General features: G+C 36.1%; 1 protein-coding gene across 2 annotated transcripts; it reads left to right on the top strand.

Annotated features, from left to right (window-relative positions):
* The first annotated feature begins 10997 nt into the window (after positions 1–10997).
* Positions 10998–106371, top strand: GLRA3 (glycine receptor alpha 3). Of its 2 annotated transcripts, XM_074822791.1 has the most exons (10): positions 10998–11173; positions 31735–31862; positions 38345–38412; positions 60838–61061; positions 63976–64058; positions 75956–76093; positions 88930–89144; positions 90770–90916; positions 96006–96125; positions 99881–106371. In XM_074822791.1, exons 1-10 carry the CDS (start codon positions 11055–11057, stop codon positions 100148–100150), a joined length of 1512 nt encoding a protein of 503 aa, XP_074678892.1. In that variant the 5' UTR covers positions 10998–11054; the 3' UTR covers positions 100151–106371. The 2 variants fall into 2 exon arrangements, with proteins under 2 accessions (XP_074678892.1, XP_074678893.1); XM_074822792.1 differs by lacking the exon at positions 96006–96125.
* Positions 106372–144179: the final 37808 nt, after the last annotated feature.

The raw sequence follows: 144179 nt of genomic DNA on the forward strand, positions 1-144179 counted from the left end.
AAACAATCTTCTCCCACTATCAAGCTACTGTTAGGCAGAAACACATACATACATATCTATACACAGCCCACTGCTTTAGTCACACAGCTGAATTTCAGACCACATTATATCTGGTCAGAAGAAAGTTCTTGAAGTCTGGTACTTTCCTGTTTGTTTATATCAGTTCAGTACACAGTACTCCTTGAACCTATGCTTACTTTCACTTCCCTATTATTTGCACTCAGGTTGGAAGTGGAATCATCTAAACAGTCTTCATTTGGGGTAAAACAAGGAAGAAGGGCAGTGCCAAACAACTCCTAGAAATAATTTCAAAATATAAGCACAAAACCAATACTGTCTTAGGAAATGTTGTACTAACACCAACAGTCACATTACGAGTCCTTTTCAATACATACTTCCTCTCATCACATCTGTGTTTCAGTGATGAACAGCACTAGCTGGAAATGCTTAAGTAGAGAGCATTTGATAAGAGAAAAACCAAAGACTATGAGTTTGTTTGAGGGAAAAAGTTAAAAAAAAAAAATCAGAGAATTAAATGAATCTTTTTCACAGATGTAAATTATGGATACTGCAAACATGAAATAAGGAATAAACCAGTAAAAGCTTAAGTTAGGATGTAGATTGATTTGAGAATTGATACCATGAAAGAATCAAGTAGGAAAATAATAGCAGTGTAGGATGTCCAATAATAACCTGTGCCTTATTCATAATAGTAGTCAGCTAAATTTTACCAGCACAACCTCCTCTCCCCTTAGTACCGCTTTTTTGCCTCTGCACAATAAGCTCCACACTGAAAACTGGAAGAGAAAGAAAAGATGACAGGAAAGCAGAAACTTTCTCCAAACTCTTTATACTCAAGAAATACACATCTGCAGCTATAATATGGCTGAGCCAGCCCCCTAGCATCCAAAACCAGAACAGGATTTTTCAAGACATCAAGGCATCCCTGGAATTTGTCAGAGAAGCACATTACAAAGAAACAACAAGTAATCAACCATATTAAGCTTCCTTACCTAAAAAAATCATTACTACATGTAGTGGGCCCCTGTACTCAAACTATACCCATAGGACAAAACCAAAACATACAAAGAAAGCTACCTCATCCTAAGGCAACTTCAAAGAACCATATTCCCAAGGAACAAATAGCAGCCTAGCAACAGGAAATATCTTATTAAAAAAAAAAAACAAACAATAAAAAAACCCATCTGTTAATTACCTTTCTGGGTAGCTGTACCACTTCAACAGATTAGAGCATCAGAAGAGCATATGTGATCTGTTCTTCTTAATACAAAGAAAAGAGCAGTAACTGGGTCCAGGTTTTTTAGTTACCTTGTTAAGAGCTTAACTTAATTCACCTGCTGAATGTCTGATTCTGCCTGTAGTTACACTAGCCTGTGTCTGAAGTGTGAATTAGAGCACAGTGGTGGGAAGAAATAATCTGCAGAGACACTTCCCCCCCCAGAAATGGGGGTTTTTTCAGTATTTTATTATCAGAAATTTTTCTCAAAACTTCTTTTATAGGAGACAAGTAAGTTTTTGCTTTAGGATATTTATGAATTTTAAATATGTTTTGTATAAATATCTTAAATTTTGTTTATACTTTGACATGACTTTTATTAATGTTTTAAAAAAGTAGTATCTATCATCAATAAATTGTGGATGTGTATAGTGCCTGTATGAACAACATATCAACGTTCAAATCAGAATAATAATGTATATAAACACACATATTTTTGTGCTATACATTTCTGCATTAATAAATATGTATTAGTACTGAAAAAAATAATTAAATTCAGTCAGGCATGTCAAGTTGTTTAATACTTCTATTTTGGAAACTAGACACGAATCAATATCATTGAAGCTGACATGAGAGGAGTAAGCCAATGGAGAATATATTCTCTGAGACTTTCCATCACTAGCATATTTTTTTAAATCATCAAAGCATAGATATGGGTACAGTGAGCTGTGTACAGTGTTGCTGAGTCTTCACAGCCTGGCCTTTTGTAGGATCAAAGGAGGTATCAAGCACTACCATGTGAGAACAGAAGCTTTTCATACCTACTTTTCAATGTGCTTTCTCAGAGACTTTTCATTTTCCTAGAAGCTTACAGGTTTCCACAACATATATGGCAAGGTGTCAGGGAGCTGTGAGGGCTGGATGACCCTGGAGGGAAGGTGAACTGGGGGCCAAGAGCATACTCAGTGCAAGCCATCCCCTCTCTGATGGGGTGCAGTCCCACAGCACCCAAGCAGGGTGGACACAGTCGCATGTTAGTAACAGGGTCCACTGACAGCACCAGACATGGCAAGGGGTGAACCAGGTCCAGGAGGGAGATCCATCAAGGGGCAGCAGGAGATGGGCCAAAAAAGGGACTGAAGGAAAGGCTACAATACAGGTCCAGCCATGAGCATCAAGAGACAGGGCTGGAGACTGGCACACCTATAATGTAGCTCAGGCTGGGACTGAAGGCTCAGCCCTGCATTTAGATGAGGCTCCTAGGCCCACATGCAGGGTTGTTCTGAATTGAGGAGTAGCTGGTTAACAAATATATTAAGTAAAAGACAGAAATAGAGGAAAAAGTGATAGCAATCTTATGTCACTCCTGATGTTGAATGTGGCTGGAAGCCTCAGATGAGTCTGTGCCAGGGCCATTAATGGCCATTAGTGCACTTAGGACCCTGTCATGAATGTACAGGATCACTACAGTACATTCCAGAATGTGATGAAATTCTTGATAAATTGTTTTAACTTAAAAGCCATTGAATCCAGTAGATTTCATGAGCTCATGAAGGACCAAGATAAGCAAGGCAACTAAAATAAAATCTAACAAGGTTGTCCAAAACCTATGAACAGGGATATTTTTGTTTATTTTCTGTGTTTTGGTTCCAAATGAATACTGCATATATCCAGAATATTGGAAAAGTTATTTTTTTAGGAAAGTACTAGGACTATTCTATAAAGTCCTAAACTGACCTTAGGCAGAATACTGCATTTTATTCTCATCATTTAGTTTTAGAAAAATAAATTCAAACTGGAAAAAAGGGTTAGTAAAGCTACTCAGGAGACTGCAAGAGCTTGGTTCATTTGGTAGCTGCATTTCCTGAGGTAAACACAAAGGAAAGAAAAGAATAATACTGTCCAAAACCCCACAAACACAAAAAACAACCAAATGAAAACTGTATGTGAATTTAAACTTGCCAGGAATAAATCAGGGTTTGAAATTCGAAAAAAAATTCTAATTGTTGAAGCAGTGAGATACTACCCCTCTAGGAGAAGCAGCAGTAAAAGGATTAGACATTTTTGCAATGTAACTTACATTTGTCAAACTGTGGATGACTTGACTTGGTGCAATTACTCAACATAGGGCACACTAAACCTAATGTCTCAGAAATCAACTTCCAGATCTATGTTCAGCTTCACGATACACACAGAAATACCACTGTGCTGAAGAAACAAAGGATCTCATTAAGTAGAGGAATTAGTGCTGTGCAACAGGTATATATCCTGTTTCATTCCCACCACCTTCCCAACAACATGACTAATTAGGCCAAGGCAGAGCACCGCAATAGCACGGTTATTGTCATTGCCAAATTATTTCAAGCTGAATCAAGTATCTTTATAGATTACTGCACTGAGTCGGGTAGAATCATAAGTAATATCTAGCACTTCCTTCAGTATATTGCTGCTTGGACCATTTTGACAGCAGATTTCATAGGGCAGTCCTCCTCTCTGGTCCAGACAGTGGTTTCCCATTCATAATCAAGCCTACTGAAAGCACTCTGTGTGAAAATATTTAAGTGGAAGCTAGGATAAATATAAAGTGAAAAGACAAAATAGGCATAACCATGATTAATCATTGACATTTGAATGCTGTATTACTTTCCCAGTTTTTAATACATTGATCACATTTAGCAATTAATAATAAAATTAATATAATAATAATAATAATTAATGGTAATAAATTCCACCAGTAAACTATGACACTGTAAAACTATACTGAAATCAATGTTAAAGGTTGCTAAATGTAGAGCATTTACTTTGTAATGGAGAATTTTCAATCTTTTGCTAATACCGTTGCAATCCTTTATCTTCAAGACTTGATGCCAGTGAAGAAAATTATTTATGTCAAGTTGCTTGCTATGCAATTTTGAAGCATTATGCACAATTGACTTTGATGCTTTAAATCCTTCCCCCAACAACTATAGATTCAGATCAAGAACAGCTGTTGGTTTTTTATATAAACTAGAACTTTAAAGTCCTGTTGGCTTCATCAAAAAGAAAAGGAAGAAATTAACAAGGATCACTAAACTGAAAGTATTTGTCTCTGACTTAGAACATGAAAATATTCAAAATCCTCTGAGCTATGAGGTATTTTATAGTTTATCCAGATCTAATGAATTATGAGATTAAGGGCTGGGCTTACAAGAACTGAGAAACATTCAAGCTGAAACGGGGTCTTAAGCCCAAATTTGACTTGTTTTTCTTTCAGGATTTTTTCTCTAGACACATTCTGCAACAAGTCTGAGGGAGATGCATTCACCTTCCCTTGAGGAAGTTCTCACTGGTACTCCCAAGTTCCTTGTGAAAACATGTCAGCACTTTTAATGAAAATATAGTTCACAATTTACCTCACCATGATTGCTCACATGAAGACATTTTCAAAAATCCTAAGGTATTAAGTCACTTGCTGTAAAAAGACTGTACATTGAGGTGTGTTACAGCAATACATTCTGCTGATATCACTTTACATACTGCGTCCATTTTTCCAAATTATTATAACTTATATTATGCCCAAATGGAAATGACTAATAGGTCAGTTGCTGTAGAGGACAATAAGGGATGATCTCACTTTGATCTGTTGTTTAGTTTCAGGGATAATGTTCATTTACTACGTCTTGAAAGAGCTTCCAAGTGCAGGATTCTTGAGCTGGCTGATGAACAGGGAAGGTCAGAGAGATAGATAATTACACCTCAATGTAAATGATCCAGTTGTTCAAGCTCTCATAAACAAGTCAAAATATGTTGTCAACCAGTCATTCCATATAAAAAGTAATATATATAAACAATTTTATGTAATTATCACAAACGCCCACGCACATTTTCCAGCAAATTGGTTAGCTGAAAAGGTCAATAGATGTCAAAATGTGTTTAAGAAGAGCTACTCGGGAAAAAGTGGATTAAAATAGTTTGGTTTTCAGTCACAACCCTGAAAACCAGCTTTGAATAACAGTGTTTATAAAGTAACAGCCAGCTACCAAACTAAGCTACCCCAGGTCTTACATTTTGAAATCACTTCCTGGATCACTATAAAAGATCCCCTGCAAGTTATTGAAGTCATACAGGAATTCAAAGAGTCCATGACAGTTTATATAGCTCATAATCTTCCCATTAGATTTATGTCCTTTCTCTGTCCTTCTGCTTGATATAGCATGCACAGTCAGTACAAACATTGGAGCTAGCACAGACCATGGCAAGAGAGAGAGAACAGTTAGTGAGAGATTTTCCACTTTGGTCTATGTCTTTAGGAGTCACTCTGTCCCTAAATTCATACCTGTATTTATTAGCTTTCAGAACATGCTGCTAAAGCTGTATACTGTCCAAGATGAATGAGAAAACTGGTGTAAAGTATGGCAGGATGAGAAAATCTGGGGTCCCAGGTTTGATTCGTTCCATTTCACATAAACCTGCTGTCACTATGACTTTGCTGCACCTGTTCATAGGCACTGAGAAGTCCTTATTTGAAAGATTTTTATTTTAGAAACAAAGGTAGTTCAACACCAGCAAATTCTGAAAATGTCATATCTAAACCCCTGCCCCTAAGCACAAACATAAATACTGCCTAAAATATAAACCACTGAGGTGTCATCATAATAATTCCACTCATCACAAGACCCACACATTTTCAGCTCTATCATTAAAATGATCTTAACCCATACTATGTTTTACATATGCAAGCAATCATATTTCTAGCATGAAAATCCATGGGAATGAATTTATACAGGTACAATTTGATTCTGAAAGTTAATTTTTTGTATGCAAAATTATCCCATGGGCAAAGAAAAAAGAAAAGACACTCAAAAAAAATGGAAGAAACTTAAAGTTTCACACTGGGAAAATGGCAGGCTACTCTGGATATTTAAGCATTGTTCTGCTATGATTACAAGGAGTAATTAAATTAAAAAAAAAAAAAAAAAGAGAAGCACTCACTAACTAGCAGGAACTGTCTCCCTTGAGGCTTGAGCCAGAAAAACATTCACAGGGCAGCTGACTCCAGCAGAATGGCTCACTTGCTTTGAGCTAAACAGTGTTTAACGGATTGAAGCCTTGATTAATAAATGGAGCTAATAACAAAGTATGAAATTAGTTTGAAAACCTTTCTGCTTTTGATTGGACTCTGTGCACAACGGTTCACAGGCATTTCTGCCCCTTTTTTAGATGACTATTTGCTCTGTTCTTTTTTGTAAAACATAGAGAAAATACTGACTTTCCATTGACTCATTATCTAACAGAAATTCTGTTTATAAGCACATAAAGAAAAGACCATTTTTTTCTCCAAGGCAGTCAAGACACTATAATGAATACAAATATATCAGCACTTCTTTTCAGTGATGACTACTTATGGAGTACAAATATACATTGTATTTATATCTTTGCTCAGTTGTCTTCATATAAAGTGAATACATACTCAAACATTTTGTAAACATAATGACTAATATTTAATAATAATATTACATTTATATATTAGGCAATTTCAGGGTGGTATTTTTATGTATATACCTGTTATTTATAAGACTGTGGGGTTTTTCATTGAAGTTTCCAATCTGTTCTCCCTGTATCAATATATTTTCCGAATTCTGCTGTATATACACTTGATATGCACATGCGATATGTTATTACTCTGAAATGCACCACTCATTAACATTGGATCAGCTCTAGCACTGAGAGTAAAATATAGACTATCTATCTGCATCTTAATTTCTGCTACTACTATACCCCACCTCCCCGAGATTATCTTCTCATATAGTTTAGCACAGATGTAAAGAACATGATGGATAGAAGAACATCAGTTGCCACCGGAACTGAGGAACTCCATCTAAATTAAGGCTTGAGACAGAAAGTGATTGAGAAGAAAAGTTATCTGAAGAAAAACACATGCAATCTTTTGGTCATAGCTCTGTTAAAAAACTGATAATTTAATTAGCCATGAAGTAGAAACAATTTCTTTGTATGCATCCAGAAATTAAATGCAACAGCCAACAGTTAAGCAAACCAGACTAAAAAGTCCATTCATTTTAGTTACTCCAAGACTTGCTTTTGCGGTAATACATTTTGAAGAATGTTATGTTACAGCCTTGTGGTGCGCACCTATATTTCTTACGGAGAAAACTGGCAGATGCTCTTATAAAGACTCCCTACTTTATTTTCAGAGACTGAAATATGTTGCTAAGCCTTTTGTTGCTTATTGAGGTATACTGAACAACTACATTTTTCTTTTAGTGACTTTACTCTCATATTCTAAAGTTGGCCTTTCTATTTTAGGATTGTGTTTATGGAAAAATATCTATTCTATTTGTAGTTTTGTGTTTAGTAATAGGTCAAAGCCTCTGGGGTTTCACACTTGAATGAATTACATCCTGGGGAATCCTGTGTACTGAGAAAGCCAGTTTAATTAACATAATCTAACATGTCTCAGTAAAACCAGGATCTAAAACCACAGTGATGTCATATCCCATCACAACACCCTCTTAAAATGCTGGAATGTTCAAACTGGCAATACAAGTGTAGTAAAGACTACATACGTAAGGTCTTTATTCCTTACCGTTGTATGTGGTTTTCAACTCTGTCAGCTCCCAAGTCAATCTAAAGTTTGTAAGGTCAATTTATTGCTTTTCTAAGAAAATAAATAACTTTAACTTTGTAGCCGAATATATCATGACAAAACATTGTGGGTTTATAGATTCTTATATTTTAACACTGAAGCCACCATAGATTGGAACTTCTGAATCTCAAGGCTCATCAGGTTTTACCCAGCAGCTTCTGGATCAAACCCAGAACATACAGCTGACCTGGATGTAAAGATTTTAAATGGTAATCAGTTCTCCCTCTTTAGTTGTTTCAATCTGTTAATTGTTTCAAAGTAGAATACTTTTTTCTGTTCTGCATTCGTCTTTTATCAGGTTCCAGTCTTGTAAATTTACTACCTCTATCTATTTAAAAAATTACCTTCACAAGCTTTTTCTCCATCAAGAAGGTGTCTAAAGACACCTCTAAACCTTTCTGGTTTTCACAAGTTAAACTGCTTTAATCTTATGTTAGAAAAGTGCAATGGTCTCGTACCTCTTTGCAAAAGTCTTTAAAATTTTTCAGCAGCCTTCTTATAGAATGATTACTTAAACATATTGAACCATAACATGTTCCAGGACTGGGCACACTAAAATGATAATAACAACTTCTCGTGACTACCACTATGATTATTTTGTCTTAATATTCCACAAGGACTCTGCCACACCAAAAAGTACATTCAGTAATCTTTTAGTCCGTATCTGTACATTGGGTTCTCTGTATGAATCCTGTTGAGCAGCTGCAAGATCTTGAGTTCAGCTGTATAAATTTTGTGTTTCTAAAGTGAGCTACTCTATAAAATTGACTATCTTACCGCTTGCTGAGTGCAAATACACAAAGTTTTCCAAGTATCCCCATTTTTGGGACAAAAAAAAAAAAAAAAGTAATCTACTGTTGTGATCCACATTAGGATCATCTCCTTCCAGTAACCTTAAAGCATTTTTGACTCCCAGGCTACTGCTGGTGAACATCTCTCAAGCTCATAAATACAAGTGATTTACTTTCAAATATACCTAAATACTGGTTGGACCAGAGAAAGAGTAGCTATACAGCCTGCTGGTTATGAGGAGAATTAGAGACTGACATTAATATATTTTGGTGAAAACTTTCATTTTCAACATACTAGTGTTTTCCGTTTGTAAAGAATATGCTTCAATTAACCTCCAGTACTACTGAAAGTGAATTATACAGCTCAGTTTTGTACACATATGGTAATTAAAACAATAGTGAATTAAAACACTTGAAACAATTAGGGAATATTTTATCAAAGCTTGTGATTAAAAACTAAGTATGCTTCTGTGATCTAATCTCATTGAAGTCAACAATGTGCTTGAATGCTTTGTTGAACTGGAACTTTTCATAAATCAAGGTGAGTTGTTTGAATCCACTGCGAAGAGAGTATTTTAATATTCAACACCACCCATATGAAAATTTTCAAAAGCTTGAAAAAAACATTCATATTTAGCAGAACAAAATGATGGAACAGCAAAGTTGTTACTTAAACCACAAGCAAGTGTATGTTTTTCCCACAGGGATTTTGGGAAGTTTGAACTCTGCATATCTAAAGTATAGCCTATATTCATAATTAGTAGAAGAATTCCTATTGGAGAACTGGATAGTTTGTGCTGGTAGTTTTAACTAATAGCATCATAAGAAAAATATACTCACCTCAGTGCAAATAAATGAAATGTTAGACCAATTTACTGTTGAAGCACATAATGCACAAAGATAAACAGTGCCTGGAGAAGCAGCCTCACTAAATACTTATTTTAAGGGGAAAAATGAAAATCAACTGTTATGAATATACAAAGGAAGTACTCTATAATGATTCTGTAGAGCACCAGTGTTGACAGACTGTCCCTGAGCAAATAGAGGGATCCTTTAATTTCTTTGCTATTATGTTTTCACTTAAGGGTTTAAACAGGTCCTTTTCATGATCACTGTTGCCACGCAGGGCTGCGGGGAGAACAAGAACAAAAAGATAAACTTTTTGCAATGCAGATCTAGAAACTCAAGAGCACTGAATACAAAGAGTCCCTGAATTTATTAAAAAAAAAAAGTTCAGGGAACAGAGGAAATAAAACAGATTCCCAAAAGAATTTCTCAATAACAGCTCATAAATCTTTACCTTTTTCTAATGCAAGCAGCACCTAATTTGCATGAAATATCTTTTGGTTTCTCTAACAATAACTGTAATCATCTCACTTTCCTACTGTCACTTGTAAACTCATTCTCAGTTCCTCCCTCTTCACATTAATAACTTTCTGGTTTCCCTCTTGCAATGTTCTTTCCCTTGTTCCTTCCCATAATCCCTTCCACTCTCCTCCCCTGCCAAACTTTCAAACTCTTTGGATTTCCCTACTAGTCTGTCTCACGGCATTAGATCATCTCTCTTTTCTAACAAGTGGATATACTTTTCCTGTGTCCATCAGCACTGTACTTTCAAAGAAGAGACCGAAATAGAGGTGGGGTTTCTTCACCTCATTTCCTAAGAAAAAGCATACCACCAGCGCTACAGGTAAAGCAGGACTTCCCCAGACCTTTCTGAGACCCAAGGTTCAGTGAGTTCAGCCCAGCTCCTGCGGGACAGCTGCCCTGTGCAGGCGTCACCCCACCGCCCCTCTCCCCGCAGGAGGGAAGGCACGCAGGCAGGGGCTAGTCTGAGCACAAACTAAACTAAGCCCAGCTAAGCGGCCCCCCCCGCGCCTCCGGCGGGACCATCTCCCCTTCCAGGGTCAGCCCCTCCAGGGCTGCCCCTCGCCGTCGCCGGTCTCTGCGCCCGCCACCGCGGGTTTAAGGGAGGGGGGGAGGGAGGGCTGCCGGGGCCGGCCCCCGCCCTCCCTGCCCGCCCGCCCCGCCGCCGCCGCCGCCGCCGCCGCCGGGGCAGCGGCGCGCCCCGCGCCCGGGATGCGGCCGGCGGCGGGTTGCGGGCTGCTGGCAGGAGCCGTGGGCAGGCGGGCGGGGAGGTGGGCTCCCGCCGCCGCCACCGCGGCTGGGCGCCGCCGCCGCCGCGGCTGTGATTAGGCTCCCGCTGGGCTGCGGAGCGGAGCGGCGGGAGCGCGCGAGGCGCCGCCGGGTACCGGCCGGGCGGCGGGCGCGGAGCCGCCGGAGCTCTCCAGGGTGCTGGGCACCGCCCGCCCGCCCGCCCGCCCGCCCGCGGGGAGCCGCGCCGCCGCCCTCGCCCGTCGCGCCGCGCCGCGGAGCCCCGCCGATGCCTCGGACGCGACCGCTCCAGGGCTCGGCGGCGCCTGCGAGCAGCATGGCCCGGCTGAGGTACCTCCGCGCCGCTGTCTCGGGGTTTTATCTGTGGGAAGCCGCGGTACTGCTCAGGTGAGTTGGTTTCTTTGGGGAAGGGAAGGTGCGCGTGTCCCCCTCGCCGGTTTCCGAAGGGCGGCCGAAGCGCCGGGACCCGCGCAGAGCCGTCGCGGTCGGTGCCGTCCCCCACCGCTACCGCCCGGTTGCCTTCGGCGGCCGGACTCTGGGCACGGAAACTAAACGCGTGGGGGCCACGCGTCGCGAGTGACTTTGTAACACTGCAGCGCCTCGAAATTGATTCTGCATTTTTCAGGCTGAAGGCTGTGCGTTTCCTTCATCTGTTCACAGGGTCTCCCTGTTTGATCTGTGAATTTCATCACTGGTTTTAGCAAAAATTGTAGCATTAATGATCTTGAAAATTCTCCAGGTGCGAAGTGTCTATATGTAAAAAGTTACAGAAGATAATCTGATTTGGGAATATATAGACTTTTTTATTACTGTCAGTTCTTTTCAGTGCAAGAAAATCAGGGATTGCGTTAGGTCAGAGAAGTCTTATACAGAAACAGAAAAATGATAGTTGAGTGAACAGAGGATATGATCTACAGAATTACCCTCAAGAGGGAAAGCATTTGCTGTACTACTGGCAGTCTAGGATGTGTACTACGATGGATAGTAACATATCCATAAATTATGACCCGAGTAGAAGACTGAGGTTCATACAGCTTTTTCTGCTTTCTGCCCAGCTCACTGTTTCTAGCTCAAATAACGTTATGATATCAGTACAAGCATTCTTTTAATACATAGCTAGAATTGTGGTGATAGCAGGTTAAAATAAACTCGAATCCTCTGTTTAACGGTGAGGGGAAAACTTAAGAAGAAAAATCAGACGTGTAAAGCAGACTTCAATGTCATCATGTATTCACTGCTGATGCAGAGTTAGCCACGCTTGTTATCAACAAACATTATAGCTCTGTATCACAGTAAACAGACTGTGGCATAAAACATGACAATGCCATTTTAAGAGTCACATTGTTACTCAACAAAGATAAAAAAGGAGACTTAAATTTGAAAAGTGGTTCTCCAGAGAGAGTTTGGGGCTATACGTGTAAGGGATTTATAGCCACAAAGTTAAAACAGTAGCGTGTAGTGCCCCACAATGATGGCACACTTCACAGGTGCTCACAGCAAATTTTTCCTTTTTGAAGTTAGTCTAATGACCAGTTTTGTATCAACATATGTAATGTAAATAGTTTAGAATGTGATTTTATTGTAATTGCACCAAAAGAAAGAGATTTTAAGAAACTGAGTCACATGGTATGGGATTAATTGACATTGGGAGGAAAGAGTAAATGCATGAATATTACAGTTTGAATTTTCCAGTTGCATTGAGTCTTTAATGTTCAGAGTAGATAACCAAACCCCTGTGTAGTGCAGGCAATATCAGCAGTACTGTGCTATTACTATTCTATTTCAATGTAGTTATAGAACTTATTTTTCCTTTGCACATTATTTAAATGCCATCCTACTGTTGAATGATTCATCCTTTATTTTAATGATATAAAAACACATATTATATACCAAGGGGGAAAAAAGTGAAAAACTCAGATTTGGAAAGCGTACATGTATTTTACATCACATAATTCTGGACTAATATTTGTTTGTTTCAAAATTTATGCAGGCATCTTAATTTGCATAAATTCAAATTATTCTGTTCAATGTCCAAGTAACTGTTGTACCGCAATAGCCTTCTGCTCTTAAATTGTCATTTTATCACAAGGAACATGATTACTGTGCACAAGGACTATATAGTCTGAGAAAGACTTCAGAAAGCTGCTCGGAATCTATGTGTATCATTGATATATATCTCAATATAGAGATTGCTGGTGACTTTAGGTCTAGCAATAATATCTCAGAAACTTGAGTCAGTTTGAGACACACACGAGTCCTCTCCATGCTTTAAAATGTTAATAAAATAAAAAAAAAAAAAAAAAAGGTTAAAATATTAAAACCTGTGAAATTACCAAGCTTCCTGGAGCCATTAATTCTAATTCTTTTCCAACTTAAACCTTGTGAAATGATTTACATTACAGCAAAGGGAACAAAGAATAGTAGGACGCTGCTTCCACTCTCTGTAAGACACACAGACTCCAGCCTTAGCACCTATATAACACCCTCAGGAAGAAGAAGGATGTGCTATGAATTTCTAGAAACAACCAAACCTTAAGTGTTTCACTTGCTCAAACATCATGGAAAAAGTAATATATCCTCTCTTACATTGTGCAACATTAAGATTTTTCTGCTCTTTACTAACTCAAGGCTGTGTGAGAAGACCAGAGGAACCCAAGAGGAAGAACCTTCAGTTCTTGTCCAACAGCCCTGAGGTTGTTTAAAGTGATTGTTTGAATTATATGCCTGTGAAGATAAACATTTAGTTGTCTTTTCAGTACAGGTCAAATGAAAACAAAAAGGATTTGTTTCCAGTATAAAGTTACAGGCTTGTTACTTCAATGAGCAAAGTTTCTGGACTGGCATGCTTCACAAGAGGAAACTGCACCTGATTACTATTTTTTTTTAAATAATAATTTTTCATCCCACGTCTAAAGGCTCTTCAAATTGAAATGACTGAGACAAGATGTATATTGGTTGTAGTAGGATCTAATTATTAATTTGATTTCTGAAAGAGACTGTAGAGAGAATAAAATGTTGTTAATAATCTTTCATAATATTTTTCAAAATATTGTGTATGTTTGTACTACTATGTCTTAGATTAATAACATACTTATCGGTAATATATTAATAGATTTTAGACATGAAAATCAAGGGTTTAAGAACATAGCATTCTATTATGTTTACTGTGAAATATTTGAGGACTGGGAGAAAAGGTATAATCAGACCCAAAATAAAAAATTATTATTGATTAATAACTGCCAGGCCCCAGTGTGATACTAAGAAGAGGGTAGAGATGTAAAAATGAGGGTAAAAGCTGTGGAAAATAATTTAATGGAGCCTGAAAATATCTGTAATTCACTACCAAAGAAGGAAAATCAACACCTCTAAGGTATGGTTCAAAGTTATAATAATCTCTGAGTATTCCTCCAAGTTTTCATTAAAGTAACAGTGTTAACAAAAATTCGTCTGGTTTTACTTGGATTCCAAGAGGTCACAGTGAAAGAAAGATCATATTTGTAGAGTCAACATGAAGATTGTATTTGCAAGTCAAACAGTTTTATGACAGCTCTCAAATTTGCACGGGCACTAGCACAGGTCTATCAGAACTACACTGTCAAGGACTTGCCAGGGACTCTGCTTTCTCCTTAAAGACTGTAATATAGATGTGTTATATGTAGACCTGTGTATGGGGAAAGCACAGGATGAAAAGGTAGGTGGCACTCTGGAAATGCAAAACAAGTTCTCCCTGTATGATATTTCTTTAATTATCCATATTAGCATAGATCAAGAATCATGCTACAATTAGGTGACTGCCTCTTTCACTACCCCATTGCCCTTATATTGAAGGAAACAGTATCGCAGAGACAGATAATTGCACTTAGAGACCAGATTTTCATGGAAGAAACCTTCACAACCTAACTCTGGGGCATGTCTGAGCTCACAGTTAACTGATTTTGAAATTATTCCTGCATTGCATTGTAAATTGATTTCAGATGAATAGTCAATATCCCTTAAGCCAGCATTAGTTCCTCCAAGTAATGAAAGAGAAAAAAACAACAGCTAAAAAATATTAAATCTGACGCATCATCACAAACATCTTTGAAAATAAAGGTTTTTGGACATTCTACTCAGACTTCAGTAGCTTATTAATACGTTAAGAATTATACCTACATTATTATTCAAGAAATAAAAGTGTCTTAAAATAAGGATGTGACTTAAATAGTGTGTGAAAGAAAACGTAGTAATTCAAGATGAGAGCACTGAGGCACAGCACCTTTCCTTGGCAGCCCAGACTCAACTTGAATAGATAGTTTCTGTGGGATAGATCAGTTGACAGACTCGAGGTCCCAATGAAAAAGATCTGATATGTCTCAGGGAGCAACAAAGGAAGGGAAGGTGAGCTGGGAGTTCAGACTCAGCAAAGCAGGCAGACACAGGATCCTACCAACAAAGTTTGCAGTCCCACAGCACTTGTGCCGGAGCAGAGCAGATCCAGTCCAAACAGTTCAGACTGATGGGCAAAGTTGGTAGTGATGAGGCAGGCCCAAGGTCAAGGCAAAAGGTCAGGTCAGCAGATCAGGCTTGGAGTTGGAATTAGGAAGGTACAAGGCTGGGTGAAGATATATTTGCACAGTAGCTCATGCAGAGACCAAGAGCATCTCCCCAGCACTTCCGAGGGAGGAAAAAAAAAGGAAAAAAAAAAAGGAAAAAAAACAAAGGAAAAAAAGAAACCAACCAGCTCCTGAGAGAAGAAGGCTGAGGCTTCTACAGCTTTTTATCAAACAGCTCTGCTTCAAAGCTGGGCTGCTGCATTATCAGAACTGGCACTGAGCCCAGGTAGCCAAACCCCTGGGATGAAGGAAATGTGCTCAGGGTCCTTATAAAATGTTAGGAGGAGAGCATCGGGGTTCCCTTGCAGGGTGTACCCACAGGCAGTATTGTACTTTCCACAACTCAGACGAAAAGGAAGTGAGGTTTTTTGTGATCAAGAGTATGTGATTCAAATTCTCTTATATTTCAACTATACCAGTAAGAACACTGAAATCCCTTTGAACCAAATATGAGTTGTCACAAGCATGGATTTGATCAGAACTTTTACTACCCATTCTTTATTTCTATAAAAAACAATTATTTTTGTGACTACCATGTTTATAATTTTGAGAATTACGTGTGGGTTTTTGAGTTTATAACATTATAAACTGTAAGAAAATTAAACAAAGGCATTTCAAATAAAAACATGAATCTTTTAATTCTTACTGTGCTAGTGACATTTTCTTACTTTTAAACCTCTCCTAATTCATTCCTAGCCAACTGATGCTACCAACAACTGAACACACTTAATATTGTGAGATAAGTGCTGTGCTTCTGTATGATGAAAACTTTGATAGCTCCCCTATCAGACTAGTCTTGTCCAGATATCCTAGGAATCATGACAATTAAAGAAAATGAAAATTTCTGTAAGATTAGAGCTTCTCATTTTAACAGATTTAGAATACAAGCTTCAAATTATCTTACTGAGCATTATGTAATACTACCTATAGGGAATTAGTCCCACAAATCAGCTTTGCTCAAGTAATGAACAGTGACGAGCCCTTCTGTGTGGTGTTGCATCTTCTCCTTTTTATTGCTTTTCCTACTGATCTTCATGATGTTTATTGGAAGAATCAGTCAAAGGAGATAGGAACTAAAAAGGAGTAGCTCTACTTTTCCTGATGTGTAGCCATTGTGAACAGATCGAGTAAAAGGCACCGTTTTGAGGATATCAATACCAGCAGCAAGGGAACATGTCAGAGAGCAGGAAAAGACATGGCTCGAAACTATGTGTAACAAGAACGCAGGACCAAAGCAGAAGAATGAGAAGAGCATCAGGAAGCAGATCAGTCTGCACAGTAAAGTCAAGAGAAAAGAAGACAAGAATCTTTCAGACTATACTTTTTTTCTAGCACAGACTATAATCCATTATTTTTTATGGCTTCTGAAGCAACATGATTCTTCCTGACGGATGTCCTTAGATGCTGTGTCAATACAAATGCTAAGTAGCAAAAGTAAAAAAGAAAGAACGAAGGAAAAAAGTACAAAAATAGACAGCATGTGATTATAAAAGTATAAAAGAATGCATTTTGTTATTACTCTCCCAGTCAGCTGTCTAATGAATTGCTCCCACATTATTCAACAGCAAACAGGATAATAATACTTGGTCTACATCGCAGTGGACTTTCTACATAACAAACACTTCCTATATAATTTTCCTGTACCACATACCGCCCTGTTATTCCTCTAGACCTACCACAGATGTACAAAATGAGAAGGGATGGCAAGGACAGTAAGGGCTATTTCCAGGTAGGAACTTCCCTAAGGAAGATCAGTCCTCTTCAATATTGTTATTACTGAAGTTTCGATTTGGTGACATGAAACATTAGTGAAATGCAATTTCCAAGGGAAACAGTTTGACACTGCAGAAAATGTAAAGTTCAGAAAGACTCTGGCCTGAGATAATCATGTGGTCACTGATGGGGCTGTTGAAATTGCGGAGCTGCACAAGTAGGGGCTACTGTCTAATACAAATCAATGGCTACAGGAAAAAGCAAGCCAGCAGATTATCCTGAAACTGTTTCAGTGAAACAATAAAGTGAGTAGAAAGTGAACACAGGAGTAATAAATTATATCAGACTGTGAGACTGAGTTAATTGCTGTTAACCTGTATGTGATTCTTACACCTAAAACTAATTTAGGAAGGGTACCATCAGCAAAATCAGTATAGCTATGACATTTAAAAAGAAGCTCAGTTTTTTCCTCTTCCTGATTAACATTCAGGCTGCAGTTATAACTACATAACCTACTGTCTTAGTATTTTGCCCTTTGTTGCATTCCATCTTTGATATGAAATATATATAAAAATACATTTGATATAAAAAAAAATATTGGAATATGTTACCATCTCACCATTGCCCAAGGCTTCACATACTATCTACAGTTTGCATAAGACTCCACTAAGTCTAGAATTTATCTCCAGTTTCTTGTAAAATACATTTTTCTCTCTTTCAGAATTTTGAAAGGTAAAATATGAGCCTAATGTAATCCTAAATAGCATCTGTGAGGATCGCCAAGTACCAGAATATATAGTTTCTAAGCTGACTTTCTATAAAATTGGCTGTTTATAAATTTACAATTTTTACCAATGATTAACTTTAATTAACTTTAATTTCCCAACTAACTACTGAGCAGAAATGCATAGTAAATACAGTTCTGCTAGCATGGCTCTTCAGAAGGTTGTTTTTTAAAAAAATTATTATTACTTCACATCTTAGTGAGTGACTGCAGAGCTTAGGGACTTTGTTGTGAAAAGTTGGTTTAAAATGTTATGGGATACAGTGGGACTCAATTATTAAAAAGATCCTAAGTTTTTGTCCTACTAAGGCTTTTTATTTCATAAAGTTTTCAAAACTGCAGTCATCTGTTAGATTCAGTAATGCACAGGAGCTTCCATGCTCGGGGCATATGTAGGCTAAGACATATTCATCTGCAAGGACCAACTAAACTTCCAGTTTTGTGAGCAACATATCTGCTGGCTAAGGGTGCCCTACTAGATAAATAAAATAAATGTCACAAATTGGTAACTTGTTGGCAAAAGTAGAGTAAAACTTTTCATTTTTTGAAGGGAAAAATAAAAATTTTGAAATCAGTCGTGACTAGAGCACTGTTTTCACACAGCTAAATTATGACTAACTACTGTATTCTAAGGTAGATGTTAATTCTGTGCCTAAGCATCTGTATAACGCCTCCGTGAAGGGATGCGCACCTGAGCGATGTTTTCCCTGATGCTATCAGGTCAGATCCATTACCTCTGACTTGGCAGTATTAGAACTAAAATCAAAGTAGGCAGATTTCAGCATCACATCTGGACTACACCCCATAAAAGACTTTTTTAGAAATCTATAGTGGGTTTTTTTCATTGCTTTATTCTGTCAGAAAGAATGCTTTATGCAAACGTTTCTTTTTTTCAAAAAGAAGGAAGCAGATTTATCAGCGTTTGCAAGATTTATCAGTTTGCTTTAACTCTTAATTTGCAAGAGTATAAGTAAAATAAAGTATCTTCTGTTTTCCTTCAGTTCTTGCACAGTAAAGATTGAATACTCCATTGTTTTGAACACAATATTGCAATTTTTTACTACACAAAGTAAATATGAAATGCATCCACTTGAGCCAGTAATCCATAATTACAAAAAGTACAGTAGAGAACTGGAATTAAAAACGTTACTTGCAAGCAGTTTCTCCATATATGCATTAAATTTTTACCTCCAAAACTTATCCCAAAATTCTAACACTGTGCAAATGAACTCTAAGAATATACCTATCTCTTTACCTATTTCTGTTGTTCCTGTACACAGATCTTTGGAGTTAAGAGTACTCAAATTTTCATCTGTAATCAAAATGTGAGCACAAACGCACTTGTTCAGATTCCCTAAGTAATGGTTAAAAGAATAACCTTTTTCATCCTTTTTAACAGTGATGACTCCTTCAGGAGATGATGTGTCTTGTATATAATAAAGGCTGGAACATTGTTTGGGGGCTCTCAATGCCTTCACGATCACCCAGGGAAGGGGAGGCGGTGCTCTACCTGGACTCCATGAAGTGCCCCAACCATCCCATGTAGGATGTGCAGGGTGCAGTGGGGGATCGGCATAGATCCTGATCTTTCCTTCACCCAGCATATTTCCACTTGTTTATACAAAGCTTAGAAGACTCAGGTGATAAATAAGGGGGTGCTGGATATGTGGCATAAGCAAGACTAAAATAGCAAAGACAAGATGTGTATCTGAGGGGAAGTCTAAACACCACTTTCTGTGGGTGAAAGAGAATGCATGTAGTGGACCACAATAATTTTGGTGGAAATGTGAAAGGCTAGCAACACTGGTTTATACCTTCACATTATTTTCTCTGATTTATTCAGTAAGGAAAATGCTTCAGTGCATGTATTAGGAACACTGTGTTCTGTCATTATGTGGCATGAATCCTGTCACTCTCATCACCCTGAAGCTCAACCCCCTTGTTCTTTAAAGAAAGTCTTATCCTGAAGTGTTGATTCTGGATAGAATTAATAAAAAGGAAAAAATTAGTTAATCTGTGTGTCTCATGTAAATTAACACAGCTGATTGAACATCACCATTCCTGTCTCACAGAAAATTCCAAAGCTCTGACAAGATTTAATTGCTTTTACAATTCATTAAAGGAAGCTTAAGTTGCAGAAAGCAGAAAGAATTTCTGTCAATTCTGTGAGGGAGATGTTCAGAGAAGTTTTTGAAAATTAGAACCTGAGACCCCACCTTCAGTTCCCATTGACATTAGAAAACAGATTCTGGCTGACACAATAGAAAGGACACTGGACAATGTTCCACTCGAGCCTGCTAGCATTTCATTAAAACAACATTGAAACAGATATGTTTCTGTAAAACTATTTCAAGAAATCAGTATTTTTCCAACTAGAAATATTTTATCTTAATTGAAATTTCTTAATCAATAGTAATAACACAGTAGCTACACTATAATTAGCCGACTAATCAAAACAAATAATTTCATGAGAAGTGTTCTGATAAAGAACCTTTTATAGCACTAAGTTCCGTTTACTGCTAAGTTTTGACTTGTCTGGGCTGTAGTCCTGCTTGTTGAATTACTTAAAGATGAGTGACTCTTCAGGCTATATTCAGCTTTTCTCTTAACTGAACTTTTATTTTATCAAACTAATTTTGGAGAAAAAGTCTTCATCTTCTAAACAGCCATGTGACGTGCTCTCTGAAGATACAGGACAACACTGTTGTACTGATCAAAGAAGAACTCCCCTAAGGCAAATGGAATAGTGTTTAATTGAATTGTGCTTCAGTCTTCACAAACCCTGGGGTTTTAATTCAAAACCAAATCTTTATCTAGTTTTGATAAACCTCAACCATTTCATTCTAAGATTTTCTGTGAAGATTTTTATGAATAGTAAAAGAATTGTTTGAGAAGAAGCATATCAAAGAACTGCAGTTTTCAGTTTCAGTTATGGTTTTCAACTCATAAAAGTGGATGTTTAAAGCAAAACAAGGCAAAAGAGGAACAGAAGATTTATGACATTATAAATGGTCATTAATTACAATTACGATAAATATCTATTTCCTCAGATGCACGCTTCAGTGGTCACTGTTCCTGTTTATATTGAGTACAGCAACCTAGTGGATGCAAAGTAAGCCGACAGGGTAATGCTGCAACAATAGTAAAAAATCTAGGCAGTGAATTATAACTAGAAAACACAGTAATATGCAGCTCTACAATTTAAAGGACATTTTGGGATGCATTCAAAATACAGGATCAACCAAGCAGCTATAATCTGTAGAATTCTGTTTTCAGTATTCACCAGTTGCTCCTAGATTTGGGAAGAGTTTGCCTTGGGAAATAATATTTTGGAGTTTTTAGCCAGGCAAAAGTCTCATTTTAATTAATTCTCCTTTCAATCTAGTGTTGCCTCGTTGACATCAGTTGAATTGCTATTCATTATGGTGGTGAAAGACAGTCAGCTCCTGCACAAGTTCAATTGATTAGAGGAATCACTCATTCATCACAAAAATAAATTTAATTGTTCGGCTCTGACATGCTTTTATACAAAGATATCTGGTATTATAAAAGATAATATTCTGCAATTATTTTACATGGTCATTTTGCAATCTATCCATTACTCCAATAACTTTTCTCCATTATTCAATTAATACGCAGATTAGTCTTTATAGTGAGATAGTGATGCTAGTTCAGACTACTATAAATTCGTGATTTACAGTTTCTATTTTCAAAGATATTCAGTTCACATTAACCAAGTACTATCTGTCTAAAAAAACCCCCTGAAAACAGTTAATTGAATTTTGGGAAGTTCTGACTATCTTCAATTCAAAGTTAAAGTTGCCAAAAACTGAACCTATGCAATAGGTTTTCAGAAGAGTGAGACATTTGTCAGAATTTGAATATTTGAGACATTCTCTGCTCCTTACATAGATGTTTAAGTCAGCTTTTTTCCCCAAAAATGTATGTTGAATAAATTAAGAAACAGCAAGAAACTAAGACCTGACTTCAGAACATTTATAAAAATAAGGTACAAAAGACTACTAAGGAAGTAGGTGCTTCCGGGAAAACAATGAACAAATACTCAGATTAGAGTCGTAATTCATAAAATGTCTTAAGAAAATTCGCATGCTGCATGGCTGAAACTTGTCTTAAAAAAGAAAGCAAAATTAGAGGGACAACCTGTAGTTTACTGAGTCCATGTCTTAACTAAGATAGAAAGCCATACCCATAGGATTATGAAGAACGCTGACAAATTAGTTTTATTCCTTTACCCTAAGAGATTTTTTTTTTTCCAAGGGGGGGAAGTAAAGCGTTATGCTTATGTATACACACCATCACAAACTTAGCCTGATCTAGAATATAAAGCCCTCTGACCTGTAGAATGGTGACCAGGTCAGAGAGACTTAATCAGACGACTTAAAACTCATTATTCTTTATTTTTTTCTCTCTGTTAAGAAAAGGTGAAACACTCCACAGCAATCCAAACCTCTTTTAAACTATAGTACATAAAGTAAATAAGCTATAATCATTATAACATTTTACTTTCATGACGAACAGGACTGGAGGAAGACTGTAAGGCTAGAGGAATTCTCAACTGTATTAATAAAAGGAAAAAAAAAAATGACACCATAAAGGCATCAGGAACATCATAACAAAATGCTTGTAACCATTGCCTAACCTACAAAGAGGACTAAAATGCAATGTTACTTCAGTGCCTGAAACAGAAAAATTAAATTTTTCTAAATCTGACAGACATTTTTAATGGTTGCATTGAAATGCAATCGGATATATTTTTCACAGTTTTCATTTCTAACCACTAAAATAATAAAAAATGGATAATTAGTGATCTTAAAATGGAAATTTATTCTTTGTTGCACTGAAAATGTACTTTGGCTGAAAATGTGTCCTGATGTAACTCTATTTATCTCTGCAGCATTATATCAAAAAATTAATCTGACCATCTGAACTTATTCATAATAAGAGGATAAAAGGGCAACTAGAAAAACCTAAAACTGTGAAAAATCAGTAGAAAATCTAACCTGTCACAGAAAATATTTTAAAATCTCCTGAGGATCTTTCTTAGAAAATACCTCTTTAAAATCTTGGTGATACAATGCTTCTGTTCCTGTTAGTTGAAGTGGCAATCTTTTCTCTGGCAAGTGTGAGTTAAGAGTTCTGTGCTTCTCTCTGATCTGATAAAATTATTATTATCTAAATCATTACAGGTATGAAAATCTGCATTTTCATTGCATTAGGAATTGACAACTACATGACCTACAACAAATAAAATAAATTTCATCTTTAATTAGCAAGCAACACGTTACGGTCAGTTGTAACAAATAATAGGAAAAGCATTTGGAATCTCAGTCTTAAAAATTGCAAACTTAATTCTTTCTCCTTCATTTACTATCTTTGGGTTTAGTTCAGGTCACCCTCTTCCACTACTCTTTCACCATCGGAAACTCACTTTTGTTTTTTTGGTCCCTCAGAATTAATTTATTCACCAATAAAACTCAAGTAGAATTATTTTCATGCTGGAATAGAAAAGAGTTGGAAGAAAATCATCTCCTTGCATTAACCTTGAACTGCAGAAGAAGGAAATGTTACCTAATTCAGGCATTTAAGCTAGGAGATCAGTTATCTTGGGTTCAAAATGTAGATAATATAAAGAGTCTTCCAAAAGGTAATTCAGAGAAGGAGATGAATTTTGAGTCTTGTTTAGCTCCTCAGAAGAAACTGCTTCTGTGTGAGCTAGACTGGGACAGCAGTGACAGCCAGTTCTGTGTGTTACTTTCAGGATTGGATCCATGCAGTGTGACCCTCTGACACAGGTCCTGGCTTTCCAGAACGGCCCTGGCTTTTCATGAATCAATATTGTTGATGAATGGCCTCCAATAAGAGAAGTCTATTTGGTTTTTGTTTTCTGTGAAGGATTTTAATTTTCAGTAGAGTGAAGAGATTGCTTTAAAATTTTATTGCAGTTTTTAAAAATATTTGCTTTAAACATATTTATTCCACTTGCTGAGCTCTCATTCCACAATATTTGCCTCATCTGCAAATCTTTCAAAAATTAAAACTTTATTGAAATAAAACACAGAAGCTTGCGTTTCTCTTCTGACACAGCTATTTCAGGTAGCCACATCGCACCTCAAAAGAACATCTGTGTCATGCTACTTGACTGAACAAATGCATTTTAATGACAAACTGTGCAAAAATTTTAAAAACCCTTAGCTTTATCCACAAAAATCAAACAAATTAACATTGGTTTTGCTTTACATTAACATATTTTTTTGTCTAGAGTTGAAAGCAGTTTTTATCCTTCTGAAAAAGCATGATTTATTATTTTTGTACAAGCAGGGAAAACACTTTAATTGGGATGGACTTGAGGCCTTCAGTGGTCATTCTCATTAACATTTGTTGGTTTTTTATTTTAAGTTGTCACACTCTGGAACATTCTTCTGTCAAAAAGGTATTTTTGTCAGGTTTATGTTAATTCTTGGAAAAATGTGTGCAGATTCCACATACTATAAACTCTGATCTTGTTAGTTCTTTACCTACTTTAATTAATAGATCATATAATTAGAGACACTCCCTTTACAAAAAAAAAAAATCCTATGCTTCTGACCTCTTCAAACATAATGTTCGCTTTTCCCTCTAATCCTACCAAAAACATTTTATGAAGAGATCTATATTGCAGAGAAGAGGACTTAAAGACTGTCTTCATACCACAAAATCTTATTGCCACAATTTTCAAAACGCAATTATCAAGGCACTGTTAGATCATCAGACATCACCAATTTGAGGATCATTTCATTTTAGCAGACCTTGTTAATTACATGGTTACGCTGAATAATTTTTGTTTTAAAATTGATGAATTTTAAAGAAAGATGCAACTGAGTGCATATTGGCTGGCTGAAGTTTTTGGTTTTCTTATGAGTGTGTAATTAATTTCCTTGAGCTTCTCTGCAATGCTTTTTAATGTAAAGTGCATTAAAAACATTCAAACATCAGCTGGAGACAATGGGCCACAACACAAAATCCAATTGCTCCAGGGGTTTGGCTACACTTGCTGTCTGAGAGAATAAGCTAAGTAGTGAAAAGAAAGAGCTATTGGACCATCGCAATGCATGCAAAGCATCATATAACTGCTTTGTATTATACATTGTAAGATGAAATACTAAAATTCTACCTCTTTGAATGGTGAAGATGGATTGTGTTTGAGATTAAAGAAATAATTTATGATCAGACGTGAAAAATCACAAAGCCAAATATGACAGTAACTTGGTGTTAATATAAGATTTTCAAGATAAAATACATAGGCAGTTTAACTATGGAAGGAAGAAAATTAACATACCATCTAATTTAAAGATAATTTGTATCACTTGTATTCAAAAGTAAGTTAGTGAGACTCTGGAGACTACTCTTAGAAGAACTTGGATAAATTAAGAGACTGCTCTAACTTGGACTTGGAAACCTCTCTAGGAAGATTCCAGTGGAAGGTATCATTACAGCACACCATACTCTTTTTTTATCTCTGTCATCCACCTGTAGCAGCAATAAACTGGGAAGATGTCAGTAAATGGTGTAGGATGTCATTTCTTCCTTCACCTTTGTCTATACTATTCTTATTAAGCCCTTCTGGAGAGCTACAACCTTTCTTATACAAATGTTGGCAATAATCCCTTACTTCTTTTCTTCCATATTTTCAGATAAACATTCTTTTAAGGCTGAAACACACAATAAAATGATTTTTAAGAACCCACGTTGAAGATGAAAAGTTTAAAAGAGAGAAATCAGGGAAAAGCAGTGCTTTCTGTAGCACACAAATGATACAAATGACTCAAAGGTAGTATGACTGAAATTACTTTTGGAAATACTCATTTTAAAATAAAGCACATATAAAGCACTTATATTTGTAAAGTTCCTTTCCTTTATTTATGCTTTAGTAAAAATGTGCAGAAGTTTGGGGCAGATAGAAAAGAGATAGCTTATGAGTAGTGATACAGTGGTTCTTAAAAAAACACAGGAAAGCAATCTGATTTTTGTAGCTTTATATGTTTTAGAGAAGGAAACATTTGTGGAGACTGTCAAATTCCCTTTGAAGAGTTTTTCTCAATACTTTTCTTTTGGAGAAAGGAAAGAGAGTGAGGTTTTCTCTCACAAACATGCCTACTTTAAACAGACATTTCAGGAGCACAGATTCATGACCCATGCTTTCTCTTGCTAGCTAAATTGCTAGCCGCTAGATGAGATCTCCCATTTAAATTCTGTAGATGTCAATGCTCTGGCTGCACAGCTATGTTAACTATATATTTTTTTCAGAGTTCTGTAGTAGTAATTATTTTAAACACTTAAAAGAATCAATAATAATGCAAACTTATCCTCAGCAGAGGGATTAGAAAAGAACTGAGTCCCATCACCTGCAGCCATAGTCATACATATCACAGCATTGTAATATCTAGCTCTGTCTTGAAACACACAGGGCTCTTCTATCTCTACTCAAAGTGCTAAACTATTCCTGAACTGAAGTGTTTCAGTGGTTGAAAGCCTTTTAATTTATGATCTAAATTTATCCCTGGTCTCTTCATTTGCTTTCATGACAATGTTATCATTTAGCTTAAAATTATTTTCTCTTTGCAGGTGCATGTCATAGATAGAACATTAGCTTATTTTTCCTAGTAGTGGTCAATATCTGATTTTTTAAGCTGCCTGTAGCTTATGGGCAGCTTGAATATCATTTCCATTCTGGAGGTTAATTCCATACTGTGCAAGTAACTGATGCTCATACAATTGCTTGGTAAATCCAATACCCATCTGTGAAAGGAACTGAGTTACATGGGTCAACATTACCACCTGTAACTTGCAACCAAGATTACAGGTTACAGTACAGGCAACTGCAAGCCTGCGGCCCAGCCCCAGCATAGAAGGACACTGAGGAGACAACATTTTTCACTTCAACTATGTCCATTGCTTCCCTTCCTTAAGCTCTTCAAGTCCATAAAGTGTCTTTTGGCAATCTGAAGATTTCTGCATGAGATTTGTAATGTCTACTCTGAATTTAGCCTGCTTTTCCTTATATTATAGGTCATTCCTTTTCACCAAGCTAGCCTTATATGAAACACAATACCTTATATTTTGCTAAATTGTTTCTTCCAGAGAGCTGTACTATCTTGAATGGTATAGTTTGATCTTCTGTTAAGTTACCTTTCTTATTAAACTGTGTGCTTAAATTCCCACTTGAATTTGTGTCTGTCACTGATTTTCCTTCCACCTTTCTTCTTTAGATAAATGTGCAGTATTTTCTACCCCTTTGAGTTATTTATACATTTCAATTATGTTATTTTTCAATTTCTTTTTGATAAACTAAGCAGATTGAGCTCTTAAAGTCTCTTACTTTAAGAAAATTTCCCTGACTCTCAGGTCATGGTTTAGTGGCTTTGTTCAGTACCTTTCTTAATGCTTTAATGTCCTTTTAAAACTTGAACACAGAATTTGATACAATGTCCCCGGACTGGTCTCATTAATATCATATAAAATAATAAGTGACCTTCATGCTTCTATTCACTCTTTCAATCTTTCCACACTACTGGATAACACAGTAGTGCAGTGAGAACTTTACCACAACAGTGCTGAGCTGTTCAACATGAATTCCAAATCCTTCTTCAGACTCAACTGCTTTCTCCAGTTCTGCTCACATTCCCAATTCATATAATCCTCTGCCTGTTTTAAACTGTTCTACTTAAATGGACTGAAATTAAGAAATGGGTTATTTTCCTTCCCTGATCAATGCTTATACTTCTGCCAATTTTTTTTTTTTTTTTTTTTTTTTCAATTCTTAGTTTTAAACCATCAATGATTTTGTATTTTCTTTCCAGTTCAGAGATGGCAGTGCTGAACACCATTCTTATTACAACTCCCTACAATAGCTTTTCATCCACAATTTAGGATGCAGGTGCTGATCTAGAGAAGCTGCATCTTGCCTGTGCCAGGCTGCTTCTTATTCTCTAACATTTATATCCCACTGTAAATGTCTTCAGCTTGGCCTAATGGTTCTTGGATCAAATATGACTTTTGCTAGGTCATGTACTGTCAGAGACCTGTGATTCGGGATGTTTTCCTATCCCAGTCCATGAAATTCCAACTTGACAATCTTCAAGGCATGATGCAAAGCTCATCTCTTCTCAGATTTTAGATGAACATTGATTTAACAGACAGAATAGACCAAATACAGGAGTAATTATAGTCCTGGTGATGCTAATTTTCTGTTCATGCCTGGTTGTGTATAACAGCTTGTTCAGAACAAAAATTCTTACCCTAACTTTTGATGGTGTAAATTCAGCTAGTCACAAATTATTTTCTGAATACATCATTTGACAACATTTTCCATTTTTTTCTTGATTTTTGTCCACTACTTTAGTTAACAAATTTCTTTTTAGTTGTTTGGCAAGGCTTAATTTACATTGTAGAGATGTTTAGGACACATTCAGGAAAGTCAAATAAAGTACTGCTCTAAGTCTGAAACTGGAAAATGGTTTAAATCCTTTTGTAAAATGTTAGTAATATTTACCACTAGCCCACACAAACAACACAGAATCAGTACCAGGGCTAGCATTCTTCTTATTAATTTTTTCTGCTAAAATATGAATAAACCAGAAGACTGGGAGGTTATAATCTCTCTCCAGTAAAAGACTTCAGCAGTGGGAAGCCTACTCAGTAATTTAAAGTTGCATAATGACTTTATGCATCACAGGATAAAAGTTTTTCTGATATTAAATTCTTATAATTCTGCCTGTTAGAAAATGTATGCACAAATTCCTTAAAAAATTGTGACAGGTCAGAGTAAATTCCCTCTAGAGGGGTGCAAAGCCATTCCTGGACTTGGCAATAGTTGTACATTGAGGAGGAAGCTATTTGCATTAACACTAAAAGGAGCTAAACTCTTACTTCATAAAAGGAGTGTAACTTTCTCTCATGACTTAGTCAGAGGCTTATTTTTCAGAGGCAATGTACAATAAAACTGGAGAATCTGTACCATGAAGAATTAATTTTCATGTTAATCTGTAAACAGAAAACCCATACTTTGCCAGGCAGGCTTTCCTAAAATCCACTGTCTTACTCAGGTTTTACTATATTACCAAGTCTTTCTCCTTTTTAACTGGAAGAGTGTTTCACAAGTCAGCTCAGATAGATGAAAGTATTATTTGTCCAACAGTATTCTTGAAATACATGTTTTCAATTGAAGGTAATTTGAAAGGGCGGGATTCTGCAGTGCTCAACCAGCTTTTACTCAATAGTACACCAAGCTGAGAAAAAGGGAAAACATTCCTTGAAAAAATATTTAGTTATAAATTACAGCTGATTTCTAAAACAAAAATTGCTTATGCAAAATATATTAATTATGCTGAATATATTGTTTTCAGAAGCTGGCAATAAAATTATTCAAGATATTCTGAGACTTTTAACTGAGTAATGAAAGCAAATATTAAGGATGCTATCTTACAGAAAGGTAAACGCCACTTTGACAAAATCCATAGTCACAGCAATTACTATTTTTCCTATTAGTTACCTTAATTCAAAGTACTCTTTTCCATGGCAGCCTTTAAAAGCAACAACTACAATAATGAAAGATTTAGAAAAATTTCAGTGGAGTGAAAAGAGGACAAACAAACAAATTCTCCATTCAGAGAAAGTGATCGATATTGAAGCTAACAATACTCCTTTCTATATTTTGTGTTCCAGAGAATTTATTTATATCAGGAATAAAAATATAGGATATATATATCCTGTAGTGTAGGAATTCTATAGAACAGAAATATAACTTTCTTATACAAGAGTTTAAGAAATCTAAGTGTTTTATATATATACACATAGTAATTTGATTCTCCTGCCTTGCAAATACATAAAATCCAGCAGTGTAATTGGACTCTCATACTTTATTTGCTTTATAATCATGTATGATGTTTTATAGAAATATAAATGACTACGAGTTGCAATAATGTGATGAATCAGATACATTCAGAATGATTGATAATGAAAATGATGCCAAAAGGATAACTGCAAATTGAACTATAAAAAAAAATCTTGTGTACTTACTTTCTAAGAAAAGGAAATACATTCTCCAGATATGGGAAGACATAAAGAACTAAGTTAGCTACTGAAGAAACACTTTTACTGAAAAATAATACTAAAAGAGATACCAACGTATTCAGAACAATTTAGAAATATCCAACAATTTAGATATTTATGAACAATCTATAGATATGCAAATCAACTTACACATAGAATAGAACAGAATAAACACTAGATAAGCAAATAAGCAGAAGGATTAAATTTTAACTCTCTGAATTGAGTTAATATTTCAATTAAAAGACTTATTTGCCAGTTTTAATTAAAATGTGAGTAAACCACAGCATTCTAGAGATTTCTATGTTCAAATTCTCTGTGTGTCCAAATTTGTAACACTCTTGAGTGCTAAGTGTAAGATTTAATGTGAAATAGCTTTTAATTTAAGATATTAAATCCAAATTTCAAATTTGAAACAGATGTTTTAGAAGGCCTTCTAAATGGAAGTTGCCATAAAACTATAACTTTTCATGTCTTGAGTAACATAGTCTTGGGAGAAAAAAAAAAATACATTCCCAGTCTGCACTTAGCATGGCATCTGCATACACACATACCTGTATGGAATTTTTCCATTTTGGAACTCCATCCATTGTTGACAAGCAAAGTTCAGCATACATTTTTTATGAGTTAGAAAATTCCTAAGGGTTTTACATTACTCCCTGTGTTTACTTCTAAACAAAGCATATTTAAGCACTTCTAAAAGAGTGTATTGGTGTTAAATGGAGACAATGAAGTGGGTAAGTAAAAGAGATTCACATCCTTCTGTAATTGATTTTGACTGGAAGTCAGCACAAACAGGAAAAGCACTTTATCTTTTTTGAGACTCTAAAAGCCACAAATGATTTTAGTTGCACTGTGTATCACAATGTTACAATTTTATTTACATATATATTTACCGACGATTGATTTTTCAATGTGTTGGCTAGCACTTGAGTAAGAGTTACACATTGATAAAGACCTTTTCTTTGGGTCCACATGGCTGATTGCAGTGACAATACTCTTCTCTCATAGCATGTGCAGAGCACACTTTAGAATGTCAGTGGGAGTTCTGCATGCATATAGAGAGGAGGCTATAGGAGATGACATTTGCCATGTGGCCCTGAGATGAAAATTTTGCCCTGAGATAGTTCCTTCAGTAAGTTGGTTTCTTTCCACCACAGCAGTCACTTTTGCTTTAACAGAAAACAAACCTCTAAAACAATATTAAATACCATTTCACAGGAGACTGTTTGATATGTTGTATTATGTTTAAATATCAACACAAAACAAAGGTTGACCAAAAATTTGTGGTAGTAGTACTATTCTGTGACAGATCTTTACTACTTGTTTGAGGTGGGGTTTTTTTTTCTGATCTAGGTTTCTATTACATCACACCCAGAAAGTACACTCCAAATTATGACATTCCACAGGCACAGCTATTTGTAGACATTATTTAACTCAGTGATAATGGATTGATTACTGTTCACTGAAAGTGCTATTAATTACCGAAGTCCTGAGAAGAGGTAACAGCTATGCAGTTTAGCAAAATAAAATTTGCATATAAAATGACAGATATAAAAAACCTTAAAGTTTCCAGTTCTTTGTTACTACTATTTTTGAAGCATAAACTAGCTTGAAAGGCAACCTTAGCTTTCCTATTTTCCTCTTCATACAAGAGTGAACTAAGTGATTGACTGTGTAAAATTAGTTTCCCTAACAAAATCTCTAACCAAATGCTTTGTTGTGGTTTTTTGTTTGTTTTTCCTTGCTGGTAGCTTGGTAGCCACAAAGGAAACAGACAGTGCAAGATCTCGTAGCATGCCAATGTCGCCATCTGATTTCCTGGATAAGCTAATGGGCAGGATGTCAGGCTACGATGCAAGGATCAGACCAAATTTCAAAGGTAATTTCAAACCTAAGGTTTCAGGTTTTCAGTATGTTCACACAAATGCAGTTTCTGGAACAAATATCAAAATGAAGAAGAACATTCACTGGAAAAAAAATGCCTTCTTTTGTCTTTCTTTGCTATGACAGTTCAGTAATAACATGCTCTATTTCTGTCACTGTCACAGCTCCCCAGATGCAGATGTTTTGGAAATTTAGCTTATCTCTAGATTTGAATTGTCTAACGTGGTTTGGTTTTTGCTTTTTCTTTTCTTTCCTGAAATGCTTGTTAGTGGATTCAAATTCCCACCGTGGACTACCATAGCCTGAAGCACTCCAGAAAGCATGTTCTGTGAAAGAGACCAAATCCTCATACCTGCCTGATCCTAACTAAAAGGAAGAGTGTGTTAATGATATGACCATCACGGCCAAACTCAAGCAAGCTTATCTCAGTTACTTAATCCATGAGCAAATTAGATTCCTCACTCCTGTGCCTCAGTTGTGCTTTGAAATGGCAAAAGGATCTTTCCTCTTGTTCCTTTCCTTGTTCTCAGTTCTCCACTGAAACTACACCTGGAATTGTCTGTTGGCATGTGCTTTTTACGCACTTGTCACAAAGGAGGTTCAAACAAGCAAAGGAGATTCAAATAAGATCGAAAGTCCAAAGTTTGCAAATGCAATGATTACATTATCCAAGGGTCCTACCGCAAACCATATTATCCAGATTCAGGCATACCAAAGTAGAGTATTTAATGAAGGATTATACAAACTATAGTATTATACAAATATACAAAATATTATACAGACAAATACCACCCATTCTAACTTTTGCAGTCTGGGAAGTTTACGCAGATTTGACTATTCTGTGTTTAGAATGCAGAGTTCTAATAATGTAGTAGAACTATATTTAACTCTATTTCTGAACCTTTAAATCAAGTTATCAGTCTTTAAATTCTCCAGAATATAAATATTTTTTGAAAGAGTAAACCTATTGTGATTAAAAATTATATTATTTTTACTTTGACTTATCTGCCTTCTCCTATGCCTAAATTCTTGAGTCCATGAGATTCTCTTAGCTCTAACATTTCACTATAAAGCAGGTTTTACTCCATGTTTACTAGAAAAACTTTCCTTCAAGCAGACAGGCCTTCCTCCTCTAAGTCATCTGTCACTGCCTTTCCATCTTAATTCTTATTCAGCACTAAAGTTTATAATTTTTTGACATCTCCAAGTCCCCCGAATGACTCCAGAGCCATTGCTATTTGCTGGTTTTGCCAGAATTTGCCTAGACTGATTCATAAGGACCAGGTAAGCAGTTTGTCAAATTACTTCCTCATTGGTAATCCATAAACAGACGGTGCTGTATATATAAACTTATTACCCATTATTCACTGCAGCTAGAAATACTTTGCTTTTAATAAGTTAGAGGTGCTGATATTTCTCAGAAAATGATAAACATGCACTGGAAATTCAAACACATCACTAAAGATTTACAACAATGATCAATATCCCTGATGACCATACGGAATAAATCCCTTGGACTTTCCTTGCCAGAACTATTTTAAAGAATGTTCCAGTGCCTGGCTTCCTGGAGGGTTAATGTATCAAGCAATATTTGCAAAGTAATGCAAAACACTGTATTTCTGAGATTAATTTCTTGTATAAATGGTAGTTCTTAAATTATTTTTGTTACTTATTAAAGTTACCCTGACTTGTTGTCACAGTATACTCTAGCATGCAAACTGCAGGTTCAACCTCAGGTAAAGCTGTGCTGGGCAAAAAAAGACCTCAGGCAAAATCTAAGCATTGCAGTTTTTCTTCTTTCTTCTTTGTGTCTCCTGAAGCCCTACAAACAATTGTTTAAAAATTAGGAGTATACAGTTTAACAGTTGATTTGGGGATTCGATTTTGGAGTTTGTCATGGACACCATGCAGTCACAATCTTCTGATGGGACTTCAGTGAAGAATAGGCAGATTGTCTGGAGATTAGCAAATTCAATACAGTACTTCTTGAAAGTATAATTGAAAAGACTTAGAGCCTTGTTTTGTAACTATTGAAATTTAAAGAGACAAAACCTAATTTGACGTTGTTCTTTTTCAAAAAGTGCACATTCTAAATCTTCTAGACAGCTACGCAGTTTGAACAAATCTGCCCAGAATGATTCAGATCTATCACTGAGAATAAGTATCTCCTTAAGTGACTTTGCCACTTTCTGGTTAGTTTTATTAGTCCTAGAACAAGTGCTGGGGCTTAATGCTGTTTTGAGTTTTAATCTGGCAACAGTTTTAAAGAAACAGAACAAGTACTAATAAGAGGAGTCAGAGAATCATTTTAAATCACTTGTTCTTCCAATAAAAATCTTATGTAGACAAGATTTTTAACTACCAATTTTAGTCATAATTAATCTTGGTCAATGACACATAATTATATATTTTGTCTGAGTGCTCTGCTTTTGGATAAGGAATTCCTCACATCTGTTCTCCTTCAACAGAAGTAATAGAGAAGACTGTTGGTATTTATTTAGCTATGGAATAAAAAAATCTTTGTTCCATTTGCAAAATACTTTTATTTCTAGTACATCAACCCTATAGGAAGATGCTTCTCTTACTCAGCTGTTCCATATCCCAGACTATATCTGTTCCTGTAAATATGGGAAAGACTTCACTGTCTTTCAAATTCGGACACAATTATGTAAACCATGTGTAAAAATTGTCATGACCTCAAGATGCTCAGGATTAACCTGAGCTTGGTTCTGCATTTTTAAATCCATACAGCCCAGATTGCATCATTGATAACAACTTATTAAGGTGAAAATTTTGGAATTTATGTAGGAAATTGTAAAGTGTTCCTTGCCCTGGTATTGACAAAGAGTAATGAGCAATCATTAGTTTAGAAACTTCTTAAACCACGATTTAACTGAAAAAAAAAATTTAGATAAATATGTTCTTCTGATCACCTCTGGAAGCTGTTTATAATTTTGGCCTTTTCAGTATTTTATGGCAATAAAATCTTTGTGTTTTGGAATAGTGAAAAGTATCATTCTTTGTTTGCTTTGAATTTGGTGACTATTTTACTGATTTTATTGCCATGTGACATATTGAGAAATGGAGGAAAATGATTACTTCCTTTTGATTTTTACAGAGTTATGTACTTATATATCACTCCCTACTGTATCCTTTTTCCAATGTGAAGAGTCCTGTTCTACTTAAGCTGGTTTTGTGTGGCAGCATTTCATAGAATTTGTGACTTCCTGACATCTCTTTTCTCCCTAACATATCCTTTTGAGGCAGACAAAGGAGAAATTTTGAAGTGTTCAAGATGGAAGCTCATGATCAACTTGATCATGATCGAAGTTCATCCATCAACTTGTATGGTAGTCTTTTATGTATTTCTTTGCATTCTCTTATCTTTGTTGATTAAAGAGCATGCTCCCAGAGAACCATCCATAATTAATCTAGCCTTTCTTTCCTGTGTGGAAATCATTAATTTCGAGCCCATCAGTAGGAATGCATAGTAAGGACTATTTGACATTTGACCCACACTAAATTTCATCAAACATTTTATTGCTTGATAGCTCAGTACTTTGTGATTTTTCTGAACCTACTTGCAGTCGGCTTTATATACAACCATCCTAAATAATCTTATACCAGAAGCAAAATTATATTGCTCTATCTTCTTTTCTAGGTCTTTAATATTGAACTACAAAGATTCACTGCAGATCCATGAAGGAACTCACCAGCAGTCACCTTGCACTTTGAAAAATGACTGTTTATTCCTAACATTAAATAACTTTAAAGCAAAAGGCCTATAAGCGGATTGTCTCTCACTTCATCAAGACTAATATCTTTAAAAAGCCTTTGACAAAACATCATGTTGAAAAGTTTTTGAAACTCCAAATAAACTATTTTAATTAATGTATTACAATTAATATTTATTTAAGTTAATTAGATTGCCTTTGTCCACATGCTCATCAGCTATTTCAGAGAGCTTCGGTATATGTGAGATGTTATTTCAGTAAAAATAATATTAATCCATATCTCTTAATCATAACATTTCTCATAGTTTCTACCAGTTTTGCTTGTACAGAGGTAAGGTTTGCAGGGATAAAGTTCATTGTTCTCGTCATCCACCATCATACCTGAAGTCTGTTTTTCTTTTTTAATTCAAATTATACTTGCTGGACATGTTACACATTTCCACTGATAACAAAACTGACACAGGTGATAGCTGACTCACAGTGATCCATATTGCCACAATCTTGCAAAGATTTTTTATAATGTCTGGCTTGATATCACCTCAGCCTGTCAGTTTGTTCCTGTTCACTTAGTCTGAAATGTCTTCTACAGTCCTCTTATAAATCTTCCATCAGAATGGCTCCAGTATTTGACACAGCTAGCAATTGGAGACAAATGCTGCTACAAAGACTTAATTTAGTTTTTCTGCTCTGACCTTCTTCACTTTCATGGATACTTTTATATCTTAATCATCTTCTCTTGACTTCCCCTTCCAGGTCTTGGCAGGATTCTATTTTTAATGCCTTGCAGATAGCTATCATTGTTAGCTTTTCTGTTCCTAGTGAGTTTCAGTTCTACTTTTACTCTTCCTGTCTTTAATCCATGTTCAGCTTGCCCAAGTTCCTGTGTTTGAATATGACTTCCAGTTTCAATAGCTTCATTTATGCTTTTTTTTGACCACATTTTGGGAAGTTCATTTTTACTCTCAGCAAAATATCTTTAAGTAATGTCTAAACCATTTGCAAACGGGTTTTAGCTTCTCCTTTTACGCTCTTTTTAACTAGCTGTTAACTATATCTTTGTAATGCTGCTTTTGAAATTAAGCATCAGCATTGTAGTGTTTTAGGGCTTTTTCTTCATAAAGGCAACTATGTTGATATAGCAAACTTACACTTTAAAGCATAGTGCTATGTTAAACAAGATAGTATCATACTGAATTTGAAATTATGACAAGTAATACAACATGAAAGTGTTTGAAGGGAAAGCTGCCTTGCAATCAAATTGTCTAACAAAGCCAGGAAATACAATTTTCTCCCTGACAGATTTTAGTACTCTGCCTTTGTTCATCTCCCTGCTTTTTCTTTTCCCCTTGATCCTTTTCAGGAGTTGTCAGTGTTAAACTTTTACTGAATTCTAAGAAGTACTGGATATGCTCAACAGCTCTAAATAATTAACCAAGCAGCAAAGTGAAAACAATGTCAAAGTGACTGCAAAGTGATACCTCCTTATCTGAGAACTCTGCTCCATAGGTGTAGTCTTGTGTATTACAATGACTGAAGTACATGGAGTGATGTTTTGTTGCAATTGCTATACAGTACTTCAAAACAATTATTGCCATGAGGAAAAAAAGCTGGGTGTTCCAAGTTGTGTCTTGTTAGCAGAATTTTTAATGGACGTTCTGACTCCTCAAGTATTTAATATCAAGTTCATTGGTCACATTAGATTTTATTAGTTGCAAACCACCAACAATGGCAGAGCAGCTTTTTACTTCAGTGACCCTGAAAAATAAATATTACATTACATAAAAAGAAATATAACATAACATAAGGGTTTGTAAGACCAGTCCTCAAATTCCACATATAGATCTTTCATTATTAGTGACTGCTTACAACTGTAAAAAGAAACCAGGTTCTCCAATGCTGAACTGGAATATTAAGGTGCAGGAGGATGGCAAAAAATCCTTGCGGTGGAAGATCCTTATTTCTGCTGTACACACTGAAATTGCTAAAAAATAATGGAGAAATTAACATGCTCTACCACAATGCCATTTTTACAGAGACTTTCAGAGAAATAATTCAAAACCTTTTCCATGAAGAGACGATTTGTTGTTCAGCTATCATAATGACTTCTCTGCCACTACTGATACTTCACAAATGCAAGATAAAACAGAACAACAGTTGACTGAAGACCCATGGCAACAGAAAACTCAGTTTAAATGGATTCTTAACAATTTTGTGGATTTAAGAGAAATGAGAGTAGAATCTAAGTCATTTTTTCTTATCCACATTTGTTCCTGTAAACAGTAGAGATAAGAGCAGCAACAATATATTTCTGTTACCAGTGATGACAGGTAACATTAAAGGTAGCAGCTGCCTTGAGTGACAAAGGTCAATTTTTCCCCTAATTGTTGTGAGAAGTGACATATATTGCTCACCAAAACACACATAAAAATATTTTTTACTACCTATTTCAAATGGGATGTTGATTTTTTTTTTGCATAGAAGTATCTGTACAAGTTTAAAATGAACTTTCTTTCTTTTTTTTTTTTATTTCTAGAACTGGCCAGTCAAGTAGTGTACCTTTGAGAAAAATCAAAAGGAAAATTTATTAGAAGGCATTCAATTTAATTGTGCATTAAATGAGTTGTGAATGTAGCATTATTTCAGCATAAGTCAATAAACATTGTTTCATAATAGTTTATATTTTACAATCACTCAATAAGCAATGATCGTGGAACAGACATTGGTGTTTCTTTTTCTTTTGCAGGCCCTCCAGTTAATGTCACATGTAACATATTTATAAACAGCTTTGGATCCATTGCAGAGACAACCATGGTAAGATATTTTACCTCAAACAATGTTTAAAGTTCAAGTTAAATATGTTCAAAGGCTCAAAATCTAGCTAGGGCTTCTCTTCACATGGAACTAATGAAGAAGGAAATCCACTTCTGAGAACAGAAAGTGAGAACCTTTAATCTGACAATTGATTTTTTTCTAACAGAAAATCCATCATTGTACCATCAAACACAGAAGTAAAAGTAAAGCCAAAGGTTGGGGTTTTTTTAATATCTCCGTAAGTCTTATTTGACAGTTATAATGAACTATTTTAATTTAGATAAGTATTAGTTTCTACAGTGTTCCATCTTTCTAATCTCAAAAATGTCAATTCATTAAGTTGCTTTGTTAATAATATTTTATAATTTCATTATATACAGTGCATATTGGGATGTATACTTTATTTAAAAAGTCCTTCTTCCATCAAGCTATTGTAACGAGATAATAGAAAAACTAAAATGGTGATCTGGAATATAAAATTTCATTATGAATTCCAAGAGTGGGGTAAATATACGTATATTGTTTGCTTTTTGTACATACACTTATAATTTGTCTATTAAAGAAAGGCAGAATCGTAGAATCATAGAATACCAAGTTGGAAGGGACCTCAAGGATCATCTTGGCAAAACCATGGTCTATGCAAGGTGGCCCAGTGCCCTGTCCAGCTGAATCTTAAAAGTTTCCAATGTTGGGGAATCCACCACTTTCTTAGAGAGATCATTCCAGTGGCTGATTGTTCTCGTGAAAAATTTTCCTCTTGTGTCCAGTCACAACCTCTGCAAGAGTAACTTTTACCCATTACCCCTCATTTTTTCCATGTGACTCCTTGTAAAAAGGGAGTCTCCTTCTTTGTAGCCACCCTTTAAATACTTGAACATGATGATGAGGTCTCCCCTAAACCTTCTCTTCTCAAGGCTGAACAAATACAATTCTCTCAGCCTTTCCTCACCTGGCAGGCTTCACAGTCCCTTGATCATCTTTGTGTCCCTCCTCTGGACCCTCTCCAGTCCCCTTAGCAGGGACAAAAACTGAACACAGTATTCCAGGTGTGGCCTGACAAGTGCTGAATCGAGTGGTATAATGACTTCTTTATCTCTGCTGGTGATGTCCTTGTTGATGCAGCCCAGCATCCCGTTGTCTTGCTTTGCCACTGCAGCTCACTGTTCACTCATGTTGAGCTTGTTGTCCACCAGGACCCCCAGGTCCCTTTCCATAGAGCTGCTCCCCAGCCAGGTAGATCCCAGCCTCTGCTGCACTCTTGGATTATGTTTTCCCAGGTGAAAGATCTTACAGTTGTCCTTGTTGAACTTCATAAGGTTCTTGTTAGCCCACTCTTGCAGCCTATCCAGGTTTTCCTGCAGGGTGGGTTTCCCTTCCAAAGCATTCACTTCCCCACTCAGTTTGGTATCATCAGTAAACTTCATCAGGGTACACTTGATCCCATCATCCAGATCACTTATGAAGAGATTAAACAGCATTGGGCCCCATATCAATCCCTGGGGGACCCCACTTGTGACAGGTTGCCAGTTTGAAAACGAGTTATTTGCCATCACCCTCCGGGTGCAGCCTGTCAGCCAGTTCCCCACCCACAGCACAGACCACTTGTGTAGACCATAATGTATCAGTTTCTCTAGGAGGAGAAGGCTGTGGAAAACCATATCAAAAGCCTTGGAGAAATCCAGGTAGATGATGTCCACCACTCGCCCCACATCAACTGAGCAGGTTACTTTGTCGTAGAAGGTGACCAGGTTTGTCAAGCAAGATTTGCCCTTGGTGAATCTGTGCTGGCTTTTCCCAATCATGTGCTTCATTTGACTTGTGATAGCCCCGAGGAGGATTCATCCATAACTTTCCCAGAGATTGAAGTAAAACTGATGGGTCTATAATTTCCTGGATTTCCTTTAAGCCCTTCTTGTAGATGAGGGTGACATTAACCTTCTTCTAGTCTTCTGGGATATCCCCCAATCTACATGACTTCTCAAAGATTGCAGAGAGTGGCCTCACAATGACATCAGCCAGCTCTCTTAACACACTTGGGTGGATAACATCAGGGCCCATAGATTTGTAGCGGTCAAGCTCCTGCAATAGTTCATATACCAACTCTTCCTTCACTGACGGCAGGTCTGTGTTTGCATCGACCTATATTTTTGTTTCCAAGGCCTGGAGTCCAACAGTGCTGGTAAAACAGAGGTGAAGATAGAGTACAAAAAGACTGGAGATTTTAAGAAAATAAGGAGAAATAGAAGTCAAAGCCTAAAGATAGTAAAACTAGATATTGAACTGTGAACCGACAAAAAATAACTTGGATAATCTTATTTAAATGGTGAAACATATATGTTAATAATTTGGAGCACAGATTTACTTTTTACAGTTTGGTAAGAGAGGAGATATAAGCATCCTTTCTCCATACAAGTGCCTCACATGTTTTGAAGAAAGGCAAATAAACACCTTTGAAAACAGTTACAAAGTAATTTGGGGACAGGGAGGGTTAAAATATAGCAAGATGAAGGAAGAACTCCGGGAGTTTGTAAGATCCAAATATAGTAAATACTCTGAAATCCCAACAATTTCAGGGGTCATGATACCTACTTGGAATGACAGAACATAAACTAAAATAATTGGTATAGCCAAAAAAAAAAAAAAAGGGATAAAGGAATAATACTAAGCAAAAGTCATCCTAAAAACTATCCTTCTGAATTCCCAGTAAGCAAAAATGACACCTTTGAATGTAACCAAGGACGTGTAGTTAGGAAATCAATAACATATTCATAAAGTCAAATATTTATGCCCCCTATCTCCAAAGTGATATTCACAGCTGCCTGATATTTACCGACATTGGAAAATAGTGGTAGATGTTACTGAGAGAGGCAGATTATTTTTTTCAGGCAGAAAATTACTTTAATTTGTATTTAGGTGCCTTGCCAGATTGCAAAGCCCAAACAGAGTGACATGGCATCCAAGGAGATGTATTCAGGTTTGATCAGAGGATTAAGCAACACCCACATGATTAGAATAGTTCTCCACAGCTACTTTTTAATGGCTGGATGATGCAAAGCAGGAGACAAACCACAGGGTCAGTAAAGTGCAAAGATCCAACAGTTAGATCACTATGAAAAGGCTATTTAGAAAACTGAAGTTGCTATCACATAAAAAAATTGTCCTGAATTTGGGAAGAGGGTGCCTGAGTTCACATCTCAAATGTATTTTCTCTCCAAAAAAGAGAATTATAAACATTTTATTTCAGTGGAACTTAGTAAGTTAGTACATTACTTCTATTTTATAATGAAATTACAGTCTGTTCTGTGTTGCTTTGGAAGCAAATTAAAACAGTTGAGATAGACTACAACTTGATCTGTAGCAAATAGTTCCAGGTAGTATGTTATAGAAAATACCAAACTTGGTCAGCACCACAGGGTTCTTCATTCTATCAATTATATACATTAAAAAACTGGACAACTAAGGACAACCTTGACCTTAGGACAAATACTGCCTTCATGATGCTGAAATTCTGTTTATAATGTATTCACTGATACAGTTCAAAACAGAATTTTGCTTACAGTCAGCAGCTGTTGACCTCTCAGAAACTCAAATCTTTGCAGAAGAGCAAATGCTTTTGTGTAGATAGGACTTTTAATTGCACATTTTATTAGCTTTACTTCTTCCCAACACTGACAATTAACATCTTCTGAAAAACGTGAAAATCTTTCATTCTTAAAATTACAAACAAAACCATCTTGCATTATTTTACAATCTTTGTTGAACAGAAGTCAATTCACTGCAGTTCAGTATTTTACCAATTGTCACTATTTTACCAATTTTATTTACTGCAGTCCTAAAAATTCAGGTACCTATGTCTTAATATTTATTCTAAATCTTTATGCATAGAACGACTCAGTAGAACAATTTATTAGACTCAGAAAGGACTTCTATATTCTTGATAAATACTTTTTCCAAACTGTAAACAAAAGAGCCTAAGTAAGCAACAAGTGCAAAATAAAACCTGGCCACTAAGTGGTACCTTGAAGTCTCGCCGGTATTTAATTTTACCTGCGGAATAATGGGATGTGCATATAATCTATTAGCTTTAAAGAAGTCCGAGTACATCAAGCCACGACCTTCACTGTGGTTGTACTTGTTCTTGGCACTGTCAGTCTCTCTCCCCGTCTCTGGTTCTGTAGTTCTCTCACCGATGACCAAAATCTTTGAGCTCCCTCTGCTGCTCAGTTACGTATAACACAGTAAACAGTTACAGAAAAACAATGGGTTAAAAAAAACATGATCGGATGCAAAATAGCCCGGTGCCAACTTTACTTTACCGGACTTTATAGTTCTCAATAAGGAAGAGGAGTTTGTCAGCGTGCAATGGGAACTTTACAGTGTGCAGCAGGAATCAGCTTTCAAGCAAGCAGATTCTTATAAACTCATCCACACCTGATCTAACAGGTCAGGAAAGACAGCCAAACCAAAAAAAAACAGTAGGTTAATTTGGCTTACAGCTTGTTAACTCTGTAAATTGGTTCTTTCTTGCTTTCTTTTTTCTTGGTTTTTTTTTTTTACATTTCTTTCAACTTCTTTTAGAGTATGGGTCACAGTTATTTCACATTCTCTTTCTTTGTCTCAAGAGACAAATCAGAGGATTCATAGTGGGGAAAAGGCATGCCACCTCTTGCTAGGAAGCTGTGATTCTACTTGAACCTAGGTAATTTCAAGTGATCATATGAGGAACTTAATTTATGTCATGTATGCTCTGAGGAGGCAGGAAAAAAAAAGTAAATCACATAATTTAAAACTCCCTTAAACAAACTTTCATCAGCAGCACAAGTCCAGCCTTGCCAATCTTTCTATGTTATTGAGCCGAATGGTACTACCAGATCTGTATATGTCTCGATGATATTCACAAAGTGAGGGTTTCACACTCGTCCTCTAGCCAAGTAAAACTCTTATTGCTTTGCACATATAAAGGAAAATCTAGGTCCAGTCTTTCATTTTTTACATGTTGCTACTATTTTTTCTTTTCACAGAAAGATTTAAAAATCTTAAAGAATAGGAGATTTAAAAAATGTCGAAGCCCAGAATAAAATTATTATTTCATTATATGAAATTAATATAACATAATTAACATAATTTAACATCTGATTTTTTTATTTAAGATACATAGTGACATAACTAAGCATGCTTAACCTTAAAAATCTGACAAATCAATTGGATTGCTAAAGTTAACTGTATATTGACAATATGGGCACCATATCCTGCAGGAAACCAAATCATTTGCTTATTGGTGCACTGGAACTTAAATTTCAGGTTTTATCACAACATCCTCAAAAGTTCCTTGCAGAGGTTTTTTTGTAGCTCAGGCTGTGCTCAGCTTGTAGTTGCACTGTATCTCCTCATGCTGAGATTCCTCATTGTTAAGAGCAGTGTCATATACATTGTTGGCAATTACCAATAAAAAAAAGATGTTATTCAGTCTTACAGGGTGAAAATAACATCAACGTCAACATTTTCAGCTACAAATGTTCACAGACAAAATACTGAATACATGAAACAAAGGCTATAGAATATTTATGCTATACGGCAGATAGGCCACACCAAAAAGCCTCCTTTTATTCTAGTAAATATGCCTGACCAACTTCCTCAAGGTTTTCTGAGTTTAAAGGTCAGGAACAACACTTTGATCTTATGCACATTTATTCAATATTTACTAAGTATGTATTAAGATGTTTAGCATAATGGATGTGCTGAAAGTGCATTGAAAGGGACATTCACTGAGAGACCTTACGGCAAATGACATTTTTGCTGTTGGTATTGACTCAGTCTAAAAAGAACTGTGTTACCCTGAGTGTTGTTAGGAAGCAGGTGATAGATCTTTGTGTGCTTCCAGCACTAATGAGATTATCTTACATTTACAAATAAAATGTGTTTTTAACCTACATTAACCCATTTTTAAGCCATCATAATTATTCTCCTTTCACAAGTCACAGCTCTTTAATTTCATTAGCTTCATTGTTCTTCAGGTCAGCATTTTTGTTTATGCTCTATTCTACCTATTCTAGGTTGTCTTTAAATAGCATGCATGAAAGGAGTGTTCACTTGTAAACATTGCAAAGCTTAATGCTGAGGAGTTTCACCAAATAATTTTCCTAAAAGAATCATTTAGCTGATTGTCTCAAATACAAGGAAATATATGTCTTTCTTTGGTGAAAATTTGCTGAAAATATCTGTGTAATGGATGTAGCAATGTGTTAATACTGAAGTGATGTGCAGAAATATCTACATTGCACAATTTTTATCTCAGATGAGTGAAAACGCGATAAAGGCCACTTTACAGTTTTGAAATTACAACAGAAAAATTTTTTTTTTTCCCTATTTGACAATTAACTTCATTCTATCAAGGCATGGAGAAGTCAACAGATTGTTTTTCTATGAGTTGAGAAGGCAGATTATTTAAAATCCTTTATTTTATCATAAATTTGCCTCTGTCACCCTGATCCTGGGTCACACAATCAGGAACAGACTGAGGTTTTTCAAATTCTAGTGGGGTCTGCAGTTGTCCAGTTTGTTACACGACCAGATTAATCCATACAAATCCCCCTGCTAAACCTGCATTCTAAGCAGACAGCATCATATCACCCTCCCCAGATACAGCATCTTTTTTCCATATTGTATGGAAATTCAATAGGATGCAACCAAGGTGTGCTTGAAAAAGCACATTGTGAAACATACAGCATATGAATTAGCAAAAAAATAACATCATTTTTTTCAAATTAAAAAAAAAAAAAACAAACCTATATCTGTTGGTTTTATAAACATCAATGGAAAACATTGTTTTGTCCAGTGCTGCTCTGAAACTTTTAGTCTAGGATAACTTTTTAGAAGGGAATCTTGGCATTCTGATCCTGTGTGGTGGCAGATATCAGGTAAAACACTGGCTGGTATTACCACAGTGCAACAGCATGATGAAGCAGAGAGGGACAAGGAAATGTTAGACAAAGGTAGCACAGCCAACTTCCATCCATCTCACCAAGGTACAAGGTGTGGCATGGTACCAACTGCTTGCAACAGCTGATCAAGTGTGCACGTTGCATGTCACTAATAGTTGTTGAAGAGGTGTTTTCAGGTGCCTATTAAGAATGAGACCAATTGGAGCTGTGCTTAAAAATGTGAGGGTCAAATATCTGATTTGCTGATAAACTGTAATGGTGCAGCAGATGGATAGGCTGGGTAACGCTACACATAGAAGAGGCTAGTACAGATGATACTGCACATAATGTTTATCAGGTACCAACAGCTGAATTTCCAAATCTCGGGAAATCTTGTTCCCTACTAACACTGAAAATCATCCTTACACAGTAAATCAGAAATTAGGAGAAACAATCTCATTGTTTATCTCCTGGCCTCTGGGAAGCTTATGAGGATGCCTGTACTATTCTGTACCTTTTCCCAACCTTCTCTTTCTGTGTTATGAGAATATTCCTGTATTCTTTCCTGGCATCTATACTGGAGTTTTTTCTCAGGACATAACTCCAGGCTTTTGGGGTCCTTTTATGACTCTGAAAAAGTAAAGGGAATGTCAATTTTTCCTTTTTGATTCTTTTGATGATTTATAAATAATTCAGAAAAAAAATAATAGTGTTTGGATTGGATCATTCCAGTATTAAATTCCAGGAATTTGGGTGCAAATGAGCTTTTCACTGAAGAAAATAGTTTTGACTGATATGTTTTGTTTACGTTTGGACTAGCAAAAATGGCTGATTAAATTGATTTTTTAAAATCGCCAGAAGCTTTGCCTTTGCTGGAGTTGATGACCTTTGCAGAAGCTGGTAGCAGGCTTCTTTCCCTGGCCCCTCAAGCCAGTGGTTTTTAAACTGTTTTCAGAAGCAACTCTCCAGTAAGTTATTAGGGAGCAGTACTGTTCGTTCCTTGGTTAACAGAGTGTGATTATGTTATTTGAAAAAGAGGCTCAGTTACAGTGATGGTTTCCACATATTTCATATGTTTGAAAGACAGTATATCCAACATGGATATACAGAAAAACAGAAATATAAACTAAGAACAGGCACACGTCGGTAAAAAATTAACAAATAATCTTGTTTTATTAAACATTAGGTTAATCTTCCTTGTTTGTCACCGTAAAACAACAGTGTAAAGCAACAAGCCAACTCAAGACCAAGTCTCAGGTTTATTTTAGATAACAACCTGAGGCCAAATTCTGCTGAAAGCCCTAGAGACACAGTGCTATTTTACCTAATAACAGAGTGCATTTGTCTGAGAAAATATTGGAAAAACAGCAAGGTCTTGTTTTCAGGTTTCAAAACCTGACATTTCTAGATATTCTTGCAATGATTTATGAAGAATTGAAACTTGCTTTATGAAAGGAAATCATTGCATGCAGTCAACATCTCTGGATTGACTGTGAAGTTACAGTCTAGAATAACTGATACTGTAATGATGAAAAGCTGCTTGAAAAAGTTTTGGACATTTTTGATAGCTTTAGATGAAAGTACTGTCATAGAGGATCTGACTCAGTGTGCATTTGCAGTATTAATGGAAATTTAAAAGTGATGCAAGAACTGAAAAAAACTATACTCTGTGCATGAACAAGTCATAGGTCTGAAAATATAACAAGTATCTATAGTAAAGCAGAAGTTCAAACTCACAGGTTTCACTGACTGCAGCCATATAATGGGCACAAACAGAATAAAGGTGTGGTCCTTTTTCAAAAACAGATGCCTTTAAAGCAGAATCTAGAAACATAATATACCAGAAGTTTTCCACAATGAAATGTATAAACTGGATTCATCTTTGTGGTTGTGACCCATAATTTATTTCGAGATTTTTTTGGAAGAAGATGAACTGGAATAGGTTTTATATTTATCCCATGGGGTAAGGCTTGGTGGCTGAGTCACAGCCAAATTCTGTAATGTTTTCTGGAACTTGGAGCTGAAATTCAATGGGATCTTGTGCTATATGGAGAATGAATATCTAAGAAATAAAGACTGCTGGTTCCATTTAAATTTCCCTACTGATGTAAACAGATCATCTGGATCTTAATACCCATCTACAAAGGTAACATGACTAATTTCAGACCTGTGTAACACTGTCAAGGTTTCCAGACATAACTTTTATTACTTATTGCCAAAAGACAAGTTTCCCCACATGCAAGAACAGTGTTTCTAGACTATGGCACATGCAGAAGACAGGCACTCTGAGCTCACGTAGGAAAGCTGCAGGTGGAGGCTGAAAACAGGTTTCCTCATTTCAATACTTAGTAGTATTGTAGTATTTCAATACTTAGCAGTTCCATACTTACAAATTAAATTAACCAAAGAGAAGTGCATGCAGATTTTTAAAAAGCAAACACTGATAGTGTTTTCTTCCTAAATGTAACCAGGTTTTTATCATTCAGTTTAACAAAAGACTAAGACATGATGCTTAAACACTTTGGTACTCTTTGCCAATACATAAATCCACAAACAAATGTTTTTATTAATGAGCAACAGTAACAACAAAATGTTAAATGTTGAATAAAATCTCCAAGATTCCTAATGAAAAACAACCAGCAGTTTACAGTCCCAGTTGTCACACAAAACATGGAAAATACTCCAGTACCTCAGGCCTAGTGCTGAAAACTGAGTGGCTGTATCCACTCGTTCAAGCTGGGCATCCACAAAAAACTCTCTTCAGCTACCACCAGATGCATACAGTGTATTCTGCTTTGACTTCCTAGTCCTGGGAGAAATGTCAAATCAGGTATATAACTGTCTACACCAACTTCAGGTATACCCAATTCTGTAAATGTTTTAGAACATGTCAGTCAGAGATTGTTTCATAGGTCTAGGGAACTGGCAGCAGGAGTAGTGTCCTGGGTGATGTTTTCTTAAATTCTTACTTACGTTAAGGGAAATGTAGCTTCAAATATTTTTTACCTCATTTGAAGAATCCAGAAGACTGAGTCCAGTCCTGCAGTTTCCTTAGTACTCTAGGAGTAATTGCTCTGTTTTATCTAGATAAATATTTACCAGGATAGGTGTTATAGTCGGCTCTTCCAGACATACTATAGGAAATAAATTTCTCATTCTCTCTGGTCCATTTTAACAAACATTCTTAAAGATTATACAAACACTTTGTACAATACAGAAAGCTGAACTCAATTTAAAGACACCAAATTTCCCATTTCCCCATAGCCACATATTGCAATTAGTAGGAACAGGAGACCTACAGGGACCTCCTACATCATCAGTGCAAGCCCTTGCTACTGCAGACAATTTTGCTTTATAATCCTATCATCACCTGTTCTAATACTGTCTAAAACTGAAATTGTTTCTTTAAATGATAGTCCTTATGAAAGGTTCTCCCAGAATCTTTATCTCCTCATTCCAAGGGAGACTTAGCCTTTAGCCAAATTTTTACATCCTGCATCAAACAATACACATCTGATCTTATTTTAGAAAAGCTGGAAAAAATTTCACACCTCTTATTACCTCTTACCTATGTTTGCTTGCATTGATTCTCCTTTCTCTGATTGCTCTTTTTCACTTAAAGGAAAAGCCATGCTCTATGAAAGCCTATAGGATTACTCCCATCCCCTCCAGCATTTTCTTACTTACTTTTACATTTTTAAATCAGTCTTTTTAATCTGTTTGAATAGCAGCTCTTAGGTTAGCTGTTGCTAAAAGTCTGTGTCCTGTTATAGCAATTACAGCATTACCCAGAAAAAGCTGTGAAGATAACTAACTTGCAAGCTGAGTTCTACTCAGTCACTATTGTGGAAAATCTGAGAATCAGATTATCAGAATAAGATTGTGGCATCACTACATAGCTCTGTTCGCATTGTGTGAGGTATGCTGTTTATAAAGTTTCATATTTTGTTGCAATCATACAAGAAGATTAATTCCTTTGAGGTTATGATTAAGTAACACTCACGATGCTTATTTATAAGGACACAGATACCGATGTAAAGACATTATAAGAAAAAAAATCAAAAGACTAGGCCAAAAGAAATATTTTTTCAAATATCTTTAGTGTTGCTGCCTCATGATATGTATTTAAGCAATGGAAATTAATCTCATCATGATATATGGGGATTTTGTCCTTAACTCCCATTAACGCTAATAGGAGTTAAGTCTACCAATCCCCAACTATCAATGTAAGAATAGCCTTTCTCCCTCATTTTTGCATTAACCTGCAATTTACTAACACTTTATTTACAGAAACAAAAGCTATAGTCAACTTTAGAGTAACTGTTAAATGAAGCTGAATTAAGAAAATAAAGGATTTTCAGATTGTCACATTTGTTCTTCATTTCTGTTCTTGAGTCTAGTAAATATGTGCTGGAAAAGATCTCCAGTACAAACACTTTACATGAAGCATTAACCTTGAAATTCTTTCCTTGAATAAGTTTGCATTATTTTGGCATCATTTAAAAATTCAGTTTTGCTCTCATGTCTTCATACTATTCTGAAAGCTTGGTACTTCATGCACTCTGGGTGTGCATTTTTAATTACAATAGCAAAAGTAATCACTCAGCATGAAAGATCTGTGCACTCAGATTTTTTATACATCATACCCATATTGCAAAAACATATTCTAAATCATGTCCAAAAAAGTGGAAAGTGTTTTACAATACTTTAAAATTAAAATTATACAATTCATCAAAAGAGCTTGTAAGAATCTGTTTTCTGCATAGCCTTTTTTCTTTTCCAAAGAGAATACAGAGCATGCTATCAAATATGGTCATTAACAGCTGGTAGAACAAGAAATATTATGAGACTGTGATTCAGGCTTTAATTTTCTTTAAAAGCCAATACAATCACAGCAAGGTGTGGGCTGATATGCATTTTTTACTGACATGCCCCTCCCTATGTTATTAGTGTCATTATAACGAGGGTGCCAGATCTCTTTTTCTTTTTTTCCCCTAAATTCTTCTAGATGCTAATACCAATTTACACAATAATAAAACTCAGCATCTCTGAGAAAATTTGGTTTCTTCGACAGCACAAAATAACCCTTCTGACCTCAGAATCTGTCTCACCACATAGTCCTCAGCAGGCCCAGTCATCTCCTACAGCACAGAAACTGGGTTCCTTACCTTTGCTCAATCCTAAAGCACTTTCCTTTGTCCCTTCAGCTAGTTAACCATCTTACTCAGGAAGCCCTTCCCTGCCATCTAGATTCACCAGACAGGTGTCTCTAGACAGGGATCTACAGATTGTCACCTTCCTTCCTCTCTCCAAATTGCAGGTATTCCCTGCTCACAGGCTTCTCTGCTCCTCTGCCTCTAGTGCTCCAGCTTGCACTGGCTTTTACTCTCTCAACAACTTCATCCAGTGCTTTCGACACAGCGAAGCCAACAAAAATCAGCTTCCTCTAGCTGCAGCCTTCTCCACAATTTGGAAAGTTCCCAACTTGCAAGCCTCTACAAAACATTATCAAAGCCTAGGAGCAAGTTTAATCCCATATCTTTCTTTCCCAGAAAAAAAACAGCCAGCTACCTCCTCAAGGCATTTCTTGTCAGAGACTGTGAGCCAGTGTGAACAGATATTGATCAAACACTTTATCACGATCATGAAGATATTGAAGGTGAATTAAAAACAAATATATTGAATACACATAAGTGAGAAAAAGTATGTATTCACTATTTCTTCTTCACCTGTTTTTAATGAGAAAACAATAATCTTCCAAAGCACTTCTGGGGAATATGAATTCATTCCCTTGCTTTAAAAATAAGCAGTCTTTACATTGCCTGATCTTTCAGTCACTAGATTTCTTTTTCAGTTGATAGATTTCCCCAACGTAAATGCATGGGAACATATGAAAGCTAATTTATTAGCATAACAGGTTTAGTTAAAGAAGATTTCTAGTCTGCTTTTCATCTACAAACACTGTATGCTACAATATGTGGGATCTCTCACAATCTTCTTTTTAGTTGCTCTATCTTCTTTTATAGATTTAAATTGAATGAGGGTTTAGCTACTTGACTCCTAGTAGGATTGAAGGGATAGAATACTGAAAACTTGATGTTTCTAGTCAGGCTTTAGTAGTTCCCTGTTTTGCAATATATTTTTCCTTATTTTTGTGAACATTATGAAACTGGCTACTCTACAGTTTCAGAAAACTGAATATATAAAATACATAATTTGCATTTCCTGATATAATGTATGTTATATGTAATATATAATACATATACATATAACAACATTTTTCAAAGTATATGTTTATACTTTATACTGGTTAAGTCTTTCATTCATTTTGGATAATTTTACAGCAATTTTTAAATATTTATACTAGACCTTACAGTGTAACAAGACTGTTTCCTAGCTTTGTAAAATGTAGGGAAAATATTTCAGATTTGTGCCTGTGTTACTGCTCTGGTGTGACTGTAGTATTAAAATCCATGGTATTTGAGATCTATCAAAATGTTAGGATTGGCTTTTCAATGAGTAACCTCTACTTCCACCCCTTTCATCACCGACGCCTGTGAACTTGACATTTCTTCTTTCTCCCTTGCTGTTCATCTAGACCCACATGCTCTGGTTCACAAAGTTAATTTCTTAATGAAAGGAGAAGGTTAACAAATAGATACTGAATGGCGTTTGTGACTGTTCAAGTTTTAGTTAGTTGCCTAAGTGCATTTAGTGGTTTTAGATATGGTCTTAATAATCCCTAAGAGTCCCTGGGTTATCTAGACATCATGGGATTGCTGGAGATGTGCATCTTTTCGAACAGCAGCCAAAAGGCAGAATATCTTAGGGCTTTTCAAATGCCACTAGAGTCTTTGTGAAGACAAACAAATTGTTCCTTATCTCCTCAGTACTGGTACAGTTCAAATCCACATTAACTTTTATATGTTGCCATGGCATCAGTGTAGAACCTCTAAACCAGCATGATTTTCCTGACAGACTTCTTGGTGCACTTCATGCCTATCAATAAATTTAAAGACAACTCATATCTAATCAATTTTGCTTAAAGTTAGAGATATATCCCTTTGCACAGCTCATTTAGCAGGTGTTTAAGCTGCTGGAGTTAGCAGGCTCTGCTTCTGGACTTGAGTTTGTTCAGCTTTAACATTTATTTTACCCTATTTACCCTATTCTAGACAATGTCACATTTACCTGCCAACACAAGAAAGGCTGCAGGGAAAGCTAGTATGGAATTCCCAAATTCCTATTTGATCTAATTGGGTTATATTTCCCTGAGGAGATGAAACAGAGGATGATTTCAAATACACATTTTCAGTAAAGATTTCTATTATTAGACCATACAGTCACTCACTGAAACCAGTCATATTCTAAGTGCTAACATATAAAATGTGTTAATAACAACATGGAATATATCACATCAAAAATTCATCTGAACAAATTAATAATCTCAGAAAAACTCAATTTTTTCACTTAGCAAGAAATACCTTCTGCTGTTAGAGCAAAAGCAAGTTCAGGGACACATTATTTGTCTGCAGAAAAAAATTCAGAATCTTTAGTCGACTGAGAACATGGCAAAGATCAACGAAGACAGAGGCTTAGTGCATGATGTTTGTTGATGTAATCGCCATGTCCATTTTCATCTAATCCCTTATACTATTTCTTGAAAGTACAAACATTTTAAAAGCCCCTGGGCTAAAGCTTAAAAGTGTGATTACACTGAACAAGTTGCAAAATGTGATTTTAGTGTAATGCATTAGGAGTTGGGAACGCAGAACTTCCTTTAAGAATGGAAGTAGCCTGTTCAATCTTCAATTAATGAATATCCTAGGGCATGCAGTAAGAGCTGTGATAAACATTATATAGTATGTCAGTACCATGTTTAATTAATTTTTTTAAGAGTCATCTTAGTTATTAACTAGCTTTGACTTTTGATATGATTATTATTTGTGAGCACAAAAACTAAAATCCAGACATACTTACTGATAACAAACCAGAAAAAAATCCAACACTAAAATTAAATAAATCTATCCATTTAGCAATGTTTCCATCCTAAAACCTATGGAAAACAAGTAGACTTTGTAGCGCACTGTTGAATTCAACAGATTTTAAATGATTTGTAATAGAGACAAGGGAGTCAGGGACTAAAAATCAAGGAGTCCTCAGAGAAGCTACTGACTATATTCTTCTTCTTTTAGCTGTGGGTTGAATGACAAAGACTGATAGCAAGGGAAAGACTGAACTGGAGTAGTGACAGAACAGTTCTTATCATCCAAACCATTAGCAGCGACGGTAAATGAGATATTACTTAACCCACAAGAAAAGAAAGCAAGTGACATTTGTCTGTCCCAGGCAGAACATTAACAGATGCCATACCACTTCAGAATCCAAGGTTATGAAAACAGGTGATACACCTAGGAAGAGCACTTGGTGCACAAGTAGTGCATATATTTATTTTATGAACTCTGAATTTTGATTTTGTAAGGGAATGTGAGATGTCTACTATTACAGGTATCAGTTTTGAAGTCTTAAGTTTAGCTAGTTCTTTGACAAGTATGTTCTAGCTCTATTGATTTCAATATGAGTATTGTTGGGCAGTTATTAGAGTCAAACTCTACAGAGTTTGGAATTAGGGAAAATTTAAATAAAACTTTAACAAAACTATTCACAGGACACCCACCTGCATCCCTAGTAGTTCAGAAGTGTAAGAAAAACCAAACCAAACAAACAAAAAAGCCAGAAATGTTAAAAATATTAATGAACACCTTAAAATCTGCTTTTATACATCCATGGACAAAGAGAGAGCTCTTCATCCAAAATCCATCAACAATCTTTTCTGAATAGCTGAAATAATTTCCTAAAGCTTCCTGAGATCAGAGGCAAGTTAGGCCTCACCCAAATCCCCAAACCATCTGGCCTGACCTACTTAATGGAGGGGGTAAGAGCACCCACCAATTTCAAACTAGTCTAGGATTAGAGCTTTTATCCAGGAACCAAACAGGCCTTACTGCTCATCCTCAGCCTGCAAGGGCTCAAATCTAGAGATCCTAATCACCAACAAAGTGCTTAGCCAACTAACTTGAGGCAGGACTAGACAGGAAAGTTTTCCATGTCTTTCTGTATGGAACTGCATACTTGCCCTTATACAGCAAAACTGCAAGAGTCACAGAAAATAATTTTTCTTTAGATAGAAAAAATGCAAGAGGAAGGCTTTCTCCTTAGGCCCATTGATGAAGACATTCCTTTCTCAGGGAGGACTTCTGTAGTTCTGAAAAATTCACAAAGTTGCTTCATACTGAGGGAGTGGTGTAGTGCTGCAGTTGCTCACACCCCAGAATGAGAACAATAAGGACATCCTTAGTTGTACCCACTGCCAAAATGAGTTCTGGAAAGAGAGCTTCCACCTATGGAATTATCCAGGGACAGATTATTAGGAAGGATTCTGTGAGTCAAACTCTCTATCATAATCAACAGCATATCTACATTGCTTCTTATAATGAATGCCCTACAGCTATTCAGTACAGAAAAGCATGTTCTTAGGGATGTTTGGCATTAGTCAAATCTTGTTAGTCTGACACAAATTTGACGTGTCAATTAAAGTTAAGTACTCAGCGATCAATTTAAATCACAGTTAATTTCTCTTTAGCTGCTATGGTAAATCTCTGACAGATTAGTGAGTTACAGTTAATGGTGGAGCATGGAGTCTGTTGTAATTTTTTTTCACTCATTAATTAATCTGCCATACAGCATAGATATATGTACTACTCTTGCTGTAGTTCAGACCTGGAATAATGCAAAGATGTAATAAAAAATTATTTTCAATAATAAGTCATGCCAGCGAAAAGATCACCAAAGTTTATAAGCAAAAGGATGAGCCATTTCCATTCAGCCTATATATATATTGACAATTAAGGATGTTTTCGTCCTTAGATTTAAAAGGTTTTCTCCCTCTAGTATTTATCTTTTGACATATTTATGGATGGCAATGAAATCATCAAAAAAGTCATAATACAAGTCCTTTGTATTACTGGTTTAAAGAAATCAATCTTTTCCTGTCTACTATCATAGAACTGGCTATCCTGTCTAGTTTTTATTATCCTTTTATGCACTTTCTTCTATATATTCTTTTTCTGAACATGCAAAACTACAGATGGATAAATAATACCAGTAATCATGGAATTACAACTATTAAGCATGAGGAAATACAGGGGAATCCTTCAGATTATAGAAACTATATTTACATTTCTCAAATGTCAGTGTGAATTTCAAGGGTCCTCTCCTACTTTGATTTTGCAATGACATCGGTAACCTGCATGGAAAATGACTTACCAATTTGAGGGACTTATTTAAATTTAAATATTTGAGTTTCTATACTAGGGAAATTTCATCAAAGGCGTAATGAAATCATTAGCTGAATAGCTTTTGGTCCAGCCTGAAATTTTCATATATGTAAGGGAAAGCTAAGGAAACTCCATCAGTTTACCCAATTAGGTTACCTAAAGTGCAGCTGTCATGCTTAGGGCCAGTGTACAAATTTAAAATGGAAAGGTGTTATTACCACAAAGTACTACTATGCCACAGGGCATTCTGTCTAATTCTACTATTCAAGGTGGCAATAAAAGCACATCAAGTTCATGTTTTTCAGAGACTGAGATAACAACTTTAGAAAATCTCACCAGTAAAAATTAAAACTATTAATGTGTTCTGTAACATAGCAGATTTTCATGTACAGCAGTGAGAAAGAGAAAGCAAACATGAGAGAGAATACAACTATTACAACCTGTATCCATCAAGTCCCCCCATGGTACTACCTTTCTATTAGTATAACAAAAGCCAAAATCATCCTTCACTTTTTGTGACATTTTGTCTGATGTTTTTCTAAAGTAAAAAAAAATTAATCACTTCTAGCTATGGTAAACCAGGAAAGCATACATTACAAGAGGAAAACTCATCTTTGAAACTGTGAAATAAAAAAGTTACTATTATGTTTTTACTGCTGTTCCATAACAGTAACGAGTTTAGTACTATACTAGATTGTGTAGCACTCATCTGGTTCAGAAAATAACCATTTTCTGCTTAGCTTTCCATTTTATCTTCCAGTTGTGGAGGTAGTCATAAGTCTAACTTTTTTTTCCACAGTATTGCATCAAATTTAAAATATTAAAGGCAAAATCCCTAAGGGCTTTTAATTAGCCATTGCAAGCATCCTGTTTAACAAATTACATCAAGAAGTCAAAGTATACTGAAGATAAAATGCATAAGGCAACCATAATATTCTGTAGAACAGAGGCCAAATATGTTTCTCATTTACCCAAGAAACAAAATGGAAAATTAAGTGACATATGCTCTACAACATTACTTTTTAGGTTGGTGTACCAAGGATGTTGTGCTGAAGTATGAAACTATTCATTCTATTTCACTGGCAGCTGAACACCTGATATCTTGGGGGGCAGGGGGGAGCATGGAGTGGAGAGAGGGAGGAGAATGATAACACACACATACAACTGTATGACCAAATAGTCTCATTCCTTATGGGGTGATAAACAAATTCAGTAAAACAAATAGCCCATTATAGTTACAAAATTATACTTTGAAGTGGCTCTTCAAGACGTTGGTTACTCTTTTAGGCCAGGATTCCCTTGGGTCTTATTATTCTTCACTTCAGCCTTCATGTGAGCAGCTCTGTGATATCTTCTTAGGAACAGAAGATCATATCCAGCTTTCATTACAACAAAGTGCCATAGTTATCAGATGAAAAAAAATTATTCACAAGAACAATATTTCTCATAGTGCCTTCAAAATTACTCTTAACAGTGTTCTTGGAAAGTCAATGAGATTTCCATGTTAAAATTTTACAGTGAGCTAGAACAAATAAAGCAAGAACCATTTGACTACGTTATCAAAAAGACAAGTCTAGATTTCACTTAGATAGGTATATTAGTCAAAATTATAATAGTATTTGGAACTGCAACATGTAGAGTTCTGGAAGAAAATTAATTTATGCATGAAAATTTGATTATTTGGTTCAAATTATAGCATTCAAAAATTATGAGAGCAGGTGATATGCATTGTTCAAATGAAGGGCATATTTTGGAAATTTGCTTTTATATCTCTCTCAGATCTAGAAGGATTCTACATACAGTGCATATTTAAAACGCATTAAAGAAACCAGTGAGAGTTAGGCAATTAATATCTTGAGGATTTGTGCAATAGTTTCCATAAAGCAGTCTAGCTATATTCTGTATGTTATGGGAATATAGCTCTATCTGTATCAGTATAATGAAGAAGAAATCAACATATTCAGTGAGTATTTTATGTGCTGGAAATTGCTAATCAAAATGTTTGTACTGGAGTCCATAATGGCCTCAGCCTCAGCATGGATAGCAAAGAGCAATTATCTGATCTCCCAATTTTTATTTTATTGAGCCCTATGAAGGTAATGAACAGTATTCTGACCTCTGAGAAAGTTCACCCTGTGGCTAAGGGTTTTGAAGGACAGTGGTGCAAGTGCAGACTCATAAAGCAATCTCATTTTGTAGAACCAGGGTACAGCAGCTGTTCAGACAATGGCAGCCTTGAGGTTATAAAAGTGGCTGTGGAAGTCAACACAACTTAAATGATGATTTTTCTCTCCCCTCAAGGAGTGTTCCCAGCACAGAGTAATTTGAGTTAGGAATCACCCCTCTGGGCAAGTAGCACGTGAGAATAGTAATCCTCTTCTAGGAAAACAAATCAGTTCTGGCAGTTTAATTCTGGTCTCTGTGCTTGCATCAAACAACCCTACTTGTTTAAAGCAGTTAAGCCTTATGCTCACAATGTGTAATTATAAACTGAGACGATGAATACTTGTCCTTCCGACAATAGCAGTCAAATGTATCTCTTTCCTTTTGATAGATCAGGAATTTTTTTAGTGACTAATGAGAGCCAATTTAAGTCAGACTTTTCAGGGGAGAGAACAATGAAAAATAGCTTCAGTTGCTTCAGTTAAAAATTTAACTAGGATTTTTTTCATCTTAAAGCTGAAAACAATTTAAACCAATAAGCTTTAGGCAAACTGACATACAGAACAGCTTAACATAACCTAGAACAGATATGTCTATTTGTCTTCCTCCATTTTTCACCTGTTCTGTCTTATAAGAAGTCCCTTACTCTATAAGTAATCCCATTCATATACTCACCATATTCTACAGAGAAAAATAAAATAAATAGACATACTTCAGGTTATAAAAATTAAAACGTAAAGCTTGGGTTTGGCTGAAGTGCAGATGAAGTCCTGAGAGCTGCAATGCTCACACCCAGTGCCCCAGGTTTAGAGCTGTTTCCTTCGGTGCAAGGATTCCACTTAAGACAGGCAGTAGAGCCATCACTGCTCCCAAATCCTGCTTCTTCCTGGCCTTTTGCTTGTAGACAGGAATTTGGAAGGGGAACTGGTGCTATGTGGTATTTGCGATATCATGCAAAAAAATAAGGTTATTTCAGGGGATATTATGTCCTCTTGCTGCATGGAAGACACCAAAAGCTCAGTTCTGTGACCAATGAGGCACAAGCTTTGAACAATGATGCACAAACTTGTCTAAGGGTTTTGGCTTACTTTAGAAAAAAAAAAATTTAAAAAAATAGCTTGTTTCTACATCTGTGAAGTACAAATCCCTCCCTCCGTTTTCATCACGCCATGGTGCTAATTATGAAAATTACCAAGAGCTTCTCTTAAGAACTTTTTATGGTTCTTGAGACTGTCACTAGCCATGATGAAAAAGAAGGGAAATTTCTTGCAGTCCTTTTCTGAAAGGGGGTGGTAACAAATTAATTAGCAATTTTACTTTAAAAAGCAATTGATTTACAAATCCTATGCACTTTTCACTTGGCATTTAATCTTATATGCTTCCATTTGGCCAAAGACCCTTTTTCATGTTTGCTGAAAACAATAATCTGAATTAATCTCATTCTCCAGGTGTAGTTTTCCACTTACTGGCTTTGTCTTGAAAATTTATAAGTTTATATGAATATAAAATCATCTTCTGGGACTTCCTCTATATGATATGAAGTATTTTCTGATTTTCAAGAAACAAATGCTTGTTAAGCATGTTTTTACCGTATTTGGCTACCCTTATTCAAGCTGAGTAATTAAATTGACCAAAACAGCAGGATGCTGAAGATATAAAAAACTATTTATCATGAGTAAATATTGCATAGTGAGGTTCCTGTTGCCCTTTGTTACATCTCTTGGCTTGATTCTCACAATTGGATGGCTGCATGTTCCAAGTTTCATAAGACCAGATATTGACACGACACTGGAATTTTAACAGTACTGACAATTTCTACATCAGTGGAGTTTAACGAGTTGTTCTAACCACTAATAACTACTACCCATAGTTATTGACCAACTTGTATTGCTCAGTCTTGAACACTTCATTTCCTGTTCTGACTCAAAAAGTTTTCTTTTTTAAATTAATTTTCATTGGTTTTTTTAGCAATAAACAAGCGAAGTTATATTACTTCTGTTACATTCAGAAGAGTCATGTAAGCTCTGACAACCAGCTCCCATTTCCCCTCTGCACCTAACATGTCTTTGTTTCTATTTTATTATCTTCTTTCATTACTGCAGTAGTGCAAATAATGAGGAAAATCACGTTATGACCAATAAAAGTATACTCCCTATGTCTTTACTCTCAGTGTCACAGTTCTCTCAGTTCTTGATATAATGTAATGAGATGCTAACACTTTTATTTAAAAACAATTACTTTCATCTTTCAGAGTGGTAAAGTTTTAAGAATGTGTCCAGCCATAAATACAACGTTGTCTCTGACAGAGAGTATATACAACTTCAAAATGACTTCCATAAGTTTGAAGCACTCCACTTGTCTTTTCTATAAAAGCACCCTTGATTAAGACAGGACTGTCTGTAGGAATTAAGGTGACTCCACTTGCACCTAAGCTAATTTATCATAAGGACTTATATGATCTCCACCATATTTGAACAGAGGAGGAACGTATGTCCTCCTCAGACAGCTATATGGCAAGTTACTGCTCACACAAATTTCAACAGGGAACTGAGGCACAGAAAGTCTTAGTGGTGCATCTAAAATACATAAAGATTAGAGAGAGAAAAAAGAAATTAATTTAGTTTCCCTTACAGTGGGACAGATTCTCACTGCCTAAGAGAGGGAAGTGGGAATGCCCCCACCAGGAGATGGGCAGAAAACTCTTTTTATGCTTCTCTCATTTTGAGTTCAAGACAAAGCTGCTGTAGGGGTAGAGTTATATGGAGTTAAATGAACTGTACATGAAGGTTGGATTTCCTTAGTTTGGGATTTTTTCAATTGCCCTGAAATGCATATTTATTCTTATCTATTGTGTCCCCACTAATACAAATAGGTATCATGCTGGCATTCAGCTAAGTAATTCTTTTGTCATCCACAGATGGACAGGGGATTACATGGCTAAGAAATGAAATAAAAGGTAAATCCCTATGCTTGATAAAGCTTTGCCTGTTTTCTCTTTCATTCAGGATTACCGAGTGAACATCTTTCTCCGTCAGAATTGGAATGACCCACGCCTTGCATACAGTGAATATCCAGATGACTCTTTAGACTTAGATCCATCCATGTTGGATTCAATTTGGAAACCTGATTTGTTCTTTGCTAATGAAAAAGGTGCCAACTTTCATGAAGTTACAACAGATAATAAGTTGTTGAGAATTTTCAAAAATGGAAATGTACTTTATTCTATCAGGTGAGTCTCTAATCAAATTATTTTTTTCAGATAGAAGCTCAAAAGTGTACCTAAGAATTACTAATGGATACCTTCAGGTGCTAGTCATGCAGAACTATTACTAAAATAGTTGTGAGGTTTGAATACAGAACTTTATCGTCATTACTATTCATTGTTAATATTAAAATAGAAAATGATCCCTCATTTGGCATGCACATAGTAAAAGTAATAAAAGTATCTTAAAAGAGCCTAGAGGAGCTAGGACACTTGCACAGAGCAAATAATCCTGGAGAATTATAATATGAGCTGGCCTATGTGTGCTGTAGCCTCCAATGTCCACTGTTATTTCTTTTTCACCTTTTTGGATATTGCAGTTGCACTTCAACATAGAAACATGACCTGTTGGAGGAAGCATGGCATTTAAAGAATAGTTCATTTACTGATGGAGATGGAGAGAAAAGTGGAAAGTAAACTTTTGAAAGGTTTAAGAAGCTGTAAACAGCAATCATAAGTATTGACAAAATCTGGTTATCCTATTTGTTTTCTTTTCTCTTCTCCCCAGTTTCCTTTTATTAATACAGACATTAGTAGTCATTTTACCACTATCTTCAAAAACCTGATCTAATGAGAAACACATTGGATATGAGTATACTATTAGCCCCATTAGGCATGATATAGATTTAGTATTAATACAGTGACATACTTGTGCAAAATGTTACACTTTTCAAAACAAACATACCTCTTGTCCATTTAGTGTTTTGTTTTGCAAGTTTTTACGACACTGAATTAATGGGTAATTGGACTTCTTGAAGAGACATCAGGAATCTGTAAAACAGTTTGTATACTAAGAGAAAAAGAACACATTTGTGACTTGTGTGGATGTATCAGTGACAAGGGAGTCTCCTTCCTGTCTCCTTCCAGTGCAAGCGGGCATCATCTTGTCAAGCTTACACAGGGAGAAAGGGTTGGGTTAAAAATCCTGCAAGCATTTCATATACAAAAGGATGTTAGTCTCCCAGTCTGCGAATATAACCATTCTTCACAGTCACAACATGTATTCTGTCTCTAGAAACAGATGGAAAGAGAGTAAAAAGGATTCCTTATCTGGACCCAAGTAGAAAGTAGAGCTAAATCAATTATCTCCAGACTGTCTGAGTCACCCTGAGAGGCACTGATCGTTGTTCCACTCTAATCAGATAACTTTTCCTCCTTGCCCTACCCCCTCCAGATACGTACAACACAGAGTATAGACACCACCACTCAACTGACACAAGTTTGGATTGCAACTTCAGTAGAATTCAGACCAAGCTCATGGTCCCATGAAATGGAGGGAAAACCCAAACACGAAAAGTATTATAACATTAAACTATAAAAGCAAACATTGACTGTGATGAAAGCAGATGCCAGATAGCTCCTGTGTTTCTTATAGAGCCAGAAAGTTTATGTTGTCATGATTTAAGGACTATTACAATTTCTGAAACAGATTTAAAATCATACAATTGGCATCTAGTTAAGTTGCTATGTGAATTTGAGTCAGTTAAGCTTTTGATGAGGGGAGACATGTTAATTGCTAATGTGCTGATATTAAAAGAAAAAAAAATAACTTTTCTAAATTTGCTTTTTCCTTTCATTCCCTAATGTCTCCTCCTCCCCTAATTGCATTGGAACAATTCAGACAAGAAAATAATGAAAAGGTTTCAGTTCCTGATTCAATGAATACTTAATACAAAATACTAAAATATTTACTGAAGCACAAAGTAAAGTCCAGGTGCCTCTTCTCTGAAATTACTTGCTATGTTACTAACCTACTAGTCAGATTTTGCATTTGGAACCACTTTTAATAGCATGGGAATAGGGCCTGGGTCTGAGTTTCCTCCTCAGATTGTCCGCCTGCAGCTCTGTCACTGAAGGCTAAACAGAAGTTATAGCAACAAAGAATCAAGAAACTTTGTATAGGGAAAAAGTAGGATAAAAGAAATACACAGTCATACCTGCTCCCTACTGCCCACTTCCCTTTAGCCCCAGTGCCAAAACCAGGGGAATGGGTTTAAGCAAGGGGGATTAGAGCACTGCCATTATAGAAAAGCCTTATCTGTAAGGAATTGAACTCAAGCCCGTTTGGTTTTTGGAGAATACTCATCAACTGAACTGATAAATTAATGTGGGGCAAAATTTTCACGCAAGATACTTTCTAGCAAGAAGAAAGGTGCAGTCACGATCCTGAATGATGAATGGATACCTAAACATGGCCAGTGAAGGAAAACATGTGCCTTGACCTCTTATATCCTTTTTTCTCATTCCTCTGAGAAGTATCACTCTAAAGATAAATTACTGCATTGATATAAAATGTAAAAATACCTCTTTTGTCTATAGGTTGCAAACTATTTCACAGGAAGTATCAGGACTAATGTGAAACAGCTGCAGTTCAAAATTCCAGCCATATTTCAGTCTACTATCGATAGCATAAAATGTTATCTTAAACCTTTGTGTTGACAATTTAAGCACCTTATTTTAGGACAATAACACATAAATTACTTTGCCACCATGATTTGCAGCTGACATCTGTTATGAAATTCTTGCAAATCTGGGTGAATTTTATGTCAAGGATTTGAAACACTGTAACAGTACAATAATTCTGCTGTAACACAAAAAAGCATGCTGTTGTTGCATTCTTTTAGAGTTCTTATAAAGTTAGGCAACCCTACTGAAAAATTTGTTTTTCTGAAAGTCTGTAATAACTTTTTTCCATATTGTCATACTAGGCTGAATGTGTGAAACTGGTTCAGCTAATATACATCCCTTTTGAGAGCTTTCTAAGGAAAAAATGTATTTTCTTCTCTTTCTAAGGACTTCCAGTGATTTCATGCATTCTTCCTGTGCAGTTCTATGGCATTTTTGTGGTATATTTTTAATACTTTTTTTTGTTTTCTTTCAGATTGACTTTAATACTATCCTGTCCAATGGATCTCAAAAATTTTCCAATGGATGTGCAAACATGTATAATGCAGCTGGAAAGCTGTAAGTTTGCATAATGTATTATCCTCTAAATTCCTTTGTAGGGATTATAACAGCTATGCAGGAGGTAGAAAGACCCCTTGTAGTGGTACAAGAACAAATTTTTAAAAAAGAATCCTCTATTTTACCAAAAGAATCTGTGAAACATACATGATTTTCAAAGGAAGAGATTCTTTCACCCTTACTTGTACTGAAAATCAACAGTTTTGTGTAAATCTAAAGTTACTACTAAACTTAAGTACCCAGTGCCAGTTTACCTTTATGCAAAATTTATGCATATGGGTTCTCACCATTAGGTCTTCCCTGTGTTCACACATACAAGGGGAGAGTAATATGGGAGAGCACAAAGGAAACATGATAATAATTTAAGGAAGTGCTTGTGGTGGTTTAGCCCCTGCCGGGGTCTGAGACCACGAGGCCGCTACCCCTCCCCCACAAAGGGAGTGAAATACAAAGCCCCAAGACTGAAATAAGGAAAGGTTTAATACAACAATGCAATAGCAACACAACGAACAATAACAATAACAATAACAGTAATAGTGATAGCAATGAACAGAGCAAAATAGCTACCAAATACAGCAGTGAGAAGCACGATGTACAAAATCACGTGTGCACCGCGCTCCCGTGCCAGGAAATGTGACGCGCCAGGATGTGACGTCCGCATGGTATCTGAATAACCCGGCTAGAGCTCCCCCCCACTGCTGGGGAAACTTAGCCCTATCCTGGTTAAACCAGGACAGTGCTTTATGTGAATATCCTGAAATTGATAATAACTTGGTGTCCTTAAAAGCTGGAAACAAGATTATATATACTGAGTCCCTGCTCTTCAGTCTCCTGCCCTAGCTCTTCAGCGTGCCTACATGTTATAGCTACGTATCTGTAATTTTTACCTAATCATCCTAGAAGTATCAGAGTATATACAGATGGCATGTATATTCACTATGTACAATTATGCTTCAAACAGAAAGTAATATAGTTTGAACAATCAAAAGTTATAATTTATAAAAAATGTGTTTAAAAAGTTATGAAATTGTTGCTTTAACACCTTCACCAAACTCAGCTGTATTTTTCCTCTCTTTCAGTCCTTGTGAGGACAGGTCATACAACAACTGAGCATTCTTGAACAAACAGGCATCTCTTTTGCTTTACAGAAACCTTGCAGGAGCTCACAATTCTCATAGACTACACCACATGGAACCAATACTTATTAGTTGAATAGCACTATAGATGTTCTACTGTATTTTCCAGCAGAACATTTTTCACCGAAGTCTTGTTTTTAATCATTCAGTTCAGTGGGAGTAAATTCCCTGCTGCACATTCACATAGTAGAGAGAGGCAATGTTCACAAAAGAGTTGAACAAAATACAAATGAGTGTTTCAACATCTTCTAGTTACAAAGAAAGATCCAATTTGATTTCATAAGGAAGTTACAAGTAATAAAGCTTTACCCATATCGCCTTGTCTAATTCTATTTTACCTGTAATTCTAGACATTGAAAGATAGAGACTACGGACAAAGTAGCCGGCCCGAGGCAGAAAATTCTGCAGCATGTGGGACCTCTGGGTATACCTACATGTCTGATAGCAGAATAACCAGTTAGGTTTCCAAGAACAAGACAGGAGTTCCCTGAAATGACTTTGGTATAAATCAAAATAAGATAGACACAGTGACATAATTTCCAAGCTCCTAGACCTTCAAGAGCAGGAATTCACCTGCCCCAAACCAGTTTCTCTATACAGGAATTATAGGATGGGAAACAGACACCTTGGAGCAGTTACAAAAAATATCTACATGCTGGACAGGAGAGTAACTACGTTAAAAAAAAAATTATTTAAGTCTGAACTCTGACCAATTTCCAAATCTTATAAAAAGGTGAGCAGAAAAAAATCGAATTCCAGAGTCTTTGGCTAAGAACATTCAGTCCTCTTTAAAATTATAGATAAAAAAAGGAAGATGGGTGCCTTTACCATTTTCCCAGGCTTCATATCAAATGTCCTGAGGTAAGAACTGACATAACCCTCAAAGCCTGAATCCATCCAAGCATCTCTAATTTCTAGGCCACAATGTCATACTCTCCTGTGGCTTCCTGGCTTACATTTTTTGGTGCACAGTGAGACAACTTAAGCAGGGGGATCAAAGCAGTAACCCTGGTGGTTAATGCACTGTCTAGGGAAGTGGAAAACATGGAGTTTCAAAACTAAGAACACAGTCCTCTCATGTCGTGAGTAAATTATCTGATCATCAGGCTGTGTTATAAAAACCAAAGTGGTTGCAGGAGCAAAACAGCATCAGGCATGCTTCCAGATGTTTCATTTTAAAATGATGATCATTGCTATTTTCTCCACTGACTGCCACGTTGGGTAGGACATTGTACATTTATGAATTTACAAGGCCCATTTATCTCACAGCTTCTTTAAATTGTATCTGATCTTGCAAGACTTGCTCCTGCATGTGTCACTAAGCAAATTAGACTGTTTCTAACAAATCACTCATCTTTTTCCTACTGATTTTACCACCAGGTTGCAAAGAAAGGCTGACAGTTACTTATAAAGGACAGATCACGGGTTTTACCTCTGCTATAAAGTAATTATTTTCTTTGGTACTAGATACTTTCCCTCAATATTGATAATGCTGCTCCATCATAGAAAAGTCTAGGAGGAAAATTCATATATAGCTTTTCTTTCCAAAAGATATTTTTATTTTTAGCCAGCTCGTGTCATTTTTTTTTTCCCAAAGTCAGTCTAAGCAGCTGGATTTACCCCTACTTCATTTTATCATGAAGTGTCTGAAAAATATTTAAGTGGAAATGTCTTCTATTTTTAAAGGATTTATTTTACCAAATGATTTCTTAACTAGAATGAGTTGCTTTTGTAAAGTTCTTTTTGAAAGGAAGCAAATGAAAATGCACGTATGAAATAATCCCTTCTACATTTCTATGCCTTATATCAGGGCAGCCTATAGGCATGTGAGATAATTTTAGTTTTATTCTACTTCAATGGGATACAAAGAAATGTCAGCTAAATACACATTTATTTCTGTGGCCTGGCTCCCAGGAAATAAATGTTTTTCTTTCACGTGCTAGAGCTTTTTGTCTCTCTCATTTTTAACTTTCACTTTTATCTCACAGCATTCCTTTATTCATATATTACAATTATAACTTTATGTGACATTCAATATTCCTGAATTTTCAACAAATAGTGAAAAGACTAACTCAATTACAAAAGAGGTAATATACTATGAAAAGCAACATATGTAAGGGAGGAAGCACATGCTCACCTCTTAATTTTATTCTGATGCTTATTGTCTCTCATAATAAACAATGACCTTTTTTTTATGATTTATTTTTTTATTGATTTATGGAGGCTTTTTAGCCTTTCTAAGAAATCATCCTCCTATCTTCTGGATTTTTAGAGAAATTCACTCCATGCTGCATGATGCTGTTACCTGAATAGTACAGTTTCTTTCTTCCCAGTCTCTAAATGGGAGACTGTGCAAATGGAAAGATCTGTAAGCAGGCTACAGCAGTACAGGCTACTGCATTACAGAAAATGATGTCTGCATTTTATCTTTCCCACAACAGCACAAAGACACCATAAAGAAGGATAATAGAACCGGAGTGTATTTCTTATCTGCCAGGGAACCTCAGGTGTCTACCTGAGTGACAGTAATTATGGACACACTAGGTCAATGCCTGCCTATGCCTGGAAGTGTGGAAACCATACCTCTTCTCTCCATTTCAGTAGTACAAAATTGTCAACCACTCATCCTATGGTTTCTACTCTGCAGATGGGTGACTCAGCCCACTTGTGCGTATCTGAAGTGAGACCTGACACACAGCTACAAAGAGCTAGACATTTGTAGTGTTCAGCTCCCAACCAATGCAGGATGAAAAGGCAGTAGTAAGTGTACAACTGCTGCTGAACCCACAGAAACTAATATAAAAGCGACAGCTGAAAATCTATAGGCTTCAGCAAGGAATATTAGGTTTCAGAGATATGGTAGAGGGCTGGACCCGAAATGTTATCTTCTCCGAAATTCAGGCGAAGAAGTATAAACCTGTAACTCCCAAGCGAGAGATTCCATCAGAATGACTTAGAGGGCAGTGCAAGGAGCAGACCCTTTGCAAAGCAGCTTAAAAGTACATAGAATAAAATCCTGCTTTCTTGTAGCTCCAGCATAAATTTAGCCTCGAAATGCATCACAGCTGATTTTTAGTGCATAATGTATATTAGCAGAATTTATTCTAACCTCGAGCCAAAACCAGATTTGTTAGCTCTGTCATACCTTCCCCCTGCCATGTTGCTTTGAATTTAGGGCACAATTCAAACCTCTGCCATGTTCTTAGGAACAGTAATGTGCAGGCAGTCTATCCTGGAGGCACACCGTTGGGATGCCTAACAGAAGAGTTGTGAAATAACTCTAGTCAACATGACTATAGTCCTTGCCTCAGCTGGATACCTAAAGAACTGCTTGGTTTGCTGAATAAATCCCATGTTGCTCTTGGACCTGTACCTTACTAAACATTAAAGACATGAGAATAAAATTTAGATAAATCACTGGGATTAAAAGAACTATAAAATAAATGTAATGAAACCAAACTCTCTTGTACAAAAATGCTAGATATTCAGCTCAGTTGTTTCATGCCATTCATGTGTTTATTTATTGAACAGGAGGAAAAGAGTTAGGTTTTAGTATGCTTGTAGGTATTGTAAAATGACACAAGGGAAGCATGGCATTCCTGGAATAAAACAGAATGAGTAGAAAATTCACAAGATATATTGGTATTCAGCTGGATCTCAAGTTTGCTCAAAAATGTTATTCTTCGTGTCTTGGAATTGTACTCTAAGGGGGGTTAAAAGGAAAGAACTTAGCAAATAAGACTGTGTCAGCAGAAGTAAAAAAGGGGGTATCTTGGAATTGCCAAAACAATTGTGGAGTCTCTGAAGGTACAGGGGAATTGCTTGCCTTGAATAACAAATGTTTTTCTGTAATGATGTAGTCCTTGGACAGCCTGGAGAAAAGATGATAATACTTTCAAGACACTTTAATAATTCTTCAAGACAAACTTGTCTTGCCTATGAAATTACAGGTTTTTAATGCCTACAGCTGATATTGACTTAGCTAAAATAAAATCTTCATACTCTTAGCATGCATGTATACAACGGATATAAATAGCTTGGTTACAATAAATTCTATAGAGCCATGTAGACTGATGTGAGTTGAATGGAACCGTATTTGTTTAAGGCGAGCTTTGTTCCCTTACTTTCAAAATTGATTAATTAAATAGCTATATTTAGTATTAAGATTAATAACAGTGCAAAAAAAACCCCACAGAGACAATCTACCCTTTTCTTTCAGGGACCTCATATGTGTTAATAATGTGTTGATAACAACTTGTCAAAACCATTTTTTAAAAGATGATTTTCTGGGAAAGCTGACTGAAACCAAGGGAAAAGCTTGATTTTTCTCTTTTCCAGACACTATAGTTACCCTTGCTACTTAGAAATATTTCAGCAAGATTGCATTCTTTTTCCCTACAATTTTTCCTGAAACCTGTAATTGCTGAATGCTGAAAATTTTCACTCTAACTAGACAGTTTTCAGTGTTGTCTAAATGCTAGAGTTAGGATGTCTGTCTGGTCCACCTTCTGGTTTTGTATAGATTAGATTAATTAAATAGACTATCACTACAGTTTCATTTTATTTGACGTCCAGATATTCAAAACTTTGCATCACCTATTCCAGGCACGAGTCCTAACAACCACTCTTTATCCAACGGGTTATCTTTTTCACCTCCTCCCTCTGTATGTGTGATCAAACAGAGTTTTACTTTCAGTTTTTCACACTTATCAGCAGCTCTGTAACAGACCATTTTCTAAAGAAAAACTTCTGCAGGCCAAATCCAACTTCCCCAGTTGTTTCTGGTCCTCTGCATTGCCAGTTAATTTTAAATTCTGTTTAGTTTGCTAGTTCTTCACATTTATCTCAGGCAGAGGTCTGTCTGCCAGTACATGCTTCACTAGCTGATTACCTGGAGTGACTTCAGGCTCCTAAAAACGAGTTGTCTCTTTAAAGAGAGCTTCTTTGCTGAGAAGCTACAGTGCCGCGCATACACACAGTTCTTAAGTTTTCCTGAGAAATACTCCCTCTGGCAAACTTCTCCTGGGATGATAGCCTTGTCATACAGTTACCAACAATTTATCATCTGCTTTTGTATTACAGATGTGCAAGACCTCAGAATTTGGGTTAATAGAGACAATATTAATGTAACCTAATCAGCCCTGTAACTTCTGAACACTGCTGTTCAATGCAACAGTGTGTTTTTCTGTTCTTTCCAGTCTTATGATGACACCACTTAGATTTTATGTGATCAATAATATCTTTATAGAATTAAGTAAGAGAAAACACGTGGAGAGTAGCCAGACAATAACAAATACATTGTAAACTGCACTCTACTTCAGCCACAGCAGCTGGTTTGCCTCCTGTAACACACACACGATTTGGCACTTCTACTTCCTTTCTCAACCATCATGCGTTTACACCCTGCAAACCCAAACCCTAGAACATTGCATTTCAGTGACAGAAGTCCTTACTAATCCACCTGATTTAATTTAGGTTGGCCTGGTCCTGCAGACCACTATAGTAGATGATAGCCTCCATTGTTTTCAGCTATTTTTGTAATATAAAAGGGTCACTTTTTCCACCAGCAATGAAAAAGTGAGCTGCGCCCTCATATACTAACTAGGTCAGTGACTAAGTGTCCTTTTTTCAACACTAAAATGTAGCCACTAGGAATTTCCTCTATAACACTGTGTTTCCCAATCACCAGTAATAAAAAATATCTGGTAGAAATTTGTAAGCTACCAAAACCACCTAATAGTCAAAAAAGAAAAACCCCTTTGTAGTTAGAGTCTGAATATCATGTTGGGCTGTAGTAAATACAAATAAGTAAGAGATATATACATTCTGCTCACAAAGCAGCAGCAAGAGATATATAGTGAGACTGAATCAAAAATTTACAAATAGGAATAGCCATTATGTAGCAAAACTTTACCCTGAAAGACAGGTGTGATCGGAAATAGACTCACAGTTTTTTCTTCCAAACACATAAACTGGGACTCCCTTTAGGCATGCACACCACATTTCCTGTGGAAAGCAAAACACAGTGAAAGCAAGTCACAGAGAGAAAACATCTTACACTCAAGTCTTATCCCAAGAAGTCGGGATTCAAGAGCTACACACTTATGTCTACTACAGAATAAGCTCCATACATCTGTAACAAGAGTTAATAAACATTTAAAGTTATGTGTAGTCGATAAAAGCACTCTTCTGATTTGGCTTTGCGTCATCTCTTTCTATACTCTTAGAGTTGAGTAGAAGGTAGTTGAAATTATTTCCCTAGACAAAATACAGTGCCCTCCTGGTAGAAACGTGAGAGGCATGTGATTGTCTTTGCTATTTTTGCAAATCTAAAACATAAATAAACTGCAAAACTCATCACTGCATTAACATTTGGCATGGGCTTCTGGGAAACAGAAAAGAAGGAGAACCTAGAAACAGGTATCCCCAGGGAGATAGGCCTTCTATAGTTGTGAATCCAAATTTGAAAAACTGCAAGGGATATGATTCCTCATTCTATGACATTGCTGTGAGTTTTTCCTCTACTTTCTCAGGGTCCTAGATTGTGCCAACTCTCCTGCCAGCTTGTTTCTGTGGATTCAGTATTTATGGACCTAACAGCACAATAAAGGCACCATTATCTTCCTTATCCCTTAGAATCCCTAAAGAGAAACATCTTGTTCTTTATAACTACCACATATTTCAGTGCAGTTCTCACAAGACACAGAACATATTTAACAATATAACACATACAGTGCAAGTTTGTACTGGTAACCACACATCTGTTCAGAACAAAGTCTTCACATTTCAATCCCACAGTCTACTGAGAAGGTGATCTGTTCATATAACCATTCTTATATCTATCCAACAAATTAGCCCTTTCTGCTAGTCATGCCATTATTCAAGAATATCAAGCAAAATTTGAGACCACACAAAGATATCAGTCTTACTGAATTTTACTATTTGGGTACTGCTGTATTCAGATCAATTATTTTTAATTACAATTCCGTCTTAGGAACACTCACCTTTAATTATGACCTTGATCAGTTAGATTGACTGGTGGTGCATAAACCTGGAACAAAGAGAGCACCATTACTCACTTCTCTCATCTGCCTTTTTTCAGATAAGTTGTTAATCTTATACAGACATGAAATAATTTACCTGTTTTCATTTTTATTCCTGTAAAACTCATTTCAGCAGTGGATGGACAAGTGTACTTTTTTCATCTAGATGGGTAAGGTAAATGCATTTTAGTAGAGAACTTCTTTGCTGCAGCATCTAATCATCTCCATTTTGCAAATGTAGGCCTCAGTACTGCAAATACATATGCATGGAAGATCTGTATAGCCCCATTAAACTCAGGCAGTGGCATCAGGATTTTAAAGTTATCCACATAAATCTAATACTGTAAACTTTTATGACTGGCAATTCTAGGATCCTAAATCTAAAAAATAACACTCTGCCCCCGAGGCTTCAAAAATTTTTATTACCAAATCTTACACTTCTCTTACTTGCTGTGCACTTAGCCCCCCACCCCCCATTGATAGCACTAAGCAATTTGGCGCCTTATCCATACCAGCACCATAAGTCTCTGCTCTGTTGTTGAGACTGAACTGTAAGGTAATTTCAAAATCTGCCATGATGCCTTCTCTTGCTGCTGGGAGCCCAGCCACTTCAATAAGGGACACTAATTACATTAATCAGCAGAGCTCCCAAAATTAGGGTGCTTGGGGACTGATTTTTAGGCTCATTGCATATCTAACACCATACACCTAAACTGTAATAGTGTATATACTACAGTATGGTAACCAATGACTGTTTTAAAGGGCCATTTTATAGAAATGCCTTTTTCCCCTTATGCACAGTGCACACAGTACCATGAGCATTCTGAGTGTTAAGCCCTGTGCTATTCAGCAGTCTTCTTCATAAAATTAATCAAAACCCAAAAATCTTTTCCTTTTTTGAGATATTAAGGAAGCTCAGTTAGCACAATTAGTATTGCTGTTCCTCCTGAAAATTGCCTAACACAGAACAATGTGGAGTTTAGTCCTTTTGCACATAGAATCCTGGGATGGGCCTAGGACATCAGCTGCAGTTTGTCCTTGCAAATTCTCTAATTCTGATTTATTTCTGCTGTTGACTAGATACTTTCCACTCTAGTCTTTCTTCCTTTTCTCCATGCCAAGAAGAAAGAATGATGCGGTAGTTGGAAAAAAGAAAGAGATCCTGAATTTATTTGGAGCTGTACAAAATAACGAGATATGTTCAGCTGAAAAATCAAGAATACCTGTCCTTGTTAACACTGCTCACTAAAGAAAATTTAGAGACAAATTTGTGTCATCAAATAGTTCAATATGCTTAAATAATTTATGTTTTCTCACTTCCCCAATTACAGGACTATTACAAGATTTGAAATTTCCCCAATTAAGTGGGCACATTTGATTGGGCCATGTATTTCACATTTAATAAAGGGCCATGCATTTAATAAACATTTAATTTAAGTTGATTTAATGTAACATACCCAGTGGAAATGTGATATATATTATACTATTTTAAAATTTTTTGGTGTAACATAAACTCACATCTCCATTAAGCTCCTCTATATTTTAAGACACATTTACTTTATAATTATGATCTTGACTTACAAAACTGAAGTTACAGTATTGAATGCTAAAGCTATATTTGGGTATTTAAAATGTAAACATAATAAAAATTAATTACTATCTCAGCATTTTGCATACACTGCTATTATTTTTAATAGATTGCACTATAGAAGAATTAGTGGGCAGGGTAGATCATAATCAAAATTAAAAGCATGCATTAGAGATGAATGAATCTGATTTAATGAAATACATTTTGACACAGCAGTTGTTTCTTGTCAGTGCAATGAGTTTTACTCACGGGATATCACTTCAAGCCATAATCTACATGCTTCAAATGATAATCTGCTTTACACATAACTGCTTTTTGTCTGAATTCATGCAAAGTTTGATAAGAGCTACATTTCCGATTTTTTATAGTTTATGGCATTTGATAGTGAATTTTAAGACTGGGTTTATGGAATGCCATGTATTTAATAAGATAGAAAAATAAGTGTTTGCTTGCACAGTTAATATATGCTTGTAATGACTCAAGTAATGTCTGATCTTAATTAAATACTTATTTAAAAGGATATAGTCTTATTTTTAGCATATTCCTCCAGCCCCAACAAAATACAAGCAGTCAGCCTGAGTGCCTGTAAATACCTTTTATGAAGGTACTCCCCAAAAGAAACATCAAGATTCTAGAAGCAAGGAGAGGTGTTGAAAATAGTTTTAAATTTATAATCTTAGCTTATAGGTGCATTCAGCATAGACAAATCAGAAAAGATGAAGTGTGTCTCAGATCTGAGGTCAGCATATCAGGGCATTATGACAGAATAGCATATATAGATGTATTCAAGGAGCAATGAATTCACTGAATATAAAAGGAAAGATTGATGCCCACACACCAAAGAGGTTATTTCCTTCACTGGAACTCAAAATTTCAACATTTGCAGGCAGACAGTTACTCTTAGCAAGTTCTGAACAATATACTTTGAACTGTAATCATTTATTGAAAGTTTAAAAGATATTTCCAGTTATCGGTAGGTTATCCTTAACCACTTGTTAGCATTTGACTAAAACAGAAAGGAAATATTGCAATGAAGCAAATTAGAAGAATTAAAGCTATATAATTGAGATGTAAAAATTAATCCTTTTCCTTCTAGTTCAAGCTATTATATGTGGCTCAAGTGTACCCTTGTTGTTCAAACTATTACAACAATAGAAGCTATCTAGTTTTAGATTTCATTCTTAAAATCTCACTTTGTCCAAATCTATTGGATTCTGAGACAGTCTTAATGAAACATGAATAAGAATAGGAAGCCTTTATTTTTTTTCATTTGTTATAACCAGGTAAAATTTATTCAGAAAAAAATAGAATAAAATGCCAGGGATATACTGGAAAGTTAATATATCACATATTCAGACGATATTCCTCAATGATATCCCATGCAAATATTTAGCTGACAGAGGGAAAGAGAAGGAAAAAGTACTTGCCCTTTACAAAGTCTGGCCCTTGATTAGTACTTCTGCTATGGCTTTTGCTGTTTTATTTAATCTTATACACACATGCACGAGGTACAGATAAGTGCAGAAATCTGAATATTAAAACTGAATGCCTTTTAAAACCATATAGGTCACAGTCAGCTAATATGAGAAGATTCAATCATTTTCCCTTGTTTTGTACCAGTTTAAGAGAAAAGTGTTTTTTCAATTCAACTAATACTTCACTCCTGCAGAAATTTTCATTCATTGTTCTCTTTGAAGAATTTGCACTTAACAATTCAAATTGACGTAAAGTCATATACATAACTTTGACAATCCACCATTTTAACTCAAATAAAAAAAGAGATCTGAGCATGAAGGGCCTATTTTATCCTTCATGGACTGGGGAGGGTAAGATTTTCCCATGCACCCAAGAGAAATGGATGTTTAGTTCGTTTTGATGCTTTTGTTAATTCCATTAATAGACTACCTGACCATTAAGATTTAACGAAAGATGCAAAACCTGAGTTTTTTTCTAGTTCAGTATGGTATAGAATGGCCAATAACACTTTGTGATTAACAAGTATAAGCAGAGCCCCAGTATTATCTCCTTTTTATGACATTTACTTAAATTATCACTATTTCATATGTCCCTGCTTTTCAAAGTTTGCAGCTGCCTTAGAGTTTATTTGTGGTTTTGTTGGTTTTTTTTTAGTTGGATACACAATGAATGATCTCATTTTTGAATGGCAAGAAAAGGGAGCAGTTCAAGTAGCAGAAGGTCTCACTCTGCCACAGTTTCTGTTGAAAGAAGAAAAGGATTTATGTTACTGCACCAAGCATTACAATACAGGTAGGAAAGCATATTAGTGATTAAAACTGGAAAGGTATTTAACATTTATTGTTATTTTGGAGAGGTGGGGTTTTTTTTTAAATATTTCCACTGAACTCAGAAGATTAAAATGTACAGGTGCACTGTGCAGGATAATGCAGTCTTAAATAACTGACACAACAAAACAAAAGTCTGAAGGCCAATCAAACTTCTGTTTCAGTGAACTGAAGAAAATACATCACTGAAATAATTCAGAAGCAATTCAGTTTTATTTTTACAATGGGTGCCATGACCACATCTACACTGTGGGATCTGAAGCACTGCTAAAATCCGAAGGTCCATAGGCTGTGCACTAAGCATGGCCTGGCTCAATCAGAAAAAAGGGACACAGAGTTGCCAAGCCAGCTATCCCTGCCCTAGTTCTTACAGCAAGGGGGCAATGCAAACATCCTGAAAGCATCCTTAATGTACAATGGCCAGGTGTCCAAACAAGACGTGGCTTTTCTGAGCTGAAGCCTTTGTAGAACTGTGATGTTTAGCTCATCATCTCTAGAATTATTTGAAAAAGGAGGGTCTTAACATTACTAATATAGTTATTTTTAGTTGTAAAAAATTATCTCAATAACTGGAAAATCACATAATAACCCTCAAAAAACCATGTAGCAAAGACTAAGAATGCATAGCTTTCATCTTCTCATGGGAAAAAAAAAACTAGAACTCCTTTAATCCATATTCTAATCCATATATTTTAATTTCTGCTCTCCAATATGATTTGTAATAGATTAAACATATTTAAATTTAAGTTTAGAACTGATTTATTTGGATTCTGCTGAAATGGCAGAAGGGATATAATTCAATAGGTGACATTCATAAGGAATGTCCTGTTGCAGTCAAAATTTAGGAAGAATGCTTTTCAACATTGATTAGTTTTATCACAGCTGACATACACTTTTACTGTGCAAATACATAGTTTTACATATTTACAGTTCTACTGTACAAATATATAGTTTTACATATACTTTTACTTAACATGCACTTTTACTGTACAAATACATAGAACCATAGAATGGTTTGGGTTGGAAGGACCTTAAAGATCATCTAGTTCCAACCCCCCAGCCATGGGCAGGGACACCTTTCACTAGATCAGGTTGCTCAAAGCCCCGTCCAACCTGGCCTTGAACACTTCCAGGAAGGGGGCAGCCACAACTGCTCTGGGCAACCTGTTCCAGTGTCTCACCTCCCTCATAGTGAAGAATTTCTTCCTTACATCTACTCTAAATCTACCCTCTCTCAGTTTAAAGCCATTACTCCTTGTGCTATCACTACATGTACTTGTAAAAAGTCCCTCTCCAGCTTTCCCGTAAGCCCCCTTTAGGAACTGCAAGGCTGCTATAAGTTCTCCCCATAGCCTTCTCTTCTCCAGGCCGAACCCCAACTCTCTCAGCCTGTCTTCCTAAGAGAGGTGCTCCAGCCCCCTGATCATCTTCTTGGCCCTACTCTGGACCTGCTCCAACATGTTCATGTCCTTCTTATGTTGGGGGCCCCAGAGCTGGACACAGTACTCCAGGTGGGGTCTCGCAAGAGAGGAGTAGAGGGGGAGAATCAGCTCCTGAGATCTGCTGGCCACACTTCTCTTGATGCATCCCAAGATGTGGCTGGCTTTCTGGGCCAGGTTGATGAGAAGCTCAGCATGCTAGTTCATGAGCTTCTTATCAACCAACACCAGGTCCTTCTCCTCAGGGCTGCTCCCAATTCACTCATTGCCCAGCCTGTATTTGTGCTTGGGATTGCCCCAACCCATGTGCAGGACCTTGCACTTGGCCTTGTTGAACTTCATGAGGTTTGCACGGTCCCACCTCTCTAAGCCTGTCCTGGTCCCTCTGGATGGCACGTCCCTTCCCTCCAGCGTGTCGACCACACCACACATCTTGGTGTCACTGGCAAACTTGCTGAGGGTGCACTCAATCTCACTGTCCATGTCACCAACAAAGATGTTAAACAGCACCAGTCCCAATACCGACCCCTGAGGAACGCCACTCGTCACTGCTCTCCAATTAGACACGAGCCATTAACCACAACTCTTTGAGTGCGACCAGCCAGCCAGTTCCTTATCCACCAAGTGGTCCATCCATCAAATCCATGTCTCCCCAATTTAGAGACAAGGATGTCATGCAGGATAGTGTCACATGCTTTGCACGCTAATATCTGGCTAATCCTTAAAATCTTTCCAGAAATGGAGATACATACCGTATTTCACTCAAACATCTGTTAATGATAATAATGAAATTAATATTATTCTTTTTTTCTTTTTACCATAATCCCTATGACAAACAAGAAAATTTTGTTTTCATTATTTTTCTCTGTCTCCTTTGAGATATACAGGCAACATATTCTTCCTTTTCAGGACTCTCCTGCTTTTGTACCATTTTAACATGTGCCTGTAACTGTACTTCTCTAACCTGTATAATGATATTAACAAATGAGACTTTGTGGTAGAAAGTATTCTAATTTTTCCAAAGTTCATTTGAATAATGTGATGCATCAAAAATCTCTAACCGAGGAATTAAAACATTACTGTGGTACTTATTCTGATATTGAACAGAAACCTGTTTTAAAATGTCAGAATTTCCAGTGATTTCCAAATATCTCTCCAAACATCTCATCCAAAGCTGAATTGTACTCTTACTCATTTGTCTAAGAATTTTCATTAGAACTGTCATAGTTTAAACCTTTTGATTTTGACTGAAACTTTGTTTTTTCAGTATTTTTGAGCCACTACTTTTTTCTTCATAACCTATGTCAAGCCTATTTAAGTTGCTACTAATTTTCTTCTAAGCAGAAATAGGAAAACATACTAGGCCTAGGTTGCATAGGGTCAACTTACATTTACTGTATTTTTCACTGTGGCCCTAAACTGAGATGAGAAGCAGGAGGAACAGATGCATGTGAGGTCTCATGACTCTCAAAATGTGCCTGCAGGATGAGTGTGCTTATCCTTGTGAACTGCTGTCACATTTAGGTGGGAGAAGGTGTTTACTGTCATAACACTAGAGGTCAGCATGGCCAATCATCAGTCTGTTATATTTCTGTATTGCTTTGGCCAAACTGCATCTCTATGGCCAAACAGGTGCTCTAAAATGTGAGTGCAGCTCACAACCCTGAAAAAGATGGCTGAACTTTGTGCCTCTAATTAAAAAAAAGAATTGGGCCATTTATTTTGTACATAAAAGTCAAGCCATTTACTAATACAGAAACCTGGAAGCCTGGATGCAGGCACCCACCATACGCTTCAGGATGGAGACTTTAAAAGACCTCAGCAAACAAGAAGACAATTGCATAGCTGTGGGACTTGCCTATGACTGGCCAGGGGAAAAAATGCAGTGCTGACTGACACTGGCTGCAGGCAGAAGGCTTTGTCCTCACCCAAGAAAACAGCTGAGTGACCTGCTCTGAGTTACAACACAAAAAATTACAGGTACAAATCTGGAAGAACTTTGGCAGAGCAAACCAGAAAGAAAAGATAGACTTACTCATGCAGGACTACATTTATTGTGACATCCTCCTCTTCAAGATAACAGTATTTTCTTCAGAGTATTTATTTTTTTTTATTCAAGACTTCAGTATGAAGTTAATTTAATCCAATTAGAGGGGTTTGGTTTGGTTTCTAGGAGTATGGACGTGCCTTTCATTTCTTTGTTACAACCAGTATTATTAACTACCATGTGCAGGCTAAAAAGCCCTAAACATTATATTAAAAGACAACTATATCACTCAGATATGTGACCAGCAATGTGCTTTTTTAAGGCTTCTGCAATGAGATACTGTAGACAGATACCCTTTAGGATACTCCACAAGGAACAATAGAAATTGTTTTTCAAAACTGGAAATAATTTCTCTGGTCTATGACAGATTGGACTAAAATGATTCTTAAGAGAATACTAAGCAACTGCAGCTGGCATGCAATAAGTGACCAAAGCAGAGTTTTCAGTTTAAATTTAGTTACAACACAGGATGGAAAGCTTTTCTGAGACATCCTGTAAAACAGAAAAAAAACCCTAAAAGTCTTCCTATGAAAAAAATTAACATGAAGCTTCAGGACAGCATGTGGAAACTCATCAGTGCATGTCTCATCAGTGTTTCATGCCCAACTGAAAATGGATCACTGTAACCACAGCTTGAAAAACAAACTGCTTCTAAATATAGGGACATAATAGTTTCAGAAACAGTACAACATAAAGGCTCATCATCTTGTGTTCTGAAGTGACACAACAACATTTCTGATCATTTTCATGTTTTCGTGTCCACTGGCATATCTGCAGTGACAAATTCAGGAAGTGAAGTAGAATCATAACAACCAGGAAAATCACTACATGTGAACCATTCACTTTACAAGGATGGTCTTGCTTTACTGCATCCTTCTTTACTTCCTATGTCACATGCGTTGCTCCCCTGGGCTTTTAAGCAACGCTCAATTTTGGTCTCAATCACAGATAATTTCAATCATGGCTGCAAAAAGCCCAATATATGATAGCATGAATTTATACATAATAGCACTGCCTAACAGGCACAAACAGAGATGCTCTGAATCTTGGCTTTACTCCTGCACCATGGATAACGTACTACACCTGCACTTGAATGATGATGCTCAGAACTGTCTTATGTCTATTGGTGGGTTTTGGGTTAAAGTATTTGATGTAGCGGTCCTGGAAACAGTGGAGCTATGGTTGCTACACTCTCCACCAGAACTGATAGGTTCTGTATGTGACCATTTCTAATAACTCTGTATCCTTAACACAGTAAATCTGCAATCTCAATCCCACTTCCTTAACTCCACATTCCCCATTCGACCTCTTAACATATACATCCCATACACACCCTTTCCTCATGATCACTTTGGTTCCCCCTTAAAGTCAAACAAGTTGCTTAACAACCTGTAGACTGTGGCCCCTCTAGGTCCTACCTTCAACTGACTTAATGTCTTACACTGGGCCATTTTGCTGTCAACATGACAGTGATTAAAGGAGACATAACTTTGATGCCTTACTCTGAGGACACGAACTCAAACCGCTACTTGTTTTGACAAACACCTAAACCACTCTTTTTGAGACTACAGCAGTGATTTTTAAGCCATGGCTTTTTAACACCTCAGAGTTTTTTCACAGACCACTTCTCAGAAAAGGAAGTTTGTACTTTCTATCCAGTAGATATTCTATGAGTGTGATATCTCTGAAGCTGCTCACTTTCACTTTTCAGTGAAGAAATTATAAACTATTTCAGGAGAAATTATAAACACTTTGAAAAACAGAGTCTATGATAGACTGAGGATGTGACCATCCCTAGACACAGAAAACAGCACTGCCTGACTCCAACAGGGCATTTTTCTCTGAAGGAGAAGAGACCTCAGTTGTCATCCCTGCACTTATCAAAATTTAAACATCCTCATCACAGAACTGTGCATTTTTTCTTTGTTGACTGTCATGTTGTTGTGGTGGGTCTGTTCCTCCAGCCTGTGGAGGTCCCTCTGAATGGCAACTTGGTCCTCCATTCTGAGAGAGAGGGGAATTGCAAATGAAATTCACCAAGCTGAAAAAAAAAAAAAATAGTTGCTCTTTTCCACATTTATTTTCAACTTTCTTTTACTGCAGTCTTTATCAGTCTTGCATCAGTGTTAAGTTTACTACCTGCCCCAGCATTTGTTTCGAAACAAGCTGTGTAAAGTCACTTCCTGAGCAAGAACTCATGTAGTCAACAGCAGGTGACAGCACCAGCACTGATATCCCCCATTGTGACACTGATAACTGCAGACTGTGACTTGAAAGAAAAACTGAATGGTAGTACATTCCTACAGTTGTTTTGTGAATCTTGGCTTTAGATGCAGAGACACCAGCCATATATTTTAGGATTTGTCTAGTTCTCCATGCCAGGCCCTTAAAAATCATCATTTCTAGTCAGGTTGCATGATCATAGATACAGCTGAATGTTTTACAATGAGGAAAAGGCAAGTTTATAAACAGATTTTTAAACATTTTTAAACAGCAAAGTATACTCAAATTACAATTTATATTTCAGTGCAAATTGCAATTTATATTTCAGTGCAAATTGCAAAAAATGTCTGGAAACTGCACTTACCAAGTGCTTTTTTTATTATCCTGTCTCTTCTTCTTCTTCTTCTTCTTCGAGAGGTATGAAAATAATTTCAGCTAACTTTACTTATATGTAAACACTTTTATAGACATTCTCTTGATATAACCAGCTTTGCACACACACATAATTTGTGGAGTGTCTTGTTTATTTAAGAAATATAATGGGAAGGCAAAAAGACATAAAGTATTTAACTGTATTTCAGTAATAAGTAAAGCAGAATTCCTCTCAAATGACTGTATAACATTCTGGGAGGAATAAAAAGGGAGTCTTTTTACTGAACAATGTAGACTCAGCTAGTCTGCTTGCCTAATGGTGATTCTGATAATGACTCAAACAGGAGAGAAAGTAAAAGGAGCAGTACTGCCTCATGGAAAAGTCAGTTTATATACTTCATTCTCTTTCATGATCTCTGTGAAAATCATCTGCCACTATGATTGCAGTGTGGTACATAATACACTGTACTTTGTTGCCAAGAGAGGTATTGTGGCCTTATTTTAGCAGATGCAGAGCAAAAAGCAAGCACATAACAAAAGGCAGAAGGAAAGCGCTGGTGGTCTGTGTCATCCCTCTTATGGCAATACAGTCCCAGAATGAAATAAAACTGTATTGCAGACATAACATTGTCCTCAGAAAATATATTTCAACGTTAATAACTTAAAAATAAAAAGCTTTCTATTTGGGGTTTGTGGCTTTTTGTCATTAATCCAGTTTGTCTGAGGACACTTGGAGCCAATACCCTCACTCTCACTAAACAGCAACCTTTGTTAAGGTGATTCCATCCTACATACTAGATAACCTAAACCATTAAGGCTCACATATGCAGGGCACTTTAAAAAAGCCTTGATTAATTACATAATGAATGATTTAGTTTCAGGACAATACTGATCAACACTTCATCTGTCTGGGGCTCTAACACACACATACATAAAGCACTAGCTTTCTGATACCTAGCACACTGAAGTGTCACAATTCAGGATGAAATGAGTTGCCAGAACTGGCATTAAGGAAGAGCTGGAAAAATACAGCAAAGGGGAAGTCTGTGATGGCCTGCAGTTAGATCATATTATACATATATTATATCTCATGAACTATCCTCAGTGTGTGTTGTCCTGCAATAGACATTTGTTTTCAGTAAATATTGGTCCTTTTTTCCTTCAAGAAAAGGTACAGAGAGTAGACAACAGTACTCAAAGCATTACAACGGCAACTCTTTAGTGAGAACCTGGAACTCAAGGTATTAAACATTAGAAAACAGTGTCATAATGTGTGGCAGTAGCCACATTTCATCAATCTATACAAAATTTGTTTCTTGAGTCTACCTATTGTTTTGTCGCAGAAGAGTCTTTAACTTTCGCTTTTAGAAGAGAGGACAGTCTTTATTTTTCTCTCTATAGAGAAAAGTGTGTCGGCTGTCTTTTGCTATATGTTGTTTTTTCCACATACAATGAGGATCTGTGATTTTTACCAGTCCAAAAATGGTAAACACTGCAGAGTTTCAGAATAGCACCTAGAAATAAATACCCCATCTAACACAATTTTCAAACTCAGATTGAGCTTGAATGCTTAGTATCTTTATGGGGAGTAGAGGAATTGAGCTGCTTAAGAAAGAGATTTCCAGAAGACAGACAAATGGGAGAAACTCTGTATTGTGTTAAGGGATCTAAATCTAAGTCAGACATTTAGGCTGAGCAAATCCTAGCCACTAAAGAAGTCTCAGTCTCCCGTTCTCCTTTCCTGCTGTCTCTCTACTTAATTTCATGTTAAACCTGTGTCTCTAGCTGTCTTTTAAGGGGGAAAATGCAGTGCTAGAGGAGAGGACCATCATCACAGGTCAGTTACCCCAGGACTCCGTTAGCAAATCTCCATAGCTAGCAATATTTTGGCCCTTGGCCTGGCTGTTTGCTGGTCATCAGTCACTGGTAAAAACAGAATTGTGTAGTCTACATCCACACTGGCAAATGTGCTGGAATCAGAACATAAAATATCCACTTCCCAGATCTAAGACTCATACTCTGCAGGGCTCCATAAAGATCTGTTCAGATTTGCTTAACTTAGTTTAGCACAATTTTGCCAAACTTTGACTCATTCTCTATTCAGCAAGTATAAAATTCTTATTTTAAGTAAATATTTTAATGTAATTTCTTTAAGCTATATAGTCTTTAGGCCACCGTCCTCTCTACATCCATAAAATATTTCACAGTAGATCAGCTATTAGCATTATCAATGATTTTTCTTATAAGGAAGGCCAGACTATGACTTACTATTATCTAAAGTAGCATCAAGAACCAGAACCTTTAGCAGATACCTCTCCATTCTGCATGGATTAACAGTTGAATCTCCTCATGCTTAGTTCCTTTTTTATGTTTATACTTATTCATTTTGTATTTTATTATGTTATTAATTTTTAATTTCATAGTGATTTAACAATTGTTATTACTCTTCATTAATTATTTCTCAGGTACACTATTTCCTTGTCTCAGTTTCCTAAGGTGATTCTCCATTATGAAAACTTCCTATGCATCTTCAGAAACAGCTACTCAGAATTGTAAACATGACCATGACATTGTAAGGATACAGTAAGAAAAGCTTTCCCCAAGGGATATCTTAAGTGTTGCTAAAAGGGGACAAATATATTTAAATTATACCAACTACTGTCTCTGGAGCACTTTGAGGCAGACAAAACTGAAAAGAAGCACTCCTTATGGCCAGAAAGCTACTACTTAGCTTGTTTTCCCTTACACATCCCACACTGCTGACAGTACCTCTTAACCACACAAGCATACTGCTGCCTGCATAGTCCACTGCTTAAGCAGCACCTGCCATGGTCAGAGGGGGCTGTGCAGCGTGAAGGTGTGCCAAGGTAGAAAATTGATGTCCTCAGGTTACTCACGGTTGGCTACCACAGCACCAACTGAAAAAAGAATATGGGACCTAGACACTGGCTCCGAAGAAAACTCTCTTATATTTTCTAGGGGAAAGAAAAATCACATAGACTGACTGGAATACACATTTTTTCACTCCAATATTGGTTTCAGTGTGAACGTTGATGGAAATCATGCCAGCCCAGCAAATCTGACATTGTTATGAAAGAACATGGGTAAGAGAGAAAAATGCACCATCACGTGCATATATACCAGTATGTTCAGTTCATATGCATAGGTATAGCATTCAGCAAGGCATCGTTTTTGATGCCTTTAGCACACTTGAATCCTTGGTTAGGCTAGACGTATGAACACAAAGAACATTACTTCTGTTTCGGGAAAAAATGCTTATCCATTAGGAAGCCCTCAATACCTGTTCTTTCTTTTGCATTGCAAAAATCTGTCCATTATATGGATTGTGTGCACATTTATATCTAGCTCTGGTCTGAAACTAGCATCTGGCCTTAATTTGTTACTCAGCCTCAGCAAAACCACAATACCACACAGGTTTCCTACACTCCTCCTAGCCACTCTCTGTGACATTTACAGTGCATATCAGAATGAACTGGAGCTTACCTTTAATGTACTGCAAATGAATTATTAGAGCAATGCTCTTAGCTGCTTGTCTTTCTCCTTTTCCAGCTGAGATGACTCCATGGGTATGTTTGTTCTTATCCATTCAAGCATCCAGTCAAATAGATTAAACCACAGCTAACCTGGTTTTGAATTTGAAATGGAATACGGGAAGAGAAAGGAGGCCCCACAGCTGGATGCTGGCTTCAGCTAGGAAACAACAGTACAGCCTCTGCTGGCTGCCTCTGAGCTGAAGCTCACATCTGCAAGTGTAAATGGTTTTTTTCCATTCTGCTATATTAGCCAAGTTTATGCAGGTCATTCTGATCTCAGCCAGGAAAGGCAAAAACTGTCATCCCTTCCACACTCAGACCAGCAACTGCTGCAATTGCAGTGTTGAGACTGATTTCCAATAGTCAGCAATGGAGTAACAGAGAGAAGCGTCTACCTAGGTTGCCACCAGTCTCTCTCAGGAGTTGCCATGTATTAATTTTCCAGTGCTACACTAGAACAGAGCAGATGAGGAACACAGTGGTATTGACTGGGAAGCAGTAGAGAGATGACTGACATGTCCATAACTCACTGGGCCTAAGACGAAGGAGTCTAGGAGTCTAAGTCACATATTCTGTAGAGTTATGCAAAGGTATTTTCCCACTTTGAGACACATTGCACTTTTTTTTTTTTTTTACCTTGGCCAATGCTGTTTACAAAATACAAAACCAAGTAAAAAAATTATTCAGTATAATTCCTCTGACACATCACTCAGTGCTAGTTCTGGCCTCTTTATAATCTCATCTCTTTTCTCTGCTTTTCTGTGGTTACAATATATTCCATTTCCACTTCTTTCATTCAGAATTTCTTTCATTTTGTTAGGGTTCTGTTGGCCACAGTTATTCCTCTCTCTCTCTCCTTAGTTCAGACAAACCTGGCAAAGTTGCAGCTACATAAAAATAATACACATCAGAGACAGTGTATTATTTCTTGCTCTCTGTTTAGGACCACAGTGTTTTTGTGTTGAGAGCTCTGTAATAATTCAAGCCCACGTGAGTAGTCAGGAAAGAGACTCAGATCTCTTATCCCACATTTGTCTGGAGAAAAAACAATGTACAAGCAATAGCCAATGTTTATTGACACTCTAGTTATGCATATATTACCCATTCTGGTGCTTCTTAGTTTTCCTTCTTAATTTGTTTTGAAAGACCCTATAAGAAGAAAATGTTACATGCTGGACTGTAATTCTTGCTGATGTGATGACATATAAAATGGCTTTGCAAGAGTCCTAGATTTGGTTGATGCATTTCTGTCACTCATTACCACCATCTACTGTGATGTTTGAGAGAGAGACTGATGCTGTCCAAGACTGCTAAACTAACAGAACAAATGTCACAAAAAATAAATTTTCAGGGTCAGGACCAGTTTGAAATAAGAATATGATTCTGACAAAGGCCAGTCAGTGCACAACTTCTAGTTATGTGGAGTGTACTGAACTGTTAAGTAAAAGAATGTATTGTGTAGGTATCCTTTTGAAGATCCTGAAAGAGAAATGTAGGAGAAAATCCTATCCTTTTCTGAAATAAACACCAAAATTCCCACTCACTTTGTTAAACCAGGACTTCATCCCTTGATTGAAGCAGAAATCAGTTTTGAAGCTGAGGCAGCAGATGGTTGAGCCAGGATTTGGGACACAGATTTCAAGAGTGTAGATAGGATTCAGAAAACATTGGCAATTCGGAATGGAAATAATAATTGAGCCGACAGATATAAAAGTCCTGAGATATATCATGTCATTTAAATTGAACATCATAACTACCATCTTTCTAAATATTTTTTTTTAGTGCCTCAGCAGAATAAAAGTTTCATACAATAACATTTACTATGACACCACAGAAAAGACTAATGGCCTGTTAAGAGAACTACTATGAAAATAATGAAGTTCAGAAGATATTTCCAAGCACTTAATATGCCTAGAATAAAAACATTTCTGTTTGACTTTATCTGAAACTCATTTCTGTATGCCTAACACTATTGTCACAGCATAATATACAATAAATCAAATTAGTATAGGATAAACTCGTAATTCCATTACATAAATTTTGTTAATATGATGAATATTAAAGCACTATTAATGTGGAACGATTTACTATAAAATGGCATTTTGGCAAATAAAAATGGATTAGGAAAATATCTATCAAAAACTACTGGAAAACATAACCAAAAAACCTCATACCACTTAGGAAATAAATAACTATATAGCTCTCCATGTTAAACTTAGAACTAGGAAATGTTTTCATTTAAAGCATTGAGGTATGCAAATTTATTGCTGTGAGAAACTATTTCATGTATACACCATTTACAGTAACAGCATTGCCTTCAGCACCATTCATATGTGACTAATATGAGCATTGAGCAGAATTTGAAAATCTAATGAGACCAGGTCAAGAACTGTGAAATAATCTACAGTTTACAGGGTAAAAAAAAAAAAAAAAAAAAGAAAAAAAAATCTGAACAAGAAAAAAAATGGGTTTATGGCATTTTTATGAGCAAACAATAGATCTTTTTATTCTGGTTTGGTTAACTCAGTGGAAGTTGCTTGATGTTCAGTATCTGGAAAAATTAGACCATTTAATTAGCTGCCTAAAGTTGCCTAATCTCAGATCCTCGATTTCTGTTTGAATCTTGTCATTGTACTTTTGGTTTGGAACAGTCTGACTTAGGATAAAGGGAGAGATTTAGCAGAATCTCCTAATGCCCACACTATCTCACTATATTTTTCGCAAATTATTGGATTAAAAATAATAAATATAAGCTTAAAATTGAACCAAAAGATAAAAGAGATTTTATACAATGGGAGAGCAAGCCTTTTCTTTGCATACAGCAGTATTTCCAAAACAGTAAGTGGAAAAACAAGTGTGATCACACAAAGGAACTTTCCTGTGTCATAATTAATCATGTTTTGTTTTTTATAAGGAAAAAAGAGTTCCAGAGGTTATCAAAATATTAAATTTTCAGTTTTTCTGTCCCCTTTCTTTCCAGTAGATACTCCTGTTATAATGGGGACCGTGCATATTGAAAATCACAGAAGAGAAATCAAAACATTCATCTTCTTTCATTAAAGAACAAATATATTTGACAGATTGTAAATTCTTTAGAGTGTTCACAAGATGTTGACAGTAAAGAACATTTTATTTCTATTGAATATTTCTTCTTTGTTATAAAAAGGAAAGTTTACATGTATTGAAGTCCGATTTCACCTTGAGAGGCAGATGGGTTACTATCTCATCCAGATGTACATACCAAGTCTCTTGATCGTCATTCTCTCTTGGGTGTCATTTTGGATCAATATGGATGCAGCTCCAGCCAGAGTGGCTTTAGGCATAACAACTGTACTGACCATGACAACACAAAGCTCAGGTTCACGAGCATCTCTTCCAAAGGTAGGCAGAATTTCCTTTGTTTGTACCACATTAGTACGAAGTCATAATGCTACATGACAAGTAAACACCTTCAGTAAACCTTAAAAGATGTGTTTTAATTATTAGCATTTAATCATCTTCTAAAGGAGATAAATAACTTTGAAATATTAGGGGGGTTTGTGAGTTACCAATCAAATATATTCTATTTCTCCCCCATCTCAACTATTTAACTAACCACATATCTATTACATTCCATCAACCTTGACAAGTGATGAAAGCAATTGTATTCAGTACTACATAAATGCTGCTTAGCAATTGACTAGCTCGTCCTTTTCCAGATTCCAGTATCTGATGACATGCTAGCAGATATGACTGAATTTCTAAAGGTCATAGATTCCAACCTGTTCTCAATGATACTGCTTTCCCAAAACCTGCCTACATTATGAATTAATTCACTAGTTACAAACACATTCACATTAAGATATAGAAAAATGTGAGGCTAATAGCTCCAAACAATTGTATAAAGAATGGTCCACTACACAATATAAATAGCTTAAAGTATATTTCTATGATTAACTATTTAAGTTTTCTGACTTGTTGTTGCTTAATGATTTTTTTTTCATTTTAAGGGTAATTTCTTGACCATCTTCATGTGCCATTGCAGTTAACAGAAATAAAATGTATACAATAAAAATACACAAAGACCACTTCTTAGTGTTAGTATTAGTTTTAACATGGTATTTTTAGGTTGGCTAATTAAATATTTTTTTTTAAGTAAAATAGATACCCCTAGCAGGGGTGAGTGTGTTTTGTGCCTCAAACATAGCAATCCGAATGCATCCAAAAGTAGCATCAGCAGGTAAGAAAATGGAATTCTATAAAAACTCAGAAAAGCAAGAATATAAGAGGTTACCAAAGAGAGCTACAGATGGGTTTTGTCACATTTTTGAGGCCTGAATCTAACTGTGTTGGCTTATATAAAAAAGCTCTTGTAAATCTGCACACAGAGACGGAACAGGCCCTACTTTCCTAGTTCAGATTATGTCCTGCAGTTGAGTTTGGCAATAAAGGATTGCAGTGAGTTCATCTACTCTGCAATTGATTTTCAGTACTTCCACTGTGTCAAAATTACAGGACCAATTTGAACCTATATCTTTGATTTACCATGCTTATACTAGCAGAGAATGAACATATCAGAGTTCTCCATCTATCTCTCTTCTTCTACCTAATTTCTATTCCAGGAATTTTAAATCAGATCCATTATAATACAGGAATTCCCACTGGTCCCACTATAAGCTATTCTCTGGTTCCTTAGTACACTCTCAGATCTCAGTGGGACAAATGGAGGAAGAACATGTGCTTCTTGTGGATTATTTGGTTTCTGATAAAATACACAGTACATTATGAGGAACTGTTAATGTCATAAACAGCAAACACATTTTGTGAAAGACTACATTTTAAAAATTAATATTTAAAGTTTATAGATTGAATTGTTGTCCCTCTTATTATCTAGCTTTCCTGTTAAGTTTTGTTTGATAAAAGTAGTGTTAGGATGTGGAGATATTAAAGCACTTACTCCTGACATGAAATACTAAACACATCTCTGGTTTTAACATATTCAGTCTTCTGCTCTATTCTCTCCATAGGTGTCATATGTCAAAGCAATTGACATCTGGATGGCTGTGTGTCTGCTCTTTGTATTTTCTGCACTTTTGGAGTATGCAGCTGTAAACTTTGTGTCAAGGCAGCATAAAGAACTTCTGAGATTCCGTCGCAAGAGGAAGAAGAACAAGGTAAAAGTAACAGTATTCACAACTTTGAAAGAGAGTCTGAGATTGATTTATGTCAGGATATAGGGTTAATTTGGTAAACATACTGCAGCTTAAAGTGGCAATATAAATAAAATGGCAGCACAGAATGAAATTCACTGTAGGCCGAGGGTCACTACAAGGACTATGCACTGCATAAATCCAACTTGAATTCTCAAAAAAGGGATTAAGAGGGATTTAAATGACGCATGGGCCATGTGGGAGCCATCTGCACAAGCATGAATTTCACTCTGTTAGAAGAGTTAGATTATACTTCAATGGATGAATGTTACTGGTACCTGCAGCAGTTTGTACTACACTAAGATTCAACAAATAATGCTTCCTAATTTAATTTTAGTATTCAATTCAAAGCTTTAAAAGCTGTGTTTCATGTAAACATTTTTAATACAAAAAATACTTATTCAATATTATTGGTGGAAGAACAAACACTTTAAAAGGCTGAGAAATTTGAGGTTTTTTCCTTCTGTCAAGTTAATTTAGTATAAATTGTTCATACAGCTAGTAAGAAACTTTCATACAGTAATGGTTATTAATATTTATTTTATAGCTGAAGCTATCTAGACTATGAGTAAAATAAGCCAGTACCAATGAGCAAAGTCAATCAGCTAAGGCTACCGGTTTGAATTCTGAAGTCCACAGTTATATCAAGCAGTAAACCAAATTTCTTACAACAGTATGTAACTCCTACTTATGATTTTTCAAAGAGTAAATGTTTCTTCAACATACTCATTGAATGAGTACCCACACTGATGTCATGCAGAGCCTTTTCACGGGCTTTCAGTCACTATCTAGAATATTGCTGTGAATGAAAGTGACTGAAGACTTACTTCCATTTACTGACATTTTACAGGTTGTTTCCCTTTTAGTTAGAAGATATTGAAAATCTGTAATGCTCTAAAGCAGTCTCTGCTAGCAAGACTCCATGTTAAAAGGCAGGATGGACAGTCAAATGAAAATGACATTTTCACACATTTGCCTGTTCCTGTGTGTCGAGTCCTAAACTTCTTCAGGTGCAGAGACCAACTCATGTGTTGTAGCCTAGAGGATAATTCAGATTGCATGTACCTGCTTTTAACATTTGTCCCTGTGAAAAATGTGCTTTTTTCTTTTCGCTGGCAGTAGCAGAAAAAAAGTTTTCTGAGAAACACAGGAGGAAAGCAGCATTTTTGTCACAGGGTATTTGTTTTTGAAATATGGCAGCTCTTTGAAAGCTGCTTAAAAGTTTGGAATGGGAGGAATGGGATGGACAGAGACAGATTACCAGACAGGGGACAGGGGAGCCACTACAAATGCATCATGTATCAAATACAAACAGCTGTGGTGAGTGATATATTATGTGACTATACTTTTAGTCCATTTTTTTTTCACCACGTATTATAGTGTCTTCTGGATCTCAGGCAAATTTACCATATTCAACTTTAGAGATATCTTTTCATTTCCTTACACGTCAATTATTATAACAACAGGGTTAGAAACTAGCAGGTAATATTACCTTCCTTCCTCAGAATCAAACCAAATCTCTTTCCAGCCCCCTCTTAGCAAGACTTCAAGCTTACCAAAGACACTTCAGCAATCAGAATCAATACAATTTCAGCTTAGAGATATATGAGGAAGGATCCATAACATACAAAGCACTTCTAAGAGGAGATCACTTAACAAAAAAGTATGCACATGAATAGTCTCATTGACTTAAGTGTTTTGCTGGATCAGTGCTTGACATCATGGTATTTTTAAATTCACACTTAAAAGTCCTTATTCTAATTTTACACTTCATTAGACAGTCTTCTAGCTTCAGGTAGGTTGCATGCTAGGTTCTCATAAAATTAGAGGATTTAACTTAGAGACTGCAGGGTCTGTAGTAAAGTATCAAGTACTTCCCTTAGATTCTGAAAGATGAAGACATGCATTTCAATGCTTTTCTCATAACATACCCAGGTGAGGGTATTGTCTATATTCAGGGTATATTGCTTTCCTTTCCTCCCTGTATCTGTATGTTTCATCATGAGACAGGTTTCTCAGCCTAAATTTACCAAAAAATGTTTTTTTCGCATGCAAGGTTATGATTTTGACAAATAGACATTTTTCTGAAAAAATTAATTTAACTGAAAGTTTCTTGACTTACTCCAATTCTGTGTAGAGCTACAGCTCCTGGCCAGAGTTAACCTTTGAGAATAACCTTCTCAAGCTCTAGAGACAGCCCTGCTAATTGCTTCTCTTTTTCTCAATGTTTTATTAAACCATTTCTTGACCAACAAGTGTACTGCAGCTTGAAACATTACAGCATGGAGATTTTATCTCTAAAAAAAAATTGGATTGCATCCTAAACCCTCTGGTATACAAATAATAAGTTAAGTTTTATGGATTAAAGAAAGCAGTTAAGAACTAGCCTCCCTTACCACAAATGTTATTATTTATTCACCACAAATTCTAACATGAAATGCAGGCCCTAGGATCATAAGTTAAATTAACTTGTGTATCCTTCCTCTTTTGTCTTTTTCAAAGTCAGTTACTATAGCTCATTATTATAAAGTTTTGTGTTTGTCATCCCTGTGGACTAGGTCAAACAGCCACTGGGTCTCAAGAATTGTATTGACTTTTAAAACTACCATGTATAAAGAAATGTTCATTTAACCACAAAGTCAAAAGACTTGAAAAGAAGTTAGGTTAAAAGGCTGCATTTAAAATAAAATTCAGGGGCTTCCTTGAGCATTAAGTCCTCTTTCTTTTCAGAGTGAAAACTGCTACTCTATTCAGTATTTATGTCAAAATAGATCATAAAAATAGAGCTGTTAGGATAACGTATTAGACTTTTTTATACTATATGCTTACCCTCTTGTGACATTTTACTAGGATTAGGTTTTTCTAACAGCTGAATTTCAACTGATGAATACAGAATCTTTTGGCACTTTTTATCTTCAAGGGTACAGCAAAATTCCTAGTGATTCAACTGTTGCAAAAGTCAAAAAAATAGATGGTTTTGGAAATGTTTCATTTCAGTTATATGTTGACAGAAGAGAACATGTATGAATTATATGTAATTACAATAGGGCAACTGAAGAATTTCCTATTTTCTTTGCAATTAAAAAGACATGCTTGTTGTAAGAAATATTCACTTTTACCAAGAAACCCTAACAATGGTCAGATGATGGAATTTCAGGGCTGGAATGCCCTTGGGAGGTCAATGAATTCATTTTCCTGACCTAAGTCAGGATCAGTTATACCTAATTCATCACAGTCATAAAAATTCCACAAGCTCCCGTGCAATCTATTCCAATGATTTAGAAAGCTTTTTACTCATGCGTTTTTTGGCCTCATGGTTTGTCCAGAAGGGGCAGAGAGAACAGACTACTTCATTCCTTTATGTAGCTATTTGCACATCTCCATTCAGTCATCTTTTCTTTAAATACTCCCAGTTGGTACAGTCTTTTTTTTTTTTTTTGCTCATTCTCATTCTTCTTCCCTGGAAATTTGCCTAATAAGTCCATATAATTCCTCAAAACTGTGTTTGCAACATGAAGCCTAACCAGTAACAGTTGAGAGCAGCTGAAGGATCACATGATGCAAGTTATACACTTGTTTATCCAAACCAGTTTGACATTTGCCTTTTTAACAACAGCATGGTATTGAACCATATCAAGATTGTGATCTTCCATAACTCCTGGGCCTTCTTCCAGAACTACTGCAGAGCCATTCACTTTCCATCTTATGTTTGTGAAGTTGATTATTCCTTGCTAAATGTAGTACCTTGTATTTGCACCTACCGACTCTCACCCTGTATTTTTCAGACTCTTTGTCCAAATCACTGAATTCAATTTTAACTCTTAAACATATCCTCAAACAAATTTGCAGTTTTTCCCAGGTTGAAGTCTTCTGTAAATTTAATCAAAACTATGAGTTATTCCTTCTCAATGCTGATTAAAAACACAGAACTGAAATCTCTCTCTTAAAAAACATATGACCTAACTCAGATAAAATCCCTGCAGTAAACGAGTGTAGCAAACAAAATAAGAGCTGCTGAGTTTTATGGAAAATTACACAGTTATACAAAGTGTAATTATGTACAGAGGTGTATCAAGACATTTTGGCATCCGAAGCTCATCTATCCTTGCCATTTTTCTTATGCTTTTTCCACCTACAGTCACTGTCTCTTTCTTATACCATCTAGTACATTTGCAGCCTCCCTTCCCAGACAACAGTAACAGCAGCATCAAAGGCGATTCTTAGGTATAACTGCACCCTCTGGCTACCATTTTTATGGTTGTAAGTATGGACCTCACTCAATGATTCCAAATAACTGAAAGGCAAATTTCTTTTCAGAGGCCCGATCCAATTTGCACAGAATTAACAAAAATTTTGAAGTGTTTGGGATTGTGTTGTAAATCCATTTATAAATAAAAATTGTTATTGCAACATAATATGCAACCTACTTATTGCTGTTTTCCAATAGGCATCACAATAGGTATAGGAGATTTTTCAAAAAGGGACTCATTTCTTTATGATAACACAAATGGCATAATGAATCCTGAGAACAGGGGAATTTTGGTTCCTGGTTTGAGACTTCATTTTGTATATAATCCATAGTGCTTTGTCTCTGTCAGAGAAAGAAGTCCAGCCTATGAACACAACTATTTCACAAATATTATAATACTAATGTGATGGAAACATTCCTTCAGAATGAATAAATATTAATTATTAATTTAAAGTTACACTCCTTTCAGTCTTGAAAGACAAAAGGAAAAAAATGGCAGAATTAGAAGTCATACGAGGGATACTGAAACATACCTACGACCAGTGCTTTTTCTTAGTTGCATTTACACTGTACAGAGAAAAACATTATCTGTGTACATATACTGAATAACACTTTGATTTTAGATTAGCTTTTAATATATTTAGTTTTCAGGAATAGTCAATCTTTTAATTCTATTTTCAAAAATCTAAAGATCACTGTATCTTTAGTGAGGAAAATAGACATGCAAACTAGATTGTCTTTAATGGTAATCACACCTCTTTTCTTTTGTTTTCTTTTTGGTCAACCCATCCGTTTTGATGAAAGTATTTTGAGGGAGTTCTTGATGGAAATGAAATCAGTGAATCATTGCAGCATAGCAATGGCTTGAGATGTACAGGACCTATAGACGGGACTTTGCCTCAAATCTACAGTACAAATTTAAGGGTAAACTATGAAGAAGATGTCCCATTTGTCATAATGTGATATCCAGTCATTAACAGAGGCCCTGTCCTTTTGTCTGAAATAATGTCTTCCCATGTGAACTCCATATACCTTCATTGCTACCTGTATGTGATGACGTGAAATGTTAATAAAGGTACATGTCTTGTTAATTTTGTAATCCATTTTGATCTGTTTAAATCTGGATTAAAACATAGTATTAAAATTTTACTTTCTGCAACTTCAAAGGAAGAGTAACATCAGTTCAAGGAGAAAACAGTTGCTACCAGATCAGCACTTAAAACCAAGCTATTTGTAGTGCAGAACAATTGAATAACACTTTCCTTCTCAAAAATTAACAGTAAAAAATACAGTGTTCAAATAACCAAAGCCAAGGCTTCAAATAAGTCTTCAAGCTGTTACCACAACCTACAGTCAAAAGGCTATGGAGATCTTTTCAGCCCTTATGCATATTACTCATCAAGAGAAATGTATTATTAAATATATGGACAGAAAACAGCATAGTCACAGGGCCACAGGAACTGACAGCTTTTTAATTCTTTATAACTAAGTATTTTGTAGAACAACGCTGATACAAAAATAAGCCTATTGAAATTATTTCCTTCAGGCCGCCAAAGAATTCTAACTTTCTAAATAAAAATTATCTAAATTTATTTCCTAACTTTAATTACAGTAATTGTAATAGAGATGATAATATATATATATGTAGCTGTATGCAAAATAACTTTCAAATTCTTAATTTCAAAGCCGTACATGTGAAAAACGCATTCATATTGAACCTTTATTAAAGTTTGTTCATAACAAGATTTTAAAAGCTCTATCAAAAATCAATAAGAAATCATTAATTTTCTTTTCTGTGATGATGCACTAAACAGATATTCAAAAGACCAAAAAAAAAAGCTTCCCTGTTACATTTAAAAGAAAAATCAACCAAAATGCAAGACTTCTTGAGGAAGATTCACTGTCCAATTCTCAACTGGGACATACAGGGTACTACCATTAGATGACTGCAACAGCTGTGGACTCGAACACATGCATCACAAGAAATATTTCTAGTCAAAAAGAGGGACTGTAGCTAAGTCAATTGATAAAAACAAATGGGGTGTCACTGACATCTTATAAAAATGCCTTCAAAAAAGCACTCATAAGTTAATATCAATAATAACCGTAACTGCATCTTTCCTGCTGTGCACAAACACTCTCAGATATGAACCTAAGGCCAAATTAATGATTTTTTTGCATTATGAACCTGCTGAAAAACCTGTAGAACCACGTTTTGAATATCCCAGCAGGTACTCCAGAAAAAAAAAGTATGCTGGTACCTGGCATGTTACAATGCTCTGGAAGGTGCCCTTTCCTGCATATCCATTAGCCTCTGGTCTGAATTAGCAAGCTCCAACCATCCTGACTACCCTCATGAAGGCACCATCCAACAGACATGGGTGGAAATGCTAGACTCCAGCCTGCTTGCAGACTAAATGCAAGATGTCTGCAAGAAAAAAAAAAAAAAAATATCAGAGACCTGGCCTTTAAAACCATTCTAGGGGATCACTCCATTCAGGTAAGCATACAACAGAGACAGTAAAGTCTTAGTATATAGTGCCTCATCCTGAAAACTACCCAGTTGAAATCTGCTACACAGAATAATTATTTTGTTAGCTTTTTGAGCCTGTGTAATCATAAGCTTTATTTTCTGGAGAAGCATGAAAAGATTTAAACCCTGAATTGTACATGTGAAGGTGTTTAAATGGCAAGTTTAGTGTAAATTCTCACAGTCCAGGTATTTGTAACTTCTGTTAACTGGAATGCAACACTACAATTCTTCTGGAATACAGCTACTGTAAAGATGTTATTTCTCATTTTTTTCCGACAGAAGAGGAACACTATGGTAGTAATTAGATCTTTGTTTTATCACGTCATCAAATAATGATCCTATCATTTTGTATTTCTGTTATTCATTTCCATATTGAAGTCAGTGATTTTTCTTCCTCCTTTTCTTTCATGTTAATTTTTCTTTATTTTTTGTTTCTATAGGAGAATTCTAATACAGATTTGAAGTATAGTAGTTTCAGCAAACTGTTTTAGTCTATAAGTTTACTCAATTTACATATATGAAAAGTATTGCAGTTGGATGATAACTACAGCCCTGCTGGATGCTCATGCCAATTGCCAACTAGTTTACTTCAAACTTAGCATCTGATCTGCATTCTTTTGCAGATAACTTATTCAACTAATATTGATAATAAACATAACTGGATTTTTTTTAAACAAAGTAATTACCAATGTTTCTTCTAGCAAGTACTACTAAATTAATTAGAATTAATTCTCCATTCCAAAACATTTTCAAATTTTCCAAATGTCAAAGGCTTTTTCAAAATGAAAAATTTGGAAGTTTGGATTTAAACTATGTTCATTGAGAAATTACATTTGCATAAAGTAAGCGGTTTCAATAAAACAAAAATTCTTCAGAATTACTGAACTGAAACACTAATTATTTGACTTGCTTTGGTAAATAAATTTTTTTACCCTTTTATTTTAACTTAAGCTAGGAAGAGCTTCAAAATATCAAAAATTCTCTTACAAAAGGAAAACTGACTACTGCTCAATTATTTTTTTAATACTTATGGAAATGATTTTCCAAAATACTTATTTAGAAAACAACATATACATAATACTCTGGCATACTTCATAAAAGTCTAGAATCCTAAAGCAACTAGGCTAAATTAGACATGAAAAATAGGAAATCCTGAATTTAAAATCAGTACTTAAAAAATCATGAATGCCATCAAAATCACATGGCTATCACATGAGTAGCATAAATAGTGAAGGAATACACTAGAATATATTTCAGAACCAAATCTGGCCCTGGCTTTACAATCTACGTATCACTTTTTTTCCTGCATTTGTATCTTCTTTATTATTTAAGAGTACATATAACCAGGTAAGGAGAAGTACAAAATGTGTCTCCAGACAGAAGCCACATTCTTGATGTGCATGCTATGAAAACATGTATATCTTCAGACCATCTACTTTTGTTTATGTGCCATGTGATTAAAACCCATTTTCTCCTATAGTTCCCTGAATTCAGAATGTCTTTGCCAATTCTTCCCTGAACTGACAGAAGAATGAGTCAGAAGAAAAATCTGGCCTTTAGCTTTCATTCACTTTATTTTAAACTAAGACACTTTACATACTATTCTCTTTATCTCATGTATTCGCAGGGAAGAGCAGAAATAAGGCATACAGATAAGATTAACTAAATATACAATGATCAAATAGGCAGAATTCTCACCAATATAATTAATGTGACCATCACTAGTGCTTGTATGATGAGTACCTCTAGAGGTCAGGATCCCATTTTGTTAAGTAACATACAGAGTTAATTGCTGTTGTCTAAAAGACCAGTGTGAATTTTGCCCAGTTGAAGACTGCAGATATTATCTGTAAATGGAGAAAATGAAACCAAATCAGAAGTCATGATTACCGCTAGTTTCCTCTTTTCTCTAAATAGATTACAGAATCTATAAACAAATAGGAAAATTATGTGCTTGTTAAAGCTGCTGCACTATTTTTGACAGACACTGATAGGGCTGAAATTTCAACCGGTTAAGATAAAATGTGGACTCAAGAAGTCACTAAGGTAATGGTGCAATACTTGCTGTTGAGCAGCTAGTAAGATTTCTGTAAATAAAAAGAGTCTTTCTTTTTTTCTTTCTTTTTTTTTTTCTTTTTTTAAACAGGATGATGACGTAAGGGAAAGTCAGTTTAGCTTTACAGCATATGGAATGGGCCCATGTCTGCAAGCAAAAGATGGAGTGACACAAAAGGGGCCAAATAATCCTGTTCAAGCTGCACCAAAAAGCCCTGATGAGATGAGAAAGGTATTCATTGACCGGGCCAAGAAGATAGACACAATATCTAGAGCTTGTTTCCCGTTAGCGTTTCTAATTTTCAATATTTTTTACTGGGTAATTTACAAAATCATCAGGCATGAGGACATTCACCAATAACAAGATTAAGGCTTACAGTATATACAGATCTGGCTGCCATGTTCAACAGGAGGCTTTCTGTTAGAAATGTGCATTGGAGGAGTGATCAGGAGAGTTAAGAGCATTGAGGGAGAAAAAAAACCATCCTGCATGGCCTGTGATGCCCAGCCACAGTGGAATGGAGGAATGACACACAGAGAAAATACATCTGCTATTGTAAACTTTGTGTCAAACTAAATATTAACAACTTTTTCATTGTAAATCACTCTACTGAAGCTTTACTGCCAAGTATTTATACATACTGTTACATAGTGGTATAACTGTACAGTACTCTTTGATGTTCCTTAAGTTTTTTTAACTCTGGTGTATTTTTAATTAAAGAAATGGATCCAGAATACCCTAGGTAAAACCCAGAGTATTACAGAATAGATTAGTATTTGTAATCTGTATTTCAATTTTACAAGACAATGACAAATTACTGATTTGAGATTACAGTTTTAAGGACTTTTTCTTGTCTTAAGGTCAGTATCTGTGGTTTTGCAATGAGCACATTTAACACATTTAAGTTATATAATTTATTCAATATACTTCACATTACCGTTCCTCTGGAAGGTGTACGTTGAAAGAATCTCACACAGCACAAGGTATCTACAGCCTAATTGTCTGCATATCACACGAGAAATACATTAAAATTTGTACAGCATTGATTCCTGCAAAGGATTTTTTTTTCTGTTAATTACCTACACCTTTATAATTCAAACATATTTTTTTAATTTTTTTTATATTTTTGAAGAAGTTTTTTTCTCAGTTGATAAAACTCACACAGCTTGTGAGATAGACAAACTACATCAAAATTTTGCAATGCTTCATTTTGCAACGCAAAGAGATCTTGGACCAAAACTAAAAGCAGATAGACAACGGCTTCACTGAAACATTTGGAGAACGAGTACAGCTGTGTTTATGCCCACTTATCTCCTACATGTTACATAAATACAAGAGGTTTAATTTATGAATATATCAAGTTTTCTGACTCATTCTTTGAAGTATATTGATATGACTTAGATACTGGTTAAGAAGCACTTCACAACTTTGGAAAAACATGCAGCTCTTCTAAAACATGAAAAAGGATCTGGATGGTCTTTTACATTTATTGTACTTCATATTAATAAACAGGAGAACAACTATTAAAACTCTTGGAAATGATTAAATAAGTCATATTAGTTGCTTCTTCAAATTGCAACACAATAGATCACATTTATGGCATAGCTTGTAGGCAAGAGTGTTTATTTTTGCCAATTTTGTTTATTGAAAAACAAAAACATGTTAAAAAATGGAAATCTGACATTTAGAATTACTAGATACTTTAAGTCCAGTAGCTGAGGCTGTTTCTCATTGCAAAGTATTTTTGTTTTGAACATGTTTTAAATTTTTGGTTTGTTTTTACTCAGAATGTGTATACAAAAGCAAAATCAGCTGGAGGCAAACATCTGGTGCACTGCCAAAGGCATGGTGCATATGAAGCAACAGAAGCAATGTAACTCTGCATTAAGGATTATAACATAGCAACCTTGGGTATGGTTGGGTTTGTTGTTTTCCTCCAAGGATTAGTTAGAGAGATTCTAAAATAGTAGTTCACAGACTTTGTTCAGCTGTGTCAGAAAGGAACTGTATAATCCTCCTTTATTTTAAAACACTATTTTTTTTTATATTTTTACTTCAATTATGATCTGAAATGAATTCAAATCATTTCAAACAATTATTGCTTGCTGAGATTGTTTGTATCTTGTTTTTGTTGATTTCTTTATGTGCACGTTCCAAAAAATCCTATTTGCGTATGAAGGTGCTCATCTGTGTGAGGGGGTATCATGATCTAATGGCTGACATTTCAGTTGGGTTATATTAATCTCTCTCAAATTTATCATTAGCTGTATTGTATGAAAAGGGATGTTAACTTGCTTCTGCTATCACCAAAGTCAACAGTATTTTGTTTAAGGACTGCCTGAAGTACTGGATCCATAATCGAGAGGCAATCATAAAAAAATTACATTATCTTTCAGGCTCACCTTTCTTTTTTCCTTCTAAAATAGCTGACTTGCATTCAATAAAGAATTCTTAATTGAGGGGTAAGTGTATAAAAAATTGCTGACCAGATCAGAATAACTCCTAGTTATTGCAGTTTATAACACCTGAGTACCTGGTTCACATCGCCTCTTTCCCAATCATTCAATAGTCTGTTGCTCTTGCACATGCAGTACTACCTTGTTTTGAAAACATTCACAAATTTGAGTAATGCAGAGCTAAACAAATTTAGCCCTAAATTTTCTTCATTCTTTAAGGCAGAAAAGGTCTATGCTCTCAAATAGAGGAATCAGACAGGAAATTTTGAAAGTGATGAAAGAGAGATTGGATTACAACACTGGCAAAATGTAACAAGGAGTCAGAAGGAATGTAAATTGTTAAGTAAGAAGGACAAGATCCTTCATTCATATATAAACCTATTAGCTCAGTGAGGGGGAAGAACCCTTGTGCCACATTTCTCTTTGATTAGAGTAAGCTAATCTAAGGAAAAATTACAGTGTATAGCATATATAAAATAAAAAGTATAAATCTACATTTCAATTCTTTTCTGACCTCCCTAATGGAATGTTACCTGTATGTTCTATTTAAAATGAGATCTGTAGATTTAATGACTGGATCTAATGTCTAGTGTTGCCTCTCAGGGTGCATCTCTTCAGCCATGCACTATGGCGAGAAAGAAGAGGGTCTCAGACCTGGCCAATGGAAAGTATATCTCTTCCTCTGCGTAGTTATATTTCTCTTTCATAGGCCATTACATTGGGAAGTTGAGCATACCCTACTTCTATACTGCAAATTTACATAAAATGCTCAATATTCTAACAGGGCACATTGAAAATAGAGAGAATTAAATATGTTTAAAACATCATTATGACAACATCTACGGTGTTGCTGAAACACTTTTTTATTTAGCAATCCATTAAGAAAAATATTTCAGAGGGGAAAAGCAAAAAAGGGTTCCATGATGATTTTTCAAATGCACATAACAGTTGGCATATCATTCCGCTGCCCTCAGGTAAGTAAAGATTTTCTATTTTGATGTAATGGAACTAAGATCTCTCCCAAACTGATGGGTTTGTGTTTTTTTACTGGAACCATAACATTTGCCAAGGTAACAGAAGCCTCTGCAGTCCACTAAATGTGTTTTTCAAAAGAAAGCAGCACTTAAAATGTAAATTTAATTTAGATTATTCCTAAATGACTTAGTGTAAAGTCACATGGTAAAGAGACAGAGAAATGTCATTTGAGATGATAAGAAACTTCAAGGCACAAACGCCTGCTCTTTACCACTGACTAGGGGAAAAGTCCATAAATGCCAGCAGGCATGTCAGCCCTCTGTACAAAGCTAGAATAAACAGCTACTGTCATCAGCTAAGATTAGTGTGGGAGATGCTTCTTTTGTAACTGTATAATGAAGTAGCAGGGAATAACATTAAGAAGATGCCAGAATTGAAAGGTACTCTGCAGTAATATCAGACTGCAGTACTTATGCTACAATCCTGTGAAAGAGGCAGTAGAGAGGCAGAAAAATAATCATCAAGGAAATAATGCTTGAGGCAGAGGCTCTAGCAGGACTTCTACATCTAAGAAAGACCCCATTCATTAGGCTGAAGTAGATAGCTACCTCACCTCACTATCACTGAACCTGGACTCTGCAGAGTACAGGTCTTTAACAAAGCCACACAAGAAGGCTTCTTGCAAGCACAACCCCTATGGAACACAACCCCTATGCGACAGGCTAATGCAGCTTTGCCCCAAGTCATTATTCACCATATGTGCAGACTCTGTGCTGCTCAGGTCATGTTTTTGTGATTTCAGTAGATCGGACCTATACTTCAAAAATAAAATACTGACACTGGAAGATCATTGCAATACAATGAAAACAGAGGGAGAAACTATAGGATCTGGAGGGACATTCCAGTAACACAGTTACCAAAGAGCTGACACAGTCACCATAAAGGGGAAAGAAGGAAGCATGAGGCATCCTTACTACTTTTCCCCATCCCCCAGTATCCTCTCCATAGGTACACTTGTTCAGGTGGAAGCAGTAGCTGCAGCAGGAAACAATTTATGTCAACTACTGCAAAGTATATATCCTCTTGGGACAGTAGTTTCTACCTGTGTGGACAGAGAATTGACTTCCACACCATAAGCTTTCTTAATGGAAAGAGAAGTGGAGCAGGAAGGTACAAGATGAAAAGCATGGGCTGTATATAGCATAAAAGGGACCACAGGGAGAGAGAAAGCCCAAAGCAGTGCCTGGAACCTCTCATATGACTGTCTTTTCTTCCTGCACTAAAGAGAGATGTAGCCAATTCCATGTCATCCCTCATAAGGCCAAAAACTTCAAGACCTTGAGAGAGGATAAGAAAGGTCCCTTAGAGGAGCAGTAGATGTACTCAACTACCACAGTACCAAACCCCTGCTTAAATTATGAATAGCAAAATGCATTTTTTAAAAAAAAAACTGTATTAAAATATCAACAAAATAGGCTTCCATGGTCAGAGGGTTTTTTTCTCTATAATGGTTTTTTCTCTATAATGCTGACAAACTAGAGGAGGTTTGAAGGAGAAAGAGAAGAAGGGATGCTAGTGTTTTACTATATAGAATTCAGCTATTTTTATCACACTATATAGAATTTAGCTATTTTAACACCAAAATAAAGTGCATTCTACTTTTAAGCTTTGACAGCAAGCACTATTATCTAAGCAGGTTAGTAGAATTAGGAAGAACATGGGATTTAATTATTTTTTCAACTCTATCATATATTGGTTTTCTTTGGATTCTCTTTATCAGAGTTTGGTCCAAAACCTTTTATAGGCTGCTTTATAAAAAATCCTTTGTGATGTGCGAGAGATTATTCTGTTTACTCACTGGAAAGACTTATATTTAGGTGGTTTAGAGATGTGCACTTTACATTTAAGGAGTAAGGTATTGCTTCCACTTTGTACTATAACCCCTTATACAACTGTAGGTTGATCATGTAGATGAAAATAGAATATAATAAGCTGTACAAAACCTTATATTTTTAACAGTAGGGAAAGATAAAATGTCTTCCTTAACCTTAAAAAAAAAGTATTATTTTTAGCAATAATTTTATATTTGATGTAAATTTATTTATATAGTTCCCAGCCCAAGCTAAGATGGTTGGTTGCAAAGATAGCTATACTTTATGTGCAACTTCTGCTCTCATTTAAGCTATCATTGGAATTAATCTAATCCAACAGAGCAGAATTTAGCCTTAAACTGTGAAACTGCTGAATGAGCTATTAATTCTTACAGTACCCCTGTGAGGTAGTAAAGTAACTTTATCCACATCTTACCGTACAATCATATGGTTATTTAGATGAGAAAAAGATCATCACAGCTTTTTTCCTTTTTGAGATGACTAAGGAGAAAAATATAAATCACAAACCAAACTACTTGTTAATAATAAAATGGGTATTCTGTTTTGGAGTGGTTATGGAAAAGGTGCCTTCAGGCAACACACATCACCTACAGTAGTTACTGAAATACTATCAGTTTGGAAGGCTTGTGGAAGCAGGTTAGATTGCTTGAAGCAGTGGTTAAATGCCAGAAAAATATTGGCTCATCCTGTATTCTTGACATTCTTGAATATTACTGCACTTCTTCACTTTCATCTTCGTGAAATATGCAAGAAACATTTCTTATGTTTGTATTTTAATGTATGACACAGTGATGTTAACAGATGAAATGGACTAAAGTAGCTACTGATGTTCCATGAATGTGTAATTGTGATCTGTATAAAAAGAAATTGTGCCATAAGCTTTTGACATAAAGGTTTAACATAATATACAGTAGTTTGTGTGTTAGTGATCCTGGCTTTTTTAAAGGCTACAGCAAGAAAAAAGAAAATAATTAATATGAAAGTGTATTAATAACTTGTCTGTGAGTTGTCAAAATACTCTCCTGTGAATTCTGTCTGATGGCAATTTCATCTCAAAGTACTTCCTTTTTGGTAAAACTCTATAAATGTGTTGTGCATGGATTTGATTAAATTCTTTTTTATTGTATTACAGTATCATACTGCACTTAAACTGACATTCTCTGAAGACAGAAGTGTTAAAATATGTGAAATTTATGGTGTCACTTATGTCATTGTAGATATTTTGTTAAAAAAAATAAACAACTTTTTCCAGAAAACATGCAATTATTTTTATGATATTTTAGGCAATGGATTTAAAGTCACAGCAGGGAGTATCAGAAATTGGAAAAAAGGATGAAACCCTCAACAGCAGTTAAGGTGCATTACCATTAAATACTTCAGGAGTCAAAACTTGAGAGAGAAGGAATGGAGTGTCTTCAATTTTTATATTATTCAGATTAAGCTTCAAAATATTTTGACTGCCTTAATGAAATATACAAAGAGGTGTTTTCAGGGAGCATGATGGAGAATGGCAGGCACTGAATCAGGAGTCTGATCTTCCAAGGCTTCCTTTACAGCGAATGGACAGAAAGAGATCTCTCCAGAAGAGAGGCAGAGGACGGGCTCCAGTTCTGAAAAAAGCTCATTCTGAAAACTCAGGGAAGGGGTTATTTATCTTGATAAATGCATATTCAGAGAAGTACAGCCACACCAAAATAGTCGTGCAGAAATTCTTTTCTTTTTTGAGAATAAGATCACTTACAGCAAAATAGTCTAATGGAAACTTTATAGATCTCTGAGCCCTCCTAAGTACTCCTTGACAGAAAAATTATTGCAAGAAAACTGAAGTGAGCAAATATGAAGTCCTTTGAAAACAGTCTGAGTTCTGCTAATCTGATTAGAGCAGTGTTAATATGCTTATAAAGAGCATACAGGATTGTCATCTCAGTAACAGCCTCATGTCAATGTAATGCCATTTAGGCTAGAAATTTTTAGTAGTCTCAGCATAAATGCTTTGTGCTCCCTGCCCCCACATGCCAAAAAGCAACAACAGTTCACTCCTTTTAACTTGTTTTTCCTGTCAATGGGATACAAATACAAGAACTTTGCCATACTTGCAAATGAAGTATTTCCATTATCTGTTGCTAATAATTCAGTTCAGCAGTGTATGGCTTGGAGTTTTATGAAACAGAAATTTCTCAAAAGAACAGCCAAATTTAACAAGAGCACCAGTGGAATCTGAGCAGAAATGCTGAGCGTGCCCTCACAGAGCCCACAGAACTGCATGATCAGATCCCTTGTTTTTATGACAGCTGTTGCTACAGCAGATCTATACTATCTTGTCTTCCCAAGAGCAAAGTATAACTGGTACCTCTGGCCTTGTTCAGCTATGTTCACAAGCAACAAAGTCACGAAACTACTGCAGTAGCAAATGTTTTCATGCTGAGGTGCACAGTTCCCAGAGCATGGAAGCTGCAAATACGCTGTACCAGGTGTGCAACAAGCAATTGAACAAGAAAGTAACAGCCAGGTAATGTGACCCAAGAGTCATAGAAAAATGTAGTAATAGATCTTAAAATGATCAATATGTGATTGTTTTTCATAAACTGTGCAGCTCTTTCAACACAGACTTCTGGAAAAACAGATACCAAATATCCTCTTTTTCATGTTTTCATATATCGCTACCTAATTATTTTGAAAATGAAATAAACATTTCATTCCATGTGGTTCATGCAGTGGATTTTATTTCTAGTATCATACTCTCTATACACTAGCAGGATCTGAGAACATTTTTTTCTGAATAAGACACAAGCATGGGAATTTAAACCCTGGACAACAATCTAGCAAAGTCACAAAACTAGAATTACAGGGAAAATTTCATTTTGGAAATAAATGAAACTTTTTCAAATTTTGAATAATATACTTTCAAACTTATAATAAGCAAGTATACATTTTTTATATAATATATTTTTATTGTGAAAATTTAGATATTTCAACATTTACTTCACAGACTCATGAAGTCACAGAATGGTTGAGGCTGGAAGGGATCTCTGGAGATGATCTTGTCCAAACCCTCTGCTCAAGCAGAGCCACCTAGAGCCAGTTGCCCAGGACCATGCTCAGATGGTTTTTGAATATCTCCAAGGATAGAGACTCCACAGCCTATGTGGGCAACCTGTGCTCAGTCACCCTCAGAGTAAAAAAGTGGTCCTAATACTCAGAGGGAAACTCCTGTGTTTTGATTTGTGCCCATTGCCTCTTGTCCTGTGAGTAGGTACCACTGAAAAGAGCCCAGCTCCATCTCTTTTACACCCTCCATCCAACTTTTTTACAAAAATTGATGAGATCCCCCAGAACTGGACACAGTGTGTGTGGTCCTACCAGTGCTGAGTAGAGGGGAAGGATCATCTCCCTCAACCTGCTGGCAACACTCTTAATGCAGCCAAGGATACCACTATTCTTCCTAGCAGCAAGCACACATTGCTGGCTCATGTTCAACCTGGTGCCCACATGACCCTCAGGTCCTTTTCTGCACACCTGCTTTCCAGATGGTCATCCCCCGGCATACCTGGTGCATGGGATTGTTGCTCCCTGGGTACAGGACTCTGCATTTTGCCTCACAATACTGAAAAAACTTTTCTTGTAGTGTTAGCCTCTATTTAAGTAATCTGCATTTAAAACCTCCACTGAGGTAATGAGCTCAGCCTGAAACCCACTTGTGTCATGTTTTAATTCCTCTCTTAACAAGCCAGACAACACACCTAACCTACCTTGAAAGCCAGTGTCTTACTTTGGATATGTTTAGTTGTTCTCATTAGGCATGTTCAGCAGGTACAGAAGACATTCAAATGGTTTTTAAAAGCACGTGATACTGCAGCTTGTTTGCCATTGCATGAAGTAGGTGTAGATCTCATGTAGGTATATTAGATCAGAACAAGCCCACACATTATTAGATTTGGCCGAACTTATTTAAAGTAAGAGGATACTGGAAATTCTCACAAATTTCAATTATACTTGATTGCGTTGTATGTGAAACAGGTTTCTCTCCCCATCCATTTCTTATTTGATTGTAGCAATAGCATCGTCATTTCTCGGGAAAGTATAAATTACACCACAAGATGGCTCCCTCTCATACGAATTGAGGGATGTCATGGATGTTTGCATTTTGTTCAAGGAGATAAACTTTGGCAAAATGCATTCTTTATGTAGAAACTTCACGCACTGACATTCATTATTAAGAAGGAAATTTAAAAAACATACGCACTACTCATGCTACAAATCACACTTCATTTTGAAAGTGATGCAAATGTTTTAAGATGGCGTCTTAGAAACAAAAATAGCTGAGATGTTAATTTATTAAAAACACACCCAAGGGTTTATGTCTAAATACACACACAAAAATGTAAGGGTTTGTGTACCTGAAGATTTTATTAAATAAAAATGACATTTTAAAACAGAAACTAATTTACTTTTTTTAAGTATCTGATGATTGTCAAATACTTATTGTTACAGATACGGTTTTGTCCAACAGAAAATGAATGTCTAACCAATTTTTAAAGCAGCCTTTAAAAAATTAGAGGAAATAAATAATTTACACTCTGCTCCCAAATCTGCTAAAGTTAAGAGGTCTTTGGGGTAGATTCTGCATTTACGGATGCCTTCAGAACACAGGTACAAGTACAAATATATCAGTTATTAGCTATGCACAACAGCTATTCCACCTATTAACAACATGTATGCTGTTATGCTCTAATAAATGCAAAGAAGCAAGCACATATAGCTTTCATGCTTTCACTGCAGAATATATAACTTCATATTATCCCATATTTAAGATCAGCTGAGCACATACACTTTAGCAATGTAAACAATGTAAATACATAACTCAGTCCGCCTTGTGATAACTTGTGTCACCACCCTCTCACTTTTATTGCAGACTTCACTCCTTTACAGTCAGTAAACAAATATGGAAACCGCAGTAGGACCACCCTGAACTTTGATCTGAAACGATACTGAGGATATTATTATAGATAGATAGATACTACAAAATAATTGCAGACTAGAATAAATACAGTGTACCACTAACATCCATTTGCTGTTTGACCTTAATTTCTCAAGAGAGTACAACATATATTCTCTTTCATGGTTTAGATGCTAGTTAAATGGGACCACCATGAAGACTATTAATTTTTAATCTAATACTAGTTAATAAATTGTCTGCCAAAAGTTAAAGAATTATATATTTAAGGCTCATAACAGTATTTACAACTTAAAAATCAATGAATGTTGTGTTTGTTGTACTCTTTTTTCCCCAGGCTTTGCAGGCTCTCCCGAATGATGACTCAAACAAATTACTTTGACGTAACAACCAACTGCTTTATATTTAACTGCATTGCCAATAAAATAAGATCAGCAATAATAAAACAAGAAGAGCATATCTCACTTCAACAAGAAACCTTTCAATTTTATACAAATGTGGTCAGAGGTAATATAGAAACAATTTTATACCAACACACAGTTTTGAGAAAATAAATTTAAAAGCACTTTCAAAAGTGTCCTATCCCCTTTTCAGTAGCTTTTCAGTCCCCTTTTCAGATTTACTTAAAGTTTCTAAGTACCAAAAGAAACCCTTGAACTCTTTGTTATTGCAAATATACAAGATCAAGTAACTTTGTGAAGAGTTTTGAAGCAGACCAAAGTAGCTTCTAGGTGAGGGAACAGGGGAAAAGTAGTAAGTCTTTCCTCTGTCTCCCTTTCTCTGTGTTTTCTTCCCAAAGGCTTTGTATCTCTCAGCAAATCTTATCCATCTGGGAGACTAGGACATTCTTGGAGGTTTTTGCTCAATAATTGCAGTGCAATTGCAGGGCTACTGGTTGTGGCAGAGGGAATGCAGTGTTCAGGTAAAGTCCTGATGGTATAAGAAGGCTCCTTTCTGAGAGCTTCTTGCATACCAACCTGAGGTGATTTCACCCTTACATTAATTCTTTTAGTCCTTAATGACACTTTCAGAATGCTGTTTTTATCTGAGAGGTAGTATATTCCAACACAGTGTCTGACATAGAGCTAAGTGCATTGAACTGGTTTGTTATCCCTGCTCCCCTTTTAATTATTTCTCCCCTCTGATTAGTATCAACATTTCACACAGCTGTTCCACTTGTAGAACAGTTACACTGTCTTTCAGATTATCACGCTTCTAATATTTCATTTTTACCTACAATACTCATGCTTGTGCTCCCACTCTGGCTCCCTCTGTAAGGGAAAGTATGGACCCAGTTTAACACGAAAATCTGTCCTCTTTCCTGAGACACCAGGCTGTCACTTGGGATAAGAGTTACAGGAAAATTCAGGTACTTAGATCCCTTACTCACCTCTTCCCTTCCTTTACTACCTAATCCTGGAAAAGGTTCAAGCTCAGTTTTCAGTATTATCACGTCCGAGTTGCCTAAAGTCTTCTATAAGCACCTTCTTCACTACAAATTTTCAAAGTATCAAACCTGTGTCTAAATCCTATCAGAATTTACAAAATGTATTTATTCCTTCCCTGGTTTCAACTGAGGAGTACAGTTCTTTTGGGATGCCCAAAAGGACTGCCAGATAATCTCTGTAAACACACAGAAAATCCTATATACTGTCTCTTCCTGTCCACCCACATAATCTCTCCTGAACCTGTACTAGCTCTCATCCAACCATATCACACTCTCTAATATTTATGAGATGGCTACAGGGTAATTCCAAGGCGCAGCCAGTGTTTGCTGATCTGTGAATTTTACAAGGTTACTTAACTTTTTTTAAATTAAAGAATAATATTTTACTTGTAGCAACCAGAGCAACATATCCTGCATGCTTCTTTAGGCATGTGCAAAACCGTCCAAAACAAAAATACTTTTTCCAGTGTGATAGAAAGTGTTAGTGTTTTCCATTATTTGTTCCATATCTAACAGTTTTCTAATTCAGGGTCAAATTTGAGCCCTAGTAAGCATGCAAGTCCAACTTGCTGTGTGTTTGTTTGTCCCTGTCAGGCTCTACATACATCAGTCACAATGTAGATATGCATCACAATTTTGCAGCTCCAGATAAAGCAGATCTATTTATTGCCACAAAAATTGAGTACAGAAATTCACAAGCTATGTTTACATATTCATTTTGAACAAAAGAGGATAAAAAGTTATTCTGTCATTGATTTTTAGGCAAGGCTGTCTTACCACAGCATGATCTAATTTTTATGAAAGCAAGTGGTAAAATACCTACTTGTCCAATGGAAAATGATTCTGAGAAGTTGTCCTCCAAAGCTTTATTTGCAGCTTTTTTACCTCTGCCGGTGCCTTGCATGTGCCTACCCAGATGTTCCAGAGCAAACAGAGCTTTTAGCAGGAATAAAGACAAACTGTGGGAAGTGTACTGTAAGACACCAGCCTTATTGAAGTGCTGAAAATGTTTTTTTTATATTTATATTGCCAACAGATTATTTATGTGGCACTTCAGGTGCCTGTGAGTGCACTAAAATGCAGAAGGATACATTTCCAACAGAATTGCCCACCCACACAATATTTTTACAGAAATATATGTAAAATATGTCAAAAATCCATGTTTTCACCATTTTACTTTTCATAAAACACCAAGCAGAATATTAGTTGTGTTTTTCAAATAAGCACTGCCAAGGAAAGATGCTGCTAGGCTTGCTCCTAGCCCCTGTTAAAAAGTACAGAAAAGTAGCATAACAAAGTAGACTGACCTTTTACCCAATATTCAACCCACCAGAGGAAGAAAGGTGAACATGTAACTACTGTGTGAAACCTGTCACAGGTTTTTGAGATGAAAATCCTTAACAAGATAACAGACATTTTATTTGTCTTATTCTTACTCTCAGTAATGGCTTTGAACCCTGCCTTCCTGAGAGAAAAACCTCCTAATGTCACTTCTGAGTGGGAAAATCATGGAGGATACTAAAACCTTACAAATGCTGCAAACTATACAACCCTGTCCATCTTAACCTATATAAGTCTCCCATGAAAAAGATATAATCAGTTTTCCAAATTGTCTAGTCAATAGTTTAAGATCAGTGACAGAGTTCATTCTGATGTTGCAATTTTCGGAACTTAATATCCTTGATACAGTTTTAGTGGCTGGAGTTTCTGTGAATCTGGTTTGAACAAGAATTTGCTGTCAAGCCTGCTTGGCTAGTTTCCAGTAGCCCAAGTTCTATGGGTCTGAAGTCAATGGAAAAATGTCTAAGGAAATTGGATCAGGCTGGCCTACCTGCTTATAAAAGGCAGTGGTTATATATCTCATCACAGCTGGAACTTTAATTATTACTTTTCCAAAGGAAATTGAATCACCATTTTGACATAATCATTCTGAATAATTTCAGTTTGCTTCAAAACTTAAATAAATGTTTTGAACCAGGGAGTTAAGCAAATTATGAGTCCTTTCCAGTGTTTAATTGTTGTGTGCCTGCAAGTTAATCAGCTATTTTAAAAATATTCTGTTCATAAAAATAAAGTGCAGCAGAGTCTAAACTGAACTTGAACATCTGAACCAAACTTGAACATCTGTAAAATATGCTTGCCATCTTGCTTCTCAATTCTGCTGCAATCCAGTCTTGCTCTGCCTGAAGTGGAAATATTTCTACTAACCTCAGCAGTGGTGGGAGAGGCTTGTCAAGACTTATTCAACTCATACATGTGTAATTTCAATAGTTTCAATTACACTATAATATTTTAAACAGTAAAATAAACATGGAAAATATTCTCAGAGATGGTAAGATAGTAATCATGCAACATCCAGAAACACTAAAAAAAAAAAAAATTCCTTTCATTGTACAACTCTTTGACTGTTCTTTTATCCTCCAATCTCTTTTTTAAAAATTTCTTGGGATAAAAACCTGTGGAAACAGACCATATTTTTTTTTGTGCTATTTATATTCAGACAGTAAAAAGTTAGCATAGAAGTCAGAACAAGGAAAGAAACTCTTAAATCCCCTAGCCTTAGACAACTTATTTGAGTTGACATCTAGAAGAAGATCACTTCATTTCTTTTATTTATCCTGTTTTAGAGAGATTCCATAACTATTTGCAATGGTTCATGCTTTTGTTCCATTCCCATCTGAAATTCTGAATTGAAATTTTCTCTCTCAACATTTTAAATCCAGCAGAGGACAGCAGCTCTTGCCTTTTCATGGAACCCTGGAGAGTAATCTTCATTAAAAATAAATCTTCATTAAATTCCTTGTGGAAGGAAGTGGACTCCTTCAGAATCTGGATGTCTCTTCCAAACAGACATACCAAAGAACAGAGCTGTCTTCAGCACTGCTCTAAATCCAAACACATAAACTTGCCTCCCTGGAGTTTCTGTGCTGATAGGAATTTATCTTTGATCAGATCTCTCCAGAGCTCATGGAAAAAGAGGGGAGAAACTTGCAGAAGTGATTAATCAGATTTTACCTGTATTTTACCTGCTGAAGAATCATTCTTGGATGTTGTTGCACTTTTCTGGAAAAAAAATACAAAACCTTGGAGACCTCCTTTTCAATCAGCTCTTCTATAGCCTCTTTCTCCTTTATATGTATGAGAATTCTAGCCATTTAAGTGCACTACTACACTATCCCTAATATTACCTAGACTGTAAAAAAGAGGAATTTGACAGATTTATCACTCCACAGATGGATGTGGAAATTAAGGCAAACTCTTTATCTGCTTCTCTTGAAAGATCATTTGATTCAGAAGGGGAAAAGGGTAGAAGAACAATGGCTATATCCATTTCCAGTTCTTTGGTCCATACAAATAAATCCATAGCAGGTAATTATTCTTGAGCAGTTAATTTGAAACCTAGACCAACTAGCCAGACTCCATGGCTGCATCTACATAGTTCTGAAAGCAGCAGAATCAAAGCAAACACTTGTCTTTACTCAACAGGAACATGTAATTAACTCCATTTTGAAATCATGTAATGGAAGTCACATCTCATTTATGGAGAACAATCTAACATGCAAAGATTACTATTATTTGCAGACTGATCAAAAAGCTATGAACTGAGTATCTTCATATGGGACCCATAATAATAGCTCTACAAATCTTCAGCATGTTTTACAGAAAAAAGTCAGTTAACCACAAAAGAGGAAGAAACACATTATCTTTCCTGTTTCCCCAGGATAACTCCCATGAAATAACTGGAATTGTAGAAGAGTAAGAGAGTAACTTGGGCCCCTTGCAATCTCAGAAATAACCTTATTGCTATTAGTTAGACTTAGGGCCCCATCCAGATTGTAGATACTAAACAAACACATTAAGTGTCTTCAAGTTTTGGTCCCCATTGCTTACTTTCCCTCCATGGCCTCATGAGTCTTGCATATTAGTTTCATATTAGTGATGGTAGGTAGAGACTCAATCTCCACAGGACTCATATTGCCCAACGTATCACAATATCAATAGCTACCACCTTGTTCAAAGGACAAAAGGACAGTACTATTTTGTGAAGTTGAAAATAGGATTCTTACAGTAACTATCCATTCCCTGACCTCCTCAGTCAGGCTAGGACCTGTATCTTGCCGAACACCTACAATTCAAGTAGCCTTCAGTACAAGACACAACTGAGACCTCCTTCATTTTTTCCACTCCTTGGGGTATTGCTTTTTCTACCCCAGCTCAGTTGGCTCTATTAAATGTTCCTTCCCAAAAACACAAGTCTCCTGCATGCTTTGCTGGCAAGAGGGCAAGCTTTATCAAGCTGATGAAGGGTTCTTCACACAACTGCTGGAGTGGACTGGCCATGCACAAAATACTACCTGACATCTTGGAAAAAGAACCAGCAGGAGGAAGCAGGAATACAGTGAGATAAACAATAAATAGTAGTGTTACAATGAGCCAGGCTGGACTGCACAGGCAAAGACACAGATCACTGCTGTAACATACAGCAATACTGTGATAACCCAAATCCTCTGACCACTCTCTCACCATAACATTTTATAAAGCTCATCCTGCTCTTAACACACCCACACACACATACAGAGGCACCTGTTGGTTTAGTTGCCTGGTGAACTAAGGAATGTGTGGAGAGTTAATATTCCACATAGATCTGTCTGAATAATCAGTTTTCATATAGCTGTGCAAAACAAAATTTGAACAAATGCACCCTGGTGGTTGTTTATTTTTAATCAAATTAAAATTTAGTTTTGTGTGAAATGAACAGTTTTATTGGAAACAAAAGTAATAAATTTGTAATTACCTTGAATAAAACTCTAAATTATAACATTATTATTTTTAGATTATTGTGGTGGGTTGATCTTGGCCAAATGCCAGGATCCCACCAAAGCTGCTCTATCACTCCCCTTCCTCAGCTGGACAGGGCAGAGAAAAATATAACAAAAAGTTAATGGGTTGAGATAAGGACAGGGAGAGATCATTCACCAATTACCATCACAGGTAAAACAGACCTGACTTGGAGAAAAAAAATTAATTTATTACAAATCAAACCAGAGTAGGATAATGAGAAATAAAGCCAAACCTTAAAAACACTTTCTCTTCACCTCTCCCTTCTTCTCAGGCTAAACTTTACTCCTGATTTTCTCTACCTCCTCCCCCCAAGCAGTGCAGGGGTACAGGGAATGGGGGTTGTGGTCAGTTTATCACATGTTGTCTCTGCTGCTCCTTCCTCCTCAGGGGGAGGACTCCTCATACTCTTCCCCTGCTTCAGCATGGGGTCCGTCCTACGGGATACAGTCCTCCACAAACTTCTCCAATGTGGGTCCTTCCCACAGGTTACAGTTCTTCACAAACTGCTCCAGCGTGGGTCCCTTCCATGGGATGCAGTTCTTCAGGAACAGACTGCTCCAGCGTGGGTCCCCCATGGGGTCACAAATCCTGCCAGAAAATCTGATCTAGCGTGGGCTCCTCTCTCCACAGGGTCACAGGTCCTGCCAGGAGCCTGCTCCAGCATGGGTTCTCCACAGGCTCACAGCCTCCTTTGGGCATCCACCTGCTCTGGCATGGGGTCCTCCCTGGGCTGCAGGTGGGTATCTGCTTCATCATTAACCTCCATGGGCTGCAGGGCACAGCCTGCCTCACCATGGGCTGCACCACGGGCTGCAGGGGAGTCTCTGCTCTGGCGCCTGGAGCACCTCCTCCCCCTCCTTCTTCACCAGCCTTGGTGTCTGCAGAGTTGTTGCTCTCACATATTCTTACTCATCTCTCTGGCTGCAATTGTCCAGGGTTTTTTTTTCCCCCTTCTTAAATACATTATCCCAGAGGCACTACCACTGTCACTGATGGGTTCAGCCTTGGCCAGCGGTGGGTCCCTCTTGGAGCTGGCTGGCATTGGCACTATCAGATACAGGGGAAGTTTCTAGCATCTTCTCACAGAAGCCACCCCTGTAGCGCCCCCCCCTCCCCCCCCCAAATATTGTCATGCAAACCCAATACAATTATACATCTAAAATATTCCTTAACTGTTTCAGTAAAGAAGAAAAAGATCTAATACCATTTATGTGATGCAAATTCATATATTCATTCACTGTGCCTAAAATTTGCATTGTAATTGAACATAGAATCACAGGGGTAATAGGGACTTATGTTTAAAGATAGAATCGGATATGTATGTCTGGACAGACTCTTGTTAAACCTGCTTTTAAAGAACTTAAATGATTTCAACTTCACAGTTCCCCAAGGCTTTATTCCAGAACTTCATTATTCTTACTCTTAGAAGTTTTTCTAAATATCTAATATAACTCCTTATTTTTGCAGTTTAGGGTTATTATTTCTCATTCTATCTACAACAAAGAAGGAAAACATATTATTCCCTTCCTCTTTGCTAACGCTTTATTTACCACATTCTTTCTCCAAACTATATTCCTTTGTTTTTCTCTTCTTTAAGACAAAAAATTCCAATTCACGTATTCTTTCCTCACAGATCACAGTTTCCAGACTTCAAATCACTGTTGCTGCTCTCCTCTATGTGCTTTTCATCCAGTCCTCTGCCTATCTTGGACAGCAAAACACAGAACTGAACAAAGTATTCTAACTGAAGCCTTACTATCGTGGCGCACAATGGAGGGATTAGTTCACATGTTTTGGATATAGGGTTCTGTTTATACATTTTACTTTTCATAGCAGCGTGCCTCTTGATTTGTGTTCAGCATGTGAGTCATACTAATCCACAGATTCTCTTTTGTGCACAAATACTAGCTAGCTTCTTGTTTTGCTTACTTGAGCAAAATATTTTGCTCACTTTTAGTGTGAAGTGACATGAAAACAATGTAATTTTAATCTTTTCCAAGGAACAAGAGGCCCCTTTTAAAATTCCTTCCCCAGCTTCACAGACCTTTCAAAATGTTTTAAGATTATCTGTGTTGGTAGAGCTGTCCCCATCACTTAATAAAGTATCACTGTCACAGCCAAGCTACATATTATTCATATGCTGTAATAACAGTGCTTTTAAGGAAGAAATCGTGAAGATTTCAAGTAAGTATACATCTGATGCCATTTCTTGCTTTCAGAAAATAAAAACCAGATTTTCCATCCTTCCCTTTTCACACATGTACACTCACAGGCACAACTTAATTTATCATGGAGGACACAGGATTCTGTCACTGTTAGAGAGTTGTTGGAATACTTTCAGCATATAGTCAGTGCCTAAAGAAGAGGACTTTCTGTTGAATTGAAAATTTTTGTGATAAAAGTTGGAGGAACATTTTAGGTGTAATTTCCTGAAGTATTTCAGCTGCATGATAACACTATTTTAGAGAAAAAAAAAAAAAAAAAAAAAAAGATCTGCAATTGCTGATTAAAGCACTGACACACTTAGGTTCTAGTCTTAAAGCAAGGGACTCATGATAAAAGCTTGATTTTAAGTGAGACACAGAAGGTCACAGAGGGTCACCAAAATGCAGGGGCAGAGTCTAAAGAAACAAACAATTACTGCATTATTTTGAAAACAATTGGATTATTCAAGAATTTCAAATAAATACAAGTTACAGGTTTGTTTTAGATGAACTATCTTGGTTTATTTTTTTATAGCAAATAACTTTTGGGGTTTATATGAGAAAAAAGATAAATAAAAAGTTAAGGAAAATAATTACTTCTGTGAAATAATTGTGGAGTTTCTATGTTCTGTTACTGCCAAATCAATTTTGCAATTTCTTGGGAATGACAGCTCAAGGTCAAAGTAAAACCAAACTAATAGACTTGTGGAAACAGTACCAATGCAACTGACATTATACATAAACTGAGAGTAACTTTGTGTTGTTCAAAGCATTTTCACCTTTCCCTGAACAATATCAAATTGATTTATACTGAAAATTTTCGATTTAAGACTTTTCACCTGTTCATAACTTTGGATAACTTCTGTTGGAGGCAGTTCCCTGGTAAAAGCTAAGTTATCATTATATAAGGGATTTTGCCTAAGAATATGGTGCTTCTTAAGGTTATCTTATGCATTTCTGTGACCACAGTTAGCAAACTCAGTGAAATTTGTTCTTTTACAGAGGCTAGTTGGTTAGCATTCATTTAACAGGTTAAGAGCTACCTTACAAGCACCTAACAAGAAGAGAGAATTTACTGCCACAACAAAAAACTTCAGTGACATCTGTAAAAGCGATAACATAAAGGTATTATTTGTGACTAGTAATGATGAGAGAGATTCATATAATATGTTCAGTTTTCAGAATGCTAGGAAATTTGCCATCATTGGATAAAGATAATATTGGCACCATCATATCCCATAAGGGGAAGAACAGAAAACACACATTTCCAACAAGCAACTGAGATATTCTAGCCCATTTTCATATGAGTATCTAGACACAGCCTTCAGGAGAACTCACTGTATATGAGCCTAATTAACTCGAGTGGCACGACCTACTGCAAAGTGGCAATAAAGGTATTATGGATTTTTGGGATAGTTTTCATTTCTTTGGGAGTGATGATGATCAGCATATAAACCAGTCTTCCAGCCTACATTGCCCAGCATCTATCTGTCCACCCTCTTGTTGATCAAAATGGTTTCTAGCCCCCTGAAGCTTTACCTGGGGAAAGTGAAGAATAAGCTAAGCATGGCTTTTTTAGATGCCATATTTTCATCTGCATAGCACTGGTTTATTCCAAAGAGATTTTGGGTTTCCCTATTGCAGAAACTTTGCATTTCCTCTAAATGAGTTTCAGCCATTAGCTAGTAAGGGAAGAAAATATAATAACTTTGTAGCATTCTTTGACCATAGTCCAAACAGTTACATTGATTCTGTACCCAAAAGGCAGTCTCATTTATGGAAAGACAGCTGGTTCTGGTGAGAAGAAAAGCCTTTGCAGAGGTGGATTCAGGAAATCTGTAGTACTGCTATGAACAGGTGTGTTTAAAATTACCTTTCACTGCTCTTAAAGAAGATTTAGTTGAATTTTTTGATGTTTTGTATAATTACAGTAATCTAAAATATAGTAAAATATAGCTCAACAATTTAATATCCTTAAAGCTGGGTTTACAATACTTCAAAGAGCACACTCACACAACTTTTCCCTCCTCCCTGTTGCTAAGGATAGTATGGTCAGAATCAATACTTGTTTTTAAAGGACATTTTTCTCTGAACTTGTCAAACTTTTCAGTATGTCAAGAATTATTAAATGGGATTGCCCATTATTTCAGAGAGCACATGGGGAAAAAAGGATGTAGATAGTCTTCCAAAATCCTGAAATGTCAGCAAATCCAAATGCCTCCTTTGATGTAATTTCAAACCTCTGAAAAACATTATTAATCCAAAGCTAAGGATTCCTCTTAAATCATTAAAGACACAAAGAAGATAATGGACCTGATTCTCACTGTTTTTATCTCATAGTTATTAGCTGTGTAAAATATTTATGCAAGAAGATGTTAATTTTAAAATTGAGAAGGAGAGGGGTGAAGTATTTCATCTATCAAAAGCAAGGTCTTTGGTGTAAGTTGGAGGCTGATTTGATATTAGCTGGCTCAGGTTCACTGTGGAATATTTCTTCTGTTAAGCAGTTTCTAAAGAAAAGACCTTAACTATTAATTGGTGAAGGTGAGTTGTCCTTTTGCTTCCCTCTTCCATATCAGTTGCATCTCTGATTGCTAAGTGAGAAAGGGAATATGAGGTTGTGTGCTCTCTGGGAAGTACAGTAATTAGCAATGAATAATTTATTGAGAAGTTCAAGATTTCAAGAGAAGTCATTTGTTCTCTTCACCTGAATTTATTTTTCTAATAGGGCTCTTGTTTTCTATTGTGGTTCATGCTTAATGGCTGTCATGGTTTACTAGATATGTTGAATTATGTGTCAGAATACTATTTCAGTAATGCTATATCTACAGTGCAGAAAAACGTATTCTGTCAAAAAAGGAATGCAGATAGAATACATTATGAAGCATGGTAGAAAGCATTCCTGTGCCTTTTTTTTCTTTTTTTTTTCCCAAGCAGTCAGGCACTGTTGTATTTACTCATACCTCATCCAAGAGGTTGCTGCTATTTTCACTTCACTCTTTTTACATGCTTGCAATGGTGCAAAAGACTACAAAACCACAATGTAATAGAGAAGAAAGGCTAGTTGTGACCAGGGACAAGTCTGGCAGAAATTCTTTAGCCAAACAACTGTGAGGGTGTTTCTCTGAGGAAACCTCTCTGAGGATGGGAAACAAAACAACTATTGGGAAATTAATTGTAACTTTACAGCAATGTAACCATTTTCTTTTATTTTTATATTTTTTTTTTTTTAATCCATAAATAAAAGGAGACTGTGAAAAGACAAAAAGGCATAACTGGCTAAATTTTCCATATAAGGGTGAAGCCTCAATAAAACACATCACACTGAACATGGAAATTCCCTGGATGGTTCTGGGCTCCTGTCACACCAAAGCCAAAGTTATCAGATCACGGGTATACATATTCCTAGTAGCAAAAACTCTTTCTAAGAAGTAGATGCAGTTCATTAATATACATTTAACAACTACTGCCCACTCAGTCCTTTGACCGCTTTAGAAGCACAAGGCACAATGTCAGATCAGCATTACTAGTACATGTGTTCTATCACAGCAACTTCTGTAACTCTCCATTAGTGTGTGGCTTAAAATTCTGTTTCACAACTCCTAATCACAGCTGTTTGGAAATATGTTAAACAGTTTCCATAAACTTCTCCATGATCTTGTATACTGGAGAAGAAGGGAGGAACTAGTATAACACAGAAAGTCTTAAAATTCGTCTGTAAACTGGAAGCTAGTCAGCTGGAAATGCCCAAGAAGAAGGACTTGAAGATGACTATAAAATGATAGCAAACTGTCATGTGTTGCAGGTGAGACAAAGGAAAAATGAATCCTAGGAAACATCAGCATATACTTTTACTAGAAATAGATCCCATTCAACAATCCTGAATGTATATGTTCAAAAACCTGAAACAGATCCAGAGGAGGACTACTTGGATTACAAGAAGAATATGAAATTTGTCTTTCACATGAGAAGGCTTGAAGGAACTTAATTTTTTTAATCTGGTAATAGAAACAGTAAGGATATATGACTGATCTCTGGAAACTGAGCATATCCTTATAATCCTGATGAGGGATAAACACCAAGAACAATAAAGAACACTTTAAGCTAAGAAAGAATGACAGGAAAAAAAGATAATAAAACTAGTCATTAGTATTTTAGGCTTTCTTCTTCTAGATGAAAGAGTTCTAACCTGTAGAGCGTTCAAGATTTGGAATAGCTTCCAGTAAAAGCAATAGGGGTAAAAGCCTTCAAAAAGATAACTCCTTTTATGGAACATAACGTGATTGCCTACAGCAGAATGGGATTTCTCCAATGTCTAAGTCATTTGCCTCTAGTTCATTGTTTCCATTAGTGTGTGAATATGCAAATGTACACATACACAAACACATATATGTATATGCAGATAAAATTTCCATTACATAGAAAATACATGTTATCGTATAATGCATTTTAACCACGACAGTATTTGATCTGACTACACACATGTGAACATTAAATAGAGATATGTGAAATGTTGGCTAGGAATTAAATGTCATAACCTCTTGTCACTGCAAAGCAAAATATGTACCTTGGGTGTATAACCCCGAGTCAGTATTTTTATTGACATTAATTTGTTATACAATATTTTTATTTTAGATCAACACAACGACAAAGCAAGAACAAATATATTTTTCCAGGAACTAGTTAGGATATAGTGTACCTTAGTATACCCTGAAAAACAGTGTATAATTTAGGAGTGACTCACTAGGCACCAGCTTTGGAGAATATGTTCAATTCCTGCTCTGTCATGGATTTACAATTAGTCAGAAGAAAGCCAAGTGGGGCCTATTTTTACTATTGTTAGTTCAGTCACAGTGTTGATGGAATTACTGAAATCTGTGCTAACCCACTTACTACACTGTGCCCAGCATAGTCTTTAAGACAGTGTGATAAAAATTAAGTCAGTCCACCAACTCACTGACAGTGAAAGAGGTGATCTCATTCCTTCCACTCTCCTCCCTCATGCCCAGATACACAGCCCTGCCCTCTCCTTCATACCAGCTCTGTGGCCGCCCTTCAGAAATCTAATCCAGCTCACTAAGCTCACTATTTCTGTTTTACCAATAAAACCAGGGATGGAACAGTCAAATGTAGCTGCTCAAAGTTAGGACCATGGGAGACAAGGCTATGTTTTTAGTATAAAATGTCCTCCTGGCTTGTTATATCCAGCACACCCAGGTAGTTAAACCTGAGCTGTTCAATCACTGCTACTGTAAAATAGAATCTGGACATCATCACTAAAAAAGCTGAGGTTTTTCTACATTATATTCTGCATTTTTTAGTTGCATCTAATTGGTTTACAGATACAGTGTCTTTTCTACAGTACTGATCACCACATTATGTAACAACTCCATTTGTATTTTTACAGTACCTCTGTGAAAAAAAGCATTTTTTTTCTATTTATGAAGACAGAAATGATTAATAAGTACTGAGAAAATTATTTTAAAATTTCAAAATGAGAAAAACCCTTATTTAATGTTTTACTTTATTGCATTCATCCATCTTTTTATGTTCAGTGGTATTAGCAAGAGCAGTGTACTCTCAGCCACTCCCAACAGGAAAACCCAGAAAGATGTAGGCAGTTGAAACAACCTTCCCTTTTCTTCCTAATGACTCAACAGTTGCTTGCCATGCATTTGAAAAACACTGTTTTTCAATGCATCAAGGTAAGCTTGTGTTCATTTATTTGCATTTTTTCCTAACTCATAGAACAAATCCTACAACAGACTATGCATATACAGCTCTGCATGACTTTATTCAAAAGCAATTTCACTGGTTTTCTTCTCAAGTTCTTCTTTTTAGTAATTATGTTGCTTTTACTTACAGGAGTTCCTTGCCAAAGAATGAAACGCTCTCTTTTTCTGGAATGTTAAAATGACTAGTTATCATCAGACCCATGGTTCTACAGATTAAGCTATGCTTTTGTGCCTCAGCAAATAGATAGCAATCAAATTTTTGTAAGTGCCGTACATTTCCATTTCCCCTAAACTCTCTAGTTTCCAATTCCATATTTATTTTTGAGAGGTTTCCCGTTGTGAAGGGAATTACATGAAAAGCACAAGCACAGAGGTGTACTGAGGAAATATTGTGCTTTGTTATGAGTCAGACTGAATGGAGTCAAAACACATGACTTGTTCTTAAGAAACACTGGCTGAAAATAATGGAAATGGCAGATATACATCTGCTTTTATAGAGTTTATAACATCTGGGCTGAAATTCTTCCATCATCCAATTGCAAGTGATAAATATTCTCTTTCCCTTCCTTCATTGGATCTACTCAAAACTACAAATTTATGATATTTTTATCTTACAAAATATATAGAAAAATCTGGAAACACATTTCTGTGTAAAGTTTATGATGCCTGCAGTCAAAATAGCTTCTTCTTTTGGTTCCTCTTTCACACAGAGTCAGTGGTAAGCTTTTGTGATTTCAGAAAGCTTTATCTCACCCTACAGTAAATACAAAGTCCAAAAACCAAGTTAGAGATACCAGCTTCCCTATCAGTGTAATCAAACCCAGTGACCTTTGCTCTTCTTCCTCTTCTGGTATCTTTAGCTGTATTTTATGCTTGCTGCTGCTTCCTCAAACTGCAACACTCAAATGTGAATTTGTTTCATCAATAATATTCCTTTTGCACATCTGCATTACAGGAGATGTTTTGTTTTAGGAATAAAAATGAATAATAAAATTCACCTTTATCAAAAGGGCTGAATTAAAGTGCTTTTGCAATTTTAGAAAGCCATTTTTTGGTATAGTACAGAGCTTTAAACCTTGCTTTCTCACAGTCATGGCAATTGCTCTTCAGAATATCTAGTGTTGGAAAAGAGATTGCTGTGAGAAGGGAGAAAAATTGAAGACCAAACTTATGGCTGAAATGTCCTGTGGAAGTGGAGGGTTTTGAAACTTGAAATTAATTATTTTCTTTGGGTAATTCAAAATTTTTCCTTGAAAATGCAGAAACAGTTCACACATTTATTGTTTCCCTATTTTTGTTTTGTTTGATTTTGCTAATTTTTAACTTTTACGTTGGAAAAGTCCAAATGAGCTGCCTTCCCATTGACTGCAAAAGTGGTATTTGCTAGGCTCCTTGAAGAGTGTCTTTTAAGAGAGAACATAGTCGAGGAAGTTAGTATATAAGAATTTTACTTCATCTCTTCAGGGGGGCTGGGGTACAGTGGTGGTGTGCTTGAGAGAAATGAAATATAACTCCCGTACAAATCAGAGAGAGAGATCACTTCTCCTGAACCTTTTTCTTCTGTTTTATCATTACCTCACCAGCTTCATCTGCTCATTCGAATGACTTGTCAGCCTGATAGACTACTGTCTCTCGCTTGATTCTGTTACCTCAAAACCACATAAGAGGCAGGTTTTGGTGCCACTGAAGAGCCTTCCTACCTGTGATAAATAGCTCATTTCACATGGTCTAGAAGAAGAGGATGGAGAACTCTTTCACCCTGAAAATTTATGTGACAGAGAAGGAAAAGGTATATAAAAGATTTTGCAAAGTAGACTTGTTTCTTGTGGTCTTCTGCTCAGTTAAAACACACATCTCTTAACCCTAAAATGATCCCCTAAATTTAGAATTCTCTTTGCCCTCAGTTGTGTACATATTCTTGTGGACGGTATGAAAACCAGAGGTATAATAAGTTCATTGTTACATGTTAAATTTATACTCAGTAAACTTGCCAAGAGTGTTTCCAGTTGACTTAGAAATATGTCAAGCTATTGCCTTGGAAAACAGGATATTAAAATTCTTGCTGATAAGGTTGTTTCCCATGAAAAAAAAGATTAAGGAGAGAAGCCTTCCCTGAACTGTCATATGATGATAGTAACTGTGTGTTTCAAATCACATTTAGTTCTTATTAGAATATACATTAAATTGATTAATTACTGATGTGTGTAAATAATTGTGCCTGCTGAGTTGCAAAAATAAAATATATGCTTCTTGGTTTAAAACATCATTCGCTCCAAGATTTATTATGTTATGCTCTTGCCATTTTTCACTTATCATTACTATTATAAATAACTATTTGATGCTACTAGACAAAGAAAATAATCAGTCTAGTTGAAAATGGTTAATATGAAAGCTTAATAGGATTTTCATTTGTTTTACAAGACTGACATATACTGGATCCTGTTCATACTAAAGGCATCTTTGCTTGGGGACTGCATAAAGCAAGATTACTTCAGGTTTTACAATCCCAATGATAACCATAATCAGAGAATGGTTTAGGTTGGAAGGGACCTTAAAGACCATCTAGTTGCAACCCCCCTGCCATGGGCAGGGACACCTTCCACTAGACCAGGCTGCTCAAAGCCCCGTCCAACCTGGCCTTGAACACTTCCAGGGAGGGGGCATCCACAGCTTCTCTGGGCAACCTGTTCCAGTGTCTTACCACCCTCACTGTGAAGAATTTCTTCCTTATATCTAATCTAAATCTACCCTCTCTCAGTTTAAAGCCATTACCCCTTGTCCTATCACTACACACACTTGTAAAAATCCTTCTCTACCTTTCCTGTAGGCCCCCTTTAGGTACTGCAAGGCCACTATAAGTTCTCCCCAGAGCCTTCTCTTCTCCAGGCTGAACAACCCCAACTCTCTCAGCCAGTCTTCATAAGGGAGGTGCTCCAGCCCCCTGATCATCTTCATGGCCTCCTCTGGACCTTCTCCAACAGGTTCATGTCCTTCTTATACTGGGGGACCCAGAACTGGACACAGTACTGCAGGTGGGGTCTCACAAGACTGCTACCCTTCAAATACTGCTTTTTATAAATTCAGCACATCCATATGGACATGATATATGTCATAATTGACTAGAAGATAATTGTCCTACCAAAAAACTTTAAAAATATTCATGGAAGACTTCACACCACAGATAGGTATTTTCCCTCTATAGAAGACAATAAATCTTTTTCTAAATTAGACTCAGAGGCTGAAGTTAGTCTTTGAGAATACCTTGTTGCATTTTGTCTTTCTGGCTAGAACTAGCCATACTGAGATTTTTTAAATTATTTTCCAAAATAATAATAATAAATATATTTCTAACAACAAGAAGCATGAGAGAACTGTTATTCAGGGCAGTGTGCAACTACTCTATTGTTAATAATTTCCATAATCATATTTTTTTACATAAGGAGTCAAACTTCTGTGTAAATTTCATCGGTGTAACAATATGGACAGTAGGAAGAGTCTACCTGCAAGATAGAACTTGCACTTTAACACACAGTGACAAAAACTCATAGATAATGATGTGAAATCAAGTCTACTCCTCTTCTACTTGACAGGTTTGTAAAAATTACTCTGTGATGGAGCTGAAATTATATTTGGTTTTGCTTCAGATAATAATAATTAACAAATGCAAATCTAGAATTTTCTAAAGGCTGAGAAGAAGGATTTAAACATAACTGAGCCATGTTACTTTAAACCAAAGGTCCATGTATTCCAATAATCTGTCTGTGACAAGAGCCAATAGTACATGCTTAGAAAAAGTCTAACAAGAAAAGCACATAACATACTTTCTGTGAGTATTCCTGATTACCGATTGTGTGCAGGTATCTCAAAGATGTAGGTGATTTCTGCATATTTAGAAATCCCTAATGGATTTTTATCCTGTGAACTTATTAAATTTTCCCTTGGAGCAGATAAAAATTTTGGTATCTATGGCATCTGCAGGATTGAGTTTCATGGTTTAACTATGCATTGCATGAAAACCTCTTTTGATTGGAATTCAAGAGTTATGACTGATTATGAGACTGGAAATTTTTTAGGTATGGATTGTTTTCATGGTACAAAATGGGGTTTTGTTTTATTTTGTTGCTCAGCATTCATACACGTAAAAAACCTAAATTACAATTACATACATTCTTTAAGTATCTCAGGTCATTTGTTATGTAAACATCTGTAAGTCAAAAGTACCAAACTGCCTTAAAAAATAAAATAAAATCAGACTCTTAGCACAATTGTCATATTTCTGTGTACCTGTAACAATTCTAAGTTCCCTGGACAAAACTACATCTAAGACATATACCACATTCTTCAGATGGTGCTAGTAATTACAGTACAAATTCTCCAGAGATCCTGTCTACGTGCTCCAGTAGCAAGTGCATGGAAAGCTCATATTGCTACTTATCACCATCAGTGACATACTATCTAAATAAAAATAACATCAGTGTGGTACCATATACTGAAATTCCAATTTTATTTTGTGTGCAAGCTTTTCTCCATTTAAAAAAGACAGCCTTTTTTCACCTCCAGATACATTACACAATGTCTTTTTTGTCTACTGTGACTTTGTATTCCTGAAAATTGCCTGGCTGTGAGGACAGCTCTTGTTTTGTAAGGCAGAACATTAGTTCTCAAAATATTGCAATGGAAAAGCACTTGTTTCTCATAACACTTCATCCTTTCTTTTGTGGTTGGTTCCTTAGTACAATGTTAGCCTCTCAAACACATATGTTTTATCTCTGCATATTGAGAAACAGCAAACAAGAACATAACCCAAGGAAAAAAATGTCCATTCGATGTGACACTAAGGTCACTGTTGTCTGAATTTGCTGGACATATTCCAGTTTCTAATCTTATCATCTGTAAAACTTTCAAAATATACACAGCTTCCCCCACTGCCCTGGGTTTGATACAACCATGTTATTGCTACCAAAAAAGCTGTGGAAGTCACATCAGATCTTAGATATATGCTCTGAAACATAATGAATATCTCAGTATCACATAAATTTTTTCTTCAGCTCATTTATATAATTACAAACCAGGCAAAAAAGCATCATAAGTCCTTTCTGAAAGCCCAAATATACCATTAAAAGCAGGAATTTCCTCTGTATCTCTAATTAAAAAACAAACTGAGGCGTATACAGAACTAGCAAACAAACAAGCTGACTCTCAACTGCATCAGGTCCCACACACATTCAACTATATAAATTGCTGGGCAAACTGCAAGGATGAGGCTTCACCTTATATGCAAGTTCGTATTTAATTCAGTTCTCTCTCTTTCCAGAGATTCCATGGTGATTCAGTCTCACCAGTTAGTATTTAGCCATTACACAAACTTAATGAAACTACTGGGTGTCATATGATCTAGATTTTTGAAGTCGCTGTGTACAGGACTTTAATTTAGAACACTGGTTGTACCTCTGATGTGATATATGACCCTTAGCAGATAATTACTCTGCATTTTACAACCCAGAATGGCTATGTGAATGTAAACATACACTACGTAGAAAAACCCCGTTTATTGGACAATATGACCAAGGCAAACTATGGGTTTGGAAATTTTTACAAAAAAAAAAAGAATGGTGTAACCAAAAATTGTAGAAAAACTCAGTACTTTAAATAAACCCTTTCATTTTCAATTCATAAAATAATATGTAGTCTTGCAATTTCAAGGAAATCCAAGAGAAATTCAGAGTCAAATTAATTTAAAGCTTTGTTTTACATACAAAGGAAAATACAAAACAGAAGGTAAGTATCCTTGTTTTTCTACAAGAAGTGATCTAAACTGTATCAGCATGATAACAATTCAACATCTAAAGTAAGATTAATAATAAAATGTTCTGGTTCTAAATGAGGATACATAAACAATTTAAAACACCTATCTCCTTCATGGTTTATGCCAGTTATGCCAGTTATTTCTTTCAAATAACATCTCTGATGAATAGTTCATATGGACACTTTTTTGAGAGAGCATTGTTGCTTGTTGTTTATTTTTTTAAAAATTTCCTGACTGCTTTAAAAAAAATACTTGCTTGACCTTACATTTAGGTAGATGTATCTTACATTCTGTAGTCAAACAATACTGCTTAAAGCAAGGTGTGCAGCACAATAAAAATATTTGGGCAGGATACATGATCAGATCAATTTACATAACTGTAATCCTGGGTGTGCTCATCACTTCTCTGCAAAAGACCTGTGTCACCATGTGTACAGTTACCACAGCAAAACTGTATCTCTTTGACAATTACTGTTGGAGCTTTCACTCACAAGTTTCTCATTTGATTTTCACTAGGCCCAGTAGGTAAATAACTTACCTAAGAAAACATGCAAGAGCATGATTTATTCCACACTGATATTAACTGCTATTTCAATGCAAACAAAAGTACATGTGCGTTGCCAGATGAAATACACAACTGTAAAAACATTATCTGCCACATTTTATGGCTTGATTCTTCTCTATGCAAAGCCAGAGTATATTCTGAGCAATCACGTCACTTATTCATCTGACTGGAACACCAGTGTGAGCACAGGGTCTGATTCTATACACTCTGTTGTACAAGCATCCTCCAAGAGCTAGTGTGAAGCAGGGTGGTTGTTGGTTTTGTTACCTAGATTTTAATGACAGAGAAACTGAGATAAGCTAGAGATCTTACTAACAACTTGTTGCAGCCTACAAGTCAGAGCAGGTCAAGCAACTTGTCTTAGACCAAGATGCCTTACTATCACCAGAACTAAATGATCTTGACTTCATAGTCCTGTCTTAGGATATTTTTCTTTCTGCTCAGGCAAAGAACCTTCATAAATTTAGTACACATATAAACATCCATTTCAGTTTGAATACTACCTTCATGGGTATCAAAAAATATCTCTATTGCCAGTTTTGTATAGATGCCTATGTGTGACAACTGGTTTTTGATTAAAAAAAAAAATAATCTCTTGAAGGGCTCCATGTATTCTATGCTTGTCTTCCTTCTTGGATCAGAATTAAGAGCCCTCTCTATTCTCCCAGATCAACAGGGAGTCAAAATATTGCTCCAAGATGTTCTAGTAGTGAAGTAAATTAAATTAACTTCAGCACATGTAGAATTTAACTGTGAAAAAGCAATGTAAACTATGTCTTTTCGCTACAATTATTGATCTGAAAATGTGAAACTCTTCAGAACACCTACATCAAAATCAGGAAGGATCCCTCTATTTGAGAAATATAGTCTGTCATCCTAAACTTTATAGTGATAATTAAAATGGAATGTTAAGCATAATTAGATAACTGATAACAGACTGACCTGCTGCTATGGAACCACTGATGCAAAACACAAGAAAAGTGCAAGAAAAGAGGAGAAAAAATAAATTAGTTTATATAATCTTATAACTATAAGATGTTTTATAATAAATATTAATTAATATTTGCTGATAATTTCATTTTCTAGATTAATTATTGAGCTATTATTTTATCAGTTTATGTTTTGTATTAATTTGTTGAAGTATTGATACTCATAAGACAAGGTGAGAAAACAAATGGTTAAATATCTCCCAATTATTTTGAATTGTATTGTTTACATACATGTGCATGTGTGTGTGTATTTATATACATGTACCTAAACAGTACCACATATATTAGCTACCTGAAATCTTTGTTATTCCTATAAGCCTACAGAAAACAGCAATTGTTTAACAAGAAGTCAAGAATTTCACTCTGTATTATTAGAAAACTGGAAACATGGTGCTATGAGCAAGTTACTACTATATTTGACATGGAAAAGGTGCAATTGGATTGACAATTTCTGTCAAGACTATCTGCCCTAACTGCAAGAGAAGTACCTTTCTACACCCTCAGTACATTCCTATACCCACTGCATTCTCACAGTCATAACTGGCATAGCAAGACAATGTTTTCCTACATTGTTTTCAGTCTTCATAACAAAAAAGAGAGAAGTCATGCATTATATATTGCAAAATTAATCATTATCTGTCATACATCAGAAAAAAATTATGAGATTAATTATGGCATGTTCTAGCTACGGCATTTGGAATCTTGCCATTTGCTAAATTTGCTTTCAGTTAACTTTCCTGAAAACAAGTAAAAACCCACTAGTTCTGTTTAGATACTGGTTCCTATCAGTTTTCTTAACAATCTTACCTGTGCTGTTTATTTGCCCTGTAGCATCATTAATATTTGCTCTTTAGGTTCCACAAACTTTCTATGATAACATGAACATACTCTCAAGCAAACAAACACTGAAACAAACAAAAATAAACAACCTCTTGCTAAAAAGAGAAACATTAGCTATATAAATTAAACAAAACCCTACTGTATATAGCTCTCTAAGCAAAAACTTTAAAGGTCTGCATAACACCATCTTCATAAACGTCTTGACAGCAGGCTCTCTCAAACCAGTGGGGGAAGGGCCTCAAATTCCAAAATGTAGCCTGTGAGCCACAAAACATTTAGCAGCTGCTTAATTTGAAGCAAGCAAGTAGTCCAAATGACTGTAAACTCTGTGTGCCTGAGTCTGCCTTCTTACTTACTTGTCTGCCTGCAGCTAGTGAAACCTTTTCCAAGCATGGAAGCCATTTTCATAGAAGATGTGTCTTTACCTATGGCAACTAATGCCTAATAAACTCCTAATGGAGACAGGCAATTTGCAGATTTCACACATTAATAATTTGTCATAGCAGATTGTGCTACAGAAAAGGTCCAGCTTGATCTCTAAATTCATATTGAAATTATGAACAGATTTATCTCCATTAGGACTTTGCCTCATACTGGTAATCTTAGTGCTATGCTAGCTAAACAGTAATAAATGCCTCGATCTTTTGGAGAAAACAAGATGTATGAGATAGCTCATCTGTTTACCTGAGGTCTAAATTAGGACTCATCCGAAAACAAAGTCTACTAATGATCACATTGAGAATAGTCTGGTGATCTTTATCATTTTAGCGTTACAAAAGAAGGAAGTTTCTCAAACAGTTCGGATGCAAATAACTCATAATGACCCCGGAGGGGCGGGGGGGGGGGGGGGGGGGAGGGGACGAGGGGACACGACTTTGTGTGGGGATAGATATTGGTCCTTTGTCAGGGACATTCTTAGCAAAATTTGCTAATTAGACTTAATCGTATAGGGTTTTTCAAATAAAATATTTATTTCTTTCCTGGCAAGCAGCTGCAGGTTTACATTCTTTTAAAAATCTAAGCCATGGTTCTGGTGATTTGCCTGATTTTCCAAACAAAACATACACATGTAGTGTTCCCAGAATCCTGCTTGTTTTGGTTTGGTTTGTTTTTCAAGTGAAGATAATTTCCTGCTTTATTACTTTAGAAAATGGTAATTTGAGAGGGATTGTTTCTTATTGTTGCTTTTGCTTTGCTTTACTTTTACATTCAGAGTTACAGACCTATGCAGAAGTAAAAGCTTAGTAGAGGCAAGATTCTTCAGTTTTGCCTTTAGGTAAAACAGATTAGGTCAGCAGTATGTTTTCAGGTCTCTTTTTTTTTTTTTTTAATATTTATTTACCTTGTAAAAAGACTGAAATTCCTGTCACTGCATGCATTTTGCTTGTAGTAATTACCCTGAGGTAAAAGCTTACTTAATAATGAAAGCCAGTCTAAGATTTTTATAATTATGTTTTGTGGAGTAGTGGTTGCATGGAGTTGGTAAGAGTATGAAGTCTGATGCCTGGTCTGGTAGTAGTCTGAAATTATTACTGTTTAGTAAATACTAACAAGTTCACTTTTCACTTCCAAGACAATCTGACACGGAATCAAGTTAACTTCTGTGTTGCTTTTAGATAAATTTTTTCTCATATCATGTCTCTAGAGACATTCTGACTGAAAGTTTAAAACAACTCTGTACTTTATCCTACAGTACCACACCTTTACCAGGGCTCCTGAACACAGCACGCAAAGTGAATATAAACCTAGAAGAAACAACTGCACATAAAAACTCATACGCAGTAATTATTAAATGGACTTTATGCATATGTTTAGTTAACTTAGTTTAATGGCAAAGTTTATCCAGTAATTTCCAGTATATAAGTACAGTATATAAGTACTGTATATATATATAAGACAAAGTCCAGTATATAAGTACATAGGTTTTATTCATACTCCTCATTAATCACATGAATAACTTTCTCTGACACTTTTCTTCTTTGAAACGTGTTAATCAGAGGTTGGCAGACTGCTTGTATGTAACAGCACCAGATTTAGACAAATTTGTTAAGAATGCCAGCGTAAATTAATCAGTTACAATAAAGTGACTACTGAAATGCATGATTTTGTTTACAAGAATAAATATAAATAAGTAATAAGTAGGCAATATAAAGAAATAATGAACTAGAACTGAAATACAGAAACTATGAGACTATGGGTTCAGAGTAATGTTAGTATCCCAGCATCCTGATTTTAAAAGATGAAGGAAGTAGCTAGGGAAAAGCAAGTATGGGGCAAGCACAGATTGTATTTTCTCTAATACTTTCCTGGCCTCAACTATATATACAGTTGTCTACTTGAGCCCATGTTAAATATTTTAATATAAAACATTCTTTGTCAAAAAGCTCAAAAGATATACAACCCCACTGCATGATCAGCCACCTCCTTATGTTTTAAACTAGATTTATACTAGCTTTATTCATTAGCCCCTAGTTCTTGTCCTGTAAGACACAGTAAAGAGGTCTCTCCCGTCTCTCCACAATTCTCTCTCCCTCTTGCCTCTCCACAACTATCTCCAGATAATTATGATTCTGTAGAGCTTTACCATATGCCTATCCAGTCATCTCTCTTTCAGTCCAAAATCATTCAGTTTAATCATTACTTATGCTGAAGAAATTCTATATGTTTGATCATCCTTGTTCTTTGAATCTTTACGATTTCTGCTGTAGGCCTATATTCTGCTGTAGTGAGATGGGAAAAAAAAATGACAGTATTCTAGAAGATGAAGTGTATATTTACAAAGTGGCATAAACATTTATTTAGCATTTGTTCTTTCTTCCTTATTCTTAACATTCCTTTTTGTCCACTGCAGAATGTTAAGCCGATGTTTTGACAGAACTGTTTATCATAGCACCAGTTCACTTGTGAGTGGTAATGGCAAAGTTGCAGACTGCCAGTTCACATGTGAAGTTAGGATTGTTTTTCCTCATGTGCATCATGTTGTATATATTTACAATGAATGTCAACTGCCCCTTCATTACATAACCACTTAGACTTCTAAGGTCCTTTAGCTGTCTTCAAATGCTCTAGTAAATTATATCATTTGAAAACTGTCTCACCCACTCATAACATCATCTTCTAAATCATTTATAAATATGTTGATGAGCACAGCTGCAGTGGAACTACAGTGGTAACCCTCTCTTTCGTAAGAAAGATATATATATTCTTTTTTGGTTGTCTTTTAACCAGTGATTTATCAGTAGGACCTTCCCTTTTATTCCATGACTAGCTAGTTACCTTAAAAGCCTTTGGACAAATACAGGTAAACTATCAGCCAGATCACCTTTAGTGACAGGTTTCTTTGAAGATCTTCAAGAGGTTTGCAATGCAGGAGTTTCCTTTAGTGAAGCATACAAGGATTTTATTTATCCAGGTATCTATCCTCAATTAATTTAATATACACTAAGATTATGATCCCCTAGGTACATAAATGTTTAAGTGTTTTGCTTACCTGAGTCATCTATTCAACAGTATGAGGCTTTTTAAATGAGTGAAGTGACATGTATGCTACATCTTTTTCAAGAATGTCCTTCACTCTGATATGAACAGATCTGATTCTTTCTCCTCTATACTAAATATAGAGGTATAAGTGCACCTACAAAAAAACCTAAGTTAGCACAAGCGTACTATGCTGTAATGATGCTGCATTACAATGAGTCATTTCTAATAACTAAGCTCCTGTTAGAGGAAGAAGTCAGAAGCAGCTCTCATATGAAACGTACTTAGTCTCGAGGACTGGAGGTAGAGTACAGTATTTAGTAAGAAAGACAACAGCGGGTAAACATTGTGTCAGAAGTGACTCCAATTGGGTCAAAGCAAGAAGAGTTTATTTTGTCTGAGACTACAGATATATGACAAAATAAAATGAAAAAATAACACAAATAAACTTAAAAACAGTATTAAAAAATACACTAGAAGAACTGTAAGCCATTCCCAGCCTAATTTCATCTTGGCAATTTTGCAGAGCAGTGGAGATGATTGGACCAGCACTCCTCATACAGCTCAAGGCTCCAGGAAACAATAAAGTAGTAAGGGATTTAAAAGCTCTATTTTAATTCCCATAGAAGCAAAGATTCTCAAAGCTCATAACAGCCTCACATTATGTGTAATACTTATGAATATGCTTTGATTCTGTTAAAGTCTTCAGAGTAATTACAGACTATCAGTTTTTACATATAGGAAAAAAGCATTAACACAAGTTTGTAATACAGCAGAGGTAAAAGGCAAGAAAATATGTATTTGGAAATACCAAAAAAGATGTAAATGGAATGTAAAAAAATGATAGTCATTAGCAGGATCTTACAAGACATAGAAGTAGAAATCTTGTCCCATCCTTACAATTCTTTCCAGCTCAAAGCATCCTAGAGAGTACCACAACATTTAAGAGTCAGAGGTTACCTCTAAGGGAGCATTCTGTTTCAGACCACAATGCCCTTTTGAAACAAGTCCCCCAGTTGTCTCCAATTACTCCTCACTGCTTTGCATTGCAGGGCAGTCTCAGAGTAGATTAATTGATTTTCTTTTGTGTGAGACTGAGATACAGCGGAGGACTTCACCTAATGTACTTTACCTAATAAATACACTTCAGCTGGTAATAGACATTCAGTTCATGCAAGCCTAGAGCTAACATGAAGTAACCTCTCCCCACTGCAAACACGTATTGTGTGGGTGCCCTCAGTAACTTGCTACTGGCCAAGGTAGACATAGCCAGAATGAGACATCAGTAGCTCACACAGAGGAACAGTGCATGTGTGCTACAGCATACAAGCACGATGTTTTACTCAGCCTTTAGAGTAACATGCTGCAAAATTATAAAATTAAATAATTACACTTCCATATGCACAGTTGAAGTATGTTTACCTGTAAGCATGGATCAAATTGAATCTGATTAAACCTGCACCCAGAACAAAATAATTCTGAGCTGGGAAAGTAGTTCAGTATGTGCAGCAAATCTCAGTTTTCCACATTTTAATAATCTAGTCTGATACTCGGCTTGAAGTTAAGTTTTTCTCAGTTTAACTTTTGAGTCAGATGCCAGGGTCCCACCTACTTTAGTGTTACGCTTAGATGACAGTTCCAAGCTAAGTGCCTTGAACACCATTTAAGGTCAAGTTTTCAGCTCTTTGTCTCTCATGTTAGACTGAGAAACCACAATACCTTAATACAAGTGTTTAGTATTAGGGCAGCTAGCACACACACAAAAAATCTGATTGTATGATTCAGGAAGCCCTTGCAGGCCTATAAATATGCCAGCAGAGTACATCTATCACTCAGCCACTGTTAGCAAGCTTGGCCAGAAAAATAGCTTCTTTGCAGGAGACAGACTCAAAATTGTACCCAAGCATCTCGTAAATGAAGGTCAAGGTCAAACTGAACATATCCATGAAGGTTTATAATTTAGTCACAGCTTAAAAAAAACCCTGTAATTTGACATTTTAACAGGTCTTTTCTAAGCATTATTCTGTTTGTTCACAAGCAGATGTTTGGCATAGACTGCTTGGTGAAAACATATTTACTCTTCTAGACAAAGACTGATATGGGCAAGACTGTTTAAATAAGGAATCATCTAGACTATGGAATTCCTGAGGCATCTACAAGATAGATAACATCTAGCTTTTGGAATAAGGGCAATGAGGAAATTGTTTCAACAAAGCAACAGTGAAACATATGGAGTTATTATAGACATCCACATAATAGCTGGGGACATGATAATTACAGTGTCAATCAAGGTGGAACATGATCAGAAACAGAAGAAAGAGAAGGCAAAGATCCAAGTAGAAAATATTAATTTAATTCAAGTGAAGGCTGAAAGATAGTAGATACAAAAGAAATCTAGATAGATGACAGCAAAGATGAAGACTTCAGCAGTAGCAAAAATGAAAATTTTATAGTACAAGAAGCTCTACAAAAGATCCTGCAGATAATTAGACTAATCACAGAGGGCACCCAAGGGAAGACAGCTCTGCTGAGACAACAGGATAACTTGGCAGTGGTCAGAGAAACATGATGTAGCTCTGCACCAACTAGATACTGTGCTCTCTTATGTGTGACTGCAGTGCCTGCTGTCCAATAAATGGACATATACTCATAGCTTTCACTCTCCTGTTGTCTGACTTTCCAATCATCATATTGCTTTTCATGTGCTCTATAATTTTCTAGACTAATCTCCCTGGCCTGGTCATCATGCAGTTGGACATGTGAAGATAGTTTAGGATCTTCTTTACTACAAGTAAAGTGAGCTCTCGCTGCAACAGAATGAAATTTTAGGGAAAACAAGAAGGAAAACCTGACTGCCATGTTTGCTGGTAGGAACTATATCACACAAAGCTTCAATAGCAGAAAATGGGAGATGTAATAACAAGGTTCTGTGCTGCTACATTACCATGAATGGCATTTAATGCACTACTGCACAGGATGCTAAAAACATTGATCTCTGTTATGAACGTCAACTCTCCCACTGAGTACAGATTAGGTGAATATGTACAAGGACGCACACATAAAAATCCTGCAATGCAAACCTTACAGAAAACTGAGGCCAGATTGAGCAGATTACCAGAGGAGCCCAAATTGCCTGGGCCTGTGGAAAATACTATTTTATTACAAAACAGACTGTAGGTAGCAGAAGACTATGTGCTTTACCATTTTCATAGTTATAGTAAGACTTCCAAAGAACAAGATCTTGTACTGAGCAGATGATTTATTGATTAGATAGGTATAACTCAATAAGCAAATCAATTTATTGATGTATCAGACAATTGTTAGAGCACAGATAAATCAAAAATATGGTTTTTTATGATGAAATCTCTAATTAACAACTAAATAAAGCAGTATGCTTTTCCAACATAAGCAACTCTTGTGATTAGCTCTTGCAGAGAAGCTTAGAAAGCTGTTCCACATTATGGTAAGTCCATTTTCTGTTGAACAAGTGAATACATTCCATCATTGTTGAAAAGCATGTTGAAAAGACAAGGGATTCCTATGAGTTACAAAATACCCATAACTCAATTTTGAATGGATACATTCTTGAAGTCATAGGGAACAAAACATATTCATTCCAGGTCTGGATACTGATAATTCCCAAAAAACCTGGTCAGATGCCAGAGCCAATGCTTCTTGAGACAGATACACAACATAAACATTTTTGAAGGAGAGGACTGCATCACTGAGAAGTATTTATTGCTTTCCTGAAAATCTGTTCACAAGTAGGACATGAAGAATGACTTTTTCTATGTGACACACACTGCTATGATTCACAAGGTCTCAGTAAATTTACATGAGAGTAGAATATTCAAAGGTATAAAGAGGGTACTATGCCAAAAGAAGCAGCCAAATGGTTTATACCACACAATATAAAGACCTGCATGACAATGAGGCAGGTATTCACAACCAGACTGAGCCAGTGATAAAGACTGAGCTCAGATGAGTGAAGTGTTAACAATCTCTAACCTACACAGGTATAATCAGCAGGTTGTCAGAAGTATGCCTCAGGCCTGATGATGAGGACATTATTTGTCTGAGATATTTTTAATGGGAAATGGCAGAGGTACTGTATTGTGATATTATCTTTTAAAATTAGTCATGTATAATCATCAGAAAACTTCCATTTGGGAGAGGTCTCATACGTGAGGCAGAAACTGGCTCAGTCTGCAAGACTGGCATATCTGTACAAGCCATTGTCAACCAAAATCTTGTTAGAAGACCTCTGTCTGGAATGCTACATTCTTGGTCTCACTGCATGTCTGGTGGTGCAACAGCTAGGAAAAGCGATTAGAAAGTATGGAAACCAATGGATCACATCCTATTGCCCATGAAGCTTAATTACAAAACGTAGTGGACAGACAAAAGAGCAAGCCATGACAGCTGGAATGGGAGCAGAGGTAAATCAAAAGCAATTCACAGCAGTACTGATCCAAGGCTAGGATCTAAAGTGGCATTACAATTAAGAGCTGTCCTTGTGCATGACTGCCACTTAGCATCAGCAAATGCTGACAAGTTTGTTGTGCTTTCCCTTCACAGTTACTTCTGACAATGAAAGCACAGCGGTGTAGATAAGATAAGCATTATGGACCTATTATGGTCTCTTTGCTGTGTTTGGCACTGCTTGTGTATATTCTAGTTTGCAATGGTTTTGATTTTGTGAAAACAGGTTTTTATTTGATACAATATGAATTTCACATAGCTGCATTGTAATTGGTCTCATAATAGGGAGAAAGAAGATAGTTTATTCCTTTTATGTTCTTTTATATGAAAAAGGGAGAAGGGAAGAGGCATAAACACTATTTCACATCTCAGGAAACAAGCTGCTTCCGTGGTCTTACTGAGATCTGGAAATTTTCCATGCCAATAGAACACTTTTCTTTATAGCACTGAAAGAACATCTGTGATTTCTATGCCTAATGCAATAGTTTAATTTAACTGAGTCCACCTCTCCAAAATAGGTTTAATTTTGCCATTTCAGATAAAATTGTAACATTAGGTGGATTTTTCATTAAAATATGTTCTATAAAGAAATAACACAATCTTAAAAGAGCTGTGATAGTCTTCTTTTCCTGACATACAAATTCATACGATTTTCTGTCAGTAAGCTAAAAGTGCAGTACTTTTATGCTGTGTTTTCATTTTTTTCATGTTGTCACAGCTATCTTAGACTAAACAAAACTGTTCTATTTTAAAGTAAGAGACTTTGTATATTTATTTTAAAGAATTAACAGAGCTTTTAGAATATTTGCTTTTAAGGAGTCTAATGGGAGATACAAATATTAAATAAAAATAATAAAAGATAAATATACCTATTATCTAAATTTAAAAAAAGAATAATAGTTTTGCTATATGTTTATTTAAACACTCATACACAGCAAAGATGTTAACTATTTTAAATAATAAATGTCCCCATTATTTTATTGTCCAACATGGTTTTTTATTTCATTTCCAGTTCCACATATTATTTATAAGGAATAAGGGCATACTCTTTATGCATCTATATTTCCCCTTCAGTGACACAAATTTAATAAATCATAACATGAGGGATAAATAGATTTTTAACCACTGAAGTGAACTGAAGGTCTATACTTTGAAGTACCAATGTCAAACTCTACATTGGCTTTAGTGAGATTCCAAAAAATGGGTTCAGGAAACGTAGTGAAGTGTGTTGATTGGTTTTGTATTAGCTGGTGTCAATTCTACAATCTGTCTTAACATGAAATTGCAAACAGGTATCAACAGGTCTCTTCCTCAGTGGTGTTGGTGTCACCTTTCTAGGGAGGACCATGATCATACAAATATCTAGTAAATTACTTCTAATGAATCAAGAGTACATAAACTAAATATCAAGTTTATTACCACACATGTACGTCTGTCTATTTATGGTGCAGAATATTGGCACATACAGCAGTACCCAGGAAAGTTAATCTCATCTAACAATGAATAACTGCAAACACTAAGAAGAATTATTTTATATCAATTAACGTAGGCAATTCTACTATAGTTTGTAGCTTTTGTCTCTCCCTTTAACATCTTTTCTATCCTCATATTCAAAACATTTCCCTGCAAGTTCATCTCCCTGTTTTAACTTCAAAATAATTTGTCTTACTGTATATTCTGTAGCTGTTTAGACCATGCTCCTGTATTTTCTTCATCATCAACATCAATACCATCATCACTATTACGCATAAAGCTAGATTAGTTACAGATCAGAATACACATATGAAAATGGCATTAATTCAGATACTATGACTGCAAATAATGGTATAATATATATATGTTCTCAGAGGACTTCAATTTATAAGTAAACATTATACAAGAGTAGTTTCATTCAACTGAATAGAAACTGCTTACATACTTTAAGCACGTCTAAATGTTTGCAAGATCTGATCTTTAGAAGATTTCTTTGACAGAGAAATAGCTTTGTGTACTAACTATATATTAAGAAGATCCCTTGGTTTTGTTCTTCAGGCAAAAAAGTTTCTGACCTGTTAGGATTACTTGACAAACCAATCACAGTTTTCCAGTTTATAAATAAGACCGATTTCCAAGTTGTTTGAGATTTGGAGACAAAATAAGCATGAAGTCCTACATTTCCCTAATATTCTCATAGCACTTTAGGCATGTGTAATGGGTGTTTGACAAGAGTTTAACATAAGAACAAAAGATTTTCTTCAGAATTTATTGTACCACATGAATTTTAAATGTTATAACACTGTGAAAAAATTTTAACCATAAGGACTTAAGCCAAATTCTACCTAAAGAAGTGTAAATCTGGTATCTCTTTATTGAACTCAATGGATATGTTCTAGATTTAAACAACTGCAAATAGGAATAGAGTTCAGCTTCATATCTCCAGTCACAATCAGACATTTTAAGGAGAAGAGTAGGATATTCTGCAGACTATTTTTATATAGTTTTCCTTTGGAAGAAAATATTTATGGCGGTTACGCTGTCAGCTGGAAAAAGAACGGTCATTTATTCTTACCCTTGCAAAATTAGGCCGATAGCTTTGCTACATAGGATGAACACAAGACTGAGTCACAGTTACAGTATGCTGGGTGTGGCTGCAAAAGAAAGAAATATTCTTTACCTTCACAATATTTGTTGTTACTTGGGGGGTGGGGGTGGAGGGAATATGGGTGATTTTATCAGTGAATGGGTGTGTTCCCAGCAAATTAGGTGGGTATGCCAGCTGAATAGTTCTATATGAACTTTTGGTACCAGAATGGTAGTAGCAAAAACAAACAAATAGTCTAATAAGGAATCACCATAAAATTTGAAGTTATAGAAACCCCCTTAGAACATACTTTGAAAGTCCCTAAAACATCCCAGGGAGGTGCGTGATTTTCACAACAAGCATTTTTTCCAGGTTCCTGACAACCTGGTTGCTGAGTGCAAGGACAGGTAGATCACATACTTACAGTTACCATATTTGTCCATCTATAACTTCCAGGTTACCCAGTAATATCCAGTGCAGTTCAGCAGCCATGTGGATTAAACATGCGTCTCTATAGCATATGTGAAAGCTTACAGCAGAGCATTTTTGCTCTTGCCTCTGATCTACAACAGTCTCGGGCTTTTCCTTCCCAGCATCTGCTTGCCCCTGTTTTCATACAGCCTGCCCCTTCCACCTCAACCTTCCCACTCCCCGATTTCCACGGCTTACTTTCCCTGTGACCACAGACGTGCTTCTGTCAGTACCTACCCACTCCTTTCCCCTTACAGAACTTCTCTGAACATGTGGGTTATCTGAGGACTTGTTCTCAAAGATCAGAACTTTAAAAAGGCATGGATTACTAAACATAATTATTTATTCATGAAAATAACACCCTGTGCTTGTGCACGTGAAGAACAGTTATCCTTACCATCTTCAAACTCAATTCCTGCATGTCAGCTGGGAGCCACATGGGCTCCCCCAGCGTCCATCAGGGCAGGGCCTGGCAGGCAGGGCCCCTCCCGCCGCCCCAGCCCCCAGTCCCAGTCATCAGGCAGGGCCTGGTGGGCAGGAAGGCAGCCTCTGGGTCGGGCCCCAGTCCCAGGCCCGCGGATGGGCTGGCTTTGGCAGTGGCAATCACTTAGGCTGGGCCCTGTGGCAGGCACAGGCCCAAAGTGGCTCCTGAGGCCCTGTCATGGCCTCCCCACAGACCTCTGAGGCCACCTCT

The sequence above is a fragment of the Strix aluco genome, chromosome 4 (assembly GCF_031877795.1).
Source record: "Strix aluco isolate bStrAlu1 chromosome 4, bStrAlu1.hap1, whole genome shotgun sequence".
Taxonomy (NCBI): Eukaryota; Metazoa; Chordata; class Aves; order Strigiformes; family Strigidae; genus Strix; species Strix aluco.

Excerpts from the sequence above, each read along its gene's own strand:
- GLRA3 (XM_074822791.1), top strand. The coding sequence starts at position 11,055 with ATGCCTCGGACGCGACCGCTCCAGGGCTCGGCGGCGCCTGCGAGCAGC. Across the intron at positions 38,413-60,837 it reads CCATTGCAGAGACAACCATG|GATTACCGAGTGAACATCTT; the intron begins GTAAGATATTTT and ends TCTTTCATTCAG. Across the intron at positions 90,917-96,005 it reads GCAAGAGGAAGAAGAACAAG|TATTTTGAGGGAGTTCTTGA; the intron begins GTAAAAGTAACA and ends TTTTGATGAAAG.